The sequence below is a fragment of the Amblyomma mixtum genome, chromosome 5 (assembly GCF_055824585.1).
Source record: "Amblyomma mixtum isolate Tamu chromosome 5, ASM5582458v1, whole genome shotgun sequence".
In the NCBI taxonomy this organism is placed as follows: domain Eukaryota; kingdom Metazoa; phylum Arthropoda; class Arachnida; order Ixodida; family Ixodidae; genus Amblyomma; species Amblyomma mixtum.
Genome location: NC_143016.1, coordinates 180,064,243 through 180,208,421, shown reverse-complemented (window position 1 = coordinate 180,208,421; position 144,179 = coordinate 180,064,243). Strand labels below are relative to the sequence as shown.

At 46.8% G+C, this 144,179-nt stretch overlaps 1 protein-coding gene and 1 pseudogene across 1 annotated transcript; one reads left to right on the top strand and one right to left on the bottom strand.

The window, feature by feature from the left end:
• Positions 1-5,943: 5,943 nt before the first annotated feature.
• LOC149344953 (uncharacterized) lies at positions 5,944-21,472 on the top strand (annotated as a pseudogene).
• A 19,616-nt stretch (positions 21,473-41,088) lies between these two features.
• On the bottom strand, positions 41,089-111,285 carry LOC149344952 (uncharacterized). Its single transcript, XM_089546419.1, has 7 exons — positions 111,257-111,285; positions 88,248-88,301; positions 84,019-84,072; positions 71,174-71,322; positions 64,574-64,653; positions 60,287-60,367; positions 41,089-41,296 (listed from the first exon to the last, which is right to left on the bottom strand). The coding sequence occupies exons 4-7, from the start codon at positions 71,317-71,319 to the stop codon at positions 41,142-41,144; spliced, it is 462 nt and encodes a 153-aa protein (XP_089402545.1). The 5' UTR covers positions 71,320-71,322; positions 84,019-84,072; positions 88,248-88,301; positions 111,257-111,285; the 3' UTR covers positions 41,089-41,141.
• Positions 111,286-144,179: the final 32,894 nt, after the last annotated feature.

Sequence of the window (144,179 nt, the reverse complement as noted above, 5' to 3'; positions counted from 1 at the left end):
GGGTGGCAACGGCTTTGAACACGTACAAATAAATCTTGAAAACGCTCTGTTACCCTCACCTAAATAACCATCAACCCGACGATTCAATAGAAAACTTAAAGAAGCCAGCTTGGACACTGAATTACACACACCGTCATACATCACCGAGTCGAATGAGATCAGCAAAATAAAACTGAAAATGGAAACAGCAGCGCTAATCGGTGCGCGTTATATGAGTTCAGGCGCACGACATTTGCTAATTCTGGACGTGCACGACGCCGCTCTGAAGCCGTACTTAGATCTGCGACCACTTCGCAGTCATGTTCTCGGGTTCGACGAAGAATCCTGTAGGACGCCAAACTTTTTCACTCAGATTGTGGGGGCGAATGGGTCTCTAAGCCCACACTCTGTGTCCTGGTTTGTAGTCTGCGTCGCATCTTCATAGTTCGTAGCGTCGCTGCGCTGCTGATTGAACAAGGCGTCAGGCTTCTGCGCGCTGAACGTAGGAGGTGACATCGAGGTTCTCATCGTCGGTGGCATTTCACATCGTAGCATCGATTGCGATTGTGGTCTCCCTCCCGTGGACGAGCCTAAACGGTGTCATATGGGTGGTCTCCTGCACTGCGGTGTTGAGTTTAAGAAAGCTTAGCTGAGAATGGTGTCCTACGTCTTTTCGCCCAGCGTTAACGTATAGCAAGAATGACGACAATGGTCTTGTTAATTCTTGTCTTGCTACATTGTTAATTAGAGAGACATGACAGAGGCCTTTGACCTGCAGTGGGCGTAGTTAGGTTGAAGATGATGGTCTTGTCAAAGCGTCTCGAGAGGTTGTCGGGCTGCGGATGGTACGCAGCTGTCCTCCGGCGGCCTGTTTGACTTTTTCAAAGATGGCCCGAGTAAGCTTGGTCGTAAACGGTTTTCTCCTGTCCGCTTTTCCCCAGACATCGGGCGCACTGTTTAGCTGGAGAATGCATTCCAGCAAACATTTCGTGATTTGTGCTGCTGTGCCGTTCGGGAGGGATTTTGCTTCGCCGTATTGGGTATAGTAGTCAGTTTCCATTATTATTAAGAAGTGTCAACGTCGGAAAATGGCCGAGCAGGTGCATGCTACTGAGCTGGAATGGTCTTGTTTGCGGTGCTATTGACTTCTGATGTTCTGCTGGCTGGACCGATAGTTTTTGTCGCTAGCAGTCTCAGTAAATAAGTTTAGCAGTCTCAGTATGTTGTGACGTCAGCGGGTATATAGTCGCGGCGAGTAATATTTGCATTGAGCCCGGCGTTGAGCGCCGGTAAATCCTAGGGGATTAGCTGTCGGTTCCTTGCGGGAAGTGTGCGAACTTCTCTCACGGGTTGTTAAAGACGATAAGAAGTTAAGCGTCCTTGATGGTTGCGAAGCTCTTTATGAGGATTCCGATTTACAGGCGCAACGAGGATTACCTATGCTTTGAAGGCTGCAAGGGCCAAGGAAGGCTTTCCTGCCAGGTCCTCGGTGGAGTTGTGTAGGTCCGCGTCCGAACGCAGCTTCTGAAAGTGCCGTTGCTGATAACTCCAGGAAGGCTTCTACATCGTCGTATTTCGAAGCTTCATCTACAGGGGCCCTTGACTGGCAGCCAGCGCTTGTTTGTTTGCGTGTTTCTTCCCCTGTCTTAGTTTTTCGCGCTGTACATAATGATGTGCTTGCGCCGAATCTTATACTCTACGCTTACGTCGAATTCTTTAAGCCGCAAGCGCAGTCGAACAAGGCGGCCGGAGGCGTCTTTCTAACTTTCAGGCCAGCATAGTGCATGATGACACTGACAACCTTGAATGGGCGCTCGTACAGGTAGGGGCGGAATTTCTTTGCAGCCCAGACGATGGCGACAAACTCCTTTTCACTCACCTGATAGGTAGCAACAGTTTACAAGAGGCAACGGCTAGTTTACGCGATTACCTTCTCCAGCCTGTCGCTTTTCTGCATGAGGACGGCACATAGGCCCACGCTGATTGTATCTTTGTGAATTTGTGTCGGCGTTTTCGTCGAACTGCCCGAAGACCATGGGGATTGTAAACAAAGCTAGAGTTTTTTTAAGACTTCTGCTAGTGGCGCTCCCCACTTCAATGAAAGACTTCATTTCGGCAACTGCGTAAAGCATATGGCGACGCGCGAAAAGCTGCTGACAAATAGTTAGAATTCGCGCACAGTCCCAAGAATCCGCGGAAAGCTTTCTTTGTCTGCAGGCAACGGATACTACGTGATAGCAGCATTTTTGCTCGGATCTTGGCGTGCTCCATGCTTCCTTACGATGTAATGTGCACACGAAACAGCAGCTGCTCAAAGCGAACTCGTATTTTCTGGCTTTATGGTTAGCACTGGCGACTCTATTGCCTCTATTGCGGCCCGAATCTTTACGACGTCATCGTCAAAGTTGGAAGAAATGATGACGACGTCATATAAGTAAACGAGACAAAGTCGCCACTTGAGGGGTGCGCGTACGGTCTTCACTAAACACTGGAGCGTTGCTGGCAGACTAAAGACAAAATGGCATTTTCTTTGAAATTGACCTGTCCATTCGGCATCATGAAGGCTGTCTTTTCTCGATCCCTTTTTGCCAATACCAAAACTATAATCCTCCCTTGTGGCTCAGCGGTTACTGCGCTCGTCTGCTGGTCCGAAAGACAAGGGTTCAATCCCGGCCGTGCCAACCGAATTTCTATGGAGCTGAAATGCTAGAGGCCCGCGTACCGTAGGATGTCAGTTCACGTTAAAGAACCCCAGGTGGTCGGAATTTGCGGAGACCTTCGCTACAGCGTCACTGATCAGCTTTGGGATGTTAAACACCCGTAAACCAATCCAAACCAAACCACTCTTAAGAACCGCGGAGGACACTACTTGAGCCGCAGGGGCGATCTAGGACTTCACCTCGGATAGGCGATCGCCGATCCGATGTAACAAAGAAAGACGTCTATATTTCTTTGTTACGATGTTCAGTCAGAAATCAGGCAGTTAATTTAATGAGAGTTAATGTAAGGAATTGGAAAGTTAATGCAATAAGAACATGGATGAGGGAGGCAGTAGAGCACACTAGTGGGACATCGCGTCACTAAAGAAAGAGGAAGTTAAGAAAGCCTTATGAGCAATGCAAAGGTGGAAACCAGTGTTGAAGGATGGAGGGTGAATTGTGCTAGAAAAACTAGCCACCCTGTATGCGCAATGCTTTATCACCATTAGCGTACCAGAGGCTTTGAAGAACGCTAACGTTACCTTAATCCATAAGTCAGGCGCCGTAGAGGATTTGAAAAATCAAAGACCGATCAGCTTACCGTCCGTTATCTCCCCGTCTTACCATCCGCCAGAACGTGGTTTGAAACCCACGAATCTTGACCTGGGCGACCTTCAAGAAGCAGCTAGTGTGCACATTCACTAGCGTCGCAGGAAAAAAAAAGAGCAGAGGTCCTGCTGCAGTCAAGAATTCCGCGCCTAAACAAGACGGTGACTGCGCACGTGGAAGAAATAAAACGTTTTTCAGGCACTGCAACCCTTACATGAAAGAAGAAATAAAGCTTATCTTTCTAATGTTTTGGGGCCGCCGCGGTGGCTCAGTGGTTATGGTGCTCGGCTGCTGACCCGAAAGTCGCGGGTTCGATCCCGGCCGCGGCGGTTGAATTTCTTTGGAGGAGAAATTCTAGAGGCCCGTGTACTGTGTGATGTCAGTGCACGTTAAAGAACCCCAGGTGGTCGAAATTTCCGGAGCCCTCCACTGCGGCGTCTCTAAAAGCCTTAGTCGCTTTGGGACGTTAAACCCCATAAACCAACCGTTCTAATGTTTGGCGCAAAACTCTTCGCAGCCCTGAACCGGAATCCACCAAAAACCGTCACCGTGGTCGTAGTCGAAGCACCTACCATCGAAAAGACCCTTGACGACCGGACTCGTCAGTAGAAACCAACACTTCAAGCGCTCATGCCAAGCACCCCAGGTGATACCCCTGCGAGCGCGGATAAGCTGCGACAAAAGATTCGCGAAATTGTTCATGAGAACCTTCGCCGACTGCTGCCAGCCCCAGTGCAGCAGACGCAGCAGTCTGAGATGGCATCACTCAGGGGCATCATGTATGAAGTACAGCATGCACTTGGCTCCCCGCGCACCGATGACACCAACGGCAGCTGAGGCCAGGACCTACGCTGCCGCTATGCCGTCCTCCGTCCCGACGAGATCCCCAAGCCCTCTTCGACGGGCACCAGCTCTACAAGCATGATGGCCCCTAGCCCCGCACGCCCACGTTACGAGCGACGCAACAGCTCTAGGAAATGCGATGAGTGGAGAACTCTCGACAACCGCCTACTGCGTTGCCATTGTGACCACAAACTTCGTCACTGCTCGTACAGACGCATCGGCCTGCGGGGTTTCGCCAACGACGCCCCACGACCGCTCCCCGGCCAGCGACCAAGGGAAATATACGACCGCCTGTGCAGAGGGGAGTCCGTGTCGTCAAGCTGTCTTTCCCGCTCCCCGTCACCGTTCACTATACGGTTTGCATCACCGGGCTGCAGCTACGCCGCGGCTGTCCGAGGTAGGTCCCTTGGTAGATCCTCGGCATCGGAAGAGGAATCGCACATCGCAAATGGCAACGCCAAAATACTACTGAATAACTTTAGTGAATACCGGCACATTAACATATGATCGACAATTGCTATCTTCTACAAATATCCGCTGCGCGAGGGTCCTTCGCGCTCTTCGACCGATCCGCACAAGATTCGCGTGACCAAGAGAACTCGCCCATTTTCGAAATCAACCCACCCTTGCCCCGGAATAGACAAGACCAGAGCCGCAATCTGCGTCGAAGCTACAGCGAGTGTTTCTCGTAATCGCTGAAGGTCCTACAAACACCGTCTGCCAAGAACTGCGCTATAACCGACCACCCCGTCCGACCTCTCCGCGAAAGCCCTTACCGTGTGTCGCCACGAGAACGACAAGCTATCCAGGGCCAAGTGGAAGGAATGCTTAGCGACGACGTCTTCCAACCTTCAAAGAGCCCCTGGGCGGCACCGGTTGCTCTAGTGGGAAAGAAAGACGAGGCACTTCAATTCTGCGTTGATTGCCGCCGCATGATTAACATAACAAAGACAGACGTCTATTCCCCCTTTCTCTGCATCGATGACACACTAGACCAGCTATGCGACGCCAAGTATTTCTCATCGATGGACCTCAAGAGCGGCTACTGGCAAATTGATGTCGATGAATGAGATCGCGAGAAGCGCGCATTCATCACCATAGACGGTCTCTTCGAGTTCAAGGAGAAGCCCATTCATCTCTGTTCCTCACCAGCGATGTTTCACCGAGTAATGGACACAGTGGTAGAAGACTTGAAGTGGCGAATTTGTCTGGTATATTTAGATGACGTCGTTTTCTTCGGCTCGAACCTTTAAGATCACCCAAAAAGGCTTGGAACAGTACTTGATGCAATCAAGTCGTCCAGCCTAACCTTGAAAGTAGAGAAGTGCCACTTTGCCTGACAAAGAGATGCTGTTTCTAGGCCACATCGTTAGCAAGAAGGAAGTACGCCCAGACCCGCAGAAAACAGCTGGTATCGCGTAGTTTCCGCCGAAGGCCGATAACAAAGCTTTCCGCAGATTTCTTGGACTGTACGCGTATTATCGACGATTTTTCAAGACATTTCCGCGCACCACCGACCGTCTGACCCGCTTAACAAAGGCAGACGTGCCATTTAAGTTGGAAGCGCGTATGTAGAAGTCTTCAAGAAAATTCGGCGTCGTTTAAAGTCCTCACCTATCCTAGCGCACTTTCATGAAAATGCATAGACTAAAAACCATAGCGACGCAAGCAGCGTGGGCTAAAAGCTGTCCTCGTTCATGAAACTGATGGACAGTAGAAGGCAATCGCATACGCTAGCCGTTCCCTGTCTAAGCCTGAGGCCAACTATTCGACAACTGAGAAGGAGAAGGAGTGCCTTCCCATCATCTGGGCTATGCCGAAGTTCTTCCCCTGCCTGCACGGACAACCGTGCAAGGTTGTCAGAGAAAACTACGCGCTGCGCTGGCGTGGCAGTTTGACGGGCCCCACTGGCCACCTCTCCCGATGGAGCCTGCGCCTCCAGGAGTTAGACGTCGCCGTCGTCTACAACTCTGGACGCAAGCACTCTGACGCCGACTGCCTGTCACGAACTCTTGTAGATGCACCGCCTCCGGACAAAGATGAGGACGCATTCCTGGGGCTCATCAGCTCCAGTTCTTTTGCACAGCAGCAACGCTCGCATCCCGACGTAAAACGCCTGATCTAGTACTTTGAAGGCAACGTCTGTTCACCCCCCCCCCCCCCCCCCGCCTCGTTCATGCGAGGATTGTCTTCGTTCTGTGCACAGAATGATGTCCTCATGAAGAACTTTGCAGCGAACAAACCTGCCTACCCCTTTCTTCTACCTGCGAGCATGTCCGTTGAAGTTCTTCAGGCTTCACACGACGAGCCGACAGCTGTAAACCTCCAATTTTCTCGCGCCCTCCGCCGAATCCATGACAAGTTTTACTGGCCCCGACGGTCTGCCGATGTCACACATGATGTGAAAACCTGCCGAGATTGTAAGCGATGTATGACCGCTCTCACCAGACCAGCAGGATTTCTGAACCCCATTGAAACCTCGTCAAAGCCCTTTCAGCAGATCGGCACAGGCTTGCTTTGCTATTTTCCGAAGTCAACGTCTGGAAATAAGTGGATCATTATAGCGACCGACTACCTGACCCGCTACGCCGAGGCAAAAGCCCTACCGAACGGAACAGCAGCAGAAGTCGCCAAATTTTTTCTGTAGTGCGTTCTTCTGCGATACGGCGCCCCCGATGTGCTCATAATGGACAGAGGAACAGCATTCACGGCGTATCTGACAAAACCTAGGGCGCCATCCTGCGTTTCATCATCGCCTACAAACGCGGAGTGCAGGGGATCACCCAGGGGAGGCCGTTTAGGCTCGCCCATGGTAGGGAGGCCACGACCACGCTTAACGTCATGCTGGCCAACATAACCGAAGAAGATTACGTCGCCGCCTACCTTCAACGTGCAGAAGCTCGAAGACTTCGCCGATTGCGGATTGAAGACCAGCCGCGGACTGATGTGGCCACGTGGCCATCACCGCGTAACTGCTTATGCAAACCGCCTCCTTTCTTCGCTGGAGCAGAATTCAATAGCAGAGCGCGAGTGTCTGGCCCTTGTTTGAGCCATTGCGAATTTCTGCGCTTACTTATTTGGCCCACCGCACATTGTTGGTAACCACCACCACGCTTTGTGCTTGCTCTCGCCCCTCAATGACCCAACACTCAGCGCTGGGTTTTGCGCTTTCAAGACGACAGCTTTTCCTTCGTGCGCATATCCGGCTGGCTCCACCAAGAACCAGAGTGCCTGTCGCGTCATACCATCGATTCTCATTTAGGGCAAATTTCGCTTACGACAGGACAAGTTCAGCTGACGAGTCCCGTTACTGTGCCCGAGGCAGACGTTATTTGCTTTCAGGAAAGGAATTGTGAGATATATCCTAAAAATAAAGCATAGTTTACAGTTACAGAAGGGGTCATCAGTGAGGTGGCTGAAAATATGGCAGACCTCATTGATTGCTAGTCTAATACATGCCCGAGACAGGTATGTCTAGATTGTCTCTTTTTTAAATTCATGTCTATTTCAGGTCCTGGCAGCTGGTGAGCAATATCAAAACGGCAAGGTAGATTGTCGTAATTGAAGTGCCCTTATGACACCTAAATATAAGAATTTGTTCAGTTGGAGAGATAATATAAAACTAGTAAGTTTGATGAAAAGAGGCCCGCCGCGGTGGCTCAGTGGTCAAGGCGCTCGTCAACCGAGCCGGAGTAGCCGAGTTTGAACGCGACCGCGGCTGCCGCGTTTCGATGGAGGTGAAACGCAAAAAGCGCCCCTGTGCTGTGCGGTGTCAATGCACGTTAAAGGTTTATTTATTTTTTATTTAAGTACCCTGAGGGCCCGGCTTGGCATTACACAGGGGGGGGGGGGGGGAGTTAGAGCTGATAACAATTTCCGAGGTGGTCGAAATTATTCCGGAGACCTCCTCTGTGGCACCTCTTTATCTATTTCTTCTCTCACTCCCACCTTCCTCTTTTCCATTAAGGCGCGGCTCAGGTGCCCATCGATACTGGGCCATTTCTTTTCCTCAAAAACCAGTCGAAGAATCTACCTTTTGATGGAAAGAGCGTATGAAGTAGTAACAAACAGTGTTATAACTTGATTCCCATCTAAGGGCAGTTGGAAGGTTTTTTTCTAACACGGGGTGTCAAACACAGGAGCTCAGCTTGAGACGTCTAGAGATCGAAGCTGAGGAGTGGGCCTCAACACAGGTGTGCATGCTTTCTCAAGCATCATTGTTGAAAGTAGTTACGGGAATCAATACTGTGTTCAGCTCCACTAAATAAAAAACGCATAAGAGGAACCTTGATGAATGCAGACGCAGAATCGGGAAGAGACGCTACGGTTCTTATCCGCCGCGATGGCGCAGTGGTTACCGCGCTCGTCTACTGAGCCGAGTACCCGGGTTTGAACCCCACCGCGGCGGCCGCGTTTCGATGGAGGGGAAATGCAAAAGGTGCCCATGTGATGTCAGTGCGCGTTAAAGGTCCCCAGGTGGTAGAAGTTACTCCGGAGGTCTCCTCTATAGCCCCTCTTTCTCTATTTCTTCTTTCACTCCCACCTTCCTCCGTTCTCTTGAGGCGCGGTTCAGGTGTCCACCGATACTGTGCCATCTTTGTCGTCCGAACGAGTTACTACGAAACGATTAGTACAAGAAGGTACTTACTTACAAATGAAATGAGGGGCTTCCTGAAACAGAGGCTTCATTATGAAACTCACCGAGACATTATTTTTAATGTTTGCCCGCGCTATGTCGTAACTATTATGCGAATAAGGCAGCATCACGTTTGAGTTTCCTACGGCAAAATTTTAGCCATTTACCAAATAACATAAAAACACAGCTGTATTTCAGACATATACTTTCAATACGATAATATGGATGTGTTTGCTGGGACCCACACGCATCTCAGTGTGTAGGCAAATTCGAGAAAATTCAGAATAGGGCTTTTATATTTGTTCTTGATAATTATAATCGGCAAGTTGGTCGGACGGAAAGCAAACGAAAATTTAAATGGCAAGAGTTGAAGGACCGTAGAAGGTAGATGAGACTGAAATTTTTCTGTGTGATTTATTATTCGAAAACTGGCATAAACCGCAAACAATATATTCAGGCACCTCATTATATTTCAAAGCGACTGAACCACTGCTTGAAGGCTATGAAATTTTCCTGCAAGGGTGACGTCTTGCGTTATTTTTTTTTCGTTAGAACTGTTCGAGACTGGAGCAGTTTGCCATCGAGCATTGTACGTATCACATCTAATGATGCACTTTCCATGCACTTAAATAAGTGTTTTATACCTCTAATGAAGTCTGTACCCCCTTGCTGTAATGCCCTGCGGAGAGGTGCAGGTAACTAATAAATAAATAAAATAAATAATAACATATTCTTACAGTTTTTTGCGGAACTGCGTGGGAAAACTTAAATTTTTCAGAAGTGTGTTCGCACAATTTGTCACTAGAGGTGTTTCTGCGTTGCAGTGCAGGGTTTCAAAACGATATGAGCATACATAAGTTCCTGTTTTCAAAAGCATAGAGGCCGTAAATTAAAGCTAAGCGGTTGATTTCTATACTACACCGGTTAGCATCCGCTGTTTCTCGGCGCAGCAGCAGAAATTTGCGCTCGAGTCGCCCAACTCCTTTGAAGGAGTCACTGAAACGTTATCTCTCAACCACGTCAATTTTCCATCGCATGTTCAACTCACAGTGGACACATACGACTTCCTTAGACTCTACCTCCTCTTCATTTTTGCAGGATAGAAAAGACTATGAGGCAACAATGACCGAATGCGTTGTGAAGAACACCATCATGGCACTCAGCCGTTTCATTGTAAGTAGTCCACTCGATGACTCATACTGCTAGAGCTCAAAGGTAGTTGGGATAATAAAATAAAAAGCAAATAACTTTTGATAAGCTCAAAAGGTGCAAAAAAGAAAAAAATATTCTTTTTTGCTACCACAATAAGTGCACCTTACAACGTCTTATTAGCTTGTATTTTCTCGTTCATTACTTAGCACAGTGTTCCAGTTATGTGCTATGTCTCCAATACCTGTCAAGTAGAGCAAGAAGATGAAGTTTCAAGCAATCCACCGTCAAACTTTGGCCTGAGAACGAATTTTATCAGTATTTTTTTGTATCTGTGTGGTCCTGCTCAAAGATGTCTAATAGCAGATGCAACGAGAAAGCTGTTTGATCTGGTCCTCTGCCCCTATTCTGCTTTCCCCATATCAATAAAACAGACCACGAGCAAACACCTGCATATAAAATGAAACCTGCCTGCAGCGGCTGCAGTACGGTTGCGCTTGCGCTGCAGTCATATCTTCGCGGACGGTTCGTGCGTCTATTACTGTTCGCAGTGTTGGGGAACCCCCTGTCGGGCTTGCTTGCCGCCTGTTTGGGAAGGACGGCAGGAGACACTGAAGTACTCATTCTACGCGTGCTGCGTTTTAGTGTGATAGCAGAACCAGTGGCACTTGCTGGCGTTGGCTGTGTGAAGCCTCAGTGATCCAAGCCTCCATCCTACAGAAGCACCAGCCACCTGGCTACCGCACGTCCTTCCAACGGAGCTTCCCGCCCAACCACCGCCATCCTCGATCGACCTCTCCACCCCGCCCACCTTCTCTCTTCAGAAGCGTCATCCAGCACACCCCACATCTCCCATCCAGAAGCACAACCCTCCACAAGGACTCACCCGCTACAAGCCCACGGAGCAAGGCAAGAAAAAATCGAAGGCGCAATCGAATTCGAAGACTCAGTGGCAAAGCTGGCTGTCCTCTAGAAGCACCTCCCTCCACCACTTTTTCTCCCCATCCACCTATTAAGGGGTGCCCACCCACCTACCACCACTCCGGACCCACTTCCTCAACCCACCTTCACCCCCTAGAAATTTCGTCCACATTCACCAACCCGCCTCCGCGCACTTTCCCCCCTCAGAAAAACTTTACCCCATATGCACAGCATTCGACTTAGTGGTAAAGCCAAAGCATCAGGGTAATCATTGAGGGTGAATACAATTACTCTCGCAGTTTTCTTCCATGAGGTTTCATGATAGTCCTCTCAATTTGAACGCCAGAGCGTTAAAGGCCAAATTGTCCAGAAAATCCAGGGCCGCCGTTGTCCGCGTTCTTTGCATTGGCGTTGCGAGGGAAAAATCATTGGCATGGCTGTGGCAGGTGGTCCCCAGGGATAAACCTAGGAGGGAGATGGACCACCTACGTGGTGGCGAAGACTGGGCATAAAAACAGTTTTGCGCGAGTGCAGCATAGCCAGAATCTGGGGAGGAAAACACTCATATAAAGAAATATAGAAGTACAAATTAAAACGCTATGCAAAAACATAAAGAACTGAATATTTTAATGCCAGGTTTCAAAAAATAGAAAAATTATTTTAGCAAAACATTATACCAAATTTTGTTCTTTTTGCAGCGCTCTTGTTGCGCCCCCTGTTTATGGGTGTGTGGTGCATTTGCAGCACGACTTTGCAAGCCTCGTTATGGTTTGCGGCCAGTGGCGGCAGTTTAAGAAGCAATTCCTTATCGCTTCGCATTTGCAATGGCACGTCTGGAAAAGCGTAGAAATTAAGCTCGCTTGGCTACAAAATGGCCCCTTTGAGAAGTTTCTGTCGTCCCTGCTCATCGCCTCTCTGTCACCATTTGGTAATATTTCCACCCTGCTGCACCGCTGCAGCAGTTTTATTGGTTCTATCATTTCTTTAGGTGTAACGTTTTCCTGTCATTGTGTCACGCTTCGCGCTCTTCCTTTCATTTCATTTATTTTACATGAGTCAGGTGCAGTGAAGACTGCACCTGACTCATCTGAGAGCGTTATCTGAGTTGCATGATGTGGGTTTATGACTTGCCAAAATTTTCTCGGGTTACTTTTTAACAAATTGGGTAGGTCTGAGTGGATATATTCTTTCCTGCAGCATATTCGGTGGAGGTGCGGATTTCCCCTACGCCTACCGACTACGGAGCTTCGCAGCGGCCACCATTTGCTTCATTATCACGAACCAAGACGCCTTCCAGCAAACATCAGCACCGGCCATGCCATAACTCGTTCTTTCTCCCCCCTCGTAACCCTGGGACATTTTCTGGCACCGACAACGTTGGTTTCAACGACTGGATCCACATGTATGAGTATGAGTATGAGTTTATTTCAAACAAGCCTCTTTACATACATGTTTGAGGTGTATGGGAGTAAAAGCCGCTCAAGAGCAGGTTGATAAAGCTCCCATTACCCTTCTATACTCGGCAGTGCAGGACAGAAAACACAGATTACACTAAAAGATAACCGATAACAAAAATCAGTCAGAAGCACTGCAGTACAACCAAAATTTGGCAAATGCAACAATAGTTAGTTAGTTATATGGGGTTTTATGGCGCATAAGCAACTATGGCTATCATGCGCCAAACACAAGGTTAATGATGTTATGTCAAGTGTACAGAGGTTACATTATAATAGATTTAAAACATTGGGTTTCTTTAGAAACTTATAAACAAGTGAAAACTCGACAAGTGTTTGCTCGCCTAAAAGCAATGCGGGATGAAATGGAATGTGTTCATTGTAAAATACCGTAAAAATGTTTTTCTAAGTTCTTCGAGATGCGAACAAGAAATTAAAATGTGATTTACTGTGAGCTCCTCACCACACATTTCACACAGAGGTTTGTCTTTTTTTGTAAATAAGAAGTTATGGGTGATGTGTGTGTGACCTATGCGTAAACGACATAAAATTACTTCGATAAAACGCTCTTTGTGGCGGCATGATTTCCATTCTTTTAAAATGGGCTTTAGGGTATGCAGCTTGTTGTGTCCTTCATTTTCCCAAGAAGCTTGCCACTTGGCTCTCAGTCTGCTATGCACTAACTTCATGTAATATCTAGGAGGCAAATTCACATGTTTTATTTCCATGGTTCTGGTTTGCGCAGCACACACGTCGGCTCTCTCATTGTCGCTAATGCCAATGTGACTGGGAACCCAGCAGAATTTTATAACATGTTTTTGTGTTGTGACCTTTACTATATTGTTTATTATGCTTCCTATGAGTGGGTCCGTGGCATTTTTGGAGTTTAATGCTGTAAGGACGCTCAGTGAATCTGTATAAATGATGCTGTTTTTGATGTTTTCATTTGTTATTTTCTGTACCGCAACATAACACTCCGCAGCATAACACTACGCGGTGAAAACTGTAGCACATGAGGGCAGTCGTATTTCATTTTCATTTTTTCCTTGTATTACTGCGCTTCCTACATGAGCATGAGTTTTTGACCCATCAGTATAAAAGGCACTATAATTTCTGTATTTTTGTTGTAGTGCTAGATATTCTTGTATTATATGGTCATGTGGTGTAAGGGTTTTCCTGAGGCGTGTTAGTGTGACGTCACACACTGTGGGGAGAGTGTACCCCGGTGGTAGCGCTTCGTGTCATGGGGCAATATTTTTGATTTCGTTTAGTATGTTCAGAGTTTGACATTTTTCTTCGAAGCGCAAGAGCAACGCCTTAATCGCGTGAGGCTTGTTGTTGAAGAGTATTCGGGATGGGCAGTTCGTGACAATTGGGTAACAGAGATGTTTGGGCTGAGAAAGGATTTTGAGGATGTATGTACAAGTTAGTGCAGTTCTTCGATCTTCTAAGGAAGGTTCATTCGTTTCCACATACAGACTGTAAGCACTGTAAGTTCTGTAAGCACAGGAAGACAACCTTAAACGAAGATTGTGGATAGGATCCAGTTGTTTTATGTAGGATGGTCTTGCTGAGCCATATACTATGGACCCATAGTCTAACTTAGAGCGAACCAGAGAACGGTATATATGTAACAGGCATGCCCTATCAGACCCCCAGCGTTTTCTTGACAGTAGTTTCAGTACAGTGAGGGCCTGGGAAGCTTTTTACTTTAGGCTGTTTATATGTGGCAAGAAAGTGAGCTTTTCATCGAAAGTTACTCCTAGAAATTTATGCTCTTGTTTGACAGGTAATGGGGTTTGGTTTAGATATTGTGTAGGGTCGGCCTGTAGACCTCGTCTCAAAGAGAACAGAACCGCTACTGTTTTCTGAGGGGAAAATCTAAATCCGTTTCTATCTGCCCAGGTAGCCAGTTTATTTATTGTTATTTGTATCTGTCGCTCACAGGCAGGTATGCTGGAAGACGTGCATGCTATTTGGAGGTCGTCTACGTAAACTGAGTACATTATGGATTTTGGGATTACTTTTCCTATGGAGTTCATTTTGATGATGAATAAGGTCGTGCTGAGGATGCACCCCTGAGGTACGCCAGTTTCTTGAATAAAAGTGTTGGAGAAGGTTGCACCTAGGCGGACTCTGAATGTACGGTTGCTTAGGAAGTCGCTCAAACAGCCCAGCATCCTGCCGCGGATATCTAGGTCCGCTAGGTCACGGAGGATACCGAACCTCCACGTGGTATCGTAAGCCTTCTCCAGGTCGAAGAAGACCCCGATAAAGTGTTGGTTGTGGATGAACGCTTCCCGAACTGTGTTCTCAAAGCGAACGAGGTGATCGGTTGTGGAACATGTCTTTTTAAAACTGCACTGATGTATATCTAAAAGTTGCTGGGACTGAAGTATGAAGGTTAGTCTTATGTTTAGTATGCTTTCGAATGATTTTGCTATACAGCTAGTGAGTGCTATTGGCCTGTAACTGGTGGGACTAGTTGGTGATTTGCCAGGTTTTAGGAAGGGTACAATCATTGCTTCTTTCCATGCTTGGGGGATTTCTCCACTCATCCATATTTTATTGAAAAATTTTAGGAGAGCCTCTATGGCAGTCTCAGAGAGGTGAGCAAGCATGGCATAATGTATATTGTCTGGGCCTGGTGCTGTCATTTTACCGGATGTTAGTACTGTGTTTAGTTCCTGCATTGTAATAAGCTGATTGTAGTCTTCGTGTATGCATGTTCCAAAGGGAAGCTTTTGTTTTTCTACTATTGTTTTGTGCTTTTGAAATGTTAGTGTGTAGTTGGATGAGCTTGAAACTGTGGAAAAATGCTCACCCAATATGTTGGCCTGCTCTTCTAATGTTGTTTGAGTACCGGGTGTTGTTAACATTGGAAATGTGAATGCAGTAAAATTTCCTGTGAATTTCCGCACCTGCTTCCACATTTTCTTTGATGATATTGAGCTGTTTATGGAGGATATGTACTGTTGCCATGATGCCCTTTCTGCGTTGCGTCTAGTGTATCGTGCTTTGGCCCTAGCCCTTTTGAAGATGAGCAGGTTTTCTGCAGTGGGATATCGGCGAAGGTTGCCCCAAGCTTTGTTTTGCAGCTTTTTAGCCAATGAGCATTCATATGACCACCAAACTTTATGTGTTTTTCGTGCAATTTCAGATGTTTGTGGGATGGCTTCTATTGCTGAAGATATTAAGCGTGTGACAAATTTTTCATTTATTTCTTCTATAATAAGGGTTTTGGCATATTCTTTTTCTAATGTGGCCTTCGTTCTGAAAAGTACCCAATCGGTGAGGTGAATTTTCCATCGCCGAGGCTTCGTAGGGAGGATGACTGTAGCTGATGTTAGCTTTAAAACCGTAGGTAAGTGATCACTTCCTCGAAGGTCGTCTAAAACATCCCAAATAAAATCATTAAAAACTGATGGAGATGCAAATGCTAAATCGAGGCAGGTCATTTTTCCAGAGCTGGGGCAGCAGTACGTGGCTTTTCCCGTATTCATTAAACATATGTTATTCGAAAGAATCAAATCCTCGATGAGCTGACCTCTGGAATCAGTATGCTCACTTCCCCAGAATGAGGAGTGTGCGTTAAAATCCCCAATTATCACCTATGGCTCAGGTAACTGTTCCAGTTCTTCTAGGTCATGCATTGTAATTGTGTTGTGTGGTGGTACGTACACAGAGCATATTGTTATCGTTTTATGGCTAATGATGTTTACTGCGACCGCTTCTAAGTTTGTCTTTAATGCTATCTCTCTTGTAGGAACATCGCTTTGCGTAATGATAGCGACGCCTCCCGAGAGTCGGCTAGCTTGCACGCGGTCTTTCCGGAAAATATTATATTTTTTAAAGATGTTTGTGTGCTGTGGCCCAAGGTTTGTTTCCTGCAGGCACACAGCTGTAGGTGCCATTGTTTTCAGCATTTCGGTTATGTCTGTGTAGTTTCTGTGTAGACCTCTACATTTCCATTGTATTATATACGCCATTGTGATAAGTTGGGGATTGGGGAAAGTTATTTATTCTCACTAGCGGTGATTCGTGGTTTCCCTTTCTTCTCTAGGGAGTCTCGCCGCCGCTGCAGCGGTGGCGAACCAGGAGTTGTATCCATCGCCAATTTCGTGGCGCCGGATTTCCGCGGAGACGCCGCGGATGCGTGTGTTTTGGATGTCGGCGGACTTTCGCCGACATCCATATCCTCCACAGTGGACGTGGGGGATGCTTCTTGGTTGCGATGGCCCGTGGCCTTCGCATTCGTCTTTTTTGTTGGCACCGCTGAACCAGGCCCTGCTCCAGCGGCAGAGTCTTTTGGGCCAGCAGGTGCCTTCTTAGAGGGGTGGGGCGACAGGTCCAGTTCAGCAGAGCTGTTCTGGGTGTCTGTCGCCGAGGATGCCGCTGCTGAAAGTGGGGCCTGAGGGCCTCCAGCGAGGATCGCGTGGTCTTCTCGCGAAAGTTTCAGCCCTGTGAACTGTACCACCGACTCAAATACAACAATACAAGACATTATTATATGTTCACTTTATAATGGTACTCATGCAATAAATATACAGGTGCATTAGAATAAAGTTCTTTTAAACTTTTAAAAGAAAAAGAAGAGCTGGTAATATTTTGTTGTGCAACTATAAATTTATTTAATGTTTATGGAAAAGCATAGTAAAGTGTTTCAGAGATATAGTTTGTGCGCGGATGTGGAACGTGCCAGTGTTCGCGGCATCGTGTTGTGTAAATTGAGGGATTTTCAATTAATTTAGCGCTGTCTCTAAATAACATATTGTTTTGTTTAACCTGAACTTTATAGGACCTATGAATGCGAAATTCATACATTTTTTCGATCTCCATGATGTGGCATGCTGAGAAATAGGAGCTAACGTTTGACATAAAAGATACATTCACTATGGCTCTCATCGCAGCGCTCTGCAATTTCAGAAGTTTATTTTTACAAGTAGACATTGTGGTTCCCCACACCAAATTACAGTAGTTAATGTGAGACCTGAATAAAACAAGATATATTGCGATCTTTGTTTTAGTTGGTAATGTGCGCTGAAATTTTCTTAATACTCCTACAACACGAGCTAGCTTTGTGGTTATCAGGTCCACGTGATTGTTACACAGCATGAATGAATTCGTTAAAATAAACGCCTAGTGTTTTTACAGCACTCACTATTGCTATTGTGTTATTACCAAGTGTCAAGGTGAGGTCAGTCGCAAGATACACATTTTTAGCTCTGAATATGACGGCTTTAGATTTGTCTGTGTTGATGAGAAACGCATTTCTTCTGGACCATGCATGCAGTTTCGGTTTGGTTTATGGTTTATGGAGTTTAACGTCCCAAAGCGACTAAGGCTATGAGAGACGCCGTAGTGGAGGGCTCCGGAAATTTCGACCACCTGGGGTTCTTTAACGTGCACTGACATCGCACAGTACACGGGCCTCTAGAATTTCTCCTCCAAAGAAGTTCTAGCCGCCGCGGCCGGGATCGAACCCGCGTCTTTTGGGTCAGCAGCCGAGCACCATAACCGCTGAGCCACCGCGGCGGCATGCATGCAGTTTCGCCAGTACATCGTTTCCTCTACGTATTAAATATTCTGCATTCGTTCCTGAAATAAATATGCTTGTGTCATCAGCAAAAATGATGTAATCGACTTCGTTGTCTATTTGTACCAAGTCATTTATGTAGATTTTGAACAGCAGAGCCCCAATATGCTTCCCTGAGGGACACCATGACTAACTGATTTAAATTGAGAGTGATAGTTACCCATGTGAACAGATTGAGTGCGATCAATCAAGTAGCTGGAAAACAGATTAAGCGGCACGCCACGAACGCCATATATAGAGAGTTTCTGTACCAGAGTTAAGTGCTGCATCCTATCGAAGGCTTTTGAATAGTCTAGGAATACACCGATGGTCAGTAGTTTGTGTTCTATGTTATTTAAAATTAATTCTTTTTGTTTAAGTAGCGCTATTTCAGTGGATAAATTCTCTCTAAAGCCGAACTGGTTAGTTGATAGAATATTATTTTTCTGAAAAAAACTGTTGAGGCGGATGAAAGGTATCTTCTCTAGCTCTTTGGAGAAGGCCGGAGGTATTGACACTGGTCTGTAATTACTGAGCACATTTTAGGACCACTTTTATGTATGACAATTACTTTGGCCTTTTTCATCGCTGACGGAAAGACTCCTGAGTTTAGTGATAAGTTAAACACATAAGTTATAGTCGGGGATATGGCATCAAGTACATACAAAACAGGTTGTTGTTTTAAGCCATATATGTCTTCACTTTTGCTCTTTTTCATGTTGTTAAATACTGATAACACCTCTTCATTGCTTGTAGGCAATAGGGCAACAGAGTTGCGTACATAATTATTGATGTACTGAAGTGCACTAGGGTCATATTCACTATCAACTAATGTAGTAAAATACTCATTGAATTTGTTTGCTAACTCAACGCCACTATACTGAATTCTATCAATTTCAAGAGTTTCGGGTGTTTTATTCGGACTTCTGTTAAGTAGGCGATTAAGCTTGGTCCACACTTGACTTTGATCAGTTGTAGCATTGAACATGGAGATGTGGTAACTATCCTTTGCCTTCCTCAATGCCGCAGTCATTTTGTTGCGCTGTGCTTTGAAAATTAAAAATCGCAGGGATCCCGACTTTGTAAAAATCGTTGAAATAACTTTTTTGGAGATCATATGAAGGATGGTCGACGTTATCATGGGCTTACGAGCTTTTTTGTGGGGTTTGACTGAATTATAGGGAATGTTATCACGATATATGGAAATGAATATCTCTAAAAAGGAGCCAAACGCCTCCTCTACGTCTGTTTGTTGGAATACTCGATTCCAGTTTGTATTCATGATGGCAGTCCTAAATGAGTCAAGTGTCTCGGCTGTGATGAGTTGAGTCATCATTAAGGTAGTTTTTTTGCGATATGTACTGAGCCCAGTAATTTTACACACTAAAAACACGGGAAGGTGGTCACTCATATGATAGTTTAAAACACCACCGGATAAGGCTTCAGTTTCAGTGCTAGTTATCAAAAGATCTAGAACTGTTGCAGATGTGGGTGTTATTCGGGTTGGTGTATTTACTACATTAGTCAGTAGATACGATCCAAGAAGGACAAATAATTTTTGAGTTCTATTGGACGCCTCTTGGACATCAATATTAAAATCGCCACCAAGTAGTACATGATAATTGTTTTCACTTGCGAACTCAAAAATTTGTTCCAAGTAATTCAAAAATGTCTCACCACATCCCTGCGGTGGACGATAAACCACAATGAACAATAATTTGTTGCTTAACACACACAACCCCTCATAATCACCAGCAACAACACTAAAGTGATTTACATAGTCACAATGTAAACAGTCGCGAACAAACAAACACACACCACCTCCAAGTCTGTTTTTACGATTCAGAAAGAACGAACAGTAACCGGACAGGCTGAAACACTCAGAATCATCAGAAAGCCATGTTTCAGTTCGCATGATAGCCGTGAACTCTAATGGGAATTTATGTAAAAACACGTGAAAAGCATTTATTTTGCCACGAATAGCCTGGATTTTTACATTGAGCAAAGATCAGCACTCAGGAACACGAGCTACTAGGTTATTTAACTCGTTAGTTGTGAAGAACATTCCAGTCATAGATTACAAGTTTTTTGGAAAGGGACCGCTCTACTCGGTCAGTGCTCGCAAGTCGCTGAATGACATGAGCAGTTTCTCCGGTTGCCTTCCTCACTAGCACCTTGCCATTTCGACACCACAGATACTGATAATCAGAACGGTCCGCCCATTTCTTGGCAGATTGGAGCAGCTGCCGGTTTAACTGTCAGGTTTTCTGTGATTCCCACTTTAGATTCTAGCTTTCTCAGGTCCTTATTGGTCTGTAGCCATTGATCTCTCATGTCTTGGCGAACGAAGCGTACTATGATTCCAGGGATTTTTCCGGGCTTAGCAGGAAGCCTGCGCACAGCGCAAATGTTCTTCGGACGTAGGTCAGGTAGACTAACAGACTGGGCAACGTCATTGACTTTGCAAAACAAGTCCTCATTTTCAGATTGTTTAATACCGTGAATTAGTATGTTCTGTCGCCGGATTCTGTACACCGAATCATTAATGACCATTTTCAGCACTTTAACCTCGTCAGTGTCATTGCAGGATTCAGTTGCCTCAACACGTTTCCGGAGTTCTTTCAATTCTGCGTCATGTCGAGACATGACCTTTAACACCTCATCATATTTGTCAGACATCATCGTGGTGGACTTCTCAATGCTTGAATACCTACAACCGCTGGGATCCGACGCTTATGCTCGCAGATGTCGTCTTCTGTCTAAAATCTAAAAGACACCGCCCGGGTCTGGTATGAAACCCATAAACGTGATCTGACCAGTTGTGACGTGTGCAAGCAGAAACTGCGCGAACTGTTTGGACGGCCGCTCGGCCGAACGCTTGCCGCTAAGAGGAACCTAGCCTCCCATACTCAAACTTCTACAGCGTCCTATGTTTCGTACGTTCAGGACGTGTTGGCCCTCAGCCACAAAGTTGGCGCCAGCATGCCCGAGTCTGACAAAGTGGGCCACGTGTGGAAGGGAATCGCCAACGATGCCTTCAAGTTGCTCGTATACAAGAACTGCACTACAGTCGACGGAATTATTAAGGAATGTCGATGCTTCGAGGAAGCCAAAAGCAGGCGTATTAGCCAGCCGTACACACGCTTCTCCAACACGGCTGCGACTTCCTCATGAGAAGACCTGCGGCACCGGGAAACTCCAGCGCCTCCAGAAAATGTGACACCCGCATTATCCGACGCGAACTCGAAGCTATGTCCCCAGGCCCCTGCATCTACTTGATGGCGACAAGAACTTGCCTACCATCTCTCTGGTACAAGCCGTCGTCTGTCAATAGCTTGCAAACCTTAGTCTCCAGCTCGTCAGCCCCGTGCAGCCTTCACCACCACCAGAAATCACGGTGATTGCTCCTGGACGATCTTCGTACCTCACTCCACGTCGACGAAACCCTAACGACTGGCGGACAACCGACGATAGGCCCATTTGTTTCCTCTACCACCGCATTGGCCACATCTCCCGTCACTGTCGCAATTATTGGTCCCGTCGTAGCACATACAGTCTTCTAAGCTCCCATCGCGACGACGAACTGCCCAGTGACTTCACACCATAATTTGCTCGCCATTCATGTCAATGGAGTGCCTGTGCGAGCCCTGATCGATAGAGGCGCGCACGTATCCGTCATGAGTTCCACCCTACGACGCCGCCTGAGAAAAGTACTACGGGCGCAGCTGTCACGTTGATGTCTGAAAGAGTTTTCCAGCAATAGTTTCCGCAGATTAAATGCAAGCCAACCAAAGCAGTTTTGAAAACGTACACAGGTGAGCCTGTAAAGCTGCGAGGAAAGGCGACCATGACCGTTGAGCATAACGGCTGCAAGGCTGAACTTCCACTGCATATAGTAGAGGACCAGGGCAAGGCTATGCCTACACTTCTAGGCCGGGATTGGCTTGAAAAGTTGCAACTTGACTGGAAAACCATCAGTGCTGTCACAGAGAACACTGATGTCGATTCTCTGCGAAAGACATTTCAAGAAGTGTTCCGTACAACACCAGGACTAGTCCGCAATTTCGAAGCCAAAATAGCCATAGACCAGAATTGTGCGCCTGTGTTCTGCAAAGCTCGGTCTATGCCGTTCACTACTAAAGAGGCAGTCAGCGAAGAACTTGGTAAGCTGGAAAGTCAAGGCATTTTAAGAAAGGTCGCCAGCAGCAAGTGGGCGACGCCCATCGTACCGGTTCCGAAGCGTGGAGGTGGAATAAGAATTTGCGGAGACTACAAAGTAACAATCAATCCAGTACTCAAGACTGATTGTTACCCGCTCCCGCTTCCTGTGGATTTGTACTCAATGCTAGCCGGTGGTAAGGTGTTTTGTGTGCTGGACTTGTCCTCTGCGCACCAGCAAGTGCCTCTCAGTGAAGATTCCAAGCCACTGCTCACGATAAATACACATCAGAGGTTGTACGAATTCCAAAGGCTCCCATTTGGAATTGCGAGCGCACCAGCTTTATTTCAGGCCATTATGGATAAAGTACTAGAAGGAATTCCTAACGTCGGGTGCTATATAGACGACGTCATCATCACCGGCAACAGTACAGAAGATTGCTACACAACTGCCACAAAAGTTCTGAAAAGACTTAGCGGCCACAACATAACTCTCAAAGAGGAGAAATGCAAGTTTTTTCGTGATTCAGTTGTCTACCTAGGGCACAAGGTTTCGAAGGAGCGCATCTATCCCACCGCTGAAAAGATAAAAGCAGTACGAGACGCCCCGGAGCCCAGCAACATCACAGAACTCAGGACCTACTTGGGTCTTCTAAACTTTTATGGCAAGTTTTTGCCGAATTTGGCAACTGTGGTAGCTCCTTTTTATCAGCTTCTTCAAAAAAACCACAAGTGGTAATGGACGAAACAGTGCAAGAAGGCATTCGAAACAACTAAGGGAATGATTTTGAACAGTGAAGTGTTAGCCTTCTATGACGTCACAAAGCCACTCGGACTTAGTTGCGATTCTTCCGCTTACGGCTTGGGAGCTGTGATTTTTCATGAAATGCCAGACGGAACGGAACGGCCTATCGCATTCGCCTCTCGTACTTTAACAAGCAGCGAACGGAACTATGTTCAAGGGGAGAAAGAAGCGCTCGCGCTCATATTCGGCTTGCGACGGTTTCATCGTTATCTGTATGGGCGCAAGTTCAACCTATACACCGACCATCAGACGCTTATCGGACTTCTTGGGCGTGATAAACCACTGCCATATTTAGCAGCTGCACGGATGCAGAGATGGACACTGACGCTAACTGCATATCAGTACGATCTCAAGTTCAGGAACGGCAAGAAAATGGAAGTCGCTGATGCACTGTCACGGCTACCGCTGCCGACAGCCTCAGGCAACGACGAGCCGGAGTGTTTGGCTGTTTTTGACGCAACCCAACTGACAGCTAAAGAAGTCGCTCGAGAAACGAAGCGAGACCCCCTTCTAACACGCGTTTTAAGCTACGTTCTTTTGGGATGGCCAGAGCATTACTCTGAAGAGCTACGACCGTTTTTCGCACGGAAAGATGAACTGTCTGCTGAACAAGGATGCGTAACTTGGAGCAATCGAGTGAATGTGCCGAAAACCCTGCAGGAACATGTGCTCTCTCTGCTGCACGAAGGACATCCAGGGATGACTCGTATGAAGATGTTGGCACGGGCATACGTGTGGTGGCCTTTCCTCGGCAAAGACATAGAAGAAACCGTTCGGAATTGCCAAGTTTGTCAAAGCACTCGGCCAGCAAAGTCGGCCGGGCCTCTGCAACCATGGAGGTATCCAACAAATGTTTGGGAGAGGATTCACGCTGACTACGCTGTAAAAGACGGCGTCAATCTGCTAGTAGTGGTCGACGCATATTCTAAATGGATTGAAGTGTTCGGCATGACATCGACAACTACCGCTAGAACATTGGAAAAACTGGACACTCTCTTCGCGGCCTACGGCTACCCCGAAGAAGTAGTTACCGACAACGGCCCGCAATTCACTTCGGATGAATTTGAAGAGTTCATGAGGCACAGGGGTATCAAACACACGAGGACACCTCCGTATCATGCAGCTTCAAATGGAACCGCAGAGAGACTCGTAAGAACGACGAAGGAAGCGCTCCTAAAACAGGTTCAGCACGGTAAAAATGAGAGAGTAAAGAGTACAGTACAAGACCCCCTGAATAAATTTCTTTTTTGTTATCGCAACACCCCACATTCGATGACTTTGCGGACGCCTGCTGAAGTTTTCCTCAAGCGTCTGCCCCGAATTACTTTGTCTCTTCTCAAACCAAGTTTTGCAGGGGACATGGCGGAGCGTCAGAGACGAGACACGGAACAACGTAACGACCAAAGAGGATGCGCTGAATCCTTCTCCGTGGGCGATGCAGTCTACGTGAAAACTACACGTGGTGAGCCTGTATCGTGGCTTGAAGGTACTGTTGAACACGTTGTCAGCCCAGTCACGTACATGATTAGGTTTCAAGGCCGACTACAGTTCACTCACGTTGATCACCTGCGGACCAGAAAGACCAGCGTAGGGACTGAAGTCACCAATCATACGACAGCACTGACCAGTCAGGAGAAAGGTGGGGCGAATGGTCTAGGAGGCTCAGAAGAGCCGCGATGGGTTTCCGAAGATTTGTCTTCTCAAGAGGTCTTTTCCAGGTCCCCGGATCGGACAATCGAACTGCAGAGCCAACCTTCTCCAAGAAGAGATCCAACTCGGGTGACCTCTTCAGACCCAAGGGTGTGCGCCGACCAACAGACCCCTCGGGCCCTGCTACCAAGACCACCACAGGACCCACACGCAGTGGCAGGAGGAGGGCGTCCAGAGCGCGGCGAGACCAGATCTAACGGCACAACACATGAGGAGCCTACCCCTACAGGAAACCAGTCATCAGCAGTAGCATTGCGACGAAGCACCTGTGCGCGAAACCCTCCCGAGAGATACACTACAGAAGACTTCAGGAAGAAGAGATGTTAATTAAAATTACTTTTGTTTCACTAAGAAGGAAAGAATGTGATATGTTATCAGTTCAAGCACGTGCCTATGACGTAGGACCGTCTCGGCACATGCGATAAAAGCAGATGTGCCGTGGAATAAAACACATTCGTTCCTGCCCTCGTTCGTGCGTCGTGTCTTCTCTCGGCCACGATAGAACAGCACCCACAGCCGTTGTCCGCGTTGCCGACGGCGGAACACCTCCTGTGTTTGGACTATGCACCGCCCATGTGACCACATCCGGCCGCCATACATCCGTTCTGTTATAACGTCAGGACCAAGGCATGCCAGGGAAATGGGATCGCTTTATTCCAAGCAGGCGTACATATATACTGATAGGTGACGTCACACGGTTCACGCTCAGCGATGGTCGCGCCAGATACACATGTGGGCGTGTCAGCCGACTTGCTGCGTTATCACACTCTTTCCCGCTTAATTTAGTTACAAGCCATCACTCAAAAGTTCTGGGGTCGATACCAGTCTGGTTGTCTTCGCACGCGAGCACTTCTACGCAGCGCTGGCTCCTGCCCTGGTGGTGCAGATAGTGTTGGCGCAGATAGTGTTGGCGCGTTGGCCAAGGAAGCCTCGGACTGCTCCTGCGGAGCAGGCTCCACCGTGGCCGGCTGGGTTGATCCTTCCGGCGCGTCAGCTGCGCCACTGGCGGGCTCCGATGGCGACAGTGACAAGTCCGTGTCAGGCAGGGATGAGGACACTTCCACCGGTCGGGTTGTCTTAGCACCCCCATTCTTGGGCGGAGGAGTAGAGCTGGGGTCGGCGTGCAGAGGACGCAGGTGATCGGCATGCGTGAAGCGCAATCCATCGCGCACTTGCTGCTCGATCGGACGTTGCCTACGTAGGCGCGTAGACCGCCTCGTCGCCAATTGTTATAGCGTCAGGACCAAGGCATGCCAGGGAAATGGGATCGCTTTATTCCAAGCAGGCGTACATATTGCCACGTATCATTGTAGTGTTTGTTCGTTCACGCTCAAGGCTGCAGGAAAGGGCTGTTATCACTTTTGTTCGTGACGCGAGAAGCGACCAGACTAATCTCGATTGTTCGCAGCCATGAAAGGCTGCATCTAGGTTTTTCCAGATTACCGTAGATGATCTTGACCTGTTATCTGGAAGTTTTCTTGCCGGCTTTAAATTGAGCGATGCCGGGAGCGACGGACATTCGTAGTTCGACGACCGACGAGCACGTTTGTTGCTTACGCCGCCGCCGAGTGATTCAGTTATTTTGCGGGCGCAAGTCAGCCCAAATAAAGAGCTTCGTTTCCAAGACTGGCTGGTGTCTTCCTGACCACTGGACTGCCGTCACTACAACGTGACATCTGGTGGAGGTGCTGGGTAGCCTTCCATGTACCGGACACCCCCAGCAAGTCGTGACGCCAGCAGTTCGAGTCATTCACCGGAGGACTTGACTCCAGTCTACCATGCAGCCTCTTGGAGCCTCCAGCCATGACTTACGCCGCAGCAGTGCGCCGTCCTGCACCTCGACGACGGCACCTAAGCCCCTATCGCCATTAGCCAGCTGCGTTAGAGCGTCGCCCTCTCGCCCCAACTCGCCCGTCCTACGAGCGTCGCACACAGCCGAGGAAATGCGACGAGTGGAGAACTCCCGACCAGCGCCGCCCACTATGCTTCCACTGTGGCGAAGCCGGTCACGTCCTCCGGCACTGCCCATACAGAAGACTGGGCATCCGAGGGTTCTCTTACGACGCCCCACGACCCCGACCGGGCCAGCGACCAGTCGAAATCGAAGTTTTTGCGTCGGGAAGAATGCTCACCGCCCAACCGCCTATCACGTTCCCCGTCGCCATCGTCACCGCGCTTGGTATCTCTTAGCCGAGGCTACGCAGTGCGCGGACGCTTCCCCAGGCCCCGAAGGTTAAACTGAATAAAGCAGCCTCTGGAGGTGAGGTTGCTGATGAGCGCCAGAACTAAGAACCTCCATCAACGAAAACACAACACTATGCCTCAACTACGACGACCCCTACGACGACGACGACCCCTACGACGACGACGACCCCTACGACGACGACGATCCCTACGACGACGACGATCCCTACGACGACGACGATCCCTACGACGACGATCCCTACGACGACGACGATCCCTACGACGACGACGATCCCTACGACGACGACGATCCCTACGACGACGACGATCCCTACGACTACGACGACAAATACGACGACAAAACCTACAACACCGACGACGACGACGACACGGCCAGACTTGAAGCTTTTACCGCTGCCCTTACACCTTATTAGGAACGCTAAAGGACTCTAAGTTCTCGAAGCATTCTCCGTGTTTAATTTCATTTTAAAGCATCGAGGCGATGCTTCTTTGGAAGGGGGGTAAGCCACGTATCACTGTAGTGTTTGTTCGTTCACGCTCAAGGCTGCAGGAAAGGGCTGTTATCACTTTTGTTCGTGACGCGAGAAGCGACCAGACTAATCTCGATTGTTCGCAGCCATGAAAGGCTGCATCTAGGTTTTTCCAGATTACCGTAGATGATCTTGACCTGTTATCTGGAAGTTTTCTTGCCGGCTTTAAATTGAGCGATGCCGGGAGCGACGGACATTCGTAGTTCGACGACCGACGAGCACGTTTGTTGCTTACGCCGCCGCCGAGTGATTCAGTTATTTTGCGGGCGCAAGTCAGCCCAAATAAAGAGCTTCGTTTCCAAGACTGGCTGGTGTCTTCCTGACCACTGGACTGCCGTCACTACAACGTGACACACGTGACACATATATACTGATAGGTGACAACGTGACAACGTGACACATATATACTGATAGGTGACGTCACACGGTTCACGCTCAGCGATGGTCGCGCCAGATACACCTGTGGGCGTGTCAGCCGACTTGCTGCGTTATCACACGTTCTATTCTCTGTTCTCGACCAGTGCCCTCATGAAGTCATTCTTGGCCTTGTGTGAGCATTCAACCCTCATCAACTGCGCCACTGGAGTTGTTCAGTTTGACCTTCCACTTTCTGCTGAGTCACCGTCCCCAGTTATACCTCGTCTGTGCTGTCGACTTCGTCCGTCCACCGCCTCAAGCCGCAACTTACATTTCTTTCTAATCTGTTCCCCTGTCCCTGATGGTCACTATGTAGTCACTCTGGAACTTAACGTCGCCCTCACGCGAAGCATTGCGCTTGCACACACTGTCTTTACAATGTCGGCAAACCGAGCGCATCATCCGGTCCTGAACTTTGGTTCATCCATCCAACCGCTCCCGCAAGGCATCTCACTCGCCACGCTGTGCCCTGCTGCCGAATGTGTGATATCAGTGGTGGACAGCTGCTTACCTTCCACTCATCAATACCGGTTACCTGCGGCCCCGACAACAAAGAAACTAACGGACGACTACGCCGACATGATCGCTTCTGACCTACCGCCGATGCAAGCTCGCGATCTTAGGTGCCTCTTATCATCTTTTCGCGACATATTCGACTTTGATAACCGTGTTTTGGCTCGTACCTCTTTGGTGACGCATCACATAAACACCGGTGATTCCGCTCCTCTCCGCAGACGTCCGTACCGAGCGTCCAGCGCCGATCGCACCGTCATAAATCAAGAGATGGACAAGATGCTCGCAAAGCACTTCATCGAGCCCTCGTCAAGTCCTTTGGCTTCACCAGTCGTCCTGGTGAAGAAGAAGGACGGCAGCTGGCGCTTCTGCCTTGATTATCGGCACCTCAACCGCATAACAAAAAAAGACGTATATCCTCTCCCGAGGATCGATGATGCATTAGATTGCCTCCACGGCGCCAAATATTTCTCTTCAATTGATCTTCGATTGGGGTACTGGCAAATTGCCGCTGATGAAAAAGACCGCGAGAAGACCGCCTACGTGACGCCTCATGGCTTGTACCAGTTTAAAGTCATGCCGTTCGGCCTCTGCAACGCCCCGCCTACCTTCGAACGAATGATGGACTCCCTTCTTCGCGGCTTTAAATGGTCCACTTGCCTCTGTTACCTAGACGATGTTGTGGTTTTCTCGCCTACTTTTCCCACGCACGTCGAGCGCCTCTCCAATATTCTGACAGTGTTTCGTAACGCCGGACTTCAGCTGAACTCATCAAAAGGCAAGTTCGGCTTCTGCCAGCTCACTATTTTCGGACACTTCGTTGAGGCTTCTCGTGTACGCCCTCATCCCGTCAAAATTCAAGCTGTGAAGGACTTTCCTCTTCCAAGGTCGTCGAAATATGTGAGCACTTTTGTCGGCTTGTGCTCGTATTTTCGCCGTTTTATCAAAGATTTCGCCGGCATCACTCGTCCCCTCACCGATCTTCTGAAGAACGACACCCCCTTTACCTGGGACCTTGCTCAAGAGAACTCATTTTCATCCCTCGTTCATTTGCTGACTACTCCGCCCATCTTAGCACATTTTGACCCGTCGTCTCCCACAGAGGCTCGCACCGACACTTCCGGATATGGAATCGGCGCCGTGCTAGCCCAACGTCCACAGGGTCAAGATCGAGTCATCGCTTATGCCAGCCGCCTACTTTCAGCCGCAGCGCAAAATTACTCCTTTACTGAGCGCGAGTGCCTCGCCCTTGTCTGAGCAGTAGCTAAATTCAGACCCTACCTGTTCGGCCGTTCATTCGCTGTTGTCGCTGATCACCACGTTCTCTGTTGGCTGTCTTCACTAAAAGATCCCACCGGTCGCCTTGGTCGCTGGGCCTTGCGCCTCCAAGAATACTCATACTCCGTCGTGTACAAGTCAGGGCGTCATCACCAGGACGCTGGCTGTTTATCCCGATACCCTGTGGAGCCACCTAACCTAGAAGACGCTGAGACCCTGCCCTGCCTCTTAGCTATCTCTGATCTTGCCGATATTGCCAACGAACAGCGTCACGACTCATCTTTACGACCTATCTTTGATGGCATCAGTTCTGCATACCGGTCGCCGTCTCTGAACCTTTATGTGCTCCAGAACGGCATTTTGTATTGCCGCAACCTACGCTCCGATGGCCGTCCGCTCCTGCTCGTCATATCCCAACGTCTACGCTCTTCTGTCCTTCAAGAATTGCACGACCTGCCGACAGCCGGTCACCTTGGCGTGTCCCGCACGTGCGCTCGGGTGCGTCACCGCTTCTTTTGACCTGGTCTGTATCCTTCCATCAAGCGTTACGTGGCCGCTTGCGACCTGTGTCAACGTCGGAAAAGGCGCTCCACTTTGCCTGCCTGTCTTCTGCAACCCATCGACATACCTCCAGAACCTTTTCGCCGTGTTGGCCTCGACCTTCTTGGCCCTTTTCCGACGTCCCTCTCCGGCAACAAGTGGATCGCTGTCGCAACTGATTATACGACTCAGTACGACATCACGCGTGCTTTGCCGTCCAGCTGCGCTACCGATGTCGCCGATTTTCTTCTACAAGACGTCATCCTTCACCATGGCGCCCCTCGTAAACTGCTCACCGACCGTGGTCGTTATTTTCTATCCAGAGTAGTTCACGACATTCTTCGTTCGTGTGACACGCAGCGCAAGCTCGCGACAGCTTACCACCCACAAACCAGTGGGCTTACGGAAAGGTTCAACCGCACGCCATGCGACATGTTAGCCATATACGTATCGCCACACCACCGAGATTGGGACGCAGCCTTGCCTTATGTTACGTTTGCATACAACTCTTGCCTTGATGACAGAAAAGTCTATTCTCCTTTCTACCTTTTGTTCGGTAGGCATCCCACCTTGCCTTCCCTACTGAAAAATCCGGTATGAATTTTAAACCGGAACCGCATACCGGGTTATTGTACAGGATTTGCGATACCGGATTACCGGAATATCCTGTATAAAACAGGACAGTCCTGTATAATACAGGACTCTCCTGTTTTGTACAGGATACTCCGGTAATCCGGTATCGCAAATCCTGTACAATAACCCGGTATGCGGTTCCGGTTTAAAATTCATACCGGCATACAGGACACTCATGTACTCTACAGGCTAGGCCCGTATTATACAGGAGGGCCCTGTATCACAGGACAAAGGCAGGAATAAAATGCTTCAAATATATCCCACTTGGACTAAATCTGCCCAAAAACTGGGGCCATAAGTGTACATGCCAAATTCTGCAATATACAGAGTCTCAAAAACTGGTAATCTGCGATTATCAGCGACTCGTATTGCAGTCGATGTGCAATTGTGTTATTTGCTCCCAGCTTTTACCAAGTATTGGTAGCTTGGTGAGTATTAAAATGCATCAAAAACTCCAAAAGATGTTTATTTTTTTTTTCGCATGTCTTGAACCAGCTCACTGAGGTAATAATTTAACTCTTTGCGACGATCTACCGGCGCTGGGGTCTCTACACGGTGCTGGCCAATGAAGTAGACAAAAGGACCTGCAGAAAAGAAAATATGATTGGTAGTACATAATGCCCCCAGCTTATCATTTAATTGGGCACTGACACACAACATAATGCATTGAGCACTGTGACATGCAACTTACAGCCAATGGCTTGTAGCTGTTCAGGGGTCATTGGCTTTCTGCCCACTGTGGAGGCTTCTGACTTCAGGTTCCGATGGCAAGCTTCCTTTGTAGCGCTCCTTTCAAGGAGTTGTGGAGTCGTCAAAGGCTGCGTCCTTGCAGAAACGCGAATCTTTGGGTGCCACCATAACTGCTGCCCATGTTGCCGAAGGAATAAAAATTCCATTCCCGAGGTGGACCTGTATGCAATAATTACAAATTATTCAGAGGACAGTAATCGTTGCAAAAACGACATGAACCGTCCTTCTTCCGCACAAGACTTACTAGAGCAGCCCACGGACTCGACGACTCTTGTATAACTTTTATGATTAACATCTCCTTCACTTGCTCACTGATCACTTTGCGTTGAGACGGTTACACACGGTATGGCTTTTGTCGGATTGCATGTGAAGCGCCAGTGTCAAACCTGTGAAGTGTTCCAGAAGAGGGGATGGAAGGTGGGCCGCCGGACTGTGAAAAGTCAATTACGTTGAACTCTCACAGGAGGATGGCCACGGCGCTCATGAATGGAGCCCGAGCTGTCGGTCATGCGAAGTAACTGCGATTAGTCGTGAAACTGTGGCGTTGCTGCGCCAAAGGCGTCGCTAACCAAGGCAACGAACACTGGCAAGCCGTGGCTTGATGCCGCAAGTTCGAAACCTTCAGGCATAACTACAGTTTCTAGCGTACAATTTACTGTCTACTGCTCAGAGCGACCGTTTGTGACAGAAACCATGGCATGAGGAACAAAGATATTCTTCTTCATGCAGGTCAAATGGTTCGGCTCCACAGTCACCTCAAACACGTCGACATTGGTATCGGGGCAGGAAAACGGTACGCTTACAGCCGAAGAAGGAGGCACGATGCGATTTCTGGTAGCACAGAACACACTATCTCCACTCCGAGAGCCTTCTTCTAAGTCAGTAGTGAAACATTTGCCGACGCTGAGCTCACTGGTGTGACAGTCGACGTTAGCGCCACATATCTGCAAAAAGTACAGCTCAAGAATGACGTCCTGCGTCGATCGGGCGAGTACCGCCATTACCATGCTGAACACTTCACCGCTCAAAGAAACCTTAACTCTACACACTCCAATTGCAGGCAGTGGTTCGCCACTCGCACCAAAATCTGGTCATCTTTTGTGTCACCGAAACAGAACCTTACCTCCGACGAGACAGTTAAACGGAGCGCTCATAACGGAAACAGTAGCACCGGCATCCACTATAGCCATCACAGGTACACTACCCACTGGCGCATGCACTTTGTTCCGTAACATAACTACCGGCAGAGGTATCTTTTCCGGCTGCAGTCTTCTGACGACCTCACCCCCATCGGTCGCGCCGACTAGTTTTGCGGCGGAGACGAGGAGGAGCGGCGTCAGGGTGATGGAGATCGGCGAGTGCGGGAAGCTGGATGAGGTGTCACGCTTCTATGCGATTCCGGCGACCGGTTCCCCATTTGCTCAGGCCACGGGCTGTCGGAACAACGCGGGTAGGCCGGGCACCGAGAAGGAACAGCCTGGTAATCCGGCCGCGGAGGAATGGCTGAGCCGTTACTGGATGGTTGGCGGCGGGGACAAAATAGTGAGATGTGACCGGGCTGACCGCAGCGGTAACACAGGAGGCAGGGACCAGGAACAGGCTGCGCCGACAAGTAGTCATCGTACAAAGTACTGGGCCGAACGTTCTCTTCGTATGAGGCCGGCGTGTGCTGGCAAAAGCGAGGTCGGTGCTCCGGGGGCAATCGCAGTAAGTTGCTCGGCCGCAGCCCCCGCGGAACCTGGTGCTCCTCAAAGTCCGCTGCGTTAAGCGCGGCTGGCGAAGGAGGGCGCTTGGGATACTCAGGAGGGAGAGCTGAGTTAGTAGCCCGCTCATTCTTCGCGACAGAGCAGCCGAAGAACTTCGTAAGCTCCTCTACTAAGCGGTCCCATGTCTTGAAATGAGTCCTCGTAGTTGTCATACGACGTTAGGGCCGTGTCGGTTAGGAAAACACTACGTTAGCAAGCCGGGCGGAAGAGTCCCACTCCTTGCAGCGACTCACCCGTTGGAAGCGGGTAAGCCATTCATGGCTTACCCACTATGGCTGCATGCATCCATGACTATATCAGCCATGGTGACAAGATTGTTGAAATCTTCTTTGAAGACATGAAATGGGCAGTGAGTAAAGTAAAATCACACTACGCACTACACTGGCGACGCCAATGCGAAGGTGGGCAAGAAGCACACCGGAGATTGGGCGGTAGGCGACTATGGCATATGCTCCAGGAATAGTAAATTTCGGAGACAGATTTAATTTACGGATCATGAATACCTTCTTCGTAAACGAAAGAACAGGAAGTGGATATGGAAGAGCCCCAAAGGTGAGACTAAAAATGAAATAAACTTTATACTATTCGCACACCCTGGGTCACCCTGGCGGAGGTCCTGAGAAAGGTGCGTTGTAGCGGCCACAGAGTAGTAAGGCCTCGAATTAGCTTAGACCTGAGAAGAGAATGGAAGAAGTTAGTGAAGCGGAAGCTCATTAACGAGGTAGCGATAAGAGGGAAAGTAGAGGAATTAAGGCTATCGCTGCAGAACATGTATTCGGCTCTAACTGAGGAAGACGGTCTTAATGCTGCAAGAATGAAAGATAATCTCACAGCGATCATTACGGAATGTGCAGTACAAGTAGGTGGTAGGATGGTTCGACAGGATACCGGCAAGCTATCTCAGGGGTAAAAAAAAAATAATTAAGACACCAAAGCATTGAAGCGTCTAGCCCTACGGACAGAATAGAAAGTGGAACAGCTGTCAAAATTAATAAATAAGCGCATGGTAGCCAACGTAAGGAAGCTTAACATGGAGTAAATCGAGTATTCTCTAAGGAACGGAGCTAGCGTAAAAGTAGTGAAGAGAAAACTACGCATAGTTAAAAACAAGGTGTATGCACTAAGAGACAAAGTGGTCAGTGTGATTAGAAATAACAATCAGATAATTAAAGGATCTGAAGAGCTCGACACAAATCTGTACAGTAGTCAATGTATTCAGAAAGTTAATCAGCGTTTCAGTAGAGCACATCAATGGAATCTCCAGCCAGTAACGAAGGAGGAAGCAAAGAAAGCCTTAGGAGCAATGCAAAGGGGGAATTCCATTTGTGAGGATCAGGTAACGGTACATCTCTTGAAGGACGGTGTAGAGATTGTGCTAGAAAAATAGCTACTCAATATGCCCAATGCCTTATGACCTCAAGCGTGTCAGAAGCTTCGAACAACGCTAACATTATCTTCATTCATAAGAAAGGAGACGCCAATGACTTGAAAAATTACAGACCAATCACCAGGCTGTCTTTTACCTACAAGTTATTTACCAAGGTAATAGCAAATATAATCAACACAACCTTATACTTCAGTCAGCCAAATGATCGGGCAGGCTTTCGTAAAGGATGCTCGAAAATGGACCATATTCACACCATCAATCAGGTGATAGAGAAATACGCAGAATACAGGCAACACCTATAAATAGCGTTCTTTCATTACGAAAAAGCATTTGACTCAGCTGAAATCTCAGCAGTCACGCAGGCACTGCGTATTCAGAACGCAGAAATTCTAAGTGCGTATGTTGCAAGATTTGTATAGTGCCTGCACAGCTACCAGAGTACTTCATGAAGACAGCAATAAAATTCAATAAGGAAGTTTGTCAGGCCGGGAGACGCAATCTCACCAATACTGTTTCCCGCCTGTTTACAGGAGGTGTTTTGAGGATCGATTGGGAACTGTTAATAGAGAATACCTAAGTAATTTTTGGTTCGTTAAAGACAATGGCCTGCTAAGTCGCTCAGCAGGATAGCTGCAAAGCATGATCAATGATTAAGAGACGCGGAGCAGATCGGTAGGTCTCAATATTAACAAACAGAAAACAAAATAAATGTTCATAAGTCTCGCTGGGAACAGCAGTTGACAATATTTAGCAAGCTGCTACAAGTGGCAAGGGAGTACGTGTACCCAAGCAGCACACATAATCGACCCATTATTGGAAATGGGTGGTTTCAATCTTGTCCTTTGTAGGACCGGCCTTTGCCGATATATTTCCAATATCGGGCAGCTCAAGTGTGCTGCTGGGGTACTTAGGGCATGTAGCGGCCGCTGATCCAGATCATGGATAATGGAGAATACCTAAGTAATTTGCAATTCGCCAGCGAGCTATGAAAAAATAAAAATGACAGGTGTAACGTTAAGAGATCGGAAGAGGGCGGAGTGGGTGAGGAACAAACGCGGGTTAATGACATCCTAGTCGAAATCAAGAGGAAGAAGTGGGCTTGGGCAGGGCAGGGATTTCTATACGCACAATAAAATCCTAAAATGTCAGTCCATTATCACATTTTGCTATCAGTCCATTATCACATTTTGCTTTGTTATCAAATACTGACGTCGTTGCGTAATTATGTCGTTTACGACGGTCTTTTTGAACATGGGTTATGTTTCAGTACACAGTCAGTTTTTATATTGTAACACTAGCCGTGTTTTTCCTTGTATATAATAATGAATATAATATTGTTTTTTTCTTTTGTTTTATTTTAATCATATGTCGGCACTGCTGTACCTTGTAACGGTCCCTTGGGCCTCGTCAAGCTGCCCCGAGCAGCTTTTTGCCCGAGAGCTCCAACCATATAAATATGTGGTGAAAATAAATAAATTGAATTGAATTTAATGCGAAGGCAAGATAACCGCTGGTCCCTAAGGCTAACGGAGTGGATTCCAAGAGAAGGCAAGCGCATCAGGGGGCGGCAGAAAGTTAGGTGGAGGATTGAGATTGAGAAGTTTTGCAAAAGCAGAATTAATTGGAGAGACATGGGAGAGGCTTTTACCCTGCAGAGGTCGTAGTCAGGCTGATGATGATGATGATGAACGTGCCATTCATCCACGTACTCGCTGGTGGAGCCCGCAATCAACCGTGGCACCCGGACATGCTGCCACGAACTGCTGGACAAAGAGCTCGGAGTGTCGCCGTCCAGGGACATTATGAGGACAGAAGGCGGCAGACAAGCAAGGAGTCGACTCCGAAGACGTTGTAGCTGGGGATCCGTCTTCGGGGAACCTGTATACCTGTCACCTTCCACCAAGATGTTTTGACCAGGGCATTATTCAGACCAGGACGGGTGATTGAAACTAGCTGGGCCCGCTTTGAATGTGATGAAATGAAGAAATGCCGGTGACACGCGACCCAATGGTAGAAATATGGATGTTAGACTCCGTCTCAGCAAGGGCAGCCTCGAAATGTAGTCCGCGTCAGCGTGCCGGCGGCCATCATTGTAGGCTACTTTGTAGTCATGCACGAATGTTAACGAGCCAGGAGAGGGCATGACGGTCCGTGACGGTGGTCAACGGGTGTCCTTACAGATATGAACGGAAACGCTGCCTGGCGCCTATTCTACACGGTCGGCATTGTATTCTGCGATGTTTGCATCGGAAGACGAAGAGAACGACGGGAAGGTGCAGGGGAAGGCAAGAGGTCCCAGCTGGTTACAATCAGCCTTGCTGGTATCGAAAGAGTTTAAAGCAGGCGACTTGCGAGTCGTAGTTAAAACTACTTGAATCTTTACAGTAAATGTTTTGCTAGTTCAGGCCCCAGCAAGGCTGTCTGCAGGGACGCATTCTGATCAGTTTTCGCCAGAGGCAGTTTTTTTCTGCCCGTACAGTAACAATGCTACTGCGCGTCTGCTCCTCCCTGCTTATCATATGCACGCGAAGACAAGTATAGTGGACTATGCCGCCATCTAAGCTGCTTGGCGTGCATTCTCCGTCAGAAAATATCAAGGCGATTTTGGATAGCAACGAGGGTCATTTGGCAGCGTTCATAGTCTGCTCTCCTGAGCTGGTTAGTACACAGCTGTATGATTTTCTCTCTATTTTTGCCGCTAATGCTGCGTTTAGTGGTGGTTCGCGTGAATAATACTGCTGGTGGCGGTTTTACTCGATTTCTTGGGTGGCATCCAATCAGTGCCTATTCCATTTTTGTCATGTGTGGTGCAAGACATGACACCGTCTGCCTTGTGTGTACTTTGGAGACTAGAGTAGATGATGGTTTACTGATACGCTCTGCATGCAGTATTTCCTCCTATCAGTCATGCTGTGATGAAAACACAATGAAACTTTCAAGAAACAAGACGCGTGACACAAAGTATGACAGCCTACTACTTGCAAAAGCGTTAGCGCGTAGGTGTCAAAGGTAACGCGCATCACTGTTAGCGCAATGTTAGAAATTTTGATGTAAGATTAATGCAAAGCTCCAAGCATTATTAACCGTTATGAAAACAGTAAATATTATCGAAGTGCTATTTTACGGGAGCCCACAGAATATTATCAGGTTTCGGTCCGGTTTATGGTTTGGTTTATTGTGGTTTAACGTCCCAAAGCGTCTGAGGCTATGAGGGCAGCCGCAGTGAAGGGCTCCGGAAATTTCGACCACCTGGGGTTCTTTAACCTGTGGTGACATCGCAAAGTATACGGGCCTCTAGAATTTCGCCTCTATTGAAATTCGACCGCCCAGCCAGGATCGAACCTGCGCCTTTCGTATGATCAGGTTTTGAAACCATATCAATAAAGCGCTGAAATGGAAGGCATCCAGAAGTGCCTTTAAGCTGTTAAAAGCGTTCACACTTCCAGCTAGCACTGAATATCAGATCAGGGCTGTGGTCAGTGAACTTCAATGACGTAGCCACAAAGAAAAGCATGAAATCTATAGGCATTAAAGTATCGCAAAAGAAAAACTTGCTGCTCTCAAAAAGTTTCTCCAAAACTAGGCGTTTCCAGGTGACGGCCTAATGATGTTATTGCCCTGGACCTGTACAGCGCAAAGACTCGCAAAGCTCGTGGTACTATTGTCAGGTTTAAAAGACAAGAAACTCGTGATACCTGATTATCAAATAGTCCCAAACTGAAGGATCCCGAGAGCAATGTCTATATCTGAGAAAGCTTACTAAGTAAAGAAGAGTTCAGTAATCTAGTACTAAAAGCCGAACAAAAAAGAAATATCTTTAGGGCTTTTTAGCGTTGGTTGAACTGTCCAAAATTACCTTTATAACCATTTGAAAACAGGTGTTAAATAAGCGAGGCAAATAGCAATTTAGAGAGCGCAATCAAATTGCCGCTGCATAAACTCTGGCAGAATTTGATTTCAAGAATACGTAAACGTGTCAACTCTCTGCCAAGTGTGCCATGATGGAGCCACGGAATTTAATAGCTTTTTCCAGGCAGTTTTTTGTACAGAGCAATTATATTTCCACCGCTGGCTGTTGTCAGATGCCAAGTAGCAGGCATGAGCTTGGTAACATTACTTTTTATGAATTAAGTGCACTACTGCTGTTAATAAAAATTGACATGAAAAAAATTAAGGGACTTGTTAAAGCACAACATGCTTTTTTGATCAGACACGGAGAGTGGGTGCTACGCTATTTAGTACCCATGTGTGAACAACCAATGGAAAGCCTCAAGTGCCTTGAGAATGAAACGTTGCGCAACGTCATCCCCAATTTCAAATCTGGAGGCACTACAATACCATTAATCATCCCTTGTCCTTCAATTCGACTGCCTAATTTCTGGAACACGCTATTTTGAAGCACATACTAACCTTTGTAGAAAGTAATAGTCTGCTATCTGCTAAACGGTAACCAGCATGGCTTTAGAAAATAACTTTCCAGAGACAAACGATGGAAGCAATCCTTGAACTTGCTACAGCCATCAGTGAAAGGGTAGAAGTTGACACAATTTTTTGGAGTTGTTTAATGTGTTCAATAGTGTGCCCCACTGTAAACACCTATTTAAACTAACTACCTTGTTTGTGGGTACAGAAATTTATGGCTTAAATTTACATATTAGAAATATACCACTTTTCCCGATAGCTACCACTGCGAGTGAGAGTTCTGAGAGTATGTTGAAGAGCTTTCTTGTGCGCCTCAAGGTTCTGTAATAGCACCAATTCTTTTTCTAATATTCACCAAGGATATGTTCAGTAATATTAACGCCACTATCCGGACGTTGGCAGTCGTCTCTGTGATTTACAATGTAATTAATAGCCAAGATCAAGATGACTTTATAAATTCACTTACACAAACAGCGGACGGGTGCCAAACATGGAAGTTTGCGCTTAGAGAAGTATATACACATAAATTTAGTGGCATGTTTTCTTCTCTACAATAATGGGGAAGACACTGCTAAGCATTAATCACCATGTGGTATTCGCCTACGAACGATAAATAATTTATAACTGAAGTTTTTGTCATGCTGTTTCGGTTTTAACAGCTGAACGATGACTGTGACATCAAAGTGAGGTCATAATGTCACGTGAGGCATAGAAAAGCTGCAATATTATCACTGCTTCATTGTTTTAATCCACTACAGTGCTTTTAATCCACTACAGTACAGTACAGTGCCCGCCTTACTCAAGAGCCAGAATGTCAATGATTGTACGAGCAGCGATTCCACTGTAATGTGTTTATGCCTCGCGCCACTTACGACCCCACTTTGACGTCACAGTCACCATTCGGCTGTTTAAACCGAAAAAGAAGCAGCAAGGGAAAGAAATTCCACTATTAAGGCGAAAGGCTTCACAGCCTCATACTGTCGTGACCAAGACGTGTTAGCAAATGTGTCCGCGTTAAGGATGCATGCCTGAAATGAGCATATGCCAATCAATAGCCAATTGATACTTAATCGCGTGCAATCGAAAGACAACGGAACTTTATATAAAGGGATTTCATGATTATTTCATTGTATTTAAGTACTATGACTAATTAGTAATTGGTAAGAATGTCGGAGACATTTCTACGAGTTGTTGACGGAAAGGGCGTAGCCTTGCGTGCGCTAAGACATGTCCCCCTCTTCTTCACTGGTACGTCGGCGGCTGCGCCACACCAGAAATTACTACAAGGTCGTCGAGGCATTTGCCGGGTTTTGAACAATGAGGACGGGCGGCCGGCGAGAAAAGGAAAAGGAGTCTGCACAGCCGACACTGTGTGTATGTGTGCGCCTACTTTGGCGCGAAGAACAGACAGACTCGGAGCAACCCTATATAAAAACGACGTTGACCGCGGTCAGTTTAGTCAGAGCCGCCGTTTAAGCTTCCGAGAAGCCCGCCCGCTTGACTTCCCGGAGAACACCACTAGTCCAGCCACGAACCAACGAGGCAACGTGCGCCAGTCTGCGGGACGGCATCGTCGTGGACCTCTGCTCGTCGGACTGTCGCAGTGCCGGTGAACAAATTGTGTTTTGTTTGTTTGCCTCTCTCTTTTTTTTAGTGCATTTTAGGTGCAATACCCCTTTTGTATTGTAGTCTCTCTCGAATGAAACTTTGAACGAGTTGAATTATTTTGTCAATCACTTTGTATGTGTTGGTGCTAGTTATTGTGAAATCCTCTGTATCGACTCATTGCTGCATTAAGTTTGTTGTGTTTGTGAACCTTTGGCTCCGGCCCAATCTCTGGCTTGCGACCGGCGAAAGCTGGGCACCAAACGACCAAAAACCTCTTGTCACTTGATAGCTGATCTCCGCTGAGCTCGCCACGTTGAGTCGAGGGCACCTCCTTTGTGTCCGAGACCGCTGCCCTCCCCGCCCTCCGCTTCAAGGGTGTCTGGGAACGCCACGCTAAAAGTGCGTGAAGTTGGGTGACAGTGGCATTAGTGAGCGGAAAACGAACAATCGGTTTTATTTTTTTATTTAGTTATTTATTATTATCCAAAACGAAGGCTTCCATTGCTTCCTTTCCAGTGCGCACAGTCCAGCAGCCATTAGAGTCTGTTGGCTCCTCACTGTGGCTTCGTGCAGTTGTAGCAGTCATACGACATTTCACATTTTGGCGCACACATTTTACGAAATTTTTCCTCACATTGTAATTTTTTTGCAGTGCAATCAGGCCTGAAGTACTCGTCGTTCACCCATAGTTCACAGCTTTCGCGAAGATCTGGAAATGAAATAAAAACAACCATTCACACCATGTGAAACAATAAGTAAGCAACTATTGTGGCATAATCGATGCCTGACCGACGTCAAAATTTGTGTTGATATCTCCTTCAGAGCCGTTGAATGCCATACTCTACACGCAAACAAAGCTGAGATATGTTCACGCAAGTACGTGACTAGTGCCGAAGGTGTCGCGTTTTGTGCCGGTGGCGATGGGATGAACAGAAATGTAACGTGAAATAAATCACAGCGGAAGCGTCAGCGCACCTCTTTCGAGACACTGACTCTCTTAAAAAAATTGGACGGGGACACTTACGCTTGGGCCCAAGAGCATTACGCGATATTGTAATAGATTAATTACCATATATAATCATCATCATCAGCCTGACTACTGCCACTGTAGAGAAAAAGCCTCTCCATTGCCTCTCCATTAACCCTGTCCTTTGTCAGTTGCCGCCACCGTATTCCCGCAAACTTCTTTATCTCATCCGCCCACCTAACTTTCTGCCCTCCTCTGCTACGTTTGCCTTCTCTGGAATCCACTCCGTTACCCTTAAGGACCATCGGTTATCTTGCCATCGCATTACATGCCCTGCCCAAGCCAATTTCTTTCTCTTGATGTTGACTAGCGTGTCATTATTTCATGTCTGTTCCCTCACCCACTCCTCCCGCTTCCGATCTCGTAACGTTACACCTATCATTTTTTGCATAGCTCACTACGTTGTTTCTAACTTAAGTGGGGATGAGGGTCTGGAAAAGTTGTTTTTCATTTTTCAACATAACTTGTTGAAACTTAGCACGCAGGTGTATCATAGAATGCTCATTTCAAATATGCATTTAGATTTCGAATATCTCTTGTGGAAGGAAATTTATGGCAAAATAACATCCCAATTAGGGCATTTCTTAGGGCCCTTTATAATAATTTCTTTGTTTAAAAAGCGCTTTTAAGAATATGTAAGCATTTTCAAAATCCACCACACATCCTAAAGCTTTCCTTTTTCCTTTAAACATGACAGATTAGCAATTAGACCAAGTGTGGATTAATTACTGCCATACCATTTTTTCATTCCAACTTTGTTATCTATTTATGAACAATAAAATAGCTATAGGCATTTTATTAGCTTTTAGATGTGGTGTGGCCGTTCGCCAATGTCTACTTATTTTTAGAAGAACTTTTTTTTAACTGATAAATTACTATAAAGGGCTGTAAGAAATGACCTAATTAGAATGTGTTATTTTGCCATACATTTCCTTCCCGTTGACATATTCGAAATCTTAGTGCATATTGAAAATCAGCATTCAATGATATCCCTGCACCCTAAGTTTCAGCAAGATATGTTAACAAATAAAAAAAAACTTTTTACGACTCTCATACCCCCTTTAAACTGAACCCTCTTTCTTAGCCCCCACGTTTCTGCCCGTAGGTGAGTACAGGTAAGATGCAGCTGTTGTAGACTTCTATCTTCGGGGATATTGGTCAACTGCCAATCATGATATGAGAAAACCTGACACACGCGCTCCACCCCATCCTTATGCTTCTAGTTATTTTTTATCATGATCCGGATCAGAGGTCACTACCTGCCATAAGTAGTCATGTTCTCTTCCTACTTCCAGCACCTCGCTACCAAATGCGAACTGCTGTTGCCTTGCTAGAGTATTGAACATTACTTTGCTTTTCTGCATGTTAATTTTTAACCATATTGTTCTTCTCTGCGTGTCTAACTCATTGATCATGCTTTGCAGTTCATGTCCTCAGTGACTTAGCAAGGCGATGCCATCAACAAATCGCAATTATTTAGGTATTCTCCACTAACTCTTCCCCAGCTGTTCCAATTTCAGGCCCCGGAATACGTCCTGTAAACAGGCGGTTAATAGCAATGGCGCGGTCGTGTCTCCCTGCCTAACACCTTCTCTTATTGGAATTTTATTGCTGACTTTATGGAGCACTAAGGCAGCTGTGCAATCGTTTTAAATATCTTCCAATATTTTCACATAACACTCTTCTACACCCTGATACCGCAATGCCTGCATGACAGCTGAGGATTCCACAGAGTCAACTGCTTTCTCGTAATCAACGTGGGCTATATATAAGGGTTGGTTATATTCTGCGCATTTCCCTATCACCTGATTGATAGCGTGAATAAGGTCCATTGTCGGATATCCTTTGCAAAAGATTGCCCATCACTTGGTTGATTGAAGTCTAGGCTTGTCCTGACTCTACTAGCGATTACCTTGGTAAATACCTTGCAGGCAACTGACAGTAAGCTAATCGGTCTGTAATTCTTCAAGTCATTGACGTGTCTTATGAATTAATTGAATTCAATACGTTTATTTTCCGGCGCGGTACAAATACAAACTCTGAATGGTCCCCTGGACTAAAATTTGCACAGTGCAACTTGACGAAGGTCCACAGGCCACCTTACAAGACAGTAGTCGACAAAGATAAACATGAGATAAACAGAGCACCGGACGCGTAATTCGGGGGTCGTGAGTTCGGATCCCACCGGCGGAATGTGGTTGTTTTTTCTTCTGCTTTTCTAATCAATTAGTTTTAAGCGATAACATATCCAGTAATATTCTAAATTGATCAACACCACAAAATAAAAAAAAAATAAAAATCCCCTGTGCCCCTTGGTTTCTGTGGCTGTTGGCTTCTGTCATAGATAGACATAGATTAGCAAAAGAAAAGATAATGTTAGCGTTCTTCCAAACTTCTGGTACGCTCGATGTTACAAAGCATTACGTATACAGGGTGGCTAGTTTTTCTAGCACAATCTCACCTGCATCATTCAACAAATCTGTTGTTATCTGATCCGGATCATTTGCTTTCAAACTCTGCATTGCTACTAAGGCTTTCTTTATTCCTCTTTCGTTACTGGAGGGATGTCTTATTGCTGTGTTCGACTGCCGCTCTCAGTAACGTTCTGAATACATTCGCTACTGTATAGATTTGTATAAAACTCCTGGCTATTTTAACAATCTTATTCATATTGCTAATGTCATGGCCCTCTTTGTCTCTTCGCGCATATATCTGGTTTTACCTATATTTATTTTTGTCTTCCATGCTTTAAGGCTACCTTCGTTCTTTAGGGCATGCTCGATTTTCTGCATGTTAAACTTCGTTATGTCGGCTACCTTGTGCTTATTTGTTAACTTCGATAGCCCTGCTAGTTCTATTCTGTCTGTGGAGTTAGACGTCATCATGCTTTGGCGTTCCAGATGTTTAGTCTCCTGAGATAGCTTGCAGGTATCCTGTCGAACCATCCTACCACCTACCTCTGCGGCACACACCGTAACGATAGCTGTCAGATTATCGTTCATTGCTTCAACATTACGGTCGTCGTCTTCAGTTAAAGCGGAAACCTGTTCTGCAGCGAACTCCTGAATTTCTCTACTTTCCCTGTTAACGGTAACTCGTTAATATCCTTCTGCTTCGCTAGTTTTCCCCGCTCCCTCATCAAATCTAAGCTAATACGAGCCCTTATCATTCTGTGGTCGCTACAACGGACCTTTCCAAGGACCTCCACACCCTATGTAATGCCAGGGTGAGCGCACAGTATGAAGTCTATTTCATGTTTAGTCTCACCATTGGGACTCTTGCCCGTCCACTTCCTGCTTGCTCATTTTCGGAAGAAGGCATTCATGATCCGTAAAATGTTTTTCTCTGCGAACTCTTCTACTAACTCTCCCCTGCTATTCCTAGAACCTATCCCATAGTGGCCTACCGCCGGATTTCCCCCCTGCTTCTTGCCTACCTTCGCGTTGAAGTCGCCCATCAGTAGAGTGTACTATGGCTTTACTTTGGCCACTACCGACTCCACATCTTCATAGAAGCATTCAACAACCTGGTCATCATGGCTTTATGTAGGCGCGTATGCCTGCACCACCTTCAGTTTTTACCTCTTATTAAGCCTAATTACGATAGCTTCCACCCTCTCGTTAGTACTATAACAACTCCTCTATGTTGTTGTTGTACTGATTGGTGAGGAATCCCACGCCCAGTTCTCATTTGGCTTCCAATCCACGATAACACAGTACTTTCCCGCCCTGTAGGACTGTATACGCTTCACCTGCCCTCCTAACCTCACTAGGCCGTATGACATCCCATTTAATTGTCGCTAATTCATGCAATAGCACTGCTAAGCTAGCCTCACTGGATAAGGTTCTAGCGTTAAACATTGCTAGGTTCAGTTTGCAGTGGATCCCTGTCCGGAGCTTGTGATTCTTGGCCCCCTCTGCTGCGGCACAGGTCTGACCGCCGCCTTGGTCAGTTGCTCCGCAGCCGCTGGCGACTGAGAGCCGAGGCTTAATTGGTTTGTTCATAGCAGGCTGCGGCCAAGTACTACACCAGGATGGCCAAATCCTGTTTGGGGAGGAAGTGCGTTGTCGATTCTGGTCACCGAGATCAGGCTGCACTCCAGGCCTGCTTACGCAATTCCATAGACACTCGCATTTTTTTGAGCCCGCTGGAGAATGGCGTGGCACCGGGATTCGAACCCCGGTCCTCTTTCTATATAAGCAGAAGGTCATTCTCTATATTCACAGATCCCTTAAGCGATGCGCTACTGCCCTGCGAGGGCAGGTGCTCCCAGCGGTGGGCCTTATGTGGCCTAGCGACCAATGATAAATTTAACTTCCTCCTGACACGCTGGGAGTTCGCACTCAATCCGGTGCACAGGTCGTGATTGTGCCGGAATCTCGCGAGACCTAGGTGGCCACCTGCCACCTGGGTACCATCTGCCATAGCAATGTACGCAATTTTTCGCCGATAACGCCCGCGCCGACCACGCCGAGATCAGATTTTCTCGATAACGGGGCCTTTAACCCAGTCGCTTTAAAGTGAGACGCCGCAAGCAAGCAATAAGCTTGAGGCGTGTAGCACAGGCAAGCCCTGTCTAACTGTAAACACTGGCATAGAGAAGGAGCGACGCGCCCCTCACCCTTTCTCTTCTTTGTTTCCGCTTAGCGTTGCATTGGTGCGATCAGTGCTCCTTTGTTCCTCAGAAGAGCATGCGCCAACAGCTGCATTCAATGAAGTGCGCAAGAGATTGTGCTTTTTGAGTTTCTTTTACCGTTAGCCGACGTCGAGCCGTCATCGAGGCACAAGATGGCTTCGCCTAGTATAACAATAACAGCGGTACCTGTGGCATTCCTCGATGACGTCGCGTTCGCCCGTTCATAATCATGTTACATTCATAACAAGTGCCTCGCACCGCCTTTGTCATGTCGTGGTGGAGCGCGCGTTCATTATGATCACTTTAGCATCCGTAGTTCTTGATTATGACCAGGTGAAAACCCCGTGCAGAATACCTGTGCACCGTGCCCCCTGATGCCTCTACAGTCATCAAGAGGGACGCGCACGGCATTACCAAGACGTAGCCAAAGGCCTCGAAACCCGTCTCTGAAAATCTCCCTGAAATTTCTCGAACCCTTTCTCCTTTTGTCCACCTGAACGCCTTCATGACGATTCCCGAGCAATGCGCCTTCTACACCACTTGCACGGACTTCGCTTTCTCGCCAGATCAATCCAGTGCAATCGGCGACATGACGGAAGACTTCCATCCATAAGTAATTCATTTCTAAGTGCACTTCAAAATCCTATTGCACTGATAAGATACATTTTCATGATCGAAATTGATGCATGATCAAAGATAAATAGAAATGAAATAGCGGTCATATAGTAAGGGCGGCGTCCAAGAGCAATAACATGGTATAAGAGGGCTAATATGGGCTGGCTGGTTCATATTTGGTGCAAAATGGATGTAACGGCGCTATGAAGACAGGATATATGAGAATGAAAAGGCACTTGCGCCAAGTCTAGCAGGCAGCGCAAGTGTCATCCTAACTCCCACATATGCCGCTTTCATTGCTCGCTTGCATCCTTTTTCCTTCCAAAATAATATCATATAATATCCGCAATAATATGCGCACTGCCTTCGTTAATTAAATAACTATGAATTAATCAACCCCATCGCAGCACCCATCGCCAAACTTGCTATGCATTATATCATCATTTGGTAATAGTTTGCTACCCGGCAAGCGCTGATCGCTCGCGATACCATCAGGGCAAATGCCTGCCACTTCGTTTTATTTGCTTTTCCGGGCACGTATGCAAAGCGATTGCAAGAAGGTGCAAGAGGTGAAGCATGGGTGCTCGCTGGCAGGCTCGGTACAGAAGGGTCAGACGGCTTCACGTGGACAGGCCTTGCTGTCGTCTCGTTTTGGCACCAGCGTGAAAGAATTATTATGCTGAGAAAAAAAGCGATAAAAATTTCATCTTCTGGACTCTATAAAGGCACACGATGAATAGTATGCGAAAGCTGTTTTCGCGCTAAGGTTATGCGGAGAAGCGGATACAAATGTAGCATATAATGTCGTCTTCAGTCGTTCCGTCAGCTAAACGCAGTTGTTAATCTTTTTAGTCACTGCAGTCTCGGCGCATGTTCATGATGAAAGCTAAGATGCGGCTGCTTTTTAGACCATCTAGTTTAGTAGATTTCTCCGAGCGCTCACCTATTCTGAGGTAATCGCCCTGTAAGGATTTGCCTGAATCTACGTTCTCGGACATACAAGTCGATGACAGTCGGCTAAAAGCTCCACCCGGTATGACAAAGCTGACGCTTTTGGAATATCCTGTCAATGGCGTATAACAACATTTGAAGCTAATAAGTGTCCACTTTAACCATCGGCTAGCGAAATCAAAGAAACGCCATGCCCATCAGCGATAGAACATTTTGGAGCAATATGACGTTAATTGGCACCAGCCTGCTCGCGCAGTGACCCGGAATGAGTTGAAAATTAGTTGATGACCAAGTATCCCTAAATCACTCGCCTCGCAATTGCGCTGAAAATAAGGAGCCAAATATGTGTTATGGTTTGCATGCTGGCGTTCTACCAAATCAAGTAGTCTAGAGGAATGCAACTACCCCTCACTTTTCAGTAATTAACATTCATGATCATTGCAGCGGCTGGAAACTTTCTTATTTTCATAAAGGAGGTTGGGGCTGAAACTTATCCTAATTATGTGCGTACGCCTGATCGAATAATCTGTGTCCAAAAAGGCATGGCTTTCCCGCACTGCTAATAGATAGCTTTAAGAAATGCTCAAACTATTTTGAACATCTTGTGTAATGTTCTTATTTCCCAGCCCAGGCTTAAATCTCAACGATGTGGCTGAGCCCCGTGTATGAAAAGAGTTAGGCAACTGGAAGAACATTTATTTCTTCATAGTACCCCTGGCATAACGCAGCAACAGAAAATTCTGTTGACCGCATTTTGATCTGTTTTTATTTTACATTCATGCACACTTCCAGGATATTCATAGGTAGCAGGAAAGGCGTAATCATTGCGGGTAACCGTAAGGAACCCTTGAAAGATCCTTTCATTTACGTCAGGGATAGACACGAAGAAATAAGTGTACAGTCACAGTCCAAAACATAAGAATCACGCCCTGGCAATTCGACTCCTCTCACGCGATACCTAGCGCAAATTAACAAGTCGAACAATGAACTGATCGAACTGGCACATGAAATGCATATGCATTATGCGTCATGAGCGGCCCTCATTGGGTTTTATGCGCTTGCTCTTCATATAGCTATAAAATCGACTGGAGGAACTGGAGAGACATACTGGCTTTTAACCACCAAGCAAATGGCTAGACTTATGATTGGTAGTGGAATATATAATGGCTTCGTTTGCAACCATTATTGGTGGCTGCCTTCTGCAGGGCACTCTCCTGTAAAGCAAGAAGTTTACTATGTCTTCATTTTCACTCGTAACCTCATCTTCCGCTTCCTTTGAACCCTGTAAGAATACTGGCTTTAAGAGGGTAGTTTAGGCGCTATATCTTTCGTATATTGTAACCGGTGTTTGAGACCATTTTCCCAAGGATCTCTAATTTCCAAAATAGTCTCAGCCCCGCCGCAGTGGCTCAGTGGTTATGGTGCTCGGCTGCAGACCCGAAAGACGCGAGTTCGATCCCGGCCGCGGCGGTTGAATTTCTTTAGAGGAGAAATTCCAGAGTCCCGTGTACTGTGCGATGTCAGTGAACGTTAAAGAACTCCAGGTGGTCGAAATTTCTGGAGCCCTCCACTACGGCGTCTCTCATAGTCTTAGTCGCTTTGGGACGTTAAACCCCATAAAACAATAAAACCAATCAAAATAGTCTCAACCGTACCATTGTAATCAGCTTTCTATTGTCTTTTTGTCAACTAGAAGCATTGTTTAATAGACATTCTTTATTGCAGCCACCCAGTTTAAAGCCGAAGTGGGCAATCTACCTGCTGCTAGACAATGTTAGCGGCATTTGTTCATATAATTCTAGCTCAGCAGACTCTCTCTTGTATATGTTAAGTACTAGAAAAAATAGTGTTTCTACCGCTTGTGGTTCCCGAGAAAAGGGTATTTTGTTTGAGAAAGTGACGCCTTCGGGTAATTTGCTTTGAAGTGAGATAAGGGTTTCATTACAATGTTACACTGAACAAATGTACGTTGATATATTATTTTAATAGCATTTAGTCAGGTAGCCATCTCAAAATCGATTACGTCTCGTATATTTCCTGCATTGCTTTCCCGGCCTCCTTTTTGATAACCTGAGTAGCCCTTTACTCAAAGTCATAGCTGTCAGCCTCAAACAGCCAATAGAACGTGCGCCATCCTGGCGAAAGACCAAATGTCATCATAATGGACAGCAACTTGGGCATGTTGGTCATTCATTTGTGACGGAACAGAGCAAAGCACTGGGACAAGAGACAAGCGCTGTATACGTACACGTATACTAGAAGAAGCAGGCGTGTTCTTTGACATACTGGTGTGTGATGGTGCTTTCGCCAAGCACGCGATGTCGAAGCAGCTCGGTATCGCTCACTGGGTCAAGTTCGTAATTCTTTCTTAAACACAATGGCCAACTCTAGAAACGCGTATGTACAGTCTGATACACCTCATCTTTTCAAGTCTATCAGAAACAGGCTACCGGACAAGAGTGTTTTTAAAAAACAGGAAAAGCTGATAAGGCGGTCATGCTACGATGCCCTATTCGTTGCAGAAGACAAAAACAAAGCAGAGCTAAAGGTGCGCCCCCGATTAACTTAAAACCACATCAACCATTTCAAAATGCTAAGCATGAGTATAAAGCTTGACACGCAGCCATTTAGAAACTTTTTGGCAAAAAGTATTATTTTCTATGCGAAGTGCGGGGCACCTCGCCTAACCAGAGTTGAGCCGATGATAGAGTTCACTGGTTTCTTAAGTGAAGTGTTTGACGGTTTAAACCAGTATTTTCCGGCAGAACCCTGCTGAAAAAAAGTTCTATGATGCAATAACCTCATAGATCATTCATCATAAAATATCATACAATCTGTATGACATATCATACAATCTTTATGATATATCATACAATTCGTATGATAATCATACAGATTGTATGATATTCTATGATGAATGATCTATGAGGTTATTGCATCATAGAACTTTTTTTCAGCAGGGAAGGCCTACAACTGGAATGCAAGGATGTTTGTCTTCTGCAATCTGCATCCGAGAAGCTGCACTTATGCAGCGAGCGATACCGAAGTATATAAGCTGAGCATGGGGTCAAGCTATCGAGTGTTCATTTTGCCCACGAGCTTGCTTCATTATACCAAAGCAACTCTCCGGCGGATCTTAGTCCATCTTTGCTGTCAATACGTATTTGAAGCCAAAGTCCTTAAGCAGGTAAATTGACAGCTCCAGCAGAGATTTCACTGCTTATGAGAGCAACAGATCGGGAAATTCTCAAGGATATTTTTGAGACAGTCAGCTGGATAAGGCCTACGCGTAGCAATGAAATGTGTGCTGAGCTGTCAATTTACCTGCTGAAGGACGTTGACTTCAAATATGTACTCACAGCAAAGATGGACCAAGATCCGCCAGAGAGCTGCTTTGGTATAATGAGGCAACTTCGTGCGCTAAATGAGCACTCGCCTACCGTACCCCATGCTCAGGTTATGTACTTCGGTAAAACCGCCAAGTTTGGGAGTTGTACGGGGTCTGATAAAAAAGCAACCTGCAATTGTGACTTTGGCTGACATAAGAGAAATATAAAATGGTTCAGCCGCGCAACGCGCAAGTAGGATGAACTGTACAAAAGGCTTGACGGGCTCATCGATGACGGAAGATTGCATTGCGACGATGTCTTCGATTTCAACGACCCTGATGCAGACGCAATTGCAGTTAACAGTATTGTCTACTACGTAGCACGTTTAGTGTCTAGAAAACTTTGCAATTGAGCAAACTGCTCACTTTGCAAAGATGCTTTTGCAGGAAAGAAAGGTCTTGCAAATGTGCCCGAAGTCGATCTCGCAGACTGTAAAACAGTGGGCAGGCTCGCGTATTAAAATATGCACCTGTTTACCTTCTTCAGATACACTGAGGAAGAGTTCGCTAAGACGACCGAACTATTGATGCCGTGCGGGCAAATTTCCATTTCACATTTCCTTGTAGTATGCGCAAATACAAAACGCTTGCCAAGATGCTACATTACTATATCTGCATACGCATGCGGCATTACGGGAAACAACTGAAGAGCAAGCACGACCGCTTCAACAAACTTAACATCACATTCCTTGCTTATATCCGTGCCATGCACTTCTTTTATCGAGCATGTTAAGTGACCCGTTGTGTCATCGCTTGCTCACCTGAAAATTCTAACACTCAGCAAATAAATGAGAAGAAAGTGGCTTGATGTAATGCTATGCTACTTATACGGAGGATTGTGTACAGATACACCGGTGGATTCTTAACCAGTGATACCATATAAAGTTGGTTAAAATATTGCAGGCGTCATTAAAAAAGTTGTTAGCCTGTATCATTACGCGACTGCGACAGCACGCAAGGTCGCTCCAGTAGCTGTTCCATATAAGTCATATGCATGCTAATGTATTGCTCAGGCCTCGGTTTACGTAATTAAGAAGATAATTCAGTCTCGTCTAATGCAGTAATGGAAAGAAAAATTACAACTGATAGGTGTAACGCTAAGGTACTAGAAGCGGCAGAGTGGGTGAAGCAACAAACGCGAATTAATGACATCCTAGTTCAAATCAAGAGGAAGAAGTGGGCTTGGGCAGGGCATGTAATGCGAAGGCAAGATAACCGCTGGTCCTTAAGGGTAACGGAGTGGATTCCAAGAGAAGGCAAGCGTAGCAGGGGGCGGCAGAAAGTATGTCGGCGGATGAGATTAAGAACTCTGCGGGCATGCGATGGCTACAGCTTGCAAAGGACGGGGTTAATAGAGGCGACGTGGGAGAGGACTTTCCCTGCAGTGGGCATAGTCAGTCTGATGATGAATGTAGTCTCCAGCGAAAAACAACCAGATGTTTGTGACCATTCCTCCACCTGATTTGAATCAACTGCAAGTGGATTTCAATTTTGATGTCAGATTTTAGCGGCACCACCTGATTATGACCGATGAATAAACGACCAGAAGTCACAATGCGTAAAAACCGCTCGAAGGACGTTGGGAGCACCATGTTAAAATAGAAAATTTAGATGCCTACACCAAACCCTTCTTACGCCGTGAACGGGGCGCAATGCGAGGCGTGAGAGAGGTAGAGTCAAAAGAGAGTTAAAGGAAGTCAGCGCTCTCTAAAAGCAGAGCTTTACCGCCGATCGCACTGTGACTGCGCTCTTTCACCTAAGCTAATTCTTACACCATCACATTGGTGTAAAATGAGGCATGGTTGATAACAGCAAAATTTTCAAAATCAGTGTTTTTTTCGCGTTAAAAAAATTGTTCGCACGCAAGTAAGACATTCAATAGTTCATGAAAAAGCCGAAGCTTTAAACATGCAAAACAAAAAACTCCATTTCTTTTTCATCTCAGCCTACCATGTTCCCTTTAAAGAACCCAGACAGCTGACTGTGTTCCGGAGCTCTCCACAAGGTCATCTCTTTCTCCCTCTGTACTTTTCCAATGCCTCTTTCATCCTTCATCTCTTTCCTCAAACTGCAGTTGAAGTGCCCACTAAGAGTAATGTAATCGTTGCGGCTTACTATTCCTCGTAACGATATTTTGGCTTCTAACAATAAACCGTGCTCCCTAGCTTTTGAATAACCATGTACTTCACTGTGCTTCCTTAGCAAATACGGTAATAAAATTATCCCTGTATGGCAGTGTCCTCCACAGAAGCCTAGTTGCGTCTGCTGTAAAGCAAATACCTCTGTCACTAATATCGAAATAAGGTTCTGTTGCACCAGCTGCAGTCAGCAACCAGCAACGAGCTTAACGCTAGAGTCTTTTCCAGAATCTTTTAGAATCTTTTCCAGACATTAGGAGCCTTGACTGGGATGACGTCACCAGCATAAACTAAACCAAACGTGCATTCGATCGACTTTTATTGACTGCGCTTGCTTTTTTTATGCAGGCTTCTTTATCATGTGCTTGTTATGACTGCGATAACTTTATTTTCTATGCTGACCAAGTTGTAATTTAATCTGGGCGATGTCTATAAACATCCTTCATATACGCCACAAATGTTACCCTATTAATAGATTGCTTTCATAGCGAGAAATAAAATAGGAAATCACGTTTTTCACGGAAACGTGTGTCCACATGATACGAATGTTTCCAAGTTGATCGCTGCATTTATAAGGGCATAACCAGATACTGGTAAAGTTATAACAGCTCCCATCTCTATAAATCTAGCAAAAAATGAAACCAGGCACCCACATTCTTTACCCAGGCCACCGAATTCTGTATGTATGAGGTGGTTTCATACCTGCTTTTTTCAGTGGCTTCGTTGTCTGCCTACCGACAGCTTGCCTCGTTTTTTGAAACGCGCACAATTTTCAGGTGAACTCTGGAAACACCTTTCATTTGAAGTGAGCCTTGGAAACCGAACATTAATAGGTCTGTCCGCTTGTGCATTTTACTGCCTTTAGGTGATATGCATCTCACTTTTTGACCGGGTAGCTCGAAGGAACGAGCTCCCGGCACAGCATTTGACGAACATAGAGAACCTTCCCTGAAGTCACCTGCACTGTTTTTTTTTTCACCTGCACTGGTATATTAACAACTTTGAGTACGAAAGCACTATAGTTTTTTGGAAAGTACAATGTACCCGCCCTCTTTATTTTGGTCATAAGGGCCAGTTACCGTACTTTCGGGAAGCAAACCACACGTACCAAACACAACTTCGGGTTTTGTGGTTTGCAGAGCGAGAACATGTCTACCCCTTCTGCGAACTGATTAACTAGGTGCACGAGGAACAGCCTAGCCCGTAAAGCAGTTCATTCAACGGCAAACTTAGGCCCTTGGTTGAGTACCTCGCTCAACTCTTGTTCAAAGAATCCATTACAGTGCCATAAATAGTGTGTGTAGCAGCCTTCCTGCTCTCAGCACCTCGGTTCCAGCGTCTTGCAAGGGTTAATCTCCAGACATGCTTCGTTGATCTCGCTATGAGGCAACGGACTACCCGTGATGTTCCAACGCCCACTGGTGTGGCTTGAATGATGATGAATACGCGAACATAAAGGCAGAGCTGGAAAGGACTACGTGCTTTGAAAGGAGCTCGTGTAGCCCAAAAGCGGCGCCATCGTCACCGTCGTTGACCATGAACGAGAAATCCACAGCGAAGGAACCTAGGTGACAGGTGAGCCTCCCAGGTCATGTGACCGGGCTGCGTCATGAGAACCTGTCCATAGCGGAGAGTGGCAGTTAAATCGATGACTAGTAGGGAGAGGTTGTCCGGGAAGAGCAACCTGAGTCTTATAAGCCCCACCGGTGGCAGCAGCTGCCATCGAATGGCAGTGACGCACAGCGTAACCGCGGCACCGTTGCGCCAGGAGTAGTATTAGGATTCCCAGGGATCTGTGAATGTGTAGTAGACAATCACCAATATCGTCTATACAGGCATTCACTCACTGCTGCTATCGCGTCACACCATTACGGCGGAGCTTGTGTGTCCCCTTCAATTTCTGTATCCGCAAAAACGTGCTTCCACTGAAATAGCTGCCACAGCTTGCTTGATGGTCTGCTGCTGACTGCAGCCCATGGGAAAATATTGTGCTTGATTGCTTGCGCCGAACCCATCCTCCTAGCGCTTGAAGATTCCTTGGCATTTTATATACACACCACCTGTTTTATTCCTACTTACGCCGCCGCGCACATTGTCAGGAGAAACGATTGATGGCGCGCAGGCTGGGAGAAGCTCTTCCGCATCCGAATGTGATGTAAACTAGAAATTTACGACTGCGAGGCAGCTTTCTAGCGCCGCCTATTTCGCACGAGCCGAGCTGTGCTTCCACGGCTGTTTGGTCTTTCTGAACTAGAGATTATACTTCCAAGAGATTATACTTCCGTTTCCTATTATTAAATATTTACATTAATGATATATTTTCTGCTCCCCTTCCTGTCAACATAATAGCGTATGCAGACGACCTCAGAATGCTTTCCTCAGGTAACATAGAAACAGACCTGCTAGAACACGGCAATAAGTTCTTAGAATTCCTGCGTCAATGGTCCTTTAAGAACTACCTAAGGGTAAACATCACGAAGACCAAAGCAATAATATTCGGAGCTAAAAGCAAAATGGTGCGTGCAAATTTTGACCTTTGGTTAGCAAACAAAAAAATTGATGTCGTGCCAGCTGTGAAATGTCTTGGTGTTGTTTGGACCGAATCACTTAATTGGGATAAGCATACTGAGAATATCTGCGCTAAAATAAACAAGATTAACGGCACCCTATGCCGCCTGAGGCACACACTTCCGCCTAGAGTTAAAATATTTACAATGCATTTATTTTGCAACATGTAACTTATTGTCCCATGGTCTGGGGGAAAACAAAAAATAACTAATGAAAATTACAATGGCGCAAAAACGAGCAATTAGATTAATAGCTAATATGCCGTGGTGTACTCATACGGGTTCCTACTTTGCAAGGTTCAGTATCATGAAAATCTCAGAGTTATTCCCATTCAATTGAATCTCTATGTATAAAAATGCTGTTTCAACTAAGAATGATCTCCTCTTATCAAGTTTCAGCCTCATTCGTTCGATTCCATCTTATAACACACGGAACAAAATGTCATGGTCCGTACCTATCTGCCGCACTACATACGGTAAGCAGTCACTGACATATAGTCTACCACATTACCTCAATATTCTGCACAAGAACGACACCATACTTGAAAAGACTTCACGGCATAAATTAATAACACTTATTCCTTTGTTTGAATGGGCATAATTTTGACATCATGATTAGAACATAGCTTTGTGTATCTTCTTTCTACTTGATTTGTATCTCGTTTGATTATAAATGTGTTTCCTGTACATAAAAATTTTGAGCAGTTTCTTTTGTCCAATAATGTCGAGTGATAATAGAGGCATAACGTCATGCAAATGTTAATGTATATATTTTGTGGCTGTATTTTTTTTTATGTTTGTGAGTGCACTCTTCCACTGCTGTTGTGATTAGCTGCCAGGCTATACCGCCGGCAGAGGGCGTAGGGCGGCCCTCAAGCTGCACCAACGCAGCTTTTTGCCTTGCGTCCTCTCTCCTCTGTTACTAATGTAACCTTGTGAGAGTTAATAAAGTTGTATGTATGTATGTACAAGAAATTATTGAATCATTGAGAAAAAAGAACATTATTTTCCAGGCTCATTTATTTAATGCAACATCTTGGGAAAATGTGAAAAACCGGCTCATATTTACTCTATAATGCAGGAATAATTAATAATTCTGTTTTCAACGAAAACAAAGATGGTGCAAAGTGTTTTCACGAAAAGATGGGGACATATTCCACGACTACAATCGACGCAGAGCACTGCTGGGTAGGGAAAGGCTTGTTTGTGCGCCTTTTCCCAAGTTGAGATTAGAGTGCATGTATTCAATGTTCTGCGCGTGCTCCCGTAAGCGAGTTGCTGAGCTTCATGGGCGCATTACCGAACTGCGACAAGCTGTTTCACACGACAGAGGCGATAGGGGAATTCGGAGTTGCCGAAATGTGACTGACATCAGCGTTTGGTTGCTACAGAGAACTTGACCCCATGTCGAGAGCTCAGAATGCTTGGCACAGCCCTATAGTGAATTGAGACCAACCTTTACCGTGCATAAGAAGAAGAGACTGTGAAGGTATTCGGTTTGAAAATTTTTTCGGTTTTTTCGTTTTCCTGGCCCATGAAAAAATAGAAAAGAACGCTGTCTCCCTTATTTTTCAAAGTTTTTACGAACGGTCACATCTCTATCTGAGATGTTGCGACATTGCCATAACAAATAAATTTGCGGTAGCACGTCCCTGTTTGTAATAAGTGACAGTCCGTTATAACTGCGCCCATGAAAAGTGGGTTACACTGTATCTGCACCACACAGGGACGGAGGGATCCGGACAACACATATGCTTTAGTCTGCTCCGCCCACCTGTTTTGAGCGCCAGATATTTCGCAAGCCAACTTGCCAAAACATCTACCGTCATGGCGAGGAGACCAGAAGGTAATAGCTGGTGGCTAGCAGTCTTGCTCTTCTTTTGCTTTGCTTTCTCAGAGGTTGGGCTGGTTCATTCTACCTTTGGTTATGACATGTGGTTAGAGCGCGAGGTGTATATAAGAATGCTTTTTTTTTAAGCAACAGCGCCATATTGCAGCTCAATTCCGCATCTGTGCCCGAAGGACCTGCAGAGAAGAGGCCAAAAGTGTTGAATAATGCGTTCAGATGACCTCGAGTTGTTCCTGTCATTCCTTTGATTTATGCAAAATGTTTCTTTTTTTGTGGTTTCCCTCAAGGTCGCATACTTGTAGTTCTTGGTTTATCCTTCAGGAATAACATTGCGTCGAGTGAACACAAATCTCTCTACAGGTTAGTCTCGATGGCAGTGTCGCCTCATTTTTTTTAGGAATTGCAACACAATGGTGAAGCCACGCTCACACTTATGCATTTTTTCCTGGACGTAACCAAAGCTATGGATATAATCTCTTTTGTTCTCTCAGCAAGCTAAGGTCTTTATCGATGAACGACAGCCATCACTGCCAAAACTAGAAATGGAATCGTGAAAAAAGTTTGATGTGGTGGAAAGCACGGGGTCGTTGTCGTCGGCGTGAACGTAAAGCAGCAGCGTAGGCAGGCCACCTAGGTCACGTGACCTTGTGATGGCGCCACAGATTGCGCACCGGATTGTGAGAAAACTTGCCTCCGCGTCATGTGGCAGTTAAATTAACTACTGGTCGCTAGAGGTTCCTGGGGAAGAGCAACCTGTGTCTCAAAAGCCCGACCAGTGGCTGCCTTTGAACTAGTCACTTTGCAGTATCAGTAGCGCATCACTTAACCGCTGCACCACGACGCCAGGAGTGGTATGAGGACTCCCAGGGATCTATATGAATGTAAAGCAAATAGTAACGAGTTCTGCATTTATATGCACTAATCATTTAGCATTACTGCGTCATATCCTTAAGGCGGAGCATAATTTTCTCTTTCAGTTTTGTTATGCAGATAAAGTCGGGAGAAGTGATTATCATCACTAGTTAGAAGAAGGCCTGCCTTTTCCGTGGAGTAAACTTTTTCTTCTCCGAAATTAGCCGCTTTGAAGCCCGGGAGTTTGTCATGAACGAAAACCGTTCTTGCCTCTAGGGAGGAAGGCGTTGAGCTATTAGTTACGTGCATATTTTGGTTCTGTTTCACTTCGGTACAGATTCATTTAGCTAGTAGTTCGTGAGCAGTTTTGGTGTGGTACAGCGCAAGGAGTTGGTTGTCAATTAGTGCTAGCGGACAGCGTTCTGAGAATAAAGTGTCCATTTGTTTCAATACCACTATTATACTTCAGTAAAACATTTAGCCGCTGCTGCCATGTGGGTTACTGTAAGGAAAGGTGCGTTTTTTAGTGTTAGTGCCGCAAAGACAGCTTAGTCATTTTTCTGAAAAACATTTCTCGGGTAATTAGTGATCAGTGTAAGGGAGATATTCTTAATAAATATTGCTTTTTATGTGAAATGCATAGGCAAATGTTGAATTTAGATGGGCTACATCGATTGACTGATGTGTGTACAGCAATACTATTTGAGAGAAATTTTCGAGTGCATATAATTTGAATTTGATTACGCGAGCGTAATTACGCATGAAGAATCACTTATAGCGACTGCGGCGAAAAAGATATCAAGTAAACGTTGTTACTCGACATCTGTGTATCGTGACTTTGTGCAGCTGGTATATTTAATTGTTTAGCGCTTCACCTTACTCAAAGACTTCACCCCTTTGTATTGTGAGCAGGGCCGTCATGCATTAAACTTATATGGGTGCGGAACCTTTTCGCAGCTTTCGCTGCAGATTCCAATGGCAGCAGTTAGGACTTTTCGGCCAGAAATTCTAAGCTTATGTAAGCGAATTCCTTTCAGAATGGGAAAAGCCATTTGAGCAGTTGGTGGCTTTGGCCTTGTGCACTGATTACAAAATTGCAGAACCTTGTGTGAACAAAGCAACCGCACTGTCTGCAAAAACCAGAACGTGGCACTTCCCTGCTTACAGAGCTGACCAACCTCCGCCAACAGATCTACACACCAACGAGCTAACGTACCGATAAGCATGATAGAGACACAGCAGGAATATTGGTCTCTTGACGACACAAGCTGAACACGGGAGGGTGGAGCCTCAGGGTGCTTAACCATGCCAAGCAGCCAGGCCGATCATTCCTAATTTACGGATAGCCCAATACATATACATAGCCGTATGCGCAACCTTGCGTTCTATACTAAAACTAAAATTCCCAGGGCACGTAAGGAAGTTGCCCATAAGATTGTTTTGAGTCATCGAAGCAGTTATAAGGCTACAAATGTCACCACGAGTAAGAAGCGGCCGCCGCAGTGTTAAGTGCTTGGGGCGTTTTGAGAACGCTAATGGCGTTCTACGCAACCGCGCAGGGATTGTACAGTTCACTGCGTAAATGTCTCTAGCAATTATACAAAGGCAATGTATCTTAGTGCTGAGAACACAGATATCTTCAGCCCACCAGAAAAAAAGCTTCTTGGTTTGTTTACCTTCGAGAGATGATCCTTTATCCTTACGGACGATTGCACAGTAGGCGTCCAGGAATGAAAATGTGTAGTTTGTGGTCACATCTGCACAAGCAAGGAAATAAAGAGGGAAGAGAATGAACAACAGGGTGTTAGCAGGCCAAATATTAAGGCAACTTGGAAGACAAGAACGTCAAACATTTATCAGTATGGTCCTTCCTCAAAAAAAAACCAAAAAAGAGGCTTAGCCTGGGCAAGTGGCGATTAAAGCAGTCATACCAATTATGGGAGATGCAGTTACATTGAGCCCACGGCGCAGTAAATGAAGCCAATAGACAGCTAAAAAAGACGCAAAAAATGACACCAGCCACCGAGGTGGCTCAGGGGTTACGGCGCTCAGCTGCTGTCCCGAAAGACACGGGTTCGATCGCGGCCTCGGCGGTCGAATTTTGATGGAGGTGCAGTTCTAGAGGCCTGCGCACTGTGCGATGTGACCGCACGTTAAAGAACTCGTGGTGGTCGAAATTTCCGGAGCCCTTCACTACAGCGTCCCTCATAGCCTGAGTAGCTTTAGGACGTTAGACACCCATAAACCATATTTTTGTAGTTTCCTTTCTCGGCTACCTAATGGCGATTTTGTTGAGCTCAGCCACCGTTATTACGCTGTCTTTTTCGCTTACCCCTACGCCTGGGCTCCCGAGGACCCGATAGAAGCGCTACTGTCTAGCCCGCCTGGCGCCAGTCGATCTCTGCTCTTACCTTTCCACCATATCGATGCCATCTCGTGCAAACCCTCTGCAAACGCCTGCTCCACGCACTTCCCTTTTTGCATCTGCCACTTGGAAGACTTGATCCAGGCTTAAACAACCTCCCGATTAACAATCGTCATGTTCTTGTCACCCTCTCCGTTCTGTCTTACCACCTCTCTTCCTGCGGGCGCCACGATCTGCACTTGCTGTGCTATATTCCTTATGTGGTCCATTCCCTGAACTAGTCTTTCCACTACTTGTGTGGCGTTACCATGGAGGGCGTCGTTTTGCCCTGCCACTAACGCTATCAAATTGCGCCGTGCAACATTCTCGGAAAGTTTGCTTTTCTTCTCACTCAGAACCACGTTCATCATCATCCCTGGGAACTTCTCAACTGATACTTGCCTGTCACGCTTTACGAGCTGCATTATAGTTCTGTTCCACCTCCTAATGTTGGAGTCACCAGCGATATGCACCTGGGCACTTCGTCCATTCCTCCTAACTTCTGGTTTCTGCTGCCTGTTATCACTGATTTAGACCTTATTTCTGGGCTTCCCTTCTTCCCTTTCTTTCTATCGTCTCCAGACTTCCTACCTGTCCCTGGAAATAGATATCCCTATCTAAACCTGCCCCATCTGGTTTCTTATCGCTGTCTATGATAGTGCAGGCCCCATTCATATGGGTCGCGCTGGAATGTCCGCCATTGTGGTTTCTGATTGGGGCTTCGGCCATTCTTGCTTGCATTTGAGCTAGGTGTTCCTGGCAGTTTCGCTTTTCTGCTTCTTTTACCTCTAGCTCTCTTTCTAGGGTGTCCATGCGTGAGGTTAGTTGAGCCTTTTTTTGGTCAGTCCTGTCCAGGCTTGCTTTATAATAGCGTACACATGTGGTGGCGGCGAGGAAAGAATAACCGCAATGATTCGGCTCCTCCTGCTCGTGGGAACAGGAATGAAGATTGCATGCTAACAGACTCCGGCGGCTACCCACCAGCACTTCTCCGGAACTGCTGGCTTTGTACCTCGTCACAATGCCTGCTCTCAAAACTCGCTCCAGTTCTCCACTCTCAATAATGCAGCAGATACTACCTCATTTTTTTCTTCCTCGTGCCACTACCCTTTCGCCGTCAACGAACCAGTCCACAAAGGATATTCAGGAAACACTACCTAACCATGGTAACCGAGGCACTCTAGAGCTGGTTCAGCATATATTCGGTACGCCTAATTTCTTTTATATGCCTGATAAACAGTGAAACCTTCACTTAACAACATGCATGCACGCTGGAAAAAAAACCATTTACAATTTCTGAACGGCCGCTTCCGGCAGAAAGGAGCCTATCTGAAAACTTAATTGAGAAAAAAAAAGTTTAACCTGCCTCTTAGAAGCCAAAACCGAGCGTCAGTGCCATCGGTGTCTTGCTGTTCTAAACTATTTCCGTATAACGGCTACACGCAGAATTTGAGTGTAGAATGCGAGGCGAAAGACTCAGCACTCGTTTTTGTGCGCCATCTTACTTTCCGCCGTCTGTTTCACGCTGCTTTATTATTGAGACTCTTCGCATTCTTGGCTACGTTCCTCACGCTGTATTCCTAATATTTCAACCGTACTTGCCCACTGATGGCAGCAGAGCCTCGCACAAAAATAAATAACTCATCGTGGCGGCAAAATAGGCAGGTCAACAGCCGCAGCTGCCGTTCTCCACAAGCGGTGTCACCACATGCGCTTTGCTTTAAGCAATTTCCTGGCTTTTCAAACCGCTGGTTTCCATAAAAATAAAATTTTCCATCACATGACGTAAACCTGTAATCTCTTTGACTCCTTTCTCACCACCGCTGGCCTCTCTCCTGCTCCTGAGAAATCTGAGCTTCTCCTTCTCAACCATGCCTCCTACCAGCGCTCACGCAACCACTTCGTCTCTCTCCACCTTTCTGACTCTCCCATTCCTGTCGTCACACAGTGCAAAGTTCTTGGCTTCCCTTTGCATGCGGCTAAGAATGTGCAATCCCTCCACCGCGCTGTCACCACCTGCCACTCTGTAGCTTACCTCCTGCGGCGCGTGGTCACTCGACGCTCAGGTCTCCACGAGGCTCACGCGTGCCGAGTTGCCCACGTGCTGGCCCTTAACAAGGTCTTGTACTTTGCACCCTACGCTTCCTTCACTCAGACTCAACTTAACGCTCTCGAGACTGCCTTTGTGGGCCTCTACAAGGCAGCTCTCAACCTCCCTATCACTACCTCTACCACTAAGCTCTTTGCCACAGGCCTCTTTCATCCTCTTCGTTCTCTTCTCAGTCTCCATCGTGACTCGCAGCTTGCCCGGCTTTCCCTTACCCCTCAGGGTCAGTGGTTATTGACTCAAGCGGGTATCTCGCCCATTCCAATCTCCCCGTTTACCTCTCCTATTCCCACCCCCGCTCCCACTCTACGTATCCTTCCCCTGCCGACCAACATGTCCCCCGTCCTGCGCGCCGGACGTCGTCATGCGGCCGCATAGCACCATTCCCCTCTCTTTGATATCCAGAGTGTAGCTTACACGAATGCCTCCTTCGTGGCTCCTCGAGGTTCCTGCGGCTACGCCCCGTACCATCCACACCTCCCTGCTCCTGAAACCCACACCAGCGGGCCGTATCTACACCCTCCAGACGCATTGTCCCTCGAGGTCCTCGCCATTGCGCATGCCCTCCAGTCATTTGCCCTCCTTCCCTCTCTCCAAGAGTACACAGTCTATTCAGACTCACAAGCCGCTATACACCACATACAGAAACGCACCCTGACTCTTTCTCTACAACAGGAGGTCGAACGAGGGGTCTCCGCACTGCAGCCTTCCATCGTTTTCCTCCGCTGGGTCCCTGGGCATTCAGTGATTGACGGCAATGAGCTGGCCCATCAGCTCGCCCGCGACACACTTTTCCGGGCACCGTTGATCCCCTGGCCCAAGCCCTCAGAGGACGGTGGGAGACTCACCCTTCGCCGCACCATAAAAGAGGTCTACCTTGAGCTCCGCCTCGACAAACGCCTTTACCCTCCCCCTCATCCATCACTCACGGTGCCGGAGTCTCGCCTTCTTCGGCACATTCAGATGAATGCAGTTATCACCCCGTCCCGCCTCTTCCTCTATCGCTATCGATCGGACCCTTCCTGTCCCAACTGCCCCTGTATCTATGCGGACCTGGCCCATTGCCTCTTCTATTGCCCGGCTGCTCAGCAGTCGGGTTCCTTCCCCCCACCCTCTCTATCCATCACCACCTGGCTCGACTGGCTTGGCGCTGAAGGGGAAGAAGAACAGCGGCTTCTGGTCGCCCAGCGGACGACATGATCGGCTTATAAGTTATGGTCGATTAAAAGTCTTTTACTACTACTACTACTACTACCACTACTACTACTACTACTTCTACTACTACTACTACTAATACTACTACTACTACTACTACTACTACTACTACTACTACTACTACTACTACTACTACTACTACTACTACTACCAGGATTTGTTTTCAGCCGTAAGCGATCTTCCAGTCCGTGCTCAGAACCCGCAAGTCAATCACGAAATGTGCAGAGTATTACTTACTGCCATCTACGGATGTAAACGCTGTAGCTGTTCCATTGGTATCCTTTGTGAGTGGATCATACGTGGCGTTCATGGCAAACCTATGCATTTGGTGGAATGTTGGATAAGTAACGCTTCTGAGGACATTCACTGTTTTCTTTCCCCTAACTCCGATTGAGAAATATGAAGAAACTCCCATTTTATTACAGCAGCCCGTGTTTTGTTCTAGTTACACTAATAATAGTCCGGTTACGTATCTAGCAAAATGCGCTGGTTTTTATAGTGGTGTTCGCCCTCAATGGAATGATTCAAAATAAGATCACGTCTTTGAAAATCCATACTCAAGTTAGAGAAAACGTTTTCAACGTTATGAAGGTTGTCCCGCCTAACTTCTGCCAGGGTTTAAAAATAAGTCGAGGCACTGTTGTTCCTCGGTATCGTAAGAAGCATATCACACTATTATTTGCTTGACTGCATAATTAGTCAAGATTAATGAACCAACTTCGCAAGCAACAGAGTTCGGCAAGAAATTCCAATTACAAAGTTTGAGAACGGCCCGAAAAACGTGCGACTGAACAGTTTCTATCTTTCCATCTATTACTTATTTGTTTTTGCCGCTGACTGCATACGCCAGCGAAAGAGAAAAAATACCGCATTAAATTACGGCTTGCGCCCCTAAATTGCAGCGCTCTCGGACTTTCGGCGAACGAACGGAGAAATCAATCATATAGCCGGGTGTGGTACCGTTGAAAAGGCAATAGGGCAGAGACGCAGACAGTGGCAACGCGATCTACAGCAGCGCAAGCGATAACAGCTGCTGACACTTATCGCTACCACTTGTCACGAGGGAAGCACAGCGATGGCGTAAATCACAACGCCAATGCCTGCGTTACTGCAATAAGATCACCAGCACATCCGGCGAAACGATATGTTCATTTGTACATCGTTTATAGATCGGTGCATTTGTACGCGAAACGTTTGGGAGCATTGCGATCGCGGCGCACGCGCGAACATGTCATGTAGATTTTTTAAGGCGAGAGCCTTCAATGTCTCATACTGTAGTTAGCACAGTATGAGACGCGGCAGCCGCGCAGGCAGCCGCGCAGGCAGATTTGTCCGCGTTTCGGCGTTACTACTCAAAAAGGAACTGCTTCGAGGCTGGGAATCGAACCAAGGCCTTTGGCATTCGAAGCGGAGACGCTACCAATACGCCACGAAGGCTCAAGGTTTTTGTGCATGAAAAAAGGCACATCTAGTGAATGCATTCGTTTCATAAATAAAATAAAAGGGATTAAGAAATAAGAGAAGAAACAAAAATAAAATAAAATATGAAAAATGAAATATGGAAAAATAAAAACAATAAAAATTAAAAGAATCAAAAATAAAAAATAAAATGAAGAAAAATAAAAGAGGAAAAATAAAAACTAACAAACAGTGCGCCAGGAAACGCCTTCGCCTTGCAGCACTTTAGAGAGCCAAAGTGCCTCTGAATTTCTTTTTGTATTTCACGCGCATCTGCCATAAGCCGAAAACAATAATACGTAGTGGACAGCTAGAAGTTGCTGAATTAGACGTCTAGCGGAACGTTCTAAAACTTTCCTGTTGGTGTTTTTCTTCGAAACTTCGTCGCTTGCGAAATTGGTCAATTAATCTTAAATAAGCATGCGAGTAAGAAGAATACAAAAATAGTGTGACCCACTATGTAGAATAGCCATTCACATGCATCTGGTCGCGTCGTCCTATAGTGCATGGGCAGATTTTTAAACCTTGGCTATAATTAGCTGGACACCTTGTATATCTAGGCGCTTGTCCATCCTGCATGACAGAATAAAATGTAACGCCAACATTCGCAGCTGTAGACGAACATCGATCTGTGACGTAAGCAAGATGCGGTGACGCTGTTGTCGCCGGCTGGGACGACTGGGGGTGAACACTACGGACAGCCGCGATAGAAATACATGGAAATAAAAGTTTTCAACGTGTTTTCCCCTTTCACAGTACATCTATAATGTTGTCCGCTCGTGGTTAACAACAAAGTTCATCCTAGAAGAGATTTTCCGAGCATGAAACGTGAAACTGCGGGCAGCTCAGGGACACGCGCCACGGCACCTTACGTCGTTGACCGAATTGATTTCTTTGCGTAGATCGCTGCTCATCGCTCGGTGAAAATTCCATCTTCATGGCTCTGCGATAACTTCGTCACCTTGAGCTGGAACCATTATCAATATAGCAAGGTGGAAGCTGCAATCACAAGACCGGAACAGGACGGAACCACGTCACAACAAGCGGGCGTGAACTTCCGGGGCAAGCCTTCATAAGCAAGCTGCGTTCCCGGACCTCATCACAACTGCGGGCAGCTCAGGCACACGCGCCTCGGCACCTTATGTCGTTGACCGAATTGATTTCTTTGCGCAGGTACGTGATTTTCCTGAGTTTTTCCCGAGCGCGTTCCTGAGCTGCCCTGCAGTGTTTTCTTTTTTTTTGCCTTGAGTTGGGTGATAAACAGCATCAACTATTAAAGAAGTAGCAAAGATGCTGTCAGAACTTTCCAGAAAGTTTGACAACCACAAAGCTAACGTTGTGACAGAACTGCAAGACATCAAACAGTCGCTGTCGTTCATAAATGATAAATTTGAAGAATTCAAGTCCACAGTAGAAGACATGAAGCGGGAACAACAGACACTGAAAGCAGAAAAAAACGATCTTGGAGCAGCCCTAGAGAGTGCAAAAGCTGAGATTGTAGAGTTAAAGCACTATTCATGACAACAGAACATCGAAATCAAAGGACTACTCCTCAGGACTGACGAAAAACTTGCTGACGCCTTAATACAGTTTGGTGAAACGCGCGGTGTTCCAATATCCAGCTCTGATATTGATGTGATTCATCGCGTACCCGGAAAGGACAAGAAAAAACCAAATGTGATCATGAGCCTCACATCTCGCTCCGTGCGTAGCAGAATACTACACGCAGTGAAAAAGATCAGTTTTTGTCTCCGGTGGACTTTGGCTACGAAGGCACAGACACAGTCTGTATCAATGAGCACCTCTGTCCTGAGTATAAGGTATTGCTTGGAAAAGCAATTGCACGAAAGCGAGAAAAGGGCTGGAAGTTCACCTGGGTCGCTAATGGAAAGATCCTTGCTAGGAAGGCCGAGAACTCGAACGTGATTCAGATCCGTTCCGAGGCCGACTTAGCTCTGATCTGTTAAACCAAAATCGACAGTAAATCATGGACAGTGTGCAGCTAGCAAACCAATTTATGAAAAACAAATGCATGTGCCTCTCTGCTTCATTGCAATGTTCGAAGCTTGAATAAGAACATAGATAATGTCTGCTGTCTAATGGGTGAGCACTCATTTACGTTTGACTACATAGCCGCTTCTGAAACTTGGCTACATGAAGGGGAATTCCACAATATCCAAGGGTTCAATTTTTTTTTCCTGCAGTAGAAAAACTTCTACGAGAGGCGGTGGAGTTGGCCTATACGTAAAAACATCGTTGTATTCCTCGCTTCTTCCTGGGTTGAGAAATTCATATTCTGCTGGTTTTGATTTTTTGGTTGTTCGGTGTGTGAACCTGACAATTGCTGTCGTATATCGTGCTCCAAATAGCTCTATATCACTCTTCCTTGGCCATTTTGAATCGCTGCTCACGAACTTATCTAATCTAAGAGTCAAAGAATTAATCTGTGGTGATTTAAATATTGATTGTTTAAGTGATAACAGTGTGGTATATACTAACTTATTACAGTCATATGGCTTCAGTAATGTAGTTATAGGCCCTACACGTGTGACTCCTATTTCTTCGACGTCACTGGATCATATACTCTGCAATTTCGACACATCATCTAGTTTGAGCTCCATATATAAAGCATCCCTTACAGATCATTATCCTGTTGCGATATTTTTTCCTCTCGAACAAGCTGCCCCGGGTAAAACATCTGACCCCCACTGCAGCATCGATGTTATTCAGTTAAGGGAATGTCTTCAAGCGGTAGATTTTAGCTTGATCAACTCAGCTGATGTTAACGACCTATACGAAGAATTTAACGACAGGCTAACCACGGCAGTTTTGCAATCTTCTACACCTCAAATCAAAAGATACTATAAGTACGACTATTTGTCCCTGGATGACACAAGCTATTATGAAACTTATTAAGGAAAAAGATCACTGGCATACCAAATGTAAACAAAAGCCAGGTAATTCATATTACTTAGTAAAGTTTCGGAGAGCAAGAAACTTAGTTACTGCTGCCATAAGGTCCCGCAAGAAAGAGTATTACTCCCAATTAATTTTGAAAAATGCCCACAGTACGAAAGTCACGTGGCAGGTCATTAACGCTGTTATTAAACCCGTAGCAAATCGTTTTATTATGCCTGACATAGAAATCCTGGGGATCTCCATTGAAAATCTAGTTACAACGTTCAATGTATATATTTCCACTATTGGTGCAAGTATAGGAAATACTTGCCCCTGCACTCAGTACCTCCCTCCTCCGCAAAACATTGTAGTGACCTTTGCATACCATGATATTACAGTGGATGAGATTGCATATACAGCTAATCATTTTCCATCGAAATTATCTACTTGATGTGATGGCGGCGTTGCCTCTATTGCGCTGAAGGAATGCATTGATATCTTATGCGAGCCACTTGAAAAAATCTTCAACTTTGCCTTCTATTCCTCCACCTATCCCGATCTGATTAAGCTAGCTAGAATAGTACCAATTCACAAAAATGGTGACCGTAACCACGTTGAGAATTACCGCCCAATTTCCATTTTAAGCCTGCATAAACACACTTTTTGAAAAACTCGTTGCAAAGAGAGTGAAAATATTTCTCGAGAAAGAAGCCTCGCTATGTCCTCAACAACACGGCTTTAGACCAAACAGATCAACTGGTACGGCCGTGATATCGCTAACAAACACGATCAACACTCTCCTAAATGATAATAAAATAGGCTTAGGAATTTTTTTGGACATTAGGAAAGCATTTGACACTGTTGATCACGAAATTTTACTCAAAAATCTTGCGCATTACGGTTCTAGAGGTATTAGTTTAGAATTCTTCAGAAGTTATTTCAATAATCGGCGGCAAATGATCCAACTTAGTGGTGTGAAACAGTTACGGTTGGTGTGCCTCAGGGTGCAGTCCTTGGTCCGATTTTTTTACCTTGTATATTAATGACCTGCCGCATTTCACACAACACTTCTGTGTTTTTATGTATGCTGACGGCACTGCTCTTCTACGTGCTCATGAATCTACAATGGATCTTATTAGCGCCGCAAACCGAGAATTGGAAACTTTGTGTAGCTGGTTTATTTCAAATAAACTTGTTGTAAATGTTAATAAGACAAAATGCATAATATTTAGGGGCTCCAGAAAAACAATAGATGAAAACCTGCCTTCCGTAGAATGGCTGGGAACACCTATTGCACTTGTGAATAACATCACTTATCTTGAAATAATTCTAGACGGGAACCTGCACTGGAAGCAATACATTCAGGCGCTTTGTAAAAAGTTAGCTGCAGCATGCTCTGCACTCTACAAATGCCGAGATTATTTTGGTAATGACATACTCAGAGTTATTTATTTCTCAATTTTTCAAAGCCAGTTATCATATTGCATTGAATCATGGGGCCACACCTACCGATCTTATTTGGAACCACTTAGGGTCTTGCAAAAAAGGGCAATTCGATTCATTTCACATTCAGGATACAACGCCCACACAGCTCCTCTTTTTAAACAGATGGATATACTGCCACTACAATCATTACTTGAATACAGGACTGTCTTGACAATACACACATGCCTTACAGACAATTACCCGTTACACTCATCGCTATTCTTTATCCCACCACTATGCACTCGCAACGCCACTCATAGAAATTTCCTTCTTCCGAAAACAAAAAATGTCTATGGAGAAAGAAGGATGGCCCATGTTGGTATTAAGCTGTGGAACAAGCTTCCAAGTGACCTTAAACATTGTAAAACTTTTTCTGTGTCACAGAATAAATACTGTAAACAATGAGTGAAGCCAGCGTTTTTTCTTTTCATGTATTTTTGTGTGTTTGTATCTGTTTGTAAAAGAGGCTTGGTGCTCTGAATATTGTTGCTGTATGTACCCATTTATGCCTTTCTAAGTTCATGAGCTTTTATATGTATGTAATTAATTTTTGTTATGCCTCCATGGGTACTCTGTGAAAATAGAAAAATGTTTATAAAAGTTTTGCTTACATGTGTGTTCCAATAGGCCGTGCTCCCGTTCTTCACCCCCTGCCGGGAATTACCGTCACGCACACGTTAAAAAATACATCGCCTCAAAAAAAAACGTTTCATAGTTCCACAGTCGGCTCTAGGATTAGCTTGGTTATTCGTCACGAACGGACGACAACACAAGCGCATTGTGAAATCAAACAACTGTTTTAGAAACATTTCCTTTCACATATTCCTATGGGCGCTAACCCTACTTTTCACCCCAGTCGTTCTCGCCGTCCGCGAGCAAACCTGGTGTTCGTCTGTTGTCTTCGTCTATGTGTTGTTCCCCACCATGATCACCACCATGATCGGTATTTCATTGAATTCATCTGCAATCAGAGTGCTGTACAGGATTAGAGCTCACCATGTTTCAGAAGCGTTGACGTTGATGGACACAACATGGGTAAGTGTTTGATTCTTTTGGTCTTTTTGAGATGTACTTGCGTTAATACATGTGATAAAGCCGTAGCTCATGTTGCTTTTGATCAAATAAATATTAGGTGAAGACATGAACTGCAAAGCGCATAACAAAGAAATATTACATGCCGTCCTAGCAGGCTATTAGAACTAAAAGCAGTCTATGCCAGAAGGCTACTTCTATTCGCAGTTTACATTATTTACAAAATATAACATAACTACAGCCAATTATAACCTTTATGTTGCCTAAACAACACTCGTAAAATTATATGCAATATTGCTGCCCAGGATAAACAAGGAAAAGCCTAAAATATGAACTCAACGACCGCACGTGATGTTCTCCGTATTCATACCTTTACAATGTTCATAATAAGCCTAGAATAAAGGCCTATTTTAGATATCTTCAATTAACCCTGTCCTGTGCCAACGTCCGCTGTCTTACCGCCGCAGGCTTCAAACATATTTAAAAACTTTTAGCGGAAGCGCGCGATTCTGAAACCAATTCTAAGCGCTTCGGCGAATTAGCGTCGCTACCAGGAATTTGGGACAGTGGTCTTTTTGCCAACTTTAGTAGCCACGGGGGGCATCATTTTTCCAAGGGCGCTATTGTGCTGAAAGACCGACTGGTAGGAGTAAATTGGAAGTGAAACATTGAAACTGATTTATTCATTCCTCGTACAAGCTAGAGGAGGCAGGGACTAAACACTCTGTTAAAGCCGGACAGAGGTCCCTGCCACCCCCCCCCCCCCACCACCACCAGGTTCGGCATCGTGTAATCTTAATATATAATCATATATCACTAACAGTTTGCAATTACAAACTCTGTTACGATAAAAATACCGTTACTATCTATTCTACCGTATACTAATTACTCAAGATAACTTCAACTGGAGTACGATACATTTTCACGCAAATCATATCTGTCTTCTCGAAAAAATTTGAAAAAAAAAATAATGGAATCCACATGCGTCATTCCTATAAATTATATGAACAACGTACAGAAATGGTTGCATGTAATAGAGGTGATAAATAAGAACAGGAAGCCATCATGTATATGCACTGAGAAAAACACAGAAAGCCACGTTCTGAACTGCCTTAAAGCGAACACAGGAGGAATGATGTAAGAGATAAAACACTGTCAGTGGCTATTTGGTTCCAAAAAGAAGTTTTGCCGCATTAATATCATAATTATCTGCTTTTTGAATCAGTGCTTATAATAACTGAAACCTACTAATTCCTTCATTTATCCAGTATTTCGAGTGCTTGGAAATGGAACGTGTGTTTTCCGCAATGTGTTCGTATCCTGGACGAACATATTGCTTTTGGCCTGAGGCAGTCGCTTTGAGAACTGTTTCCACGCTCTTTTCTTCTAAGGAACGGCATCATTTCCAAATAATATACTTGGTCCGATCTTAGCATGGCCTACTCACTGAAAAGAGGTGCTGTGCGCAAGCTCGCATAGTGGCCATGAAAATTTTAGAAGATCCAAAGAATTTTCTTTTGTTTGAGGTTTAGTTTTCTGCTATTGTTTTACGCTGTGCCCGATACTTAAGCACCATAAGCAGGATTACTGTAGAAAAGCGCTTAATATAGCTCCTTATTTCAGCAGAGCGGTGGTAGATGCTTTGTTTCAGATAAAACTCCCGCAGTTTTCGAGAGCTCCGCGGTAAGGTCAATCACATGAGTATTTCAATTTAGGCGTTAGTTGAACCATACTCGGAGAATTGTTGTTCCCTCACTCGACTTATCGGGTCATCATCATAGGTTAGTTTTATCTCGGAACATGTTAGTTTGTTAACTGCGTGGAAAAAACGTATTTCATCTTTTCCACGTTTCGCTGCTACCTGTTTGCTTTCAACGATACTGATAATGCTACTTATAATGCATGATCGTGAAGTTCATTAATAGTACCTGAGAAAAACAATACATTAGTACTGCCTGCGTACATAGCGAGCTCTGGGGATTCCGGAATATTTATAATGTCGTTTACGTAGAATAAAACTAACACTGGCCCAAACCTCGACCCTTGCGGGACCTTGCTGCATCATTAGTATGTCAGCAGAAACCTTATGCATTCGAACATACGCTGCCGACCACAAAGGTAGGTTCTAATTAATTCATAAGCCTTTCCACTTATTCCGTACCTTTAGATGTTATTTAATGCAATCTTGTGATCAATCAAGTCGAAAGTAATCATAAGGTGAAGAAACAAACGAAATGTTTATTTATTTGTCTTCAATGTTCGCAATAAATTTGTGTTCAACATTTAGCAATGCGTGACCTGCAGATTTTTTTTTTGAAAAACATACTGACCTGTCGCTATCACATTGTTCTTTGTAAAATGAAAAGCCGCCAGCCTATCCTAAATGGCACCCTCAAAGACCTTTCAAAACACTGTCAGGAATGAAATTTGGCGAAAGTTGGCAATGTTTTCGGGGCCTCTGCCTTTCTATACCGGTGTTATGCGCGCAGGTTTCAGTTTCTCGGAGAAGGTTGCAGTCGAAATTACTAAGTTAATAATGTATGTCAGCACATCACTTATTTCAGGCCCAACATGTTTCATTCGGATAGGAATAATTTCATCAGCCCTGGAGTTATAATATTCTTTATCGTCTTTTCAACATGTATTCTCTGGTTTCAATAATATATAGATCCTCACACACGAGTGATGGGTGTTTCAACGTATCCATTGTTTTCAATATGGCATGTCTGAGAATGAGGTGCAACAGCTTCAATAAAAAGCTTGTTCATGGCTTAACGACGTCTTCTTGTCACTGATTTGAACGCTCGCCACTGTGATTATGTATGGCTTCCGTCTGCCTATAATCTTATTCACGACAACCCAAACCTTCCTTTTTTGTCTCCGGTAACAAAGAAAACATGTTCGTTGTAGAGACATCTGGCCTTCCTTAAATCACCCTAATACATTTCTGCTTTTCTTGAATTCACTAAGCACGGATTTCTTCCATGTTGAAATGAAGATATGGCATATTCCGTTCTTTTTCCTATTATTTTGTATCGTTCACGATTGATTCGCGGATTTCTCTCATACATGAAGTGCTGAATTCTTTCCCGCAGTGTTAATGCATTGTAAAAACAGTCAAGACTACACCCTGAGAATTTATTGTACACACTGCCTGCCTTTTTATTATGTATATGCTCCCGGTCTAATGCAGGAACTAGTGCTTTAAACTCGTCTATTGTCTGATCAGTTGTGTGGTGACGGCTATTGCCATTGTTTGTTTGGCGTCTTTCAGTGTGAGTGTTTGCCAGACAGAACATAGGCAGGTGATCGCTGATGTCTGCCGATAAAACGCCTACTCCTATGTTGCTCTCAGTAAGGTTGGATACACATTTGTCTATTGCACTTGCAGACATAGTAGATATTCTGGTTGGTAGGTTGACGTAGTCAACAGAGGAAGACGTTTGTATGTTTTATAAGTCCATCGATCTACCCTCGTAAGGGTTTATATCTATGTTTATATTACCCATCATAATGCAGGGGTCATTATAAAAGGTTCCAGTTTCGACAAGTTTTCCTAAGAACGCCGTGAACCGTCTTTTTGACTTTCATTTGGCGGTCTGTATACAACAGAAGCAGTATCATTTCCTAGACGCAAAGTAAGACGCTCGATATTGCGGTTGAGAATTCTTCGCGAACACCATATTTTACTGAATGCTTAACACATATCGCAGCCCCCTCCCTCTTTTCATATCTCTTGTGAGGTTCTCCGATGCATACCCTTTGAATAATGGCATTAAATCCGGTTCACAAAGCCTGGTTTCTGTGAATAAAAGTGAGTTGAATCCATAGTCAAGAGTGTGAAAGAGCATTTTAAGTTCGTTCATTTCATTATCCGTACTTATAGCTTTATCTGTAGTCCTGAAAAGGCACATCTTCCAAATTATTTAATCAAATCTCACATTGTCTAATAGGTATCGGATTCTGCGCGCGAGTTCATGACGCCTGATAAAACTTGTATGCTCTACTTTGGTAGCCTTGTTTCAGCCATTTGCCGCCACAAATCTTGACAAAGTCATCGAAAGTACCAATACGCACCATGGGTGAGCCATCATACTTCAGAGTAAAAATCTTTCCGCCAGATATCCAGATAAATTTCCAGTTCGCCGCCTTCTTTTTGTGTACCGCTGCTGCCAGCAGCTGCCAGCAGCTTCTTGTTTTGCTTTGTGAGATGTTCACTGACAAAAATTAAACTGCTGGTGTTCAAAGTGGTGTTCAATTTCCTTGCTTTGGTGAGCAGATCATTCCGCTTGTCTCTCCGCGCAAAATGGGCGAAGACATCACGTTCTCCTGCTTTCAAGGTTGGGACACAGTGGCATGCATCTATGTGATGCTCCTAGATGCGATCCTCCTCAACTACCCCTTCAGTTTTCGGTACAAATTTTAAGGTTTCATTGCCTTGAGGGACGCCTCTTATTTCGAAGTTATTTACTCGTTTGCACTGCTCAAGTTGTCCTAGCCTGCGCGAAACCCCAACATTTTCTGCCTTCCAGAGCCGCGATGTTTTACACTAAATCTTTGCACCATTGCAGACATGAGAGCAAAAGTTCACACTCTCTGATATCTTTGCGCAGCAACATGGCCCTACCGATGCCGCTGTTCGATGCAGGTTCCGCGGCAGCAGAGCATGCATCCTGCATTCTTCAGCGCCTCTGACGACTGCAGTGTGTTCTCGGTGGCAGCGTGGGCGTCCACTGCGGTCATAGGCGCGGGAGGGATCTTCGGAGTCCCACCACCCTCTTACTGCGAGTGCCCATGGCTTAGCCTGCTCTACTAACTTCGCCATCACCATGCCATCCTGTCGCAGCAGCAAAGTTCGTGTTGTGTTCGCGTCGCTAGTGACTCACTCTTCCCCCCCCCCCCCCTGGATTACTCGTGTCTAATCTCGCCTCCAACGCCGGACTATGCGGCAGTTGCGGTCTGCTACACCATGGGTGCGGCGCGCCAGGGCTCCTACCTCGACGTCCCCCCCTCCCGTGTGGCTCTGAGCATTCGTATCCACATATTAGTAGCAAGAAAATAAAACTCATGTGATTGTTAAGAGGGTGTAACGCGCATGTTAGAGCATTCGCTGTGCTGTGAGAAGGCGCAGGACAGAACGCTGCGTTGAATTCATGGTAGCTGCTGCTGACGCCTTGTATTTCATCCCTTGGTTTCCGTTGTCAATGTCGTTAAGTTATATTGGTTTAGGCACAGTTTTTAAATGTTGTCGTGTAGCGGAACTAAAATTATTCTTTTTGTCTGTTTCGATAACACGTCGCTGAAGCATGCTCCATGGCCTATGCGAGCCTCTAATGAGAGGGGGGTTTTAGCTTGCAGAAAATCCGTGTCCTGATATTTGGTATCTGCAGCGCCGTCCATCTCGTTTTTTCTTTTGGTCCCACATGTTGCTCTTTACAAGCATTTGCTTGTGCGCTTGCATATACGCTTCTGTAGCCGTTAGAATGTTTGTCAAGGGGGAACCAACTTTTCAGCCTGCATTATGTTTTTTGCTCCATTTTTTAAGATTCCTCAGAAGTAGAGAAAAAAGTGACCGTCATTATATACTAATGCTGTACGTACATAAATTGTGTATAAATGGTGCATGCATACGCGTCTGAAGTTTGTATTGACTGATATGTAAACTGAAATGACGCTGCTATTTGCTCTTATGTGGGCAGTATCGGGTCACTTTTTTAATTCATATTTTCTTTGTGAATATAATGCTATTGCAGCGAACTACGACGGCCGCGCCTGATACCGCCTGGGCAGATCAATGACGAATCGCCGGTGAAGACGAAGGGTCGATGAAAAACAAAGTGCCGCCGCGCTGCACGAGATCGGTTCGGGTGGACTGGCCATCTTCAGCACTGCCCACCGTTCTGCTCGCCGTTTTGTGTCGCCCGCCGTGCACTCCGTCCCCGTTATACTTGTGCAAAAACCATCTTTCACTTGGTGGAGGTGCGGATTTACTCCCGTCTTGGCACTTCAAGGCCATCCGCTTCCGATTTTCACAATGCCTGAAGATTCTCACAACCACCGACCCTCCTGCCGCACACTCCTGCCACACAGCCGCTGACAGTCATCTGCGCTGGAGCTTTGCCCCAGCGCGATCCCTCTGTCTTCAGCGGTACCGGAGACCACGACGTCGAGGACTGGTTAGCCTCGTACTAGCGGGTCAGTACCCACAACAAAGGGACGATCGTCTAAAACTGAACGACGTCAGTTCATATCTCATGGACGTTGCGAATCATTGGTACCGCAACCACGAGGATGACATCACATCGTGATCCGCCTTCAAGCGGAATTTCGCCGACGTCTTCGGCCGGCCTTCAGTGCACAAGCTGCGCGCTGAGCAAAGCCTGCGAGCTCGGGCGCAGGTGGCCCTGGAAAATTCACCAGTTATATTGAGGACGTGGTAGATCTCTGCAAGCTTGTGGATGCTTCAATGCCCGCGCGTGCCCAGATCGACCGCATCCTGAAGGGCATTGACGACAACGCGTTCCAGACGCTTCTCGCCAAAAATCCAGCCACCGTCGTCGACGTCATAGCACAATGCCAGAGCTACGACGAACTCCGCAAGCGCCGTCTTCTCACTCACTCTCCACTCTCTCCCCCGGAGCCTCTGGCCGCTTTGACATCTGATTCTGACCAGTCGCTACTGCTGCCCCAGATCCAGCAGTTTGTTCGCGAAGAAGTTGCTGGTCAGCTTTCCCTGGTCCACCCGAATACTGCCGCTTCCTCTCCTCTTGTGCCTTCGCTACAGCGTATCATCCGCGAACAAGTAGCCGAAGCTCTTCCTCCTCTACCAGAACTTCCTTCCGTCCCTCCTTTGACGTACGCCGGCGCCGCGGCCCATTATAGCCAATCCACCCCTGTGGCGGCGCTTTTGACGTACTCCGCCCTGGCTGCACGGCCTCGGCCTGCGGCGTTACCACCTCGTCAACCTGCCCTGCGCCCGGCACCGGCTCTACCAGCGGCTCCGCTTCATCCTCCCTCTTCGCCACAATACAACCCTAGGCGCACACCGAACCATCGTCATATATGCTTTTCGCGCAGCTTCCCCGGCTATGTGGTTGCGCCATGTGGTTGGCCCCTACAGCGGTTGCGCCTTCTGCCTGCTCACCTTACCTCCTCCGTTCTGTTCCACCTCCGGAAGCCTACACCACGACGAGCGTCCGTATACGACCTGTCGATCCCCGTCCCCTCGTCGCCGTTCACTTTCACCTATGCGCCGTCGCGCTACATCTGCTGACGAGGGAAACTAAATTGCGCAGTTTCAAAGGCAAGAACTGCGTGCTCTTCGAACAGTTCAAGGCCTCATCTTTCTCCCGCGAACATTCTAGTGGTTTCTGTCGACGGTTTGTCTGTGTACGCGCTTGTCGACACGGGCGCTGCTGTGTCAGTAGTTCATGAGAGGCTGTGCCATCGGTTACGGAAAGTGATGACATCATTTTCTGGTTTGTCGCTTCGCACTGCTACCGGAGAGAGGATCGCACCTTAAGCCGCATGCACAGCGCGGGTCGTCATTGCGGATATTTTGTACACTGTCGAGTTCTTGGTCCTGCCGTCTTGTTTCCACGACGTGATTCTCGGGTGGGACTTCCTGTCAAAAAATAACGCCGTGATAAATTGCGCCCGCGCTGAGGTAGAATTTTCTCCATTGTGTGACGGCTTGGCCGACGAACTCCATTTCCTGTGTCCACAGAAGCTTAACGTAACTGAAGACGTCGACGTCGCTCCGGAGGCTTCAACGCTTGTGTCCCTCTCGTGTCCTGCCACGCCCGCCGTCACCGACTTATTTACGCCATCGTCTTCTTTTGTCCATCGCAAAAACTTGCCGCTGCCGTCTGCTGTTCTCGATGTTCACATAGGTCTCACGAAGATGCTTATCTACAATCCGTCTCCCTGCCCGCTTTATCTGCTACGTGGCGAGTCTCCTGGTTCAGTTCAACCTGCCCACCTTCTCTCGGACCTGGATGCCCACGTGATCTCCCGCAGTTCCTCCATCAATGCTCTTCATCCTGATTCGGCACTTGATCCGTTGCCCGACGCCTTCTTCGAAGCCGCCATTGACGACGCTCTTCCTTACGCCCACCGGACACAGCTCTCCGCCCTTCTACACACCTTTCGCTCTGCTTTCGACGTCGCCCACACTCCTCTAGACCGGACTTCCACCGTCGCGTATCGCATTCAGACCGGTTCCCACCCGCCTTTTCGACAGCGGCCATATCGTCTGTCGGCGGCAGAGCGCCGCGTGATTAGCGAGCAGGTTGAGGACATGCTGCACCGTGGCGTCATCTGTCTCACAGCCCTTGGTCTTCGCCGGTGGTACTTGTCAAGAAGAAAGATGGTTCAATCTGATTCTGTGTTTATTTTCGACGCCTCAACAAAATTACGCACAAGGACAATTACCCTCTTCCCGCATTGAGGACGCTCTTGATAGCCTCCAAGACGCTACATACTTTTCGTCCCTTGACCTACGTTCCGGCTACTGGCAAGTACTGATGGCTGCACCTTGCTGAGAAAAGACAGCATTTGTTACAGCCGACGGCCTCTACGAGTTCAACGTGAGGCTGTTCGTTCTGTGCAACGCACCCGCCACATTCGAAAGGATGATGAATAACATCTTGCGAAAGTTGAAATGGCAGACCTGACCCTGCTACCTTGACGACATTGTTTTTTCGCCTATTTCTGCGCACACCTCGCACGCTTAAGACAGATTTTGACTTTCCTGATTGACGCCGGACTGCAGCTGAAGTGCCACTTCGGAGCTTGGCAGTTGACCATCTTGGGGCACATCGTCTCCAAGGAAGGCATTCTTCCTGAACCGGCCAAGCTCCGTGCTGTGGCGCAATTTCCTGAAGCGGTTTCGCTCAAGCAACTTCGAAGCTTCATAGGTTTGTGTTGCTATTTCCAGCGCTTCGTGCGCAATTTTGCGTCCATCATTGCGCCGCTGACGAGGCACTTGGCGGGAACAATGACATATCTGGCTGGTCGACCGAGTGCGACCAAGCGTTCACTACCCTGCGCCGTCTTTTGACTTCGCCGCCAAAACTCCGACACTTTGAGCCCACAGCGCCTACCGAAGTCCATACGGATGCGAGTGGCGTTGGCCTCGGAGCTGTCTTGGCCCAGCGAAAAGATAGTTTTGAAGAATACGTCGTTTCATATGCGAGTCGCGTTCTTACCAAAGCTAAATCCAACTACTCCGTTACGGAGAAGGAATCTTTAGCTATTGTATGGGCGCTAACAAAATTCCGGCCCTATCTATACGGCCGTCAGTTTGACGTCGTCACGGACCACCATGCGCTCTGCTGGTTATCGTCCATTAGAGATCCATCTGGTCCCCTCGCTCGGTGGGCTCTTCGCCTTCAAGAGTTTGACATCCGCGTCATCTACCGTTCTGGCCGTAAGCACATGGACGCCGATGCTTTGTCTCGGTCTACCCTTCCCAGCGACGCTGCCTGCTCCTCGGCGAACAGTCCCGTACTTTCGTCTCCTACCTTCGCGGATATGCCCGCGGAGCAGCGGAAATACCGGTGGTTTGCGTCCCTCATAGACGCCGCGTCTTCATCACACAACGTTGCGCCTTCTTAAACTTTACAACGTCAAGCTCCCCACTTTGCCTCCCGGGACTGCCTTCTATACCGCCGCAACTACATGTATGATGGTCGGCGGTGGCTTCTCGCGATTCCCCGCCATTTACGATCTGAAATATGCGCCTCTTACCAAGCTGACCCTCAGTGAGCGCACACTGGTGTGCTGAAGACATTCAAAAGAATTTCTCAGTGTTACTACTGGCGTGGCCTGTACCCATATGTTCGAAAATACGTCCTATCTTGCATCGCCTGTCAGCGTCGGAAAACATCCGCTCCCCGTGTGACCGGCCCCTTGCAACCACTCCCTTGCCCGGCCCGTCCTTTCGATCGCGTTGGCGTCGACCTTTACGGCCCGCTTCCCCGTACAGTCTCTGGGAACTGCTGGATTATCGCCGGCGTCGACCACCTCACCTGTTATGCCGAGACAGCCACCCTTCCTGCTGCTACTAGCCGCGAAGTTGCTATGTTCCTGCTGTATCACTTTGTTCTTCGCCACGGCGCGCCGCGCGAGCTGCTCAGTGACAGAGGCCGCGCCTTCCTTTCACACATCGTTGAAGTTCTGCTCGCCGAATGTCGCATCGTACATCGGACCCCCGCTGCCTACAATTCTCAAACTGACGGGCTGACCGAGCGCTTCAACTATACTCTCGGTTACATGCTCACTATGTAGACTGCAGCAGATCAGACCAACTGGGACGCTGTCCTTCCTCTCGTGACATACACGTACAACACCGCAACGCAGTTAACCACCGGCGTTACCCCTTTCTTCCTTCTGTATGGGCGTGAGCCGTCGTCCACGATGGACACCATCTTGCCTTATACTCCTGACGCCTGCCAGTGCACGCCCCTCTCCGAAGTCGCAAAACATGCCGAGGAATGCCGCCAGTCAGCGCGCTCTTTTACCTCCGAATTCCAAGGCTGCCAAAAACATCGCCACGATAAGCGTAACAGGCAACACGTTGTTCCGATTGGATCCTTAGTTTGGAACTGGGTACCAGGCACACTTAAAGCCCCTCTTAGGCACACCACCAGGATTGAAATCAAATTTCGCACGGACTACCATGGGCCTTATCGTATTGTCCAGCAAACGTCGCCGGTCAATTACATCGTGGAGCCGCTCAACCCTTCTTCGGAGTTGCGCCATCACGACTGAGAAACCGTCCACGGCAGCCGCCTGAAGACATACCACGACCCTCTCCTCTTCTTGCCCTCACCATAAGTCGCTAGGGTGGCTCCTCTTCTTTCCCGGGGAAATTGTAGCGAACTACGACGGCCGAGCCTGACACCGCATGGGTAGATCACTGACGAATCGCCGACGAAGACGAAGCCCCGATAAAAGACGAAGTGTCGCCGCGCTGCACGAGATCGGTTCAGGTAGACTGGCCATCTTCTGCGCTGCCCGCCGTTCTGCTCGCCGTTTTGTGTCGCCCGCCGTGAGCTCCGTCCCTGTTCTAATTGCGCAGAAACTCCCTTTCACTAGGACATTTCATGTAAACAGGTAAGTGCAGGACGGTCGAGCCAGCACGCAATCGCACGAGTGGATAGGTGTATTACACCTCGTGTAACGTAAGTATGTGCCTGAAATTTCACACACATGTGCGCTCAGACACCTGATGACTGCATAAAAAAGGAGGAATAATTTTGTTGAACCAGAGCCCAGAAATCAAGCACTTATCTTTTGGGCCTTTCCCTGGGAGGCAGAATTTTCTGGGCAGTGCTAGTTTTGGGCACGTTTTTTTTGGATGTGTTCGGGAAAAATGAGCACCTCCTGGAGAGATTCCAGATTTGCCGATGGATTATTTTTGGAAAATTTTGAGGAGGTTTTGGGTTTGTTGGGCGGTCTCTTATTAGAAGGTGAAAGAAAACAGGCGTATCTTCTGACTCTGGGGTCAATTTTTCCTCTACAAAAAAGATGCACACAGCGCACATGGTTTTCTAGCTTTTTGTTCATCATTTGTCTAATCTATTCAGCCCGAACGCGCTTTGATCCTTTTTTTACTAAGCCAGAAGCACCCCGATCGCTTTGGGACTATCTTGATCACGAGTATGATTTTCACAATCCTCGCGATGTTTTTCGTGTTTTCTGCGTTTTAACTTCACAGGAAGCTACTTCACAGGAGCTTTGAATTCAATGCTGGTAAGAGCGATGGCCATTCGAATCTTTGATTATCTCCGAGCGTATGTGCTTCTGTCTTCGTCGTTTAGATAGTTTACTATTTACGTACGTAAGTTCGTCCGAAAAAACATTCGTTCCGATGCGAGCGTTTTTCTGTGAGCGCGACAGTCGTCTCCACGAAGTGCCAATACGTGGAGACCGCGTGCGACGTATTCAGGCAACAGGGTTTGCTTTTAAGCCTGGTGGTGCAGCATTCAAGGCGTCTGTCAGTTCAAACTTCTAATTAAGACGAGAAAAAGCCTTGTCCTAGCCTATTAATGCCCTCTGGCCGTTAAGGAGACCGTTAGTACTTCACTTCGCGAAAAAAAAAGGAGGTCGCGTTGGCCATTTCACCAAGACACTACATTTCTAGTCCAGGCTATAAATAGACGCAGCTTGAAGGAAGTGCGGTAATACCTATAATAATGCAATGCCAAAGAAGCTTCTAAATACGTTTGTCATTCATGGCTCTTAAAGATGCAGCGGGCTCTCTGTTCAACGCATTTGTTTTGTTTTAGCAACAATGAAACGCGCTCTAACAGCCTAGAAACGCACAAGCTGTCTCTTGTTTATTCGAAGATGGGTCGTAATTGTGATCTCCAGCTCAGTACCACAGCGTCTCCTCTTCGAAGAGGGCAAGGACTTTTCTCCCACCGGACCTATACTGCTAAAGAAATTATGCATCCGTATAAGCTGTACAGCCCTTTATATTTAAAATGAAAACTCTTCGCGCGTATGAGGCGGTGCAACAGTTTATAAAACGTACTCAAGTTGTGCTGGAATAAAATGAACGCGTGTTTTTTCTAGACTTCGGCTGAAATATTGTTGGTTGTTTATCTGAAAAATGATACGAGACTTTCTCACATCCTTCATACCTGCCTTATGGGAACACGCTCCGTAAGGACCATAAATATGGTTCTCAGATACTTGTGCACCATATGCAAGCACAGATCAACTTCGATGCAAGGAAAGAGGAGGTACAGGAATTCTTCTGAAAACAGGATTTATGATAATGATCCAAAATATCTCTTTACCTCCCATGGAGAAACGCAGCCTTCCCCACCATTCGTAGTCACTGTAGTATTGCCCTGACGAAAAGGGAGAAATAAGCAGTTCATATTTATAGACACGTCTTAATATATCGTAAAAACGAAATTATTAGATGCTTCTGGCAGGAAACATGCACTTTTAAGGAGCTTTGAGGGGAACAAATAGCATAGATCATTAGTGCCGTCGCGTTCGGGATTAATAAATATCCGTGCTCTGGTGACGCCATTCGTCCCATTCCTACGCCTCCCACTCCTCCGCGTGGATGGAACGAAAAGAGAGAAAAAATATATTAGGGAAAAATACAACATCTAGGCTATTTAATGATCACACAATAGTTACACGCAGCTGTAGTGTGGAACCCGTACAAGCAATTCGAAAATAACATGTTAGAAGCAGTCCAAAAGAAAGCTGTGCGTTTTATATGTCATCGTTATGATCGCGATTTCTCACCCTCTTCTACACTTCTCTCATTGAATTTAACCACGCTGTCTGCCCGTCGCCACACTGAATCATTAAAATTCTTACATTGTGTCGTCAAATCCTCAGTCAGGCTCTCAGCTAACCACTACATTAACTTTGCACCATTATCATCTACAAGAAGTCATCAAGAGCTTAATTTGACACCGTATTTTGCGCATGCTAATTTTTTCAAATTCAGTTTTTTTCCCCGTTCAATAGAAGCCTGGAATTCTTTACCTGGGTCCATTCGTTCCTGTCCATTTCAAAACTTTGGAACTGCCGTTGAAGACGCTTAATAGCCGTGTATTCTTAGCCTGTTGTTAACAGTTCCGTTCTTGTTTGATATTTCATTTGTGATTTTAAATTTTTGCATTGCTCACTTTCTACATTTTGCTGCATTTTGTTTCCTTGCATTTTGTGATCTTCCCACTCCTGCCATAGCGCATATAAATTGCGCTGCAGTATGTATAAATAAATAAATGAATAAATAAATAAATAAAATGAGCATAAATCTAAGGGTCGGCGTTCAACGCCAAATTTTATACAAGAACAAAATAGTGCTAAGGCTAGACTGCACTTCATGCTTGACAAAGTCAGTTCTTACTTCATGAACCTGCAAATCTGTAAAACTGAACAAGAGCCATTACTCGATAACTCGCCGTGAATATTAAAGAACACGAACCCCAGAAACTCCAATGAGCCGAGCCAATATGAATTCCATGTCATTTACAGAACAAATTGCAGATAACAATCACAAAATTTGTGGTGCAGGGGCAGCTTTGGCCAAAGAGCGTCATAAAAAAAAAACGTATTACTCGTCAAGCAAAGAGTGGTCTAAGATCAATTTCTCAAGCATTTCACCTCGGTTAAGGTGAGCACCACGCTAGGGGAAGCAAGAACAGTTGATGGTGCGTAAGATTTCAAAGATCAAAGATGTCTACCACAGCATGTTCAATGTTAACTACACTACTCTAGTAGGCATCAAAAATATTGTATATAGTATGGCTCCTCATCCTTAATTTATACTGCTTCGTGGAAATGAGTGGCACAGGCTCATGAAATATTGTACATATTTTTCTTCCCACTTTCGTACTTTCCGAATCTCTTTTCAGGGAACAATTGCTCACATTCTCTCTTGCTCTTGCTTACACTTTATCAGCCACTATTGAGTTCGATTTGTTTCAAGCACAGTAATTATGCCCTTATTTCTGCCAGATAAATATCATAATCATGTTTTACTTTCCAGTAGTCAAACATTGGACCGATACCTGGGCTAAAAGCCAGACATTTGGCTTGACAAAGGCCCAGGAACCGTTTACATGAGAACAGGTGGAACTGGTTGCAGTAAAGGAGAATAATAAAAAGAAAAAAGAAAATAGACCAAATATTTCGCAGTGACAACAATACACAAAGCACACATGCGCATACAAAAACATAAGCAACAAATATTCTAAATTACAAGTACAAAGCAAACATCCAACAGTCTTTAATGCCGCAGTTTGAAATAAAGTTATTTAGACCATAGCAAGATTATTGTAATTTTGCAAAATTGCTTCGCAGTTTTGAATTTTTACCAACAGTGTTTTTATATTTATTCAAAGTGGCGGGTACGTTATCGGCTAAAGACTCTAGCTTGTGGCTTGTGCGAAAGGGTGGTACTGCCTCTATATCAGTGTTTCTTGTCTGCACAATGCTACTGCGCTGTTCCAGTGGTGCAAGAGATTTTACGTCTTCAAATTTCCGGAGAGGCAAAATGCAATGTGTCCAATAGACGAAACTTGTGCGGATGATCTGCTCGAATGAAGCCATAGGACACAAATGTATTCTGTTTTGTCGACATGCGTTCAAGGCTGGCGATGTAACGGACCATTTTCTGCTGTAAGACAAGAATACTGTTTTTTTACTCTTCGTGGTAGTTGCCCAGACTAAGTTACAGTATGTGAAATGAGAAATGTAAAGAGCGAAATACATTTGCATTTTGCTTTCGATGGTAGGAAGGACCGGTATCGAGAGAAAACGCCGGTTAGTGATGAGACTTTTTTACACAGATAAAAAATATGAGCGTCCCAATTTTGTGAGCAAAGAAGTACACCCCAAGTGTTTTAAATTTATTTAGAATTTTTATCTGGTCACATCCCAAGCTCAGTTCAGCACTGAAACCGGTCTGGATTGACAACATGAGAAATCCGCGGGCCACCGTATACACTTGGCAGTCTCAAAGAAACAACGAAATGGTACCTCGTACAATCAGTTCCATAGCAGCCTATGCGACTACCTCGGCGGAACTGGCCTCCACCCTTTCTTTTAACTTTCTATCGCCAAGTATCCACTCCCCTTTCCCAACTTATGCCTCATGGCATACTTCTCGAATAAAAAAATACCAAAAACAAAAGAAATAACATGAATACATTAATAGTTTCATTCTCACCAATTTGTCACTATGATAATATGCAAGAGTGTGTTCAAATGAAGCTAGGAGCACTTAAAAAAGTAGTCTCTGCTGCAGGCAGGGATAACGAAACAACTCACCTGAAAACGAGTCAAGCAGAAGCGACAGACAAAACAGTGATTTCATGCTTCAAAGAAATTGCAGATAAAAACTTAATACTTAACAGTGTTACATAAGCATAAAAGGAAGAAAAACGCCACAAGGAAAACGAAAATGGCAAGCGAAAGCGACCGAACACCTATAGGAGTAGTGGTGGAGTTCCTTAAATGTCATGTTTACAAGCAGAATATATGTTGACGATTTAATTCCAGTATAACTCGGGTAAGTTATTCTGTAGCGTTTGCAGCCTTTGACTTTTTTAAACGGTCTTATATTCCAGACATTCGCCCAGTATTCGCCGCGGTACAATGAGATCTCCCTATCTAAATCCAAATCACTAACATAGAAGGTCAACGTTTCCTGAACATAGATTTGATTTCAGATTGTCTTTCGCTTTCGCTTGGTGGTCCGCCTGACGTGCTGGAGGAAGATGTGTTGGCGTTGTTGTTGTCAATGGAAATGAGTTTATTTTACAACGTATCATGACGCACTCTATTCGTGACGCGTACTCGTGACGCATTTCACCAAGACGCTACATTTCTAGTGCAGGCTATAAATATACGCAGCTTGAAGGAAGTGCGGTAATACCTATAATAATGCAATGCCAAAGAAGCTTCTAAATACATTTGTCATTGATGGCTCTTAAAGATGCAGCAGGCTCTCTGTTCACACGCATTTGTTTTGTTTTAGCAACAATGAAACGCGCTCTAACAGCCTAGAAACGCACAAGCTGTCTCTTGTTTATTCGAAGATGGGTCGTAATTGTGATCTCCAGCTCAGTACCACAGCGTCTCCTCTTCGAAGAGGGCAAGGACTTTTCTCCCACCGGAACTATACTGCTAAAGAAATTATGCATCCGTATAAGCTGTACAGCCCTTTATATTTAAAATGAAAACTCTTCGCGCGTATGAAGCGGTGCAACAGTTTATAAACCGTACTCAAGTTGTGCTGGAATAAAATGAACGCGTGTTTTTTCTAGACTTCGGCTGAAATATTGTTGGTTGTTTATCTGAAAAATGATACGAGACTTTCTCACATCCTTCATACCTGCCTTATGGGAACACGCTCCGTAAGGACCATAAATATGGTTCTCAGATACTTGTGCACCTTATGCAAGCACAGATAAACTTCGATGCCAGGAAAGAGGAGGTACAGGAATTGTTCTGAAAACAGGATTTATGGTAATGATCCAAAATATCACTTTACCTCCCATGGAGAAACGCAGCCTTCCCCACCATTCGTAGTCACTGTAGTATTGCCCTGATGAAAAGGGAGAAATAAGCAGTTCATATTTAGAGACACGTCTTAATATATCGTAAAAACGAAATTATTAGATGCTTCTGGCAGGAAACATGCACTTTTAAGGAGCTTTTTGAGGGGAACAAATAGCATCGATCATTAGTGCCGTCGCGTTCGAGATTAATAAATATCCGCGCTGTGGTGACGCCATTGGTCCCATTCCTATGCCTCCCACTCCTCCGTGTGGATGGAACGAAAAGAGAGGAAAAGTATATTAGGGAAAAATGCTACATCTAGGCTATTTAATGGTCACACAATAGTAACACGCAAAATGAGCATAAATATGTAAGGGTCCGCGTTCAACGCCAAATTTTACACAGGAACAAAATAGTGCTAAGGCTAGACTGCACTTCACGCTTGACAATGTGAGTTCTTACTGCATGAACCAGAAGAGAACCACCTGCAAATTTGTAGAAGTGAAGAGCCATTACTCGATAACTCGCTGGGAATATTAAAGAACACGAACCCCAGACACTGCAAAGAACCGAGCCAATATGAATTACATGTCATTTACAGAACAAATTGTAGATAACAATCACAAAATTTGTGGCGCAGGGACAGCTTTGACCAAAGAGCGTCATAAGAAAAAAAGGTATTGCTCGTCACACAGAGAGTGGTCTAAGATCAATTTCTCAAGCACTTCACCTCGGTTAAGCTGAGCACCACGCTAGGGGAAGCAAGAACAGTTGATGGTGCGTAAGATGTCAAAGATCAAAGATGTCTACCACAGCATGTTTAATGTTACCTACACTACTCTCGTAGGCATCAAAAATATTGTATATAGTATGGCTCCGCATCCTTAATTTATACTGCTTCGTGGAAATGAGTGGCACAGCCTCTTGAAATATTGTACATACTTTTCCGCCCACTTTCTTACTTTCCGAATCTTTTTTCAGGGAATAATTGCTCACATTCTCTCTTGCTCTTGCTTGCACTTTATAAGCCACTTTAGAGTTCGATTTATTACAAGCATAATAATTACGCGCTTATTTGTGCCAGATAAATATCATACTCAGGTTTTACTTTCCAGTAGTCAAACATTGGTCGGATACCTGGGCTAAAAGCCAGACATTTGGATTGACAAAGGCCCAGGAACCGTTTACATGAGAACAGGTGGAACTGGTTGCAGCAAAGCAGAACAATAAAAAGAAAAAAGAAAATAGACCAAACATTTCGCAGTGACAACAATACACAAAGCACACATGCGCATACAAAAACATATGTAACAAATTTTGTAAATTACAAGTACAAAGCAAACATCGAACAGTATTTAATGCCGCAGTTTGAAATGAAGTTACTTGGACCATAACAAGATTATTGTAATTTTCCAAAATTGCTTTGCAGTTTTGAATTTTTACCAACAGTGTTTCTATATTTATTCAAAGTGGCGGGTGCGTTATCAGCTAAAGACTGTAGCTTGTGGTTGGGCGAAAGGGTGGTACTGCCTATATATCAGCGTTTCTTGTCTGCACAATGGTACTGCGCTGTTCCAGTGGTGCCAGAGATTTTACGTCTTCAAATTTCCGGAGAGGCAAAATGCAATGTGCCCAATAGACGAAACTTGTACGGATGATCTGCTCGAATGAAGCCATAGGACACAAATGTATTCTGTGTTGTCGACATGCGTTCAAGGCTGGCGATGTAACGGACCATTTTCTTCTGCAAGACAAGAATACTGTTTTTTACTCTTGGTAGTAGTTGCCCAGACTAAGTTATAGTGTGTGAAATGAGAAATGTAAACAGCGAAATACATTTGCATTTTTGCTTTCGATGGTGGGAAAGACCGGTATCGAGAGAAAACGCCGGTTATTGATGAGACTTTTTTACACAGATAATAAATATGAATGTCCCAATTTATGTGAGCAAAGAAGTACACCCCAAGTGTTTTATATTCATTTAGAATTTTAATCTGGTCGCATCCGAAGCTCAGTTCAGCACTGAAACCGGTGAGAATTGACAACACGAGAAATCCGCGGGCCACCGTATACACTTGGCAGTCTCAAAGAAACAACGAAATGGTACCTCGTACAATCAGTTCCATAGCAGCCTATGCGACTACCTCGGCGGAACTGGTCTCCACCCCTTCTTTTAACTTTCTATCTCCAAGACCCCTTCCCTTTCCCAACTAATGCCTCATGGCATACTTCTCGAATAAAAAAAATACCGAAAACAAAAGAAATAACATGAACACATTAATAGTATTATTCTCACAAATTTGTCACTATGATAATATACAAGAGTGTGTTCAAATGAAGCTAGGAACACTTAAAAAAATAGTCTCTGCTGCAGGCAGGGATAACGAAACAACTCACATGAAAACGAGTCAAGCAGAAGCGACAGACAAAAAAGTGATTTCTTGCTTCAAAAAAATTTCAGATAAAAACTTAATACTTAAAAGTGTTATGTAAGCATAAAAGAAAGAACAACGCAACAAAGAAAACAAAAATGGCAAACGAAAGCGACCGAACACGTATAGGAGTAGTGGTGGAGTTCTTTAAATGATATTATGTTTTAATTCCATTATAACTCGGGTAAGTTATTGTGTAGTGTTTGGAGACCTTTGACTTTTTTAAACGCTCTTATATTCCAAATATTCGCCTAGTATTCGCCGCGGTACAATGAGATCTCCCTATCTAAATCGAAATCACTCACATAGAAGGTCAACGTTTCCTGAACATAGATTTGATTTCAGATTGTCTTTCGCTTTCGCTTGGTGGTCCGCCTGACGTGCTGGAGGAAGATGTGTTGGCGTTGTTGTTGTCAATGGAAATGAGTTTATTTTACAACGTATCATGACGTACTCTATTCGTGACGCATACCGAATGTTTAAAACAGCTAACCCGGACTCGCTCATTGGCTGAACGAAATTCTGAGCTCTGAGGCCAAAATGGGTAATTACTGTTACCACACAGGATGCGTGTGTTCGCGTTTATTGTGTAAACGTTAGGCTGGCCGTGTGTGCCCTCGAAACAGTTAGCGAGCAGAAGAAGAGCGTTGAAGACCTTTGCTTCTTGCCTGTCTGCAGCCCTCCTCTTGAAAATGCTTACATGGCGAGCGCAAACCACGGCCCGCCATTCAAATTCCTTGGGCACCTAGGCTTGTACTGCAGATAAAGAGGAAATGTTGTATGCAGTGGGAGAAAATGGGTTTCAGCCCGGCAAAGCGCTGCTGGTTCGGGCTCCCTCTCTGGTATATGTTGTTATTATATTGTGAAGGACTAGAAGACGACGATGCGGGCAGTGGCATGGGTGGTGGTAGTGGTGAAAAGCATATATTACAAGTTACACATAGAGAGGTAGTTTGGGAGGTGGCCCCTAGTGCACCACGCCCCTCACAATACTAGGTGGGGTCCCTATTCCGGGACCCCATTTGACTCTACCGCCACTCGGGCACGCCGGACCATGGCCTGTTGGGCCGGAAGGTCGTGGCAGCCGTGCAGGACCGCCTCCCAGTCCTCTCGGGTTGGGTTGGGGTGGGGGGTGAGGGAAATTTTCTGGCATGCCCACACCATATGGTAGGTGTCAGCCACCTCCGTAAAGTATGAGCAGAGGCCAGAAGAGGAGGGCTCTAAGTGCTTCATGACTGCCGGGCACAGCAATGTATTTGGAAAAAGTCTTATTAGAAGACGCTCACCTGCTTTTCCCAGACCCTTGAGGGGGGTCGGGTGCTTGCGGTGAGAGTCTTGGTAGTGATTGACTATATCTTTAAATTTTAAAAGGGGTTCGTTGCCCAGATTCGAATCGGTAAGGTCATCGCCAGGGGCCCGGGAAGTGAGTGCGCGGCGGCTGCGTCTGCAGCCTCGTTACCTGGTAGGCCTTGGTGGCCCAGAGTCCAGACTAACGAGCGGAGCTAGGATCTCGGTCCCGCGCCGCGTTGCGAAGTATTCGATAAGCTGTGAGGGAGACCCATCCCAGCTGGTAATTTCGACACGCTCCTTGCGAGTCTGATAGGATATATTGCGCCTGAGGGTGAGAGGCCGCCAGGGCGATGGCCACTTCCTCAGCGTGAGTTGCGCTGGGAGCTTTGAAAGTGAGCCCGTCCACCTGTATTTGCTGGTGTATGACCGCGGCCCCTGTACCATCCCCCCCTAGAGCGGTGCGGGCCGGCCAGGTCCGTATAAAATACACCGTGTTTGTTGCCATAATGGCGGTGAACGGCATCCGCCCGCTCCTGCCGCCGGCCAGTGTGGTGGTCTGCTTTGGACATTTTCGTAGGAAGGGGTCGAACATGGATGGCGCATCTCTACATTTCGGGCACTCGTACCCTTTCCTCAGCGTGATGGTTGTGTTGAATGTGTAGTCGGTCCAAAAGGCGACGACCGGACACGGTCTGGGCAAGACGCGTGTATTTGTTGGTGAGGTGCGCTTCTTGCAGCTCCCGATAGGTGTTCACCACTCCCAGCGCGAGGAGCCTCGCGTTGCAGGTGGAGATTGGAAGGTCGAGCGCCCTTTTGATGATCTTACGGAGGGCAACCTCCAAGACATCTTCGTCCTGCTTGCGTAAGTGAAGGTAGGGGGTCGAATAGAGTATTCGACTCGTAACGAAAGCATGTGCGAGTCGCAACGCGTGTTTTCTTCGTAGACCTCCGCGTTTGTTGGAGACCCGACGGACCATGCGGCCCACCTGGTCTCCAACCTTACGTAGCTTGGCCAGTGTTGTGTCTGCGCGACGTGTTCTACTAATAAAGAGTCCGAGAACTCTGATCGCCGATGCCTTACGGATGGGGCCACTTGCGAGGGAGAGGGAAATGGGGAATGCACACTTCGGCGATGGCCGAATATGCATGAATTCTGATTTCCGTGGGGAGCACTGGAGGCCGCCGTACGCGGCATAGATGTCTACTATGTCGGTGGCTGCTTGCAGGCATTCCTCCATGTGACCCACATTACCTTGGGGGGCCCAAGTAGTGACATCGTCGGCATACAGCGCATGCTGGATGCCTTCGACATCGGCCAATTTAGAGGGTAGGTGAAGCATTGCTAAGTTAAAGAGCAGTGGGGTTAGTACAGCGGCTTGTGGTGTACCCCTGCTGCCCATACTGTACGGGCCATGCTCTTCGTCCTGGATGCGGACTAAGGCCTGCAGATCCGCGAGAAAGTGTTTAATATAATTGACGGTGTTAGTGCCGCAGTCAGTCTCGCTCAGGTGGGCGAGAATGACGCTGTGTTTAACATTGTCAAATGCTCCTTTAAGGTCCCAGGCCAGAACTATCTTGTCGTTCTGGGGGCACTCGACAGGAGTAAGCACTTCATGTTTTAGTTAGAGGAGCATGGGCACGAGCGCTGGTGCTAGGCTCGCAGCCATTAAACCATATCATCGCCATCGGTCATGCAGTCTTGTCTTCATCGCTTACCGTCACGTAACATTTGGTGTAAGGTTCTGGGTACCTTCGTCATCCCGGTCCCGGAGACTAGGAGCCTGCTGTCAACCGAGGTCTTCTGTGGAGTGCTCGCGGCTTCGCACCTCCCGGCGTTTCCCCATCCTGCCAGGTATTTCCCGACGCCGTTGCTTTCCTCGGCCCCGCCCTAAGCCTCGACCAGAAGACACGACAACACAATGACCGCCGCAACTGCCTTGTGACCCCACTCACCAACCCCGTGAGAAGCCACATGAGAACCTACAAGACCCAACGACCTACGACCCCACTGAACCGAGACCGCCGCCACTGACCAGAGATCCCAATGACCACCCACCCACACATGAGAAACAAGTACCCCAGCCCCTGCCTTTGAGTGCGGCCACGGGCCTCGGCGTTGACTTCCGGCGACCGGTGGCTCCTCAGTCGTCGTGGACCTGGCTTCATCCTCTCATCATCTTTCATTGTGACGGCAAGCCCTTCATCTTCTCTTCTCTGTTCAACCGTTTTGCAGCGCCCATCATCGCGTCCAGCTTGACATCCTCTGTGCTATTCTTCTAGTTCGCTCGATCGGGACGATCGCTCGGTGGCCCTGAGTCATGTGACGGAATAGAAGACGACGAAGCGGGCAGTGGCATGGGCAGGAGCGCTCGTGCTAGGCTCGCAGCCATTAAACCATATCATCGCCATCGGTCATGCAGTCCTGTCTTCATCGCTTGCCGTCACCTAAGAATATTTTTCTGAGGACACTAACAAATGCGTAAAAAGGGGAAAAGAGCGAACTAATAAGAAACGCATCGAAGCCAGTTTCATTTCCGGAGCCCCTCTGCGGGTGTCTTGGATAATGTGGAAATCACAAATGTATAATACGTCTTATGGGGAAAGCCATTAGCAAGGAAAAGGACTCCTTGCAGAAGAGTATCACTGTCCTGCAGTTCGGCTATCCTTAAAACTGAGTGATTGTCTGTACGGAAGAAGCGCAGTCACAATGCTGGAACAATGTAGTAGTAGTAGTGTTTTTATTAAAAATAATAAAAAAGAAATGAAAAGTCTTCTGCTAGCGCCGGCATCTACTATCACACTGGAAGTACTTAATCTGGGGCAGCGTAAATAAAGCTATAACAGGCTGGCTGGCGAAATTAAATGAAATGAAAGAGGTGAGGGACGGCCAGAATAGACAGGGGAGAGAGAGGTCTAGAACTATATACAAGTGTTCGATTTACAAATTCACATATGTACAGGTCGGGTCCATAAACAGGTCGGGTCCATGTCCATAAACGACATGCAAAAAATGAAAAACTTCTATCTCCTCTGCCGTGACAAGACAAAAAAATAGTTTGGCTATCATAAGCGATGACGCCGCCCACGATTCGGCCTACGCGTTTTACGTCCGCAGTAAAGTGTACTAGCGGCTACACGATAGGGTCCCTTCTGATACTAACTTGAAGTATGTCCGCGACGGCGCAGAAGGCCAATGGAAAGACAGGTACCAACTTTATGAGCTCCTGCGCAATCATTCGACATCTCCCGAGTGAATGTTAACGGCAACTGGGAATGGCAAAAATTCATGTCATGGAATCGGGCTGTTGTGAAGCATCAAGCCACGTTCCATAATATCTGAGGGCACGCTACAGCCCCCATCAACTGAGCGTCCGAAATGGTAGAAGCACTGACATATAAGCTACCCAGGATCACCTTGATTCACCCTCCGTATCCGTTGACTGATGCATTGTTTATTCTAATATTCTCTTTACCACCCTGCTTGGACTTAAACAAGGTCTGCCGTATGGAATAAAAAAAAGTGGACGGCATTGACGAGCAGAAAAGAGTGTCACCAAAAAGAGTAGCGCGTAACCCACCGAGATGACAAAAATGAAATGTCCAGAAAAACTTCTCAGCAGCTGTGCTTTAAATCGGAGGCGATAATTCCGCAGTAACACATGGACACAGCGAAGCCAGCACAACGCTGCCGCAAAGGATTTTGACACCACCGGGACGAAACGGGATAACCAAGACGAACTTTGCCTTTAAACCGACGCACACTGCTGGCATTTGCTGGCGGAGGTGAGGAAACGCGCGTTTGCTACGCTAGCTTCTCTGCCTGGAACCAGAAGTCCACCGGCAAGGCACAACAGATCTCCCTGCGCCTGCCGCGGAAGGTGACGAGAGCGTGCGGATGCAACCGCTCGTGACGCTGGCCGGATCCCGAAGAAAGTCTCAACGGCTCTGCGGAGCTCCATGTAGCCTTCGAGGTGGCGCTCCCGTCGCTGCTTCCGCTTACCCCCGTGGGAAACGGCACTCCTCGCCCACGCGGTGCTGTCTTCGCGCACGGTGATGATGAACGGCCGCGCCGAACACGAAGAGGGGAAACACGTTTTCCAAACTTGTTTTGCACTATGAAAAAGCGTCTGATAAGGTTTCCCATAAGCGTTTATTGCTTAAACTTTCAAATCTCAACCTTCATCAATAAGTGTTGGAATGGATTCGAGGAATCTTAGCTAACTGCCAATAATTTGCTTATGCGAACTCACAGTCATCTCCGATGTCCCCGGCCCTTTCTGATGTGCCGCAAGGATCTTTCCTTTGTTTTCTTCTTTTCCTTACTTATATTACTGATCTGCCTAATAATATATCTTCTTAAATTTGCCTCTACGCCAATGACTGTGTCATATCGCCCAATAAGAAATTACGTAGATGCTTGCAGCATATAAGAAGACCTTAAGGGAGTACTAGAATGTTGTGACATTTGGCTCATGGCGCTCACTGTAAGTAAAACTTCCCTGTTGTGATTCTACTGTCGCCGTAACTTTGTGGCATCTACTTATTTCGTTAATGATAAGACTATCGCTTTTACTAAGTCCTGCAAATAATTAGGCGTTCATATATTTAATGATCTAACTAGGACAAGTCATGTAAACTGCGTCGCCAATTCAACTAAGCATGTTTTAGGCTGTCTCCACCACAATCTATCGCTTGCTCCGTCTTGCTTGCGTACAAGACTCTAATGCGGCCTAGACCACAATATGATAGCTCTATTTCTGACCTCATCACAACCCTCGATTCAATTCAGACCAGCGTCACTATATTTACTCTCTCTGACAATTCTTTAAATGCTCAGCTCGGCCTACCCCTCCTCGCATCCCGTTGTGAGATAGCTCGACTCTTCCTCTTTCACAGATTTTATCATCCATTACCTCCTGAAAACAATATTTTCAAGCCACACTACCGCGGTTCACGCAATACACCCTGCAACGGTCTGTACCCCCCGCGCACACATACGCACGTGCACGCGCATACTCCTCACCACAGAACCAGCGCCCTGTCACAACCTTGTCCCCACCTTGGAGGTACGCACCAATGCAAATGAAGACCACAGTGCCTGGCATTAAAAGAAAAACAAACACCCTAGATTCTGCACTTAAATTCTTTGCTCTTGAGCGCAGTTATGGTTGCTACAGTGCGCACCGCCATATCTACACTGATGGCTCTTTCACATCCATCTCATCAGCGAATGACGTCTGGTTTCCGTCAAAGCAGTAACGACTTCAGCGACACTAAGTCACCGCACTACGACTACTACTACTACCGAGCTGCCTGCTCTGCGAGCAGCATTTATTAACCTTCTACAACAACCGCCAACAGTGTGGGAGTGACTCTCGCGCTGCACAACAACCGATAAAGTCGTCATAAAGCCTTCAAGAGCAGAACGTCGACGACTTCAACAAATTACACGCCGAGGCCCGTGATCTACGTTACCGTGTTGTGCTGCAGCGGTCACCTGCTCACTGCGGCCTCAGAGACAGCGATCATGCTGACGGTGCAGCGAGGTCGGCGCATGGTGACACCTCCTCGTTCCTACTCATACCCTATGCCGTAGTGATGGCATGAGACTTCTGGCTTCTAAATAGTGACATACGGAGCGCTATTTGTGGCGTCATCCGCGGAGTCAGTATAGACCTCTTCTTCGTATCGACCCCTATATGACTTCCACATTCCAAGCAACTTAAATAGACGTGGTCGTAATTGCGTGCACCCAGTTCGCCTGGACGTTATCTTCACTAAATTCTATCTTCATAACATTAGCGCATCAAGTGCATCTGTGTGCCCAACATATGATGAGTGCAAGTTGGTTAGTTATAGGGAGTTTTATGGCGCATAAGCAACTGTGGCTATCATGCGCCAAACACAAGGTTAGATGATGTTACATTAAGTGTATAGATGTTACATTATATTAGATTTAAAACTTTGGCTTTCTTTAGAAACTTATAAACAAGTGAAAACTCGACAAGTGTTCGCTCGCCTAAAAGCAATGCGGGCTGAAATGGAATGTGTTCATTGTAAACTGCAGTAAAAAACTTTTTCCTAAGTTCTTCGAGATGGGAACAAGAAATTAAGATGTGATTAACTATGAGCTCCGCACCACACATTTCACACAAAGGTTTGTCTTTTTTGTTAATAAGCAGTTATGGGTGATGTGTGTGTGACCTATGCTTAATAGACATAAAATTACATCGATAAAACGCTCTTTATGGCGGGTTGATTTCCATTCTTTTAAAATGGGCTTTACAGTATGCAGCTTGTTGTTTCCTTCAATTTCCCAAGAGGCTTGCCATTTGGCTCTTAGTTTGCTACGTACTAACTTCATGTAATCCCTAGGAGGCAAATTCACTGTTTTATTTCCATGGTTCTGGCTTGTGCAGCACACATGTCGGCTCTCTGATTATCCCTAACGCCAACGTGACTGGGAACCCAGCAGAATTTTATAACATGTTTTTGTGTTGTGACCTTTACTATGTTGTGTATAATGCTTCCTATCAGTGCCTCCATGGCATTTTAGTGCTGTAAGGACGCTCAGTGAATCGGTATAAATGATGCTGTTTTTGATGTTTTCATTTGTTATTTTTTGTACCGCAACACAAATGGCATAACACTCAGCGGTGAAAACTGTAGCACATGAGGACAGTCGTACTGCATTTTTATTTTCTCCTTGTATTACTGCGCTTCCTACATGAGCACGAGTTTTTGATATATCAGTATAAAATGCAGTATAATTTCTGTATTTTTCTTGTAGTGCTAGATATTCTTGTATTATATGGTCATGTGGTGTACAGGTTTTCCCGAGGCGTGTTAGTGTGACGTCACACACTGTGGGGAGAGCGTACCACGGTGGTAGTGCTTCGTGTCTTGGGGCAATATTTTTAATTTCATTTAGTATGTTCAGAGCTTGGCATTTTTCTTCGAAGCGCAAGAGCAACGCCTTAATCGCGTGAGGCTTGTTGTTGAAGAGTATTCGGGATGGGCAGTTCGTGACAATTGGGTAACAGAGATATGTTTGGGCTGAGAAAGGATTTTGAGGATGTATGTACAAGTTAGTGCAGTTCTTCGACCTTCTAAGGAAGGTTCATTAGTTTCCACATACAGACTTGCTATTGGGGAAGTTCTGTAAGCACCGGCACACAACCTTAAACCAAGATTGTGGATAGGATCCAGTCGTTTTATGTAGGACGGTCTTGCTGAGTCATATACTTAGGGCGCATAGTCTAACTTAGAGCGAACCAGAGAACGATATATCTGTAACAGGCATGCCCTATCAGACTTGACAGTAGTTTCAGTACATTGAGGGCCTGGGAAGCTTTTTTCTTTAAGCTGTTTATATGTGGCAAGAAAGTGCGCTTTTTATCGAAAGTTACCCCTAGAAATGTATGTTCTTGTTTGACAGGTAATGGGGTTTGGTGTAGATATAGTGTGGGGTCGGCCTGTATGCCTCGTCTCAAAGAGAACCGAACCGCTACTGTTTTCTAAGGAGAAAATCTAAATCCGTTTTTATCTGCCCAGGTAGCCAGTTTATTTATTGTTATTTGTATCTTTCGCTCGCAAGTAGGTATGCTGGAAGACGTGCATGCTATTTGGAGGTCATCTACGTAAACTGAGTACATCATGGATTTTGGGATTACTTTTCCTATGGAGTTCATTTTGATGATGAATAAGGTCGTACTGAGGATGCACCCCTGGGCTACACCAGTTTCTTGGATAAAAGTGTTGGAGAAGGTAGCGCCTAAGCGGACTCTGAACGTGCGGTTGGTTAGGAAGTCACTCAAACAACTCAGCATCCTGCCGCGGATACCTAGGTCACGGAGGATACCGAACCTCCACGTGGTATCGTAAGCCTTCTCCAGGTCGAAGAAGACCCCGATACAGTGTTGGTTGTGGATGAACGCTTCCCGGATGATGTTTTCTAGGCGGACAAGGTGGTCGGATGTGGAACATGTCTTTCTAAACCCGCATTGGCCTATATCTAAATGTTGCCGGGACTGAGATATGAAGGTTAGTCTGATATTCAGAATGCTTTTGAATGATTTTGCTATACAGCTAGTGAGTGCTATTGGCCTGTAACTGGTGGGAATAGTTGGTGGTTTGCTAGGCTTTAGGAAGGGTACTATGATTGCTTCTTTCCATGCTTGGGGTATTTCTCCACTCATCCATATTTTATTGAAACATTTTAGTACAGCCTCTATAGCAGTCTCGGAGAGGTGAGCGAGCATGGCATAATGTATATTGTCTGGGCCTGGAGCTGTCTTTTTACCGGATGTTAGTACTGTGTTTAGTTCTTGCATTGTAATAAGCTGATTGTAGTTTTCATGTATGCATGTTCTGAAGGGAAGTTTTTGTTTTTCTACTATTGTTTTGTGCTTTTGAAAGGAGTGTGTGTAGTTGGATGAGCTTGAAACTGTAGAAAAATGCTCACGCAATATCTTGGCCTGCTCTTCTAATGTTGTTTGAGTACCAGGTGTTGTTAGCATTGGAAATGTGAAAGGAGTAACATTTCCTGTGAATTTCCGCACCTGCTCCCACATTTTCTTTGATGATATTGAGCTGTTTATCGACGATATGTACTGTTGCCATGATGCCCTTTCTACATTGCGTCTGATGTATCGTGCTTTTGCTCTTGCCTTTTTGAAGTTTATGAAATTCTCATGTGTTGGATATCTTCGAACAATGCCCCAGGCTTTGTTTTGTATCTTTTTTGCATCTTTACATTCTTTTGTGTGCCAGTATTTGTGATTTTGTTTTACTATTCCAGAGGATTGAGGAATAGCTAAATGTGCGGCAGCTAAGATACAATTCGTGAATTTTTAATTTATCTCATTGATGTCAACATTTTCTAAAACTATTTTCTCTAATGTAGCTTCTGCTCTAAAAAGTTGCCAGTCAGTTAATTGTAGCTTCCAACACCGTGGTTTTGTGGGAATGACTGTTGGCAAGGATGAGAGACTTATTACTACAGGGAGGTGATCACTTCCATATGGATTCTCTAAAACACTCCAGTTAAAATCGTTAAAAAAGACGGTGAAATAAAAGACAAATCTAAAACACTCATTTGCCCCGAGGTTGCGGAGCAATATGTGGGTCTATTCGAGTTCAGTACACATACGTTTTTGCACAGTATAAAATCGTCTATGAGATGGCCTCTAGCGTCAGTTTTCTCGCTTCCCCAAAAACATGAATGCGCATTAGTCTCGAACTACCAGGTATGGCTCTGGCAGCTGGTCTAAAATAGCCTCTACGTCAGGTAGTGTTAAGTTAAAGTGCGGATCAATATATAGTGAGCACACTGTGATGGTTTTATGGGCAACCAGAGTGGCTGCGGCAGCTTCGAGTCTTGTCTTTAGTTTAAGCTCTCGAGCCGGAACACCGTTTTTCACTATGATGGCTACGACTCCCGACAGCCGGCTCGCCTGTTCCCGATCGCGGCGAAAAACAGTGTAATTCTTAAGAAAGTTACTTTTTGGCGACCTAAATTTGTTTCTTGTAGACATAAGGCGACAGGAGCGTGTGCTCCTAGTATGTCTTTTATGTCGCTGTAATTGTTTAAAAGTCCTCTACAATTTCATTGTATTATGAAAGCCATCTTATTTTTGTGTTTGTATCGAGTGAAAAACTAGATCAAGTGGTTTATGGTCCCGTGACTCGGGGCCTATCTTTTTTTGACCGATCCAGTGAGCTCCGCCGACCCTCCGATGTGGACGGCGCGGGGCTGCCCGGGGTCGTGTCCATCACCTCTGCGGAGGCGCTGGACTAACGTGCAGAAGGCACGTTCACTTTCGAGTTTGACCTCGACCTGTGGGAAGAGGTGTTGAGGCCCGCCGACCCGGCTGTCTTGGCAGCCTGACTTGGAGTTGGCGGAGTAGCGTTAGCTGCTCCACCTTTGGGCGCGGATGGCCCCGCCACAGGCTCACTGCGTGTGACCTCGACGGGTGACGAAGCCTGGTGTGGTGCGCCGCGCCCACGCACCACATCGGCGAAGTTTTATTTTTCAGTGAAGGAGAATGAGTTCGTGAGTGAAAAACGCCTTCTCGCTTCTCGAAATGGAATGTTTTCCTTTGTATTTATGGTGGTGATCTCCTTTTCTTTTTCCCAGGACGGACACACCCTGGAGTATGCTGCATGGTCTCCTTCACAGTTTGCGCAGTGCGGGGCTGCGTCACATTGATCAGAATGATCCTTCGAGGCGCATTTCGCGCATGTTTTCCGGCCGCGGCAACTTTGTGAGCCGTGGCCGAACCTTTGACAGTTGAAACATCGGCGAGGGTTGGGAATGTATGGTCTTACGTTAACTTTCAGATATCCTACTTTGATTGTGTCGGGGAGTGTGCTGGTGTTGAACGTGAGGATCATGTGCTTTGTGTCTACTTCTTTATTATCCTTCCGGATCTTGATTCGGCGAACGTCTATGACGTCTTGGTCACTCAGACCTTCGAGCATCTCTTTTTCTGTGATGTGGACAAAATCATTTTCGGATATCACGCCCCGGACGGTGTTCAAAGATCGGTGAGAAGTCACGGATACAGGAATATCTCCAACAGACACAATGTTTACGAGTTTTCAGTGCTGGATGTTGTCTCGAAGTTCGAGCAGTAAGTCACCGCTGGCCATTTTTGATACCTTGTAGCCATTGCCCAAGGCTTCTGTCAAACACTTTGGTACTAAGAACGGGGACAGGATTCTTGCTTGCTTATCTTCTACTTCACTATGGATGACATGGTATTTAGGAAAACTCACTTTTCTTTTTTGGAAAAAAACATCTTCTTCGTTCCGCCCTCTCTTGAGAGAGCCATCAGGTTTGGAAAGCGGGGGAGCCATAAAAAATTCAAGTTTTTCAGTCATGATGCCAGCCACCCACCATGGAGCCCAACAAGGAGACGGGACAGGAACTTGAAAGCAAGTCCTGCCCACGCCAGCTGTACACCTCAACTATAACCAAATATGACGCAACTCAGGGTAGTTGGCCACACAAGGTTAACCCTAGGCGTCAGGAAAAAGAGGAAAAACTAAGAAGTGAACAGAAGACAGGAGAGTTGTAAGAAAGAGATAGGAAAGTGAAAGATAGAGGGGAGGATAGGGAAAGGCGACTGCCGATTTCCGCCGGTCGGGTCAGGCCGGAGGTGCCGTCTACAGGAAGCTCGGGCCAAAGTGGTGTGTTGCCTCTGCCGAGGGGCCTTAAGGGTCTAAACGCTCGGCATTGGCTCAACCACCAGGATCCCCTTTACCCCGGACACGGCGATGCCACGCACGGCTAAGCGCGGGTGCTCGGGTCCGTGGTGGCGCACTCCTCACCATCATCCCCCTGCGGGGATGTCCCTGCGGATGCTCAGGTACCCGTGGTGTCGCAACTCACCATCGTCTGCATGAATCAGACGCCCCTGCGGGGTGAGTGCAAGGATCTTCAACATGATCTGCACTGCGAAATTTTTAATCCCCATTGCAAGGCAATGTTAAGTGCTTTAGGACACCGCCAGGACGACCCCATGCACCTGGAACATGTCCTTGGACCCTGGAGGAATGCGGTTTCGGCTGCGCGAGGACAAAAGCATTCTTAGTTTTTCTTAAAGACACTGGTTTGTTGGACGCCCTTTGACAATAATGTGTTTGTGAGTGCGCGAGTTTTGAGTGTGCGGGATATCTCCTTTCACCATTTCTTTTTTCCTTTTCCTTTTTTTCACCCTATTCTTTCCCCCTCACCTAGAGTAGCATGCAAGGCTAATAACCAGGCAGACCTGTCATTTATTTATAAAAGTTTCTCTCTCTCCCCGGCGCATGCACTGTCACATATAAGAATCATTTTTGTCCGCCTTGCCAGTGACAGGAATTACCTTCCAGAACTTCCCGCCACCATAAGTGGCCCGTCACGTTTCAAGTCAGCAAATCGAAGCCCATCAAGCAAGCCTTCTCCCCTAACATTTTTGCAATGTTACGCCCACCCCCTATATAATGTCTCAGCCAGGGGCAGTCGATATATAACAAATAAATACATGAATAAATAAATGAATAAGAAAATTACAAATAAATAAATTACGTACAACTGGTCACAAATTCAAGCTCTGGAATAAAAGCATGGCGCCAACCTCTTTTGCCTCTCCAGGGCACGTAGGCATGACCACATTGATCAAATATAGCAAATACCAGGGCCACAAATCCATTGCAAGCTCCAAGTACTTCTAACAAACAGGCACCTTTCAGAAAACCGCCGTGGTTCCTGCCAGGCCTTTCCGCAGAACGCTCCAGCTTTCCCTTGACGGGGTTTTTAAATACAGTTTCTTAAAAGTGTAAAGGTGCGATTAAAGGGTGCTTCTACTCTAACAACAGAACACACAGCAGGGAAGATGTTTAAGGTGTCAGCGAGCAGACCTCCATATTTTAATGCAGAGGTGTTGGTATTTTGTTCACATTCTTTCTCTTCTATCGCGAGGATACGTTAAGAAATGTCTTCAAGATAAATAGCGTGAAGCATAATGAGAAACTGTTTAAGTAGACAATATGCGCTTTTAAGACAGCAGAATGCAGAGTGAAGAGAAAGCTCCGTCAGAGCAACATTTCAGGCAATTCCAGAAGAGGGCAAATACGGGCTGGTTGGTACATGTTTTACGAATTGGAAAAACAGCTTTGTCCTTCTCTTGTGTCTCGTCTTTGATTGCGCTGTTTTTCCAATTCGTAAATTTCAGACAATACTCATCTAAAACATCGAGCGCTCGACAGTCGCGGTATCTTTTGTCGGCGGATAAACTACTCAGAAACATTATAAGCAAAAAAGCCTAGCATTCCAAAACATAATGGTTCATCGGGAGAAGTCTTCTCTGAAAATTATTCCCTGTAGTGCGGTGTTTTTCCCCTCTAATTCAAAACGGTTTCCTAGAACTTCCACACATTCGATCTCTTCAGAAGCACGTATCGAGGCTACGTCTAGCTTTTAAAACGCATTAGGAAAATGACAACACAGACATTTGATATTTTTTGTGCGCAAAGTGTTTGCGAGGCGCAGGAGGAAATCTATCTCCCACCTATGGACATTTTGACATTAGGATTATTCGTCATCGGGGCCCGCGGAAAAAAGCCAAGATGCATGATATTTCCATGCGCCTAACGCGCCGCGTGGCCTCCGCGCTGAGTCGAAAACGACGACGAAGCGGCGGTGGGCTCTCGAGGCGCGCTTGTTCTGTTTTCTGTCTTGGAACCTGGCTCTACAATTAAAAGAAAGCTCCCAGCCTTGGGTTCTTCCCGACGCCTACCTTCATGACTCCTCTGGTCGTGACAATATTTACGGCATCACAAGCAATAGCGCGAATAGCTGCTTCCCATCCTGTATCTATTTAGTAAGCTGAGTTTTCGAGTGTTAAACAGGACCGCATCAAAAAACGCTCTATTTTTGCATCCTATCCAATAACGGTGGCCAGTCAAACATGCGGCTACACTGCTGCGGCAAGATAAAGTGTGCCCGATTTTTTTTTTCCCGCACATTCTTTATTCCTCTAAAAGACAATGAGGCCCCTGGGCAAAAACTACTTCCAGAGTAGCTTGACTAGGCGCGGAGCCCTTTACATGGCAACAAACAACATACAGCACTAATAAAAATAAGAAATCATAGGGTCAAACTGCACAAGCCAAGTATCCTCAATGCGCAATAGACACGAAATATGTAAGGTATATTTAGCAACTAAATCAGAGCGAAAATGGCACAGTATGACAAGCAAGAACGATAATGCAGGGCATCATTATCATACATCGCGAACACAATGCAACTAAGCAGTTCTAAAAACTTAAGATCTGAGAAAAAATAGGATAAGTATTCTCCATGTGGTAATAATGTAATAATAAGGTATTTACCTAATATTTCATCCGTTTTCAGTAATCTCTAAAACTGACACGTGCACCATGATTCACGAAAAAGGAAAAAAGGTAGAAAAGTTTACTCGGAGAGATAGGCAAAGACGCAGGCCTCAGTTATGGTTATCTCGCCTGGTGCTCTTGACCATCGCATACAGCGTCTTTGCATAAATAAAAACGGCAACAACCTTCTTGCCCTCCAGAAACTGGCTCTTGAGCGAGCAAGTGGCCACGATGATCGCCAGGATAACGACGCGGAAATCAGGGATGCGAGAAGATACTCTGTGACTGGTGCAGCCGCTTCGTCTACGCAGCACCTTACCCCCACCTCAAGAAGCATGGCATCAAAAACCTCAACGTCATAATCTGAACAACCTAAAAACGGTCCTGGGCCTCTTCATGCGATATTGAGGGACCGGCTCTTACGACTGGGCGTGCACAACACAAAAGACGAGCTGATAGAGGCACACCTCACGGCGCAGGTGGTATGGCTCTCCACTAGTCAGACTGGCACACAAGTCCTCAGTGACTTAAACATCGATTGCATACGACAGCTAGACACCAAAAACGACATCCCAGCCTTATGGAGAGGACAATTCAAAGCAGTTCCAATACCCAGAAACATGCACGCCGATTCTCACCAGTCAAGACGACAAGCACGAACCGAAGCTATGAAAAGGCACTACGGCGGGCGCGAGGGCTTGTTCTATGTTGATGCTTCGGGCCCCGAGCAGGGAATGACGGCCGCCGCGCTAGTGCACCAAAATAGAACAATGGACGGCCTATTAGTCGCTAGCCAGGACCAACTGGCAGCTGAAAAAGTGGCGATTGCTCTAACTGCAACACACGTTAGCTCACATTCTTCTACATGCTGCATGCATACATTCTGCACCGTTTCTGTCAAAAAGTTTTCAACGCATACGCAAGCAACGCGCATCTCTCCGCCACTACCGCCAGGTAGCACAAAGCGCACGATTGAGGTGTCCAGTAAAGCAGCAAGCCAGTTATGCGTGTTTCCTTTTTCTTCTTTTCGATGGGCAGCGCACGTGCGAGGCTGTTTAACCCGGGATCGGTTGCTGCGATAGCATATTCCTTTCCTGCAGTGGCACCGGATGCTGCTCTGTGCGCTTCGCTGCGGGTTCGAAACCCAGTCGCGGCATTACTAATTTAATTTCTGCAGGTATTTTTGAGGCTTCACACAAATATCGGCTTTTTCAGGACTGCTAGTGAAGCAGTGCCCTAAATAACTTAGCGGCTCGCGGAGAGATCGGCTCTCGCTCACCTCCGGTGTCATGACTCGGTGCCGCCACGCTGATTAGCAGCTGTGGGAACGCGCATGCGCAGTAGCCGCTGCCTCATCGACATTAAAACCATTAGCAGCGACATGGCATTTCGCTGATATTATGGGACGATAATGGATGCAGCCTGCAAACTTGGAACGTTGCACTTGGGTGCCGAACGAAAGGAGACAATACAGACAAATTTTCTATCACAACCACGATGTGATCTGGTTTGTGGGCGTAAGGAGATGCCTTGGAGCAAGTTTCAGTAACAGACGTTCAGTGGAACATACTTTAATACGATTTTGGATGTTGTACGAGCGGCTACCAGACATTTCCATTCCAATCGAGTGACGTCATGTTGGTGTTTCTTCAGTTATTTTGAAGTTATCTAAGTAGTCCTCCACAATGATAACATATCATGCAGCCATTTCGAGGTTAATAAAAATATATAGAGAAAGGTATTTTTGTTGGGTTGTCCGTCCCGAATTAAAATATCACGAGGGATGCTCTTTCGTAGATTCCCGATGAAAATTAGCGTTGCAACGCAAGCATTATTTTACCAAATGGGTCTTCCCATGAGAGATCAAACACGTATTCACGATCGACATTTTTAATTTCAACAACAAAATATTTAGTGGCGGAAGTACACCCTGAAGTACATCTCCCAGCTCGCTTTTTTTTTTAAATTTCGTCTCCTAAAAAAAATTGCTGCTACCACTAGAGCAGTGGATTAGAAGGGCCAGGTCCAAACTTGGAAACACCAAGTGGTCACTGTAGAGACACGGCCGCTAGATACAAAGCGCAAAGCGAGGTGCTGCCCGCCACGTCGCACAGAAACGGCGTCTTGGGCCTAGTTCTCCGTTCGCCCGCCGCGGCGCCACTGCTCGGGGACAACTGCTCGCAGGGAAACGCCGCGACAACTGCGTCGGTACGCCCGTTGCTCACTGTTTAAGGGCGTAAACAGTGCGCTTCCTAGTGCCACATTAAAGACTGCATTTTTCAGTCGTCATTGAAAGCGTTGATTACGCCCCAAATCACCGCAGCAGGTGGGAATCCCCCTTCTAGTGTATGCCTGAACGCTGTCCACAACGGCCGCCTATGCTATGCACGACCGGGCCAGCGGGTCTACCTCAGGATGTAGCGTTAATGCGTCTGAAGCTTTCATTCTATTTTTAAGGCGAAAGCCTTTTGTGGCTCATGACTCGCCAGCGTGTCCGTCCGTCCATGCGTCCGGGGCAGCTGTCAATAATGGTTACTTGAAAAGTCAGTAATGATAGTTAATTGTGTAGTTGTAGATGTACGAACAGTAATAATGATTAGTTAATGATACCCACCAAACGCAGTGCCCCATGCGCAATCCTCAGGTGGTTTAACAACGGCGGATGTGCACTGACGTCAAAAGTTTGCACAATGGTCGCTCACCCAGAGCTCTCTCAGGTGCTCTCTGAACGTTGATCGAGGAAGGATGCAGCCCGCGCGTGCTCCAATGTCGCCCGCTACGAAACGCGCTCGCGATGCCGTCGCCAAGAGTCGCCAAACGATCTTTAACAGTCGCCAAGCGGAGGGCAGCGACAGAGGCGGTTAAAGACTTTCGCCTCTTCGCACTTTAGATTGTCAAAGTGCTCCCTGATTTTTATTCACTTCTGGCTACCCCATGTAGACGGTGAAGAAGACGGACACGCGCAGCTGATCACACGCAGTAAATTTCCGCTTCGTGTCACGTCGAATTTTGGCTCTTATAGGCACAAGTTATTGCAATTTATAAAAAAGAAAAAAACGATCGTTATAGCTGAAGTTATGGAACTTCATAAGCCGACCTGCAGCCGAGAAAACTACAAAGTACTTGACACTTTTATTGCATGTTCACACAAGAAAGGAAGGAACCATTCACAGACGAAGAACTTACCTTGATCTTAATTTTTGTAGTCATTCTGTGTAAAATGCAAAGAACATACCAGAGACCTGTCGCTTGGCACCCACTTGCTTCCTTTCCCTGACAGTCCTTGGCGAGCGATATTTTCAGCCACGCTTCTCGACGCTGTAGTTCGGAGGGAAACTCGTGATTTCTCACAGTTGGCTGTTTTCTGGAGTTTGTGACGGACAGTGGCACACAGCAGATGCGCGGCATCGTGCCCCATACATGTCACTGACCTCCACACACGCATGCACGAAAAGCCCTAAGCGTGCACGGCAGACACGAGGCAAACATTAATTCACGCACACACGAAAAGTCCTAATCCAGCACCGCAGACGCGAGGCAAACGTGCTCACTCACGCGGACAGCAGAAAATCCAAAGAAAGCACTGCAGACATGAGGAACCTGAGTCGTAGTAGGAGTGGTTTTTATTTTGCATTGAATATGGAAGGCGAACGCGGTTTTACACGAGGCAAACGCGCTCAAACACGACGAAGCAAGGCGCGCTTCGGGAGTCCACTCCCGGGAAACCGGGCGACCTGTCCCCGAACAGTGGCGCCCCCATCGAAAACAGCGGCTGCGACTGTAAACTCCGCCAGGACATGCTCACCCATTGTCGGCGGCGCGACATGGCTGGCCGCACCTCGCTTTGCGCTTTGCATCAAGCGGCCGTGGTAGAGATAATAAATGCCAACTAATCTTGCAGTTAGTGGTTTAGAATAAAATTTCCGGCTGAAAAAACTCATTCTTCTTTAATGATCTTCATCTGGGCTTCGTGCTCAGTTGCTAAAACCGCTGCGGTCGCTCTTCTACGCCTATAAACGAACACCGTGTTTACAAAGAAAGCGGTGGTTCGTGGCAGGCGGTTCCTACTGGCGGTGAAAATAGGCGTAGCGTTTGTAGAAATACTTGGAAGTATTTCTATCTACAATGACAGCTCTTTCACATCCATGTCATCGACGATTGACGTCTGGATTCCGTCAACGCGCACCACAATTTCAGCGACACTCAGCCACCGCACCTCGACTACTGCTAGCGAGCTGGCTGCTCTGCGAGCAGCATTTATTGACATTCTACAACAACCGCCAACAGCGTGGGTTATCTTCAGTGACTCGCGCTGCACTACAACCGATAAAGTCGTCACAAAGCATTCAGGAGCTGTTCGTCGACAACTTGAACAAATTACACAGCAAGGCCTGTGGGCTACGTCACCATGTTGTGCTGCAGTGGTTACCCGCTCACTTCGGCCTCGCAGGCAACGATCGCGCTGACGGTGCAGCGAGGTCGGCGCATGGCGACACCTTGTTCCTACCCATACCCATTTCTCGTAGTGATGGCTCGAGATTTCTCGCTACTAAATCCTGGCAGATGCAACGCTCTTCAAGGCGTGATCGCCAGGGTCAATATAAATCTGTTCTTCATATCGACTCCGCTTATGGCTCCACTTATGGCTTATGGCACCGAATTCGCCTGGACGTTATCTCCACTAAATTGTATCTTCAGAAGATTAGTGCAACAAATATATCTCCGCGCCCGACATGTGGTAAGAGCGAGGATCTTCAACATAATCTGCCACTGCCAAAATTTAATCCCCATGGCAAGGTACTGCTAAGTGCTTTAGGACATCGCCAGAACGGCCCTCTGCACCCGGAGCATATCCATGGACCCTGGAATGCTGTGATTTCGGCTCCGCGAGGGGCAAAAGCATTCTCAGTTTTTCTTAGGGACACGGGTTTGATGGACATCCTTTGATAATCATGTTTGTTTGTGAATGTGCGAGTGTTGAGTGTGCTGGATGTCACCTTTCACCGTTTCTTTTTTCCCTTTTCCCTTTCTTCACCCTCACCTGGAGTAGCATGCTAGGCTAATAACCAGGCACACCTCTCGTTTATTGATTATTCTCTCTCCCACGTGCACGCACTCTCAAATACAAGATTCAATTTTGTCCCCATTGCCAGCGACTGGAATCACTTTCCAGAACATACCGTCACATTTCAAGTTGGCAGTCGAAGCCCATCAAGCAAGCTCCTAACATTCTTGCCATCTTACGCCGACGGCTCATACAATTTACCAGCGAGGGACAGTCGAGATATAATAAATAAATACATAAATAAATAAATAGCAAAATATTAAATAAAAAAGAAGTAAAATACGCTACAAATGGTCACAATTTCAAGCGCTTGAATGAAAGCATGGCGCCTACCTCTTTCACCTCTCCAGGGCATGTAGGCATGACCACAGTGATCAAATAAAGCAAATACCAGGGCCACAAATCCATTGCAAACTGCAGGTACTTCTAACAACCAGGCACCTTTCAGAAAACCGCCGTGGTTCAGGATGCTTCAGCTTTCCCTTGGGGAGGATTTTAAATACACTTTCTTAAAAGTTTAAAGGTGCAATTAAAGGGTGCGTCTACTCTAACAACAGAACGCGCAGCAGGGAAGATATTTAAGGTGTCAGCGAGCAAGCCTCGATATTTTAATGCAGAGGTATTGGCATTTTGTTCACATTCTTTCTCTTCTATCGCGAGGCGACGTTCAGGAATGTCTTCAAGACACGACATGCAGAGTCGTAGTTATTATTCAAAAATAGCGTGAAGCACAATGAGAAACTGTGTAAGTAGAAAATGTACGCTGTAAATCGTGAAAAAAGTAAGCAAAAATATTTTGGTGACAGCAGAATGCAGAGCGAAGAGGAAGCTCCGTCAGAGCAACATTTGAGACAATACTCGTCTAAAACTTCGAGATCTCGACAGTCGCGGTATCTTTTGTTGGCGAATACACTACTCAGACACATATTCAGCAAAAAAAGCTAGCCTTTTCCTTCAGGACAAGTCTTCTCTGAATATTATTCCCTGTAGTGCGGTGTTTTTTAACTCTAATTTATACTGTTTCCCAGAACATCCACACATTCGATCTCTAAAGAAGCACGTATAGAGGCTACGTCTAGCTTTTAAAAAGCATTAGGAAAATGACAACATAGACATTTGATATCTTTTGTGAACAACGTGTTTGAAAGGCGAGGGAGGAAATCCATCACCCACTAATGGAGATTTTGACAATAGGATTAGCGATCATCGGCGCCCGCGGAAAAAAGCGAAGATGCATGATATTTACATGCGCCTAACGCGCCGCGCGGGCCTTCCGCTGAGTCGAAAACGATGACGAAGCGGCGGTGGGCTCTCGAGGCGCGCTTGCTCTGTTCTGTGTCCTGGAACCTGGCTTTACAATTAAAAGAAGGCTCCCAGTCTTGGGTCCTTCCCTACGCCTACCTTCACAGCTCTTTTGGTCGTGATAATATATTTACTGCATCACAAGCAATAGCGCGAATAGTTGCTTCCAATCCTGTATCTATTTAGTAAGCTGAGTTTTCGGGTGTTAAACAGGACAGCATCAAAAAACGCTTGATTTTTGCATCCTATCCAATAACGGTGGCCAGCCAAACATACGGCTACACAGCTGCGGCAAGATAAAGTGTGCCCGATTTTTTTGCCCGCACATTCTTTATTCCTCTAAAAGATAATGAGGCCCCTGGGCAAAAAGCTACTTCCAGAGTAGCTTGCCTAGGCGCGAAGCTCTTTACACGGCAACAAACAACATACAACACTAATAAAAATAAGAAAGCACACGGTCAAACTGCCCAAGCAAACGATCTTCACTGCGCAATAGACACGAAATATGTAAGGTATTGTTAGCCATTAAATCAGAGTGAAAATGGCACAGTATGACAAGCAAGAACGACAATACTGGGTATCATTATCATATATAGAGAACACAATGCAACTAAGAAGTTCTAAAAGCTTAAGATCTGAGAAAAAAATAGGATAAATGTTCTACATGAGATAATAATGCAAAAATAATAAGCCATTTACCTAATCTTTCATCTGTTTTCAGTAATTTCAAAAACTGGAACGCGCACCATGATTTACGAAAAAGGAAAAAAGGTAGAAAGGTTTACTCGGAGAGATAGGCAAATACGCAGGCCTCAGTTATGGTTATCTAGCTCGCCTGGTGCTCTTGACCATCGGATACTGGGTCTTTGCATAAATAACAACGGCAACAACCTCCTCGCCCTCCAGAAACTCTGGCTCATGAGCGAGCAAGTCGCCACGATTATCGCCAGGATAACGACGCGGAAATCAGGGATGCGAGAAGATAGTATGTAACTGGTTCAGCCTTTCATCGCAAGCCCTGTCGTCTACGCAGCACCCTATCGCCACCTCAAGAACCATGGCATCAAAAACCTCAACGTAATAATCTGAACAACCTAAAAAAAGGTCCTGGGCCTCCCCTTGCGACATCGACGGACCGGCTGTTACGTCTGGGCGTGCACAACACGAAAAACGAGCTAATAGAGGCACACCTCACGGCGCAGGTGGTACGGCTCTCCACTACTCGGACTGGCCGCCAAGTCCTCAGTGACTTAAACATCGATTGCCTACGACAGCTAGACACCAAAAACGACATCCCAGCCTCATGGAGAGAACAATTCAAGGCAGTTCCAATACCCAGAAATATGCACTCCGATTCTCACCAGTCAAGACGACAAGCACGAACCGAAGCCATGACAAGACACTACGGCAGGCGCGAAGGCGTGTTCTATGTTGATCCTTCGGGCCCCGAGCAGGGAATGACGGCCGCCACAGTAGTGCACTAAAGTACAACAATGGATGGTCTATTAGTGGCTAGCTAGGACCAACCGGCTGCTGAAGAAGTGGCGATTGCTTTAGCTGCAACACACATTAGCTCACACTCTTCTACGTTATGCATACATACATACTGCACTGTTTCTGTCAAAACTTTTCCACGCATACGCAAGCAACGCGTATCTCTCTGTCACTACCGCCATGTAGCACAAAGCGTGATTGAGGTGTCCAGTAAAGCAGAAAGCCAGTTATGCGTGTTTCCTTTCTCTTCTTTACGATGGGCAGCGCATGTGCGATGCCGTTTAACACGTGATCGGTTGCCGCGATAGCAGATTGCTTTCCTGCACTGGCCAGCGATGGTGCTCTGTGCGCTTCGCCGCTGGTTCGAAACTCAATCTCGGCATTACTAATTTAATTTCTGCAGGTCTCCTTGAGGCTTCACATAAATATAGACTTTTTCAGAATTGCTAGTGAAGCGGCACTTTGGCCCTAACTCATTTGGCGCCTCGCTGAGAGATCAGCTCTCGCTCACGCCCGGTGTCATGACTCGGTTCCGCCACGCTGATTACCAGCTGTGGGGACGCGCATGCGCAGTAGCCGCTGCCTCACTGACATTAAAACCGTTAGCTTCCACATGGCATTTCGCTGACATCATGGGACGATAATGGATGCAGCCTGCAAGCTTGGAACGTTGCACTTGTGTGCCGAACGAAACGAAACAATACAGACATCAATTTTCTATCGCAACCACAATGTGATCTGTTTTGCGGGCGTAAGGAGATGCCTTGGAGCAAGGTTCAATAACAGATGTTGAGTGGAAAAATACGTTAATATCATTTTGGATGTTGTCTGAGCCGCCAGAAGACATTTAAATTCTAATCGAGCATCTTGAATAAACAGCGCGAACGAAGACGAGCAGAAAAGACAAGAAAACGGACGACACAGCGCTGTGTCGTTCGTTTTCTTGTCTTTTGTGCTCGTCTTCGTTCGCGCTGTTTATTCAAGATGCTTAACTAGCCCGCCAAAACGTGTTACCAATCGAGTGACGTCATGTTGTTGTTTCCTCATTTATTTTGAAGTTATCTGAGTAGTCCTCCACAAAAAGAAAATATCATGCAGCCATTTCCAGGTTAATAAAAAATGTATGAAAAAAGTTATTTTTGTTGAACTGTCCGTGCCGGATAATAAAATTATCAAGAGGGATGCTTTTTCATAGATTCACGATGAAAATTAGCGTTGCAACGCAAGCATTAGTTTAACAAATGGGACTGCCCATGAGAGATCGAACACGTATGTAGTGCGATCGACATTTTTAATTTCAGCAACAAAACATATAGTGACGGAAGTACACCCGGAAGTATATCTCTGTAACATAGCCGCGGCCGATAGGCCACGGCAGGAACAGAACGAGCGTACACGCCTGGGAACGAGACAAGCGAACACCAACGTTTATTGCAACAGAGGGTGATTATGTAGTATTCCAGGGGAAAGGGGAAATGGAAAGGGGGGACATGGCGAGGTACAAAGAAAACTTCACGCTTGCGCAGTGTGTAGCCCGCACAATGACACAGCGGCCGATACAACACCTCTTCCTCCTAAAATCGGTCAACTGGTTTCCTCGTCCTCGTCGAGCGTCGTAAGGCTTGAGTGGGTTCGCTTGGCACTACTGCTCCGGATGACAGAAGTGCCGGGAATGCGCCGTCAGCATGATGATCCCGAACTGCAGGCGGCAAAGTAGATCCTTCCAGTCTCATATCGAGCTGTGATGCGGATTCCTCTGGCCTGAATGTATCGCCGTCCGGGCGTGCCTCTACCGCAGTGTCGAGTGACTGCGTTTCTGCATGCCGAAGACGTACCTGGTCCACGTGCCGCCGGACAATTGCTCCAGGTGTTTCTACTGTAACCATTCTGGTCCCAGAAGTAGATGTCACATGCCCTGGTATCCATTTGTCTCCTGTCCCATAGTTGGGAACGTGCACACGGCTCTTCAGTTCGGGCAGCCACTCCTGGCTGTCCAACGGTGCGTCTCCACTACCCTTCGGAAAACACGTATCCAGGCGCGATCTAATCTGGTATCCTAGAAGCATCTCTGATGGCGACTTGCCGCTCTTCTGGGGCGTCCTTCTGTAATTGAGCAGTAGACGCATAAGTTTGTGCTCCAATTTGCTAGGCCTCAACTTCCGGAGACCATCTTTCACCGTTCGGACTGCTCTTTCGGCAGCCCCGTTAGATTGCGGGTGGAAGGGGGCGGTCCTAACGTAGGATATGTTGTTGTTCTCGACAAATGTTGCAAATTCACGACTAGTGAATTGTGTTCCGTTATCGGAAACGATCGTTCTTGGCACGCCAAATCGGCTGAATATGTCCCGCAAACAGTGGATTGTAGCTGTCGTGGTAGCGTGCTTCACAGGGATTGCTTCTATCCACTTGGTGTGCGAATCGATTAGCACAAGCACCATCTTGCCTTCTATCGGTCCGGCAAAATCCACATGGATGCGCGACCACGTCTCAAACGTTTGTGGCCAGCTTGCTGGTGGAGCGGCTGGTGGCCTGGGCAAATTGTCGATGCAATTCTTGCACTGAGCCGACATTTCCTCAATCTCTCGGTCAAGGCCTGGCCACCAAAACAACGATCGCGCAATGGATTTCATCGGCGAAGACCCATGGTGGGTTTCATGCAGCAGCTGCAGCAATCGTTTTCGTGCACCGGCAGGTACAACCACTCGATGTCCCCAATAAATTAACCCATGTACCAGGGACAACTCAAGTCGACGGTCAAAAAATACCGCCAGGCACGGATCAAGGCCTTTACAGCTTTTCGGCCAACCGTGTAGCACGTAATATTTGACGCGATCTAGTGTGGAGTCGACAGCTGTGAGTTCCTTCAGTTCTCGTGTCGTAACGGTGCCTTCGTCCAGGCTTTCCAAAGAAAAAAACGTACTCTTGCGGCTCTTGGGGATCCATACTAGGACCGGGTGACTGCAGAGGAAGCCTGCTGAGGGCGTCTGAGTTCAGCAGTTGTCTTCCGGGAGTGTACAGAAGTTTGTACCGATATCCTCCGAGATAGAGTGCCCAACGCTGAATGCGGGCTGCAGCCATAGAGGGTGTCGGGCGGACGGGTCTTAGCAATCCAAGGAGAGGCTGGTGATCTGTAACCAAAGTGAATTCACGGCCCAACAGATAGTCTCGGAATCTGGTGACCCCAAAAACTAGTGCCAGCGCCTCACGATCCAGTTGCGAGTAATTCCGCTCGGCTTTAGTAAGTCCTTGAAGGGAATCCGATCGGTCTGTGGACGCTGCCTACTGTGTGAAACAGAACTGCGCCAATGTCGTGTGGCGAAGCGTCGCACTCTAGCTTCAGCTCCTTTAACGGGTCAAAATGGGCAAGCACTTCGGCATCCTTGAGGCACTGTTTGGCCTTGACGAATGCAGTTTCCTGGGGATGGTTCCACTGCCATCGCGTATTCTTTTCCAGTAACTGGTATAATGGGGACCACACGGTTGACGTGTTCGGCAGAAACCTTGAATAAAATGTTATCATTCCGACGAACGAACGCAGCTCGCTCACGTTACGAGGGCTCGGTGCTTTCATGATAGCTTCCACGTTCTTTTCAGTCGGGTGAAGACCGAGACGATCGATACGGTGTCCCAGATAAGCAACCGATGGCTGGCTGAAATTGCATTTGTCGTATCGCAGCTTTACGCCGTGCTCTCGAAATCGCTGCAACACAGTTTTCAGCCGAGCTCCGTTGTCTGCCGCCTTTTCAGACACAAGCACGTCATCTAAGTATGCCTGAACTCCAGGAAGGCCCGCTAGAATGGTGTCCATCTTCCTTTGAAATATAGCAGGAGCAGAGGAAATGCCGAACGGCAGCCTGTTGTAACAGAAGAGCCCTTGGTGCGTATTAATCACGCACAGCTTGCGTGAAGCTTCGTCTAGTGGCACCTGGTTGTAGGCGTCTTTCAGGTCGAGTGTACTAAAAACTTCCCCACCGCTTAACGACGCGAATATGTCTTCAATCACCGGAAGGGGATACTGCTCAAGTGCACAAGCCTGATGCAAGGTGGCTTTAAAATCCCCGCAAATCCGCACTGTGCCGTCTTTTTTAAGCACTGGTAAGTCCGAATATTTTATGGGAGATATTATGCCTAGCGACACTAGCCGATCCAACTCTTTTGCCACTTTGTCGCGGAGCGCGTACGGAAGCGGTCTTGCCTTGCAAAACTTGCTAACTGCACCGTCCCTCAGCACCAAGCTGGCTGGGGGTCCCTTCATCAGGCCCAATTCCTCCGAGAATACATCCTCGTAGTTGCTCCGTAAGGCATTGATGCGGCTGATGGCTTCTCCCGCCACTGGCACTTCACCTCTACTGACTTGCAGTACCGGAGCTCCAGCTCTATCCAGCAGGGTTAACAGGTCTCGCCCGCACAGGCTTGGTCCGTTGCAGTCTAGCACTATGAGTGTGCATTCAACTGGCACACCTTGGTGAGCAACAACTAGTTGAAGCTCGCCTAACACAGGCAGCCTTCCAGCGTAGCAACCAAGTTTCAGATATGAAGGCTTCAATTTTGGCCAGTGTTTGCAATGCTTATCGAGAACCTGTCGCGCTATGACGCATACTGGTGATCCTGTGTCTACTTCCATTGCCAGTTCTACACTGCCCCAATTGAATGTGCGGCGAAGTGGCGGCTCGAGACACTTCGCGCCGACAGCAGTCCAGATATGAGCATTTTCATAACAATCTTCCGAAGTGGTTTCTTGCACTGTTAATGTTTTGCCACGAGGCGAAGGTGCAGCAGCCCCGAGTTTCTTGTCACGGCGATTGGGACACATTTTTGCGAGATGTCCACGTTGACCACAGTGATAACAGCGCGATTTGGCCCAGCTGCAGCTGTTAGCGTCAAGCTTCAAGCTTCCACATCTGCCTCATTGCCGACACGCTGCATTTTCGGCGCTTTGTCTCGGTGTTGGCCGGCGTCGCGCTTGCATTTTCAGTAGTGGTGTTACTTCTGGATAATTTTTTTTCGCATCGTTTTCCGCGGCTTCAGCAGCTATCGCTATCGCTTCGGCTTCGTCTAGTTTTAACTCTTTCTTTGCCAGGAGTTGTTTCCGTACTGCACCTGAGCGTACACCGCAGGCAATTCTATCTCGGATCATCCTGCCAAGGCAACTGCCGAAGTTGCAGTTGTCTCCGATGCGGCGGATCTCGACGAGGAAAGCCTGAATAGATTCTCCCTCCAGTTGGCAACGACTGAAGAATTTGTAGCTCTCCGAAATTTCATTCCGTTTTGGGTCATAGTATTCATTCAGGGCTTTGATAACTTCATCATAACTCAAAGAGTTCGGCGCCTGAGGAGCCACCCTTCCGGCAAGGATCTGAGTAGTCTGCGTGCTCAGTGCAGCCACAAGAAGTGCTCTCTTCTTACTTGACTCAGCGATGCCATTTGCTTCGAAATACGCCTCCACTTTGATCAAGTACGGCTTCCACTTATCTGTGCTTTCGTCGAAGCTCGGGAGCATCTGGAAGGCCATGGAAGTCGCTGGCAGTGCTGTCTTCAGGGCCGGAGCATCTGGGTCTGCCTTGACAGCTTGGGTGTTGTTTTGACTCGTCGCCACTGTAACATAGCCGCGGCCGATAGGCCACGGTACGAACAGAACGAGCGTACACGCCTGGGAACGAGACAAGCGAAAACCAACGTTCATTGCAACAGAGGGTGATTATATAGTATTCCAGGGCAAAGGGGAAACGGAAAGGGGGGACATGGCGAGGTACAAAGAAAACTTCACGCTTGCGCAGTGTGTAGCCCGCACAATGACACAGCGGCCGATACAACAATCTCCCAGCTTGCTTTTTTTTTTCAATTCCCTTTCCTAAAAAAATTGCTGCCACCAATATAACAGTGGATAAGAAGGGCCAAGTCGTAACTTGAAAACACCAAGTGGTCACTGTACAGATAATAAATGGGAACTAATGTGCAGTTAGTGGTTTAGAATGAAATTTCCGGCTCAACTATAAACCAACACCGTGTTTACAAAGAAAGCGGGGGGTTCGTGGCAGGCGGTTCCTACTGGCGGTGAAAATACGAGTAGCACCCATGGAAATACTTCGAAGTAAAAGTTTTCAGATCAGTTTTCTAGGGAGCACGCCTATGATGTCCTCAACATGCCTATGATGCCGTCCCTTCGTGAACAGCAACCAAATTCATCCTAGAACAAGTTCTCAAAGTATGAATCATCATTTCGAAGACTATGTATATTTAAAACACCGAGAAACGCGCTCACGAAAGCCTCCCGCCGCTGGCAGTACAGGTCAGTTGCGTGATTCATAGAGAAAGCTGTTAGCGAAGCTTACGAAATTAAATGTCTTGTGCGACAGAGCATCTATGGAGCCAGCCGTTCGTTGAGTGTTGGCAAATGCTTTCAAGAACAGCATGACAAATTACGCTTTGTCATTTCGCGGTTATCTTTTAAAAATACAACGATAAATGTGCGTCGTGAGGCTGTACATACCAACAAAAGGCGTCATATCCGCTAGTTGTTTCCACAGATCGCGCAGGCTTCTCGCGCAGTGTATTTCTGCCGCGCACGCTAAATTTCTTTTCAAATACCACAGTTCAAAAGATAGTAACGTTTACAGGCAGCACAATCCTAAAACAGCACAGTAAACAAACCGCGCACTACAGCAGAGAGAGAGAGAGAAATGGACGGAAAGGCAGGGAGGTTAACCAGGCGATGCCCAGTAGGCTACCCTACTCTTTGGGAGGGGAACAAAGGGGAAAAAAGGAAAAAGAGCGCCATTGAAATGAGTTTTCCAAGTGTCCAGCGACCACTATGTGACGGGGACAGAGGGTGCGCACTGAAAACTTAAAGATAATAGACGGGAATACAACCCCGAGTCCCGTAAGAATCTCAGGAGCGCTTTCACCGCTTTCCTTTGTGAGGATGGTTGTGTCCTAGGCCCCAGAACGCTGGATTCAGAGGACGCGAGTCCAAGCTGTACAGAGCAGCAATCAGGAAACCGAGCTCTCGCTCAAATCAGGAAACCGCGCTCTCGCCATCCTCCTGTTGTTTTCGTTGGTGGAGGCAATGTGTCGAATAGAGAATTCGACAGTTTACGACGGCGTATGCCGGCCGCAAGGCATCCTTTGCAACGTGATGAGTGTCGACGACGGCGCAGCAAGCCATTCTAAAAACAGGTACCAACTTTATGAGCTCCAGCGCAACCATTCGACATATGCACAGTTGATATCCACGGCAAAGTGGTATGGTAAAAATGCCTGCGATGTTATCGGGAGCCTTGTGAAGCATCAAACCATATTGCATTATCTCAGAGGGCACGCTAGAGCCCCCATCAAGTCAGCGTCTGAAATGGTTGAAGCACTGAATAATAAGCTGCACAAAATCACACTGATTTGCCTTCCGAGAGCTGATGTCAAAGCATTCAGAGATGCTAAACAAAACAAATCGGGTTCCACTTCTGCACAGTGATGTTCACGGCAAATCGGGATGGAAAAAACGGCTGCGATAGAACCGGGGACGTTGTGAAGCATCAAACCACATCGCGTTATCTCCGATGGCACGCTACAGCCCCCATCATATCAGCGTCTGAAATGGTTTAAGAACTAAATAATAAGCTGCACTAGATAACCTTGATTCACCTTCCAAAATCTGACGTCAAAGCATTCAGACAGGCTAAGCAGAGCAAATGGGGTTTCGTTTCCCTTTGCGCCGCATTCATACATGACACTTTTGGCAGTGCACAAGGACCCGCATATCGAAAGTGCAGGTGTTTGTAAGCAGAACGGCGGATCCGTACACAAAAATGCTTAGCCTGTCGACATGGCCATGTCAAGTATTTCTTGATGCAGCGCAAGAAAAACGTGGGGAACATTGCGAATTAAAAGCTGTATTGACACATATTATCTTTTTGAAAGAACGAGAAGCTTGAAAGCGTTGAAAACCTATGGAGGAAAAAAAGTAAATACGCCAACTCTTTTTACACAGAAGTGGACTGTATTGACAAGCTGAAAAGGACGTCACCAAAAGGAGTTCGTGCCTAAAATACTGCGACGACAAAAATTTCCAGAAAACACCTCAGCATATTTGCGTTAAATAGCAAGCGATAATCTCGCACTAAGACAAGGACATAGAGAATCCAGCACAAAGCTACCGCGAAGGGCTTTCACACCAGCGGGACGGAACGGGATAACCAAGACGAGCTTTGCCTTCCAACCGACGCACACTACCAGCCTGTAAAGCACTACCCATGCCCTGCGAGGTAACAGCCCGCAAAGAATGCTCCCTACTTTATGCATGTTCGCATTCGATCTGCGACCCAAGTGCAGATGCATAAATGTTCTGCAATGAAGGCAGTTTGCCCGTGCAGCACTTGCTATTGAGGAGCGGACGCTTCGGACTGTTTTAAGGCAATTGCCGACTGCCGCACTGAACGTTCTTGTTCTTTCCTTGACGCTTCTGCCGTGCGGTCTTTGGCAGTGCTTCACACGTGCGTTCCGTTTTGTCAGAGGGAGTACGAAGTCAATACGATATTATGCTATACATGACAAGGCTATACATATTTTGAAAGGTGCACTGGAAAAACTAGTGATTATAGAGTAAACATTTATGAAACAGCGTATTTTTGGGTATATTGTTAGTGTCGATACAGTACGAAGACATCACCTTTAAAATTCAGTCCTCGGTGTATTGAAAGTTACTGCTGCGTCACTTATTGAAACAAAAATGTATACAAGTACAAATATAAGCGGGCAATTACATGAAAATTATTTTATTAGTGTTCAGCGCCTCTTTAAAGTGAAAATGAAGAATTTCCGTACTCACTGACCCCTGATTGTCCTTCAGTAAAGTTGGGACCCGATCGATCTCATCGATTGCCCTAGTGATAGCAGTAATCCCGCTAAAGCGGTCCCATTCGCTACTCTGTAAGTCTAGAAATACAAAACCTAATACAACATATCTTTAAAGCATGCTACTGCGCTTGTTCTGATATTTCATTTCTAAAAGTTGGAAACCATTTGAAGGAGGCTTTCTATTTAGGAATTTTCAAAATTCGGCAGCCAAGTGTTTTTCTCTCAATCGAGTGCATTTTCAGACATGAAGGAATTCCACCAGGCACTCAAAACTGAGTACGGATATTGCCAACAGAATAATTATACTTTTCTAAAAGTTAAGTTTTATTAGTTTCAAGTTTGTCGAAATTTGTCTTTGATATCTTGAACATTTTCCAAGTGCGTCCCCTTATCTCTTTTTGTTACTCGGCAACCATCCTGGGAGGCGAAATTATACCTATCGCCTCGTTATGCTGTATGCAGAGTGTTGAGTGGAAACAATCTGAATAGCTGGGTGCAAACAATTTCTATTTAATGCGGTCCAAAATTTAGGATTCCCGAGTTTCGAGACAGCAGCCCATCCCCGAGTTGGCTTTGAAATTTTTTTTCGGAAAGAGCTTTTTTTTTTTCAAAACTAAGTTAGGATATGTCTTTCCGGGTGCACTTCCTATACTGCATATATTTTTTGAACAAGTTCAAAATGTTAATCGGATATGCGTGTTCAATAAATCGCGGACAGTACCAGATGTTTTGTTCAAGTAGGCACACACGCTAAACTACTATTATTCTTTTTTGAGGTAAGTCAATCATGGTAAATTTGCCAGCGATGGCGTGCTTTATTATATACATCTGACTTAAACGCTGCGTTTACAACGTCCACCACTCCTGCCACTCAAGCGCCGCCGCAATCATGAAAGTACTCAACCTGCTTCTCTGTCGCCGCATTTGCAAGAGTTGAGTAGCACTAGTAGTGTAATAAGCAATTTTCATAAGTGGTTTCATTGTCTAAATCCATGTCAACTCCCAACTTCATTGCCATTTGTCACGACATTACTTTCAACTTCGGCTTCATAAAACAGGGTATGCCTGATACTTTTCTTCCAAACAGGGCTTCTTCAACACAACGGATACAAAGGATGGCATATACCACGGCATTTGACACAGCTCCGCGCTTCGTCACCTCAGTGCGCATGATATTGTTACGGTTCAGCGATTAACACGCTTGCTTGATGAGGTGTATTTTATCTTTTTAGTTTTACGAAGGTGTTCATGTCCGTAGCACGCAACCTATAGAGAAGAGCGAGCATTTTTCAGGTGGACTCGTAGTTCATTTCCACGCCACCTACGCGCGATTATACGAATGAGCTTCCGTGCTCTGTCGAAGCCACACCTGTCATGATTCAGCCAACTATGTTATGTTGAGAGCCCCTACGCGAGGAATGCTGACAGCCTAACCGTTGGAATGTGGCCTCGCGTCTATATGGATCGCAGCGCCTGACGCGAGCTGTTTTTATGCTCACAGCAAACACAACTGCAGTGCCGCATTGCTGCAGGTTTTGGATGCTGCAGAGATTGATACCGCAGCTCTGCTCCGCAATAGATGCCTTCACCACTTTAAGAATGAAGCTTTCAAGAATAGTTTGTTTGTTTTGTTTTATGGGGTTTAACGTCCCAAAGCGACTAAGGCTATGAGAGACGCCGTAGTGGAGGGCTCCGGAAATTTCGACCACCTGGGGTTCTTTAACGTGCACTGACATCGCACACTACACGGGCCTCGAATTTCTCCTCCAAAGAAATTCAGCCGCCGCAGCCGGGATCGAACCCACGTCTTTCGGGCCAGCAGCCGAGCACCATAGCCACTGAGCCACCGCGGCGGCTTCTTTCAAGAATAACTGCGGGAGAACAAGCCTATGAAGACAATGCGCCTAGGGCTGTCCCTTCCATGCCAAGTGGGACAAGCGATGAGCGATGAGTGAGTGAGCGAGTGAGTGAGTGTGTGAGTGAGTGAGTGAGTGAGTGAGTGAGTGAGTGAGTGAGAGAGAGAGAGAGTGAGTGAGTGAGTGAGTGAGTGAGTGAGTGAGTGAGTGAGTGAGTGAGTGAGTGAGTGAGTGAGTGAGAACTTCCACACATTTGATCTCTAAAGAAGCACGTATAGAGGCTATCTCTAGCTTTTAAACAGCATTAGGAAGATGACAACACAGACATTTGATATCTTTTGTGAACAAAGTGTTTGCAAGGCGAGGGAGGAAATCCATCACCCATTAATGGAGAGTTTGACAATAGGATTAGCCACCATCGGGGCCCGAGGAAAAAAGCCAAGATGCATGATATTTACATGCGCCTAACGCGCCGCGCGGACCTCCCCCCCCCCCCCCCCCCCCCCCCCCCCCCCCCCCCCCCCGCTGAGTCCAAAACGACGACGAAGCGGCGGTGGGCTCTCGAGGCGCGCTTGCTCTGTTCTGTGTCCTAAAACCTGGCTCTACAATTAAAAGAAGGCTCCCAGTCTTGGGTTCTTCCCGACGCCTACCTTCACGGCTCCTCTGGTCGTGACAATATATTTACTGCATCACAAGCAATAGCGCGAATAGATGCTTCCCATCCTGTATCTATTTAGTAAGCTGAGTGTTCGAATGTTAAACAGGACAGCATCAAAAAACGCTTTGTTTCTGCATCCTATCCAATAACGGTGGCCAGCCGAATATGCGGCTACACTGCTGCGGCAAGAGAAAGTGCGCCCGATTTTTTTTTTCCCCGCACATTCTTTATTCCTCTAAAAGACAATGAGGCCCCTGGGCAAAAAGCTACTTCCAGAGTAGATTGACTAGCCGCGGAGCCCTTTACACGGCAACAAACAACATACAGCACTAATAAAAATAAGAAAGCATACGGTTAATCTGCACAAGCAAAGGATCTTCAATGCGCAATAGAGCACAAAATATGCAAGGTATATTAGCTATTAAATCAGAGTGAAAATGGCACAGTATGACAAGCAAGAACGACAATACTGGGCATCATTATCATACATAGAGAACACAGTGCAACTAAGAAGTTCTAAAAGCTTAAGATCTCAGAAGAAAATAGGATAAATGTTCTCCCTGAGATAATGATGTAATAATAAGGTATTTACCTAATCTTTCATTACTTTTCAGTAATTTCAGAAACTGGCACGTGCACCATGATTTACGAAAAAGGAAAAAAGGTAGAAAGTTTTACTCGGAGAGATAGGCAAAGACGCAGGCCTCAGTTATGGTTATCTGGCCTGGTGCTCTTGACCATCGGATACTGTGTCTGCATAAATAACAACGGCAACAACCTCCTCACCCTCCAGAAACTCTGGCTCATGAGCGAGCAAGTCGCCATGATTATCGCCAGGATAACGACGCGGAAATCAGGGATGCGAGAAGATACTCTGTAACTGGTGCAGCCACTTCGTCTACGCAGCACCCTAACTCCACCTCAAGAAGCATGGCATCAAAAACCTCAACGTCATAATCGGAACAACCTAAAAAAAGGTCCTGGGCCTCCCCTTGCGACATCGACGGACCGGCTGTTACGACTGGGCGTGCACAACAAGAAAGACGAGCAAATAGAGGCACACCTCACGGCGCAGGTGGTACGGCTCTCCACTACTCGGACTGGCCGACAAGTCCTCAGTGACTTAAACATCGATTGCCTACGACAGCTAGACACCAAAAACGACATGCCAGCCTCATGGAGAGAACAATTCAAGGCAGTTCCAATACCCAGAAATATGCACCCCAATTCTCACCAGTCAAGACGACAAGCACGAACCGAAGCCATGACAAGACACTACGGCGGGCGCGAGGGCGTGTTCTATGTTGATCCTTCGTGCCCAGAGCAGGGAATGACGGCCGCCGCAGTAGTGCACTAAAGTTCAACAATGGACGGTCTATTAGCGGCTAACTAGGACCAACCGGCTGCTGAAGAAGTGGCGATTGCTTTAGCTGCAACACACGTTAGCTCACACTCTTCTACATTATGCATACATACATTCTGCACTGCTTCTGTCAAAACCTTTTCTACGCATACGCAAGCAACGCGTATCGCTCTGTCACTACCGCCAGGTAGCACAAAGCGTGATTGAGGTGTCCAGTAAAGCAGAAAGCCAGTTATGCGTGTTATCTTTCTCTTCTTTACGATGGGCAGGGCATGTGCGAGGCCGTTTAACACGTGATCGGTTGCCGCGATAGCATATTGCTTTCCTGCACTGGCCAGCGATGCTGCTCTGTGCGCTTCGCCGCGGGTTCGAAACTCAATCTCGGCATTACTAATTTAATTTCTGCAGGTCTCCTTGAGGCTTCACATATATATAGACTTTTTCGGGATTGCTAGTGAAGCAGCACTTCGGCCCTAACTCATTTGGCGCCACTCTGAGACATCGGCTCTCGCTCACGCCCGGTGTCATGACTCGGTTCCGCCACGCTGATTACCAGCTGTGGGGACGCGCATGCGCCGTAGCCGCTGCCTCACTGACATTAAAACCGTTAGCTTACACATGGCATTTCGCTGACATCATGGGACGATAATGGATGCAGCCTGCAAGCTTGGAACGTTGCACTTGTGTGCCGAACGAAAGGAGACAATACAGACATCAATTTTTTATCGCAGCCTCGATGTGATCTGTTTTGCGGGCGTAAGGAGATGCCTTGGAGCAAGTTTCAATAACAGACGTTGAGTGGAAAAATACTTTAATATCATTTTGGATGTTTTCTGAGCCGCCAGTAGACATTTAAATTCCAATCGAGTGACGTCATGTTGCTGATTCCTCAGTTATTTTGAAGTTGTCTAAGTAGTCCTCCACAACAATAAAATATCATGCAGCCATTTCGAGGTTAATAAAAAATATATGAAAAAAGTTATTTTTGTGGAACTGTCTGTGCCGAATTATAAAATTATCAAGAGGGATGCTTTTTCGTAGATTCACGATGAAAATTAGCGTTTCAACGCAAGCATTATTTTAACAAATGGGACTGCCCATGAGAGATCAAACACGTATGTCCGACCGACATTTTTAATTTCAGCAACAAAATATATAGTGACGGAAGTACACCCAGAAGTATATCTCCCAGCTCGCTTTTTTTTTTTTTAATTCCCTTTCCTAAAAAAATGCTGCTACCACTAGAACAGCGGATAAGAAGGGCCAAGTCGGAACTTGAAAACACCAAGTGGTCAATGTAAAGATAATAAATGGGATCTAATCTTGCAGTCAGTGGTTTAGAATTAAATTTCAGGCTCAACTATAAACTAACACCGTGTTTACGAAGAAAGCGGTGGGTTCGTGGCAGGCGGTTCCTCCTGGCGGTGAAAATAGGAGTAGCACCCATAGAAATACTTGGAAGTAAAAGTTTCCGGATCAGTTTTCTGGGGAGCACGCCTGAGATGTCCTCAACATGCCTATGATGCCTTCCCTTCGTGAACAGCAACCAAATTCATCCTAGAACATAATCTCAAAGTATGAAGCATCATTTAGAAGACTATGTATATTTAAAACACCGAGAAACGTGCTCACGAGAGTCTCCCGCCGCTGGCAGTATAAGCCAGTTGCGCGATTCATAGAGAAAGCTGTTAGCAAAGCTTATGAAATTAAATGTCTTGTGCGACAGAGCATCTATGGAGGCAGCCGTTCGTTGACTGTTGGCAAATGCTTTCAAGAACAGCATGACAAATTACGCTTTGTCATTTCGCGGTTATCTTTTTAAAATACAACGATAAATGTGCGTCGTGAAGCTGTAAATACCAACAAAAGGCGTTCTATCCGCTAGTTTTTTCCACAGATCGCGCAGGCTTCTCGCGCAGTGTATTTCTGCCGCGCACGCTAAATCTCTTTTCAAATACCACCGTTCAAAAGATAGCAACGTTTACACGCAGCACAATCCTAAAACAGCAGAGTAAACAAACCGCGCACTACAGCAGAGAGAGAGAAAAATAAACGGAAAGGCAGGGAGGTTAACCAGGCGATACCCAGTAGGCTACCCTACACTTGGGGAGGGGAACAAAGGGGAAAAAAGGAAAAAGATTGCCAATGAAATTAGTTTTCCAAGTGTACAGCGACCACTGTGTGAAGGGGATGGACAGAGGGCGCGCACTGAAAACTTACAGGTTATAGACGGGAATACAACCCCGAGTCCCTTAAGAATCTCAGGAGCGCTTTCACCGCTTTCCTTTGTGAAGATGGTTGTATCCTAGGCCCCAGAACGCTGGATTCAGAGGACGCAAGTCCAAGCAGTACAGGGTAGCAATCAGGAAACCGCGCTCTCGCTCAAATCAGGAAACCGCGCTCTCGCCATCCTCCTGTTGTTTTCGTTGGTGGAGGCAAGGTGTCGAATAGAGAATTCGACAGTTTACGACGGCGTTTGCCGGCCGCAAGGCATCCTTTGCAACGTGACGAGTCTCGACGACGGCGCAGCAAGCAACTCTAAAAACAGGTACCAACTTTATGAGCTCCAGCGCAACTATTCGACATATGCACAGTTGATGTCCACGGCAAAGTGGTATGGTAAAAATGCCTGCGATGTTATCGGGAGCCTTGTGAAGCATCAAACCATATTGCATTATCTCAGAGGGCACGCTAGAGCCCCCATCAAGTTAGCGTCTGAAATGGTTGAAGCACTGAATAATAAGCTGCACAAAATCACACTGATTTGCCTTGCGACAGCTGATGTCAAAGCATTCAGAGATGCTAAACAGAACAAATAGGGTTGCACTTCTGCACAGTGATATTCACGGCAAACGGGGATGGAAAAAACGGCTGCAATAGAACCGTGGACGTTGTGAAGCATCAAACCACATCGCGTTATCACCGAGGGCACGCTACAGCCCCCATCATGTCAGCGTCTGAAATGGTTTAAGCACTTAATAATAAGCTGCACAAGATCACCTTTATTCCCCTTCCAAAATCTGACCTCAAAGCATTCAGACAGGCTAAACAGAGCAAATGGGGTTTCGTTTCCCTTTGCGCCGCATTCAGACATGACACTTTTGGCAGTGCACAAGGACCGGCATATCGAAAGTGCAGTAGTTTGTAAGCAGAACGGTTTATCCGTACCTAAAAATGCTTAGCCTGTCGACATGGACATGTCAAGTATTTCTTGATGCAGCGCAAGAAAAACGTGGGGAAAATTGCGAATTAAAAGCTCTATTCACACATATCATCTTTTTGAAAGAACGAGAAGCTTGAAAGCGTTGAAAACCTATGGAGGAAAACAGTAAATACGCCAACTCTTTTTACGCAGAAGTGGACTGTATTGACAAGCAGAAAAGAACGTCACCAAAAGGAGTTCTCGCCTAACATACTCAGACGACAAAAATTTACATAAAACACTACTCAGCATATTTGCTTTAAATAGCAAGCGATAATCCCGCACTAAGACAAGGACATAGAAAATCCAGCACAAAGCTACCGCGAAGGACTTTCACACCAGCGGGACGGAACGGGATAACCAAGACGACCTTTGCCTTCCAACCGACGCACACTACCGGCCTGTAAAGCACTACCCATGCCCCTGCGAGGTAACAGCCCCCAAAGAATGCTCCCTACTCTATGCATGTTCGCATTCGATCTGCGACCCAAGTGCAGATGCATAAATGTTCTGCAATGAAGGCAGTTTGCCCGTGCAGCACTTGCTATTGAGGAGCGGGCGCTTCGGACTGTTTTAAGGCAATTGCCGACTGTCGCACTGAACGTTCTTGTTCTTTCCTTGACGCTTCTGCCGTGCGGTCTTTGGCAGTGCTTCATACGTGTGTTCCGTTTTGTCAGAGGGAGTACGAAGTCAATACGCTATTACGCTATACATGATAAGGCTATATATGTTTTGAAAGGTGCACTAGTCGCGCAGTTGATGAGGGCTGAATTCTCAGACAGGAAGTCGAGGCCAAGAATGGCTTCACGAGGGCACTGCACCAAAACAGAGAATAGAACAGATGTATGGCGGCCGGATATGGTCACACGGGCTGTGCATAGTGTATACAAGAGACCGACACGTGCGGTAACCATGAAACAACTGACGTTTATTGCCCGCTCACCGGAAGTGCCCGAGCACGTTGCCAGACTGGCTGGCGTGCACCGTACAGTTTTAGCGGTCACCGATACATCCTCCTTTGTTTAAACATTGAGAAGGTGACTATAGATTAAGTCCTTCACAATAGGGAACGGGTGATATGCAGGACGGGGCGCCTTAATTCTGGTAGGCCAACCGGCGGGGAGGCCTTCTGTGTCTTGACGACCGTCTTAGTTCTGCACCAACCACTCTAGTCGGTCCAGAGGATGTAGTGTGTTCTGTCGCAGTCTCTGCTGCTCCCCCTCGAGGTTGCACCGCTGGCTGCTCCCGTGTTTGTTGCTTGGGCGACACGCTGGTTCGGTTGCACCCAGCACTCCAGCTGGCCTAGGGGGTGTGAGAGGAGCAAACTCTGCGGAACCCCTTTCTCCTGCTGCTGGCGAGGATGCTGTAGGCGGTCTTATAGTAGTCTAGGTGGTGTACACTGCTCCCTTGCTGGGGCTGTTGATCTTGCATTCGATAACGGAGTGTCAACACGCATGAGGGCCTGTTGGGGTCTTGTCGCTCTCTGCAACACTGGGCGACTTTCTACGTCTCCAGCGTTGCGTCCTGTAGGATGAAGCTGTTGTGATGTTGGGTTGCAAACCTCTCTCGTTTTTCGCAAGTCTTGACGGTTCCTTCTAAATTCGCTTCCATCCTCTGTTATTACTCTGTATGATCGGGGAGCCACAAGATCTAAAACTATAGCTTTTGTGCCCCACTTGCTTCCAGACCTAATCCGAACGCTGTCTCCAGGCTGTAATGGCGGGAGCTGCTGTCCTTTGTTCGTATCCTGCTTATGTTTTCGAGGTTTTGAGAGCAGCTGAGCTGAATCCGAGCAGGGGTCCGGGAGCGGCGTTCTGCTGTCGCGACCCATGAGATACTCGGATGGTGAGACACCGTCTTCCAGCGGAGACGCACGATAGTTGAGGAGGCCAAGCCAAAACTCCTCCTTTGATGATCCTGCCTTCTTGAGTAGCCTCTTGATTATTTGTACGCCTTTCTCTGCGAGTCCATTCGATTTCGGATAATAAGGGCTGGAAATGATGTGTTCAAAGTCAAACATCACTGCAAAGTCTTTAAATTCCTTGGCTGTGAATTGGGGACCTCCATCAGTGCAGACTTCGTGGGGGATGCCATAACGTGCAAATATCCGAGATAGTTTGTTTATGAACTCAGTAGTTGTGGTGCCGTTCAACTCCTCCACCTCCGGATAGTTAGAGTAGGCATCGTACACAACAAGGTAATGCTTCCCAGCATGCTCACACAAGTCAGCTCCTACCCTGTACCAGGGGCGACTGGGCGTATCCCGTAACAGCAGAGGTTCAGCAGGTTGTTTGTAAGCATGTATCTGACAAGTCGGACACCGCTCGGCCATTTCTCTTATTTCAGCTGCCATCCTGGGCCAGTACATGAGGCTGCGTGCTCGTGATGTGCATTTCGCTATGCCCAGATGCCCTCGATGCAACCGACAAAGCATTTCCTTTCGAAGCTCGGAAGGAATGACAACTTTGGTACCTTTCAACAACACACCTTCCACCACCGAGAGTTCACTGGTGTGCGTTTTCCACTCCCCGTTCAAAGACTGTGACGCCTGCAATTTTGCCATGATTTGCTGCAGCTCCGGGTCCCTAGCCGTGGCATCTTTCAATTTGTCCATTGTTCTCTTGCTCACCCGGTCCTCCAAGACACTTATGGCGTGTACTTCCAAGTCATCTGAGAAGTTATCTGACAAGTGTTTCCCTTGCATCCTGGAAAGAGTGTCAGCAATAACCAGTTTCTTCCCAGGAACAAATTGCAACAGGTAGTCGTATTTCAGCAGTCGCAGGAAGAGCCTTTGAAGTCGAGGCGGGATGTCTCCGAGTCCTTTCTTCGAGATAGATATCAATGGACTGTGATCGGTCTCTATAGTGATTCTTCGGCCCAAGACAAACTCATTAAACTTCTCACAGCCAAACACTATTCCAAGGGCTTCCTTTTCAATCTGCGCGTATCTGCGCTCAGTCTCTGTCAGGACCCTTGACGCATAGCCCACAGGCCGCCAGTCGCTACCATGCTGCTGGGAAAGGGCTGCACCCAATGCAAAGGCGGATGCGTCAGTGGACAGCTTTGTAGGTAAAGATGGATCAAATATAGCAAGTACAGGAGGCTGCGTGAGCATTTCGTTTAGACGGGCCCACTCGATGTCGTGCGCTCTAGTCCATTCAAAGACAGAGTCCTCCCGCAACAGACCACGAAGTGATTCTGTCTGACTTGCTAAGTTCGGCAAGTACTTGCTGAAATAGTTGACTGCTCCAAGTAGCCTCTGGACTTCCTTTTTCGTAGCTGGCTTCTGGCAATGGGCTAGACACTCTATCAGTTCTGGGTTTGGTTTGATGCCTTGTTCACTTATTCTGTCTCCAAGGAAGTCGATCTGTTTCACTCCGAACCTACATTTGTCCCAATTAAGAGTTAGGCCAGCAGCACTGGCCGTTTCCAAGGCTCTGTACAGTCTTTCCTGGTGCTCTTCCCATGAGGCACCCCAAACCAAAATGTCATCGATGTAGATGCGTACCCCTGGTAGTCCGTCGAAAATCTCTGTCATTGTCCTTTGAAATATTTCTGGAGCCGATGAAATACCAAAACGCAGCCTTAGGAACCGGTAACGACCAAATGGACTGCTAAATGTGCAAATTCTCGAGGACATGTCATCAAGCGGGATTTGGTGGAATCCACTATTGGCGTCAAGCGTGCTGAAATATTTCTCTCCTGCCAGTTCACTTTCTATCTCTTCCCTGCGCGGAAGCTGAAAGTGTTCCCTCTTCAAAGCCTCGTTCACTTTTTTAGGGTCCATGCAAACGCGAAGTTGGCCGTTCTTCTTTCGAGCAATAACAAGTGGGCTTACCCAGTCAGATGGCTCTCGCACCTTAGCAATGATGCCTGCAGCCTCCAGGCGATCAAGCTCCTCTTTCAGCCGCGATCGAATTGCGTAAGGGTACCCGCCGCGCTGGCTCGGCGACTGGACGGGCGCCATCTTGAAGAGTCATGCTGTATTCCCGCTTCAGTTTTCCGATGCCCGTGAACAACTTGGGATACTGCCGGCGAACGCACTCGGACAAAGCCTCATCTTTTTTTACTGCTCTGATTCTGTTGATAAGACCAAACTGCTCACAAGCCTGCAGTCCCAAGATCGCCTGACGGCCCTTCTTCACAACAAAGAATTCCACTAGTCGAGTGTCGGCGCCAATCCGAACCGGGAGGCATACCTTTCCCATGTGCACGATTTCATTCCCGCCGTAGCTGCGTAGTACGGCCCTGGCTGGCTCTGGCTGCTGCTTGGTTCCCAGGGCTGCAAACAAGCCGCGCGGCAGCAGGTTGGCCTGCGCGCCGGTGTCGACTTTCAGCCGCACTTCCCGTCCCGAAATACGAGTCGCTACCTCCCAGTCGCGCGCATCAGCAGCGCTCGCTTTCTTGCATGCTGTAGATACGTGCAGCACGGTAAAGCCGTCGTCGTCGTCCGGCCGCTCGGCAACCTCGTTAACATCCGCTGCTGTTGCTCTGCAGCAAACAGCCAAATGATTCTGCTTTCCGCACCTAGCACATATTTTCCCATATGCTGGACACTCGCGAGGCCTATGCGAGCGGTTGCAGTAGCCGCATTTCTTTTCTTGGTGTCTCTCTTTGCCGTAACCCAGCGCGTCGTTCCTGTGCTGCTGATGCTTGTTTTTCTCCTCACCCACTGCGTCGACGCTTTTGTCTTCACTCCACACTTTGCTTTGTGCGGCAGCGATTTCCTCAGCCTTTGCCCACTCGACGGCTGCGGTGAGTGTAAAGTCCTTTTTGGCTAGAAGCTTTTCCCTCAGCGTCCTACTAGATGTGCCGTACACTATTTGGTCACGCAGCATAGATTCCCGAAGGGTGTCAAAATTGCAGGTCTTCGATTTCAGTTGCAAGTCTCGATAGAAGTGCTCGAACGGCTCACCTTCGGCTTGCGTGCGGTTCCGGAACACGTAGCGCTCGAACGTCTCATTGCTCTGCGGTAGGCAGTAGGCTTCAAAAGCTTGCACTAGCTTGTCGTAGTCCTTCTTGTCTTCAGCGGTAAGATCGAAGGTGTTGTAAACATCTATGGCCTCTTGACCGGCGAGGTGAAGCAAAATGGCGGCTTTCTGGGCGTTGCTGCGTTGTCTGCCTGGTTCTGTTGACTCAGTGGCGATGAAATAGAGCTCTACCCGTTGCTTGAATGGAGTCCAGTTGTCCGCCACATTATCCCCGAAACGTAACGGCTCTGGAGGCGGAAGCTCCGTCATTTTTTGGCGCGGGAACTGCTCACTTCTGACACCATGTATACAAGAGACCGACACGTGCGGTAGCCATGAAACAACTGACGTTTATTGCCCGCTCACCGGAAGTGCCCGAGCACGTTGCCAGACTGGCTGGCGTGCACCGTACAGTTTTAGCGGTCACCGATACAGATAGTCCAGCCAAAGGAGGCGTTCCGCCGTCGGCAACGCGGAGAACGGCTGTGGGTGCCGGGGTCAGTACTTTTCGGCGGCGGCGTCGTAGGGCTGAAGTCATGACGGATACTTGCGCGCCTGTATCGATCAGGGCTCTCACAGGCACTCCATTGACACGAATGGCTAGCAATTATGGTGTGCGCGAAGGGCTAAGCGAGGATTTTGGGACTGGGGCTGTACTGTAGCATCACCTCCAGACACTGCAGCGTCTAGTTTTCCGCTTGCGAGAGTCCGTAGGGGCCAGGAGAGGAGCACGGCGTTGGGGCGAACGAGACTGCCGACGCAGAGGAGACGGGGAGCGGCTGGTGCGGTTCATCTGGCCGTCGACTGTAGCAGTGTGCTGGGCTGGAGGAGGTGTAAAGTGGCTGTGCTGTTCGTCGTCGCGGTGGGAGCTTAGAGGACGGTATGTGCTACGACAGGACCAATAATTGCGAGAGTGACGGGAGATGTGGCCAATGCGGTGGAAAAGGAATCAAATGGGCCTGTCGTCGGTTGTACGCCAGTCGTTAGGGTTTCGTCGACGTGGAGTGAAGTACGAAGGTCGTCCAAGAGAAATCGCCGAGATTTCGTGTGGTGTTGAAGGCTGTACGGGGCTGACGGGCTGGAGACCAAGGTTTGGAGACGAAGGTCTTGACGGACGACGGCTTGCACCGGGGAGATGGTAGGCAAGTGGTTGTCGCCATCACCTGGATGCACGGGTGCCGGAGACATAGCTTCGAGCTCGCGTCGGATGATGCAGGTCGCATTATTTGGAGGCGCTGGAGTTTCCCGCTGCCGCAGGTCTTCACATGAGGAAGTCGCTGCCGTCTTGGGGAGGCGTGTGTAGGGCTGGCTAATACGGCTGCTTTTGGCTTCCTCGAAGCGTCGACATTCCTTAATAATTCCGTCGACTGTAGTACAGTTGTTGTATACGAGCAATTTAAAGGCATCGTGGGCGATTCCCTTCAACACGTGGCCCACTTTGTCAGATTCGGACATATTATTGTCAACTTTGGGGCAGATGGCCAATATGTCCTGAATATACGAAACATAGGACTCCGCTGAAGTGTGCGCTCGGGAGGCAAGCTACCTATTACCGGCAATCGTTCGGCCGAGCGGCCATCCAAACAGTTCGCGCAGTTTCTGCTTGCACACATCCAAGCTGGTCAAATCATTCGTGGGTTTCGTACCAGACTCTGGAGGTGTCTTTTAGATGAAAGATAACATTTGCTAGCATAAGGGTCGAATCCCAGCGGTTGTAGGTACTCACGCGTTCGTACATGTGGTTGCAGTCGTCGACGTCAACGTTGTCGGTGCCAGAAAATGTCCCACGGTCACGAGAGCGAGAAAGAACGAGCGATGGCATGACCGGTGCTGATGTCTGCTGGGAGGCGTCTAGAGTCATGTTTAGCGAAGGCAGCTGGCGGCCGCTGCCGAGCTCCGCCGTCGTTAGGCTCAGGGGAAATCCTCAACTCCACCAAATATGTTGCGGGAAAGAATATAGTTACAGATAGAAAAGAAAAGCTGCGAGCGGCACCGATACCACAGTCAGAACTTCGTTGTCTTCATCTCCACCCACTCGTTCCATCGCTCATTGTCGCCGTCGTCTACCCGCTTCAATATTTATCACCCAATGGAAACTGGAGCCCTTCCAGTCGGTAATGCAATGTGGTGACATGGTACATGAACCTCCGGTCCGTTGAGAAAAATACAGCGCGGGTATCGGCCAACGGCCCACACTCGGCGGGTGAGACCTCGAGCAGCGCCTTGTGCGGCCCTGGTTCAACAATGTGTTTTTGGAGCTCGGTAGACGCTTCTTGCGGCGCAGCAATACGACTGTTGGCGGACACCAGAAAAGAGGTCAATTATGTTGACTAGTGAAGTCAATAAATACATTCTAATAAGAAACGTTTTCACTGCAATAGATCGGCGCCTGGCTGCAATCATAGAGTTGTAGCTGGGCATTAGTAACAGCCGTATTAGTGTTCGGAATTTCTAAAAGCCGCTAATTTCGAAAACTTTCGCCATCTCTCGTGGAATTCGAATATCGCTGGCCTGCAGTGCGCCCTCTGCGACGTCCATCTAACGGTGTCAGTCGTGGCACACATACCACGTGACACACTCTGTCCCTCCTCCACTGCGGTGCAGTGTTGTAGTTAAAAGTTCTTTTTGATAATAATTATTATTAATAGGTTCTTATAGATAATGTAACATCTGCTATTTAACATGTTTAGCCTCGCCTCTTCTCCGCCAACACTGGTAAAAAAAACCTTCACCTTAATAAACCGATTTTAAAAAATTAGTGCCGGGTTTCCCTGAAACACGTGGTTTGTTTGTATAAAAGCCGCGACTCTCGTTCCAGCCTTGCTCAGGAGGTAGCGCGCCCGTCCCGCGACCGATTTAGCGACTGAGATAATTCAGGGTTTATGGGGGTTTAACATCCCAAAGCGACTCGCGCTATGAGGGACGCCGTAATGAAAGCCTCCGGAAATCCTGGGGTTCTTTAATGTGCACTGACATCGCACAGTACCCGAGAGTTCCGCGGTTAGACTCCTCGCTGTGTTGCGGCTTTTTTCTTTCCAAAAGCCCTGCAGAATGCGTGCGCTGCTCTTTGGTTTAGAAGGAGTGCGAGGATTCTGTAAAAAAGATGGGAGAAGCGTATACTGCATAACTTATAACAGTGTAGTTCTTTATTAAGACTTAGAACACACTGACTGGCTAGTTCGTTCTGCATACTGCAAAATTGCAGCGCAGCAGTGACAAGGACGAGACGAGAAGGACGCAAACACAAGCGCTAACAAACAACTGCGTTTTATTGCTCTGAGCCAGCCTATATAAGAACTAGATACAAAACAACAAAACAGAAACCAACACATCACCTCACGCATTCGTGGCACGATTATCCGAATTGTCTCCCGTTCCTCCAATCTTTCGTCCTATCATTGGCGTTCAGAAATGACATTTCTTTTTCACTAAGGCGCACAGAGGGGTTGCTGACACACTTATCTGCGCATTTTGATTTATTATTAGACGTTGGAAAGCGCTCTAAAAGCATTACTCAAGAGCGCCGTTTGCCTTTTTCTGTATATGGGAGTTTTATATTAAATGCCCCTGAAAGGTCCATGGACGAGAACCGTCGCCATAATATTCTTAATCGGCTTTGTCTTCACGCCATCTAGAAATTTACTACTTGCAGTTGGGCCTGGAATAAATTAGTTGCGGTAAACCATGGTAAAGAATACTTGGTCAGCGTTACCCTTAGTATTGGCTCAATTTATGCGTAATGCCCTGCACGTATGATGTGATCTTGGACTTCAAAATTGTCCTCTTTGGGAACTAGTCAAGTTATCGGGCGCAGACATCACTCACAGAATACCATGTTATGACCTATGTTCTTCAAGAAATAAATTAACATGGGTTCTGGCCTTTTTTATACGAAAAGAATGACTAACTGCAGTCGACAGCGAGTGCTATTTTCATAGATGCGTGCAAAAAAGATTACCCGACAGGCTGCGCCACATGCCGGACGAAGCAGGAACCGGTCGCTATGTTTGGAAGGTGGGCGAGTTGCGCGGTTGCTTTGAAGATTACCATGTCGCCTGCAAGAAATGGTAACAGTATACTCAGCGACATTTAAGGTATGAATATCCACAGAAAATATTTACTACACTCAGATCAGTGCGAAAGCACAGTTTTGTGCTTCGTCGGAGACGACAATGAACGGGCAGTTCCGTGGCAACGCTCATGGAACTGGTTTGTTCCATTAACTTTAGTTCCGTGGGACCGAGCATATAAATTTGACAAAGACGACGATCTGCAATGCACGCCGCGCCAGTGTGGTGCAATTTAACGCGGGCCGAGTTCAGCTGCGGAGATAGCATAGTGGTCTCTCGCAGCGGGCTTTGAAGCTGGTCTGTTCGCCCCACCGTGGGTTCGACTCCCAGTAGTTTATATTGATGTAATTGATTTTTGCTAGGCTCTGAACCTGTGGATCAACGTTTGGGCCCAATAGGGTACCTTGTTTAAACAAGGGTTGGATGGAGTGACAGCTTATTTATTGGTGAAATTAGAGCAGTAAATGAGCATAGATTTCCGTTAGGGTTCCACGTGTGCTGTTGAAGCATGCTTTGCGTTTTCTAGTATCAGTTATCTATGAAACTGTGTGACGACAAGTTTCAGTGCGAAAGCACTGCTTTACGAGCCGAAACCGGCTCAGAGATTTTGAGTGAAGCCTGACCTTGAGAGTGGTCTGGGTCAAACCATAAATTAATAAAATGAATATTGCCACGACTGGGATTTGAACCCGCAGCTCTATGAACATATTACCTTCGGTGGCCACTGCCGAGAGCATTTGCTATCACCGCTTTTTTTTCTTCAACATGTTATTTATTAGTGATGTAATGTTCTATGTACATGAACTATATATAAGCTATTATGAAAACAGTGTTAAACAATACATATTGAAAAGACCATGCACTAGAAAAGGGGCAATGCAGAGCACATCACTAATAGTGATTGCCACTCCGGTTCGTACTCAGTCTGGGCATACACGTCTTATAGATGAACAACCATTCGACTGAAGTGATCCTTTGTAGGCACAACAGGTTCACAGTGTCTGTCCATCATGCGGTTTTTCCAGAGGCTGTGGAGTCCAATCAGAAAGAACATGTCCAGAGGTTCATCAACAAATGCAGCGCAGTGAGATAGCGAACAGAATGTGGAGTCAGATAAATTCTTTTTTTAAATCTGCGTTGCAGGATATCCCAGAAGAGTACTGCATCTTTGCAACTGATGAAACAATGCTCAATTGTTTCTGGTTCATCACAAAGGCAGCAATTAACGGTAGACACAACAATGCCCTTTTTCTCTAACCATGTTCTAACGGGCAACGTACCGGTGTGTAACTTAAAGAAAAAGGTCTTTGTACACGGCTAGACTGGCATCTTACGTACACTTTTGAGTACGTCATGCCCAGGTAAAGTAAAATGCAGAGAGCGGTACATGGGCGGAGGGAAGAGCATACTAATCAAATCCTTATACAACTTTTTCCTCGACACTAAAAAAATGAACTGAGGAGAAAAACCAGCAAGTAGGAAACGGACAGCCAAATACACCTCTTGCATTATGCCCCACAAACACGGACGGTCACAAACAGTGGAAGACACAATGAGGTTGGGTAAAACATTAACTAAATTTGTTTGCAGGAATGAACGTAATATTGGGTGTGTAGTGTCACGGAAAAACATGAAACGTGACACTATCTGTCGGACATAGAGGTGACTTAGACCAAGGCCACCAGCGCTTACAGGCCGAAAAAGGTTATCACGCCTCATGGATTCAAAAGACGAATCCCACACAAAAGTAGCGAAAACCCTATGAAAACGCTGGATAGGAAGTCGTGCGCAATGAATAATTTGCAGTATATAATATATTATAGTGGCGAGAAACAGATTACAGGCGGTCGCCCTGCCAAAAATTGAGAGGCCATGGGGGACAAACTTTTGAGCATAGCGCTGAAGAGTTGACACGCGGTCTTTCCAATAATGTGCGCTATGCTTATAGGCACTCAAAGGGACGCAAAGGTACTTTGGTGGCCTGCATGTCCATGTTATACCAGCATATTCAGCAGGTGTCGTACCCCAGCTACCAAACCAAAGACCGCAACTCTTAGAGCGATTAATCCGACTTCCTGACACCGAACCAAAGTCCTCCGTTAAACGAATAACCTCATCGATGCTTGGCTTATCAGTACAAAAAAACGCAAGGTCATCTGCATAAGCCACTACTTTCAGTTCATGGCCCATTATTCCGAAACCATTGACAGCTCTACTGTTTATAACACTTATGCAAAGTGGCTCCAAGTATAATGCGAACAGGAGCGGAGAAAGTGGGCACCCTTGTTTCACCGAAGACTGAATTGGGAATGGTTGCGAGAGACAGCCATTAACAATCAAGCGCGTGGTACAGGATTTGTAACAAAGGCGTATGCCAGTAGAAAGTATTGAACCGAGATTGACGTGCTTTAAAAGTGCAAAAAGCAATGAATGGCACACTCGATGAAATGCCTTTGCCAGGTCAATTTGCAGCATTGCTAATTGTTCTTGAGCGTCACTGCAATACTGCTACACCGTACGCGATACATGTAGGTTAGATTGTATTGATCGTCCCAGAAAGCCTCATGTTTGATGAGTCCCAATCAAAGTAGACATTGCAAGCTCGAGCCGATTTGACAGTACTCTAGCAAAAATCTTATAATCTACATCAGAAAGCGTGATTGGTCTTTAGCCATCTACAAATCGAAGTTTTTCCTTATCCTCGGTCTTTGGTTTAAAGACAATATGACTTTTCGTAAATGACTGAGGCAGAAATTCAACATCAATACTTGTCTCAAAAATTTGGAGCAGGACAGGGGCTAGAACGGATTTAAATGCCTTGTAAAATTCTCCTGAGAGGCCGTCAGGCCCCGGGGTTTTCGAAAGCAGCAATTGATCAACTGCATCTTGCAATTCATCCAAGCTTAAACAGCCACTTATTGCCTTGCACTCATCCTCACTGAGCGGGTTAATCATGGACACCAATCGCGCTATATGATCATCATCAGCAGTGCTAGACGTGGCAGCAAACAGAGCTATAGTGGTTTTCAAACTCGGTAACTATGACATCTGTACTTGTGACCAGGGCACCACCACAGTAGAGCTGAGAAATTCGCTTGGCAGCCACATGACGACGCTCATCTAGCAAGGCCTGTCTGGTTGGCTCCTCAGAGTGCAGAGCACGGTTGCTGCGGGATCGTACACGGGCCGCACAATAGCGTTCTACGTCAAACTTCTGAAGGTAGCACCAATTTCCTCTGTGTACAAGCCAGGAGCCTCACATTCAAGCGCATGCAGATTATAAAGACTCTGAAGTAACCGTTTCTCCTCACCATGCTTAAGATAAGACTTCACGGAGCCAATCTCAATAGCTATGCTACGAACTTCTAGCTTAAACATCTCCCAAGCTGCAAATAATGGGACATCCATGACCAAGCAAGATTCCAAAGGTGTCACCACTCGCTGCTGAAAATGCTCATCATTTAGAAGCTCGGAATTAAGCTTCCACAGTTCCCACTGCAGCTGAAATTTCGGACGGGCGCATTCTCCAATCCGCGCAATGACCATAGCATGATCTGAGAAAGAAACAGGCTTGCCATCACATGAAATGTGCCGTTTAAGGAGATCTACAGAAACGTAAGTGCGATCAAGCGTGAATGTGAGGCTCCTCTGATGTATGTGAAGGCGGATGACAATCCGGCATCAATTAAACCTGCGTTTTCGGTAATAGACAATAATATACCACAGCTCTTATCGGCGTTTTGGTTAGGTCCTGTGCGATCGCGTGGGTCGCACACACAGTTGAAGTCACCCATGAAAACGACATAACGATCACATCCTAGGAGAGTTGGAATTGCATGAAAAAAAAACTGCTCGTTGCACCGGATTATTTGAAGCATACACATTGATAACCCTCCACGACTCGCCATGCAGTCGAAAGTCACAACATATCACACGCCCTTCTATGTCAACCTGGTACTTAGTCACAAATAGGTAGACGCTTCTTTAAGAAAAGAAAGCAACCTGCCGAAAGACCCACTGAGTGCGTCACACAGACGTTGTAATCTGTTAAGAAAGGTCGCAGGGCTATCTCTGTATCCACTTCACTTTCTATCTTAGTTTCTTGAATAGCGACAATGTCTAGCCGATTGCCCCAAAGCAATCGGCGTGACTATACCTCTTTTTGCCTTGAACGGAGTCCGCATATGTTGAGTGTTGCGACAGTCAACTGCTAGTTAGACGCCATGGTGGATAACTTGAGCTTCAATCAGGCATCCACGATGTCTGGGAGCATCACTCCGGAAGGTGAGACCTCCCTAGAGTTGACGCCCTTTCTCCTTGATGTGAAGCGCCGAGGAGGTTTCTTTTTCTTTGACTTTGGACGGCGGGACTTGTGCTTGGCGGGGACACTGTCCTCCTCAGAGGAGGCAGAACTCGGAGACACACCGCGCTTCGAGGCCACACTTAAAATTTGCTCATCGGCATCACAGTTGCCGTCGGGGAGTGAAGTGCCAGGTTGGCACTCTGTTACCTGTGTGGTACATCCGGCAGGAGCCTCAGAAGATGTAGCAGTGCAGGCACTCGGCGCCGGAGCCACACTGTCGTCCTTGTCTTCCTCTGGCCCACGCACAGCACAGGCACGTGCGCCAAGAGTGCCATCACTGACACTGCATATAGCTGGAGCCTGCTCCGCTAGGCATCGACGCTCATCATCTGCAGACAGCCGCTCCATCTGTGAAGGCTGGGTAGGCTCATGCTGCACAGCAGGAACGGGGCCAGACAGCGGGTCAGTAGTCGCTGAGTCAATGGGCGCAACGGCTGGCGTGCCAACAGCAGCATCCAAAACTTCTGTTGCGTCCATCAAGTGCTCCTGCAATGCGTCGTCCATGGCACGGGTGCCACCGCGTAGCTTATCAGCATACGACACTACGCACTTCTCTGTAGTATGGCCGAAACGCCGACGATCACCACACCGAACAGTGCGGCAATGACGGCGTACGTATATGGCCAACCTTGTGGGAACGGATACACAGTGGTGGCCTTCCTGGCACTAAACCCAGACATTGTACACCGCAAATTGTCAAAATGTGAGGCACGTCGTTGACAGTGACGCCATCAGCAAGAGTCAAGGCAACGTCTCGATTCAAGGTGCGCATGCCCTCCATTTCTGGAACCCTCCAGCGCTCCACTGTGAGGGACGTAATCGTTCCGCAAGCGCGAAGGGAGTCCCGAATGTAAACATCTTCAAGATTTTCTGGGAGCCAAAGTATCTTGAACTTTACTGTCTTCGGTTCCGGGTCAATCACAAGACAACGGCGGTTTTTCACTTGTAACTCCTGAGTGCTCACGAGCTTAGCTTTCGCTAACGCTGTCTTGCATGTTATCATCCATACGTGAGACATCTCAAAACTGTCCGGTAGAGCTGATGTCACAGAGATCACTGACACCCCGTAAGGCATCGTGCCGTAAGTCCTGGTCACGATAGGGACGGCCAGCAAGGTCCGCATGCAGA

Coding starts and splice junctions, on each gene's coding strand:
- LOC149344952 (XM_089546419.1), bottom strand. CDS start 71,319: ATGTCTTCACCTAATATTTATTTGATCAAAAGCAACATGAGCTACGGC. Junction 60,368..64,573: donor GTTTACATCCGTAGATGGCA/GTAAGTAATACT, acceptor TTGCTTGTGCAG/ATGTGACCACAAACTACACA. Junction 41,297..60,286: donor TAAAGGATCATCTCTCGAAG/GTAAACAAACCA, acceptor TTTCATTTCCAG/ATCTTCGCGAAAGCTGTGAA.